Source organism: Gopherus evgoodei, chromosome 10 (assembly GCF_007399415.2).
Source record: "Gopherus evgoodei ecotype Sinaloan lineage chromosome 10, rGopEvg1_v1.p, whole genome shotgun sequence".
NCBI classification, from domain to species: Eukaryota; Metazoa; Chordata; order Testudines; family Testudinidae; genus Gopherus; species Gopherus evgoodei.
In genome coordinates this window covers 28,342,256-28,486,434 of record NC_044331.1, presented here as the reverse complement: position 1 = coordinate 28,486,434, position 144,179 = coordinate 28,342,256, and the positions used below count along the sequence as shown (strand labels likewise).

The window sequence follows — 144,179 nt, the reverse complement described above, 5'->3', positions numbered from 1 at the left end:
ATCTTTGTTTAAATATCTTATCATTTCTTGCCAAGCATCATGATGGTTCTAATATTCTTGTTATCTAAATGTTTTTGGCTAATAAAGAGGGAGTCAGCTCTGAAAAAGCATATGCTTTTTTATATATATACAAGATTCACTAATTAGGCCCCATTTGTTTTCCAAAGAAGCAAAACATTAGAAAGAAACTAATTTACACAAAACAGTGGGAGAAAATTATAAAAGAATCTTTCAATTTGGTAATGTGGTCTGAGCATTGCCTCAGTAATAGCATAAGAAGATTTATTACATAGAAAATGTTCTTGATTGAACTAAATTTCTCATTATTGCTAGATACTGACTTAAACTGAAATTCTAGGTCCAAACAGATACCAACTTCAGGGGAGCTTGCATTCACTTCTGAGATCACCTCCCTATAATAATCCAGACAGAAATGCTGATGCGCCATTGCCTTGCACCTTATGTAGTCATTTATCCTGGGATTTTTGAAGACGCCTAAAGGAGTTAAAAAACTAAAACCGATTGAATTTAAGTGGGAATGGAAAACTCCAGCCTTACCTCAGTATAAAGTGAGAATGAAATGCTACCAATCTGATTTAGTAGCATTTTACCTCCACTTGCACTTCCTTTGTACTTCTAACCTTAGAATCCAAAGCTCTGAATCTGTCATCAGGACAGAAAAAGATTGGCTTAGAAACCAAAAACTGTGTTTCCAATATAACTTTGATATGTAAATTATCATCATGCACTTCTAAAAAAGTGAAATGGCAATATTTTGAGAACTTGTATCCCCTTATCTCTAAAAGATGAATGCTGCCAAATTTGTTTGTAAAGATGAAATATATGATGAATTTAAGCCATATCTTATCTTCATAATTATAAGAAAATGTGCAGCTTAATGAATAATTCCTGCAGATAAAAGCCACAATGAATTAATTGTTTAAACATCTGAAAAATATCTTATACTGAAGATTATTTATTACTTGGACTATCAGAGTACTGGAAGTTTCCACAGTAAAAAGAAATTACATGACAGATTTCTTCATATTTTTATCTATGTGTATGTGCATTGAAAAGCTGTGGCAAAACTTTGTAATTACTGTAGCATTACCAGTTTACAGTACTGTCTTTCTGGAACAGGAAGTACAATGGAGATATAAATTCAGGCTATCTGGTGTAGAATGTGTTGGTCGTTCTGCAGAGATATAGGAATGGAAATGCAGTTACACTCTTGAAACGCCTATCAACCCTTAAGTAAGAAAGAAACACTTGTCAACTGAAAATGCCACAGAAAGGGAGGAGAAATAAGGCGCCTTCAACATTAGCAGTAAGTGTTTCTGCAGCACCTAGAACATGAAATTATTGGTGCCAAATCAGCTTTCAGAGTTGTATGTGCATGACTGTCAATTGTTTACTGGAAAATTGGTTGCTTTTTTAACTGATAATTTAAAAATGAGAGTGGTGGGTCTTTTTCTCTACAGTAAGCATCTGTGATTCAGTTTTTCTTCACTTCCAGATGAGATTTTTTCATCACAACCACCATCTTTTTACAAAAGTATGTATTAAGTGAATCAGATATAATCTAGGACAGTGGTTCCCAACTTGGGATGCCACTTGTATAGAGAAAGCCCCTGGCTGGCTGGGCTGGTTTGTTTACCTGCCGTGTCCGCGGGTTTGGCCAATTGCGGCACCTACTGGCTGCGGTTCGCTGCTCCAGGCCAATGGGAGCTGCTGGAAGCGGCGGCCAGTACATCCCTTGGCCCGGGCCTCTTCCAGCAGCTCCCATTGGCCTGGAGCAGTGAACTGTGGCCAGTGGGATCCACAATCAGCTGAACCTGTGGATGCAGCAGGTAAACAAACCAGCTCGGCCCTCCAGGGGCTTTCACTACACAAGTGGCATCCCAAGTTTGGGAAACACTGCTCAAGGATAAAATTTAGGAGGAAGTTGCTTATGGTCACAACTAGCTTCTGTATTCTGTTCAGTTACTGCTTGTGCAGGAGAAGTCAAGAAGAACAACAAGAAAGAGTCAACAACTTCATATAGCTGATACGCAACAAAGATCTCATGAAATAATTTAACTAGTGAGAAAGTTAATTGTTTTTTCTTCATTTTAAAGATAAACAGCAGAGGTGACTAAAGTTAACTGAAGGCAAGTCTACAGCACTGGGCTACATCAGTACAATTACTCCAATGCAGCTACGCCCCTGTAGCGCGTCTGGTGAAGATGTGCTACACTGATGGAAGAGAGCTCTGCCATCAGCATAATTACTCCACCTCCACGAGAGGCAGAAACTCTATCGGCTGGAGAGTTGACATAATGCAGTTGACATAATGCAGTGTGGAAACCACTTTAAGTCAATGTAACTTATGTCATTCAGGGAGGTGTCATTTTCACCCCCCTGAATGAGGTAAGTTACATCGACTTAAGCAGTAATGTAGACCAGCCCTGAGATGCTGCAGTTCAAGGTGACTCTTCTGATTACTTGCAAATGCATTTTTTTTTGGCAATTATTAGTTTATTTGTTTTCAAAGGTCAGCAACAAAGGCAACTAACAAATTTTAAGCCAGACATTTGCTATCTCCAATGTTTCTTCTTTTAATTAATTCTCAAGTTATCTGTCACTGGCAATGGGAAGTCAGTTAACGTCAGTAAGCCACATCTCATTTCAACTGTAGAAACCGTATATTGTGGGTTTCTAAAGAAACATATTGGCTGTATTTCCAGCACTGGATAGACAAGAGGATGCTTTAATGCAGTTACATATTATACTGTAACTTCTGATTTGTCGTCACCTATCACCTCTTTCTCTGTGCTAGCATGAAACGCTCCATCAGTAAGGGACACTACTCTTGATCCTTAACAATGGTATTCACCAGTATATTGGTATGGTCAAAAGAATGGTGTTGCATCAGAAGAATTGGTCACACTTGGGACCAAAAAAACAACCAACCATGCATGTGAGAGGTGCTATGGAGGGTGGGGAGCCAAAAGGAAGAAAGTCCTGTCATTGAGTAAGTCATTTCAGCTCTTTGTGCCTTAGATTCCCCTCACACCTTTTATCTGCCTTGTCTATGTAGACCGCGAGCTCTTCAGGGCAGGGAGTGTCTTTCACTGTTCAGTGCCCATCACAGTAGGGCCCTCCTTAGTCTGTTTACCGAGCTGTCTCTTCCCCAGGCAGCCCATCTCCCTATTGGGATCTGTGTCCAGGCTGCCACCTCTTCAGCCTGCCTCTTCCCCTTGGATAACCTATTCTCTCTTGGTTATTAACTACAGGAGGAGGACCCTCCCTTCAGGTTTGATTATTTTTGGCCAGAGTTCCAGGGTGGGTCTCATGTAAGTCTCTGACTACAGAACAGATCATTAACTCCTTCCTCTAGTGGCCCAGAGTAGATAATCCCCATTACACTGGGCAGTACGTATTTGGGAAAGGATATATGATCCAAATATGCTGCCTGTGTAAATATATGTAATGCTAAAACTACATCACATCTGGAAAAAAACTGACTCTCTATGCCATTAAAGTTTCTGCCTGGCATAGATTCCTAGTAACTAACCTCTGGGATGCTGAAGAAAACAGTATTCAAATACTCCAATATTATGTTCTCAGATCAATCCCATCTTGCATTGCATATACTTTTAAAAGTTCCTTTTCTATTGAAAGTCACTGCAAACTTTTCAAGGATTAATCAAACTCTGCTACCAGGATTATGGAGTTTGTAAACAAGGGAAGCAGGCTTGAAAAATCAAATTCTAACACATGCGTATGTCTCTGTGTATTTAAATATTCATATTATTTTTGCTCCACACTGTTTTGTGTTGGGGGCTGAAGGAGAGCCTGTGAAATGGTGATCTTAGCCAACCCAGTTAGCTCCCATACAGCTCCTGCACAGTGAGTTAGTTGCAAGACTTTATTTCCCAACACATCCTTTAAAAAGTTATAGAAAACCAGTCAAAAGGTGTTAAGTTATTAAACACTGAGAGCATCCTCCACTGAATTCTCTCTGACATGATTAATAATACCATTATTGGTGATACTTTTCCTGTGCACATATGCTTTGCAGGCCTAAACTATAAATAATTTAAAGAGAAACACTTTTCAAATTGATAAATAGTGCATTGAACACAGTCCTGGAAGAGTTTAGCTCACGTTTTCCTTTGTCAAGGTGTAATGATCCCTTACCTTTATTTTCTTTTGATAATACATGCAGCTACAGTGCAAGTACTTTACCAGAGAGTATAAAGTGCCACAAGGCTACACTTAGAAGAAAAACAGAGAACTTTTAGAGCCTTAGCGCTCTCTTTTCCTATGGATAACAGCTAACTTTATTCACCAATTCTTTTATAAGTGGGTTTGAATTTATTTCAAGAGGATTTCAATATGATTTTGGTTCCACATCATAGAAATCCCCAACATAGCTCATGCTAATTGACACCCTGGTTGTTAGTCTCAGTAGGGATGTCAAGGAACAAATTTAAAGTGAATGCTCCTCTGCTGCCTATAGGTTGTCTTTCCAGATTTGAGCTCAGGAAGAATCAGCCCCAATCTCCAAGCTTTTCCATGCAGGATTGGGGCTCTAAATTACAAAACTGATATAAGCAGGGAGCTTGCTATCAAACATGCACAAAACTTCATGTACACCAATGCCAACAATAATTCTGGAATGGAAGCATGAGATGTGCCTGCTCCTACCTCTGTTGTACTTGTTCCATGGAAAAGGGTAGACTAACACTACCAGTCTAGCACCTTGCTCAAAAAAACCAAAAAAGTTTCAACTACTGCCAAGTCCTGTTGTTCATTTGACATATCAATAAGTTGTTTTTCAAACAGTAACTTCTAGTCTCCTAACTTAGTATCACTCCATCATTTGTCTTAAAGTTGGCCACAGATACTACATGAGTCATGCCAACTCCTACACATTCCTGACATTCTCCCTCCTTCATGTATTTCATAGCAGCTCAGTTTTGGCATTCTATATGGCCCTTTCCTTGGGAGAAATGTATTCCCATCACTGCTGGCAGTCAAGTAACGGGCATTCAGGACTTTAGTCACACAGATTGTTGAAATGTAAATGGATGGAAGTAGGAGGAATCTATTGTTAGATCTGCTACATGCTAATACAGGACCATATTCTAATGATCGTTGTGCAGGAAGCACCAATGTGTATTTTGGAAAGTTCCTTATTCCATGTGAGTATAGCTGTGAGGCTTGGTAGAACTGCATGAAGCTCCATGGTGTCAGTTCATGCCATCTTGAACTTATGATGACAGTCTCAAAACCACTGAGGGCTTGTCTTCACTAAGGGGATAAGTCAGCCTAAGTTACGCTACTCCAGCTACATGAATAATTTGAAACGATCAGTTCCTCCCCAGCAAGCCAACATTTGCACAGCATTCATTTTTAGAGACAGTGCACAGCTGTCATGGTATATTTCCCCAATCTGAACCTTAGAGTCCAAAAGTTGGGGTACCAGCATGAATTCCTCTAAGCTTAATTACCTGCTTAGATCTGATAAGCTGCCACCAATCAGGAATTCCAGTGTCTGATACACTCTGGTCCCCCCAAAACCTTCCCTGGGGACCCCAAGACCCAAATTTTTTGAGTCTCACAACAAAGGGGAATAAACCATTTCCCTTCCCCCTCCTTCCTTCCTCCCAGCTGTTTCCCGCCCTGGGTACACTAGGAGATCACCGTGATTCAAACTCCTTGAATCACTACACAGAGAGGAATGTTACCTTCCTCCCCCTCCTCTTTTCCCTTCACCCAGAGGCAATACAGATTCAAGCTCCGTGAATCTAAAACAAAGGGATTCCCCCTTCTCCCCTCCCTCCCTGTTAAGTACGGATTCAATTCCCTTGAGCCTCAACAAGGGGGAAAAATCAGACAGGTCTTAAAAGCAAAACTTTTAATAAAAGAAAAAAGAATAAAGAAAATCACTGTAAATTCAAGATGGAATATTACAGGGTCTGTCAGCTTCTAGAAACTGGAGAAAAAGCCTCCTCCAGCAGAAATACAATTTACAATACTTCCAGCAAACTACACATTTGCAAATACAGAAACAATCAAAAGACTATAACCACCTTTCTTACTAAAATACTCATTATAAGAGACTGTAGCAGGGAGATTGGCAAGAAAACTGGTTGCCCGCCTAGTCCCTTCCAGGACCCAGAGAGAACAAAGCAAAACCCAAAAAAACACAAACAAAGGCTTCCCTCCACCGAGATTTGAAAGTATCTTGTCTCCTGATTGGTCCCCTGGTCAGGTGTTTGGTTCCCTGTTTGTTAACCCTGTTTGTTAACAGGTAAAAAGAGACATTAACCCTTAACTATCTGTTTATGACGACAGCTGAGATCAAAATCTGACCCTTATATTCCAGCTCTCAGGATCCTAAGCAGGGGTACCTGAAGAATATCCATATATAACATTCATTAAAATCAGTCTGAGTCTTCACTGAGCTTTTCTTGAGAATCTCCCACTGTGACTGAAGTGTGCCAGTGCAGCTCTATTGGTTTAAGCAATAGTTGCGAGTACCAGTGTAGATCATTCACCAGTATTTTTATCAGCGTTTCATCTCACTGTGTTCAGATTAGGACTATGTCTATAAATACAGCACTGCAGTGGTGCCACTGTAGCACATCTGATGAAGATGCGCTATGCTGACAGGAGATGTGCCATCTCGTTGGCATAAAAATACTACCTGCGAGAAGCAGAAGCTCTCCCGCTGACATAGCACTGTGCACACAAGCACTTACGTCAGTATAACTTGCATTGCTCAGGGGGATGGAATATTCACACTGCTGAGTGACATACATTTTGCCGACATAGACTATAGTGTAGACATCACCTTATTGGTAATATCAGCAACCAGGCTATACCAGCATATCTCTCATTGCTAACGCTGGTGCTACAGAAACAATGAGAGATTTTCAGAAAAATAATGTTGTAGACACAACCTTAATGGGTCTGTTTGTATGAAACCTGCACACGCCAAACATAGACTAGACCCCTAAAATCTATCTGCATGAGAAGCTGATTACAGAGTGAAGGAATAACACAGAACTGGTTATGCAGGCAATTAGATACAATAGGATAGGTTAAGAATGGAGTGGAAGACTTGACTGTGAATTTCCCTTGTTCCATTGAGTCTGAAGCAACCCATTAAGTACTATTTTAATGTATTCATTTGGGATGAAATTCACCCATGTGAGGTGGGCCTGCCAGTCTATACATAGCTTTCACCCTATTTAAGCCCTTGCAAAAGCCTTTTATGATTGTTTCAGGTGAACATGGAATGAAGAAGAAAAAAACTCCATGAAAGCGTCTGAGAAACCCATTAGAACATAATGATATATTGACTCCATTGAGCTGACATTGCTTTTTGTGTTAATGTGGCAAGAAATAGGTTTGTGTGGGTGGTTCTGTATACTAATCCCAGCTCTTATTATTTTTTACTTATAGAACAAGAGTGGGACTTAGAAACAAGACATGATAGAGAGAAAAATATACTCAAATCCTCCCTGAGCCATTATGTTACCTTTTTATATCATTACTAAGGTATATTGGGTTGATACTTAGGGACTGATTCTGCAGTACACAAATAGGGCAAAACTTTCCTCTCTGCAAGAGGATATAAGCCCTGTTCACTGTAACAAGAGTGCTCTACAGAAGAGATGCATGTAGGTAATTAATATATAATGTGCCAGTAGATGGCTGTAAATAACTTCCTTTGTTAAGATCTTTACATCAGCTTTTATCATGCACCACATAAATCCCATCTAAGCCCTCAAAACACTGGGACACAGGTCTCACTGCAGGTAAATGACTTGCACCTACCATGCTAACTCACATGAGTCGTTCCATTAATTTCAGTGGTACCTGGTATCTCTTTTATGAATAAATATGGTAGAATCCCATCCTTATTATGTTCCTAAATGGCTGACTGGATTTGTGTTCATACTTTACTGGACTAAGTACAGTAGTACAGTAAAGTAATGAGATATTGCAATACCACAAAACCCTTTGCAATATTAATAAGAAGTAGTAATTCATTAAATTATTACATTACCGTATATTTTAAAACAACCATCTCTGTGTTTAAGTGAGGTATTAGAATATTGAATTTGATTACATTTAGGTTCAGCTTAACTGTTCTATTGGTCTGACTGTGTGATTGGCAGTGGTGGCTCTATGCCTTTTGGCAACATAATTGAGGAATGAATTCAAGAGAACATTCTAAAGAAAATAAGTGTTGATGAGTTAATTTGGTGGCTTATACAGCAGCATGACTTTGCAGAGCTGGAAGCAAGGAAGAGTCACTGTAGTCAACAAAACAAATAAATGAGCATATACAAAGATGGGATAGGAATCTGGTATAGGTTGAAATTGTTCAACACTGAGCCAATATGCAGTAACATGTGAACTTGGGGAACAAAATGTTATCAGCTACATGTCATTGGCCTGATGAGGGAGCAGGACTTGGCACCAAAGTCAGAGGGTACTTCAGAGCTGGTCTCTCCTCCAGCCAAACATGTTCTTCTTCAGCAGCACAAAAAATAAGAAGGCATGAACCTTATCTGATGTAAATGTGTTGATGTGACTTTAAGGGACGCTGAAGTCAGCGAAGCAACATTGATTTACACCAGCTGAGGCTCTTTCCACGTGGCTTTTTTCAGCAAAGCACATGCTTAAGACTCATTGGCTTCAAATACATTCTTAAAAATCAAACACCTGCTTAAATGTTGTCCTGAATCGGAACCTGCATGTTTTCTAAATTTGTTTCTAGCTTATAAAAAGGAAAAAAATTTTTAACATGGCCAAAAGCTGTTAACAGTATCTATCTAATTTTTACATTCTTTGTTTACAGTAAATTTTAAGGGCCAGATGCTACTGATGTAAATTGTGACATGGCTTCACTGAACTCTGATTTAAATCTGATGAGACTCTGGCCCTATATTTATAAACATTTTGATTCACAACCTCACCCATCGCTACCTTTTACCTAAATTTGTATGCAGACTGGATGGGAGGTTCCCACAGGTATACATGGACTAAAAAAGATATATTTATTACCACAAATATTGGCATATCTATAATTTGCATACCATGTATACATATTATATCCCATCAGGTTCCAAATAAGGGAGGGGCATAAATAATATTGACTTGAGTGCTTAAATATGGTTTTAGGAACCTAACAGTAGGCTACCCAATTTGAAAATCTTGGTCTGTTAATCCATATCTTAACATGATCTTCGATATGGCAATGCTACTGACACCTCCATAGTAAAGTGTCTAATCACTGTGAGAATCTAGGAACATGCTTCAATAGCCCGTACAGTTCTCCAGTTATCTTAGACCTTTGTATTGTCTTAGACCCTCCTCTGCGCAAAAGGATAATGAAAGTAAATTTTTAAGAAGCTAATCAAAACATAATTTTTTAAAAATTTTATTACAAACATTTTAATCTTGACATGTGCCTGTTTACAATTTCCTCTGTTCAGAAGACTATTAAAAATATGCTGTGATCTGCTTCTAGATCACAAAAACAATGGCAATAACTCTTGAACTTAGAGATGATTAGTTTAATTAAGTGATGGTATAATTAATAAGGGGCATTAAATTCATAGATTTCAAAGTTGAAGCACAACTGCAGTAGAGTTAGAGAAGGAAATTTCATGTACATTGGAGAACTAATGTTGCATTATTCATGGAGAGATTAACAGTGTGCTGTCATTACTTGAAAGTTTGCATCTGATTACTCTTCTCTTCAACACCATGCCATAAAAGAAATGGGATTTTTAAAGATGTTTTGTGACCTTTGCCGCAGTTAAAATCTACTGCATTCATTTTCCACCCCAAAAAAAACCCCTAGCCCAATCAATTAATTCATCCATGACTTTGTTAAATTTATCTTGAGCTTTTAATACAAAAATATTTGTTCTAGTCATAAAAGTCTTTGATCTGTTATGAGGTTAATAAAACTTGGTAACTATTTCTATAAGCAGATTCTGCCCTTTTTTAAGGTCTTCTTAACTCTAGACAACATGAAAAGAATAACAGAAATCTGTATAAAAATGCTCCAAAGTAGTATTAATTTTATTAGACTATATTAAGTGAGTCTTAGAGCTTGTCTAGGCTGGGAATTTCTGCACCAGTACAATACAGATTGAGGTACCTGCACTTCTGGGAACCCTTACTATAAATGATCTGCATTGGCTTACACATTTTATACCAGTGATCTACACTGAGGGGTTTGCCCCCTACCTGCTACATTAGTGTATCTACATGGTGCAGAAAAACACAAAGTAGACCGACCCAGAGTCCATATATATGGAGGGAGACTCAAACATTTATTCCTTTTGGCCTCAACTCAGAAGGGAATGTAAAGATGGTTGGGCCTGAGGCTCAAGGAATGCAACATATTTTCCACTCTGCAGTCAGTCAGCTCTGCTGGCATGGTACAAAAGGAGAGCTAGAACCCTGACCAGGCCCCTTCCTGTCCCATTTGGGGTGGCAAGCCATGTTAACAGTATTATCCCAGTGTGCATCTTGCATTCAGATGAGCACAAGCACCATGACCATGAGTGGGGATGCAAGCAGGAGGAAGGCTCATTGCACCCTCCTCACCTTTTACACCCATGAAGCTGACAGTGAAAACATGACTCTTATTTTTCAACATGTGGTAGTATATGGATCATATTATGGTGATTATAATTGTTTTGTAGTGAATATTTTGTAATGCGTTAACATGATACTTGATGGAACTGAACTGAAGGCTGTTTAAGTGTCTAATTGCATTGAGTTGTATTTTTTCTTTTATTATTTGTGATATTATATAAATAACATTATTTCAATGGGTTAATATATTCTATAATGCATATTGCTTCTAGGTAATGCTGTATTGCTAACTGAAATAGAAATGGGAAGTACATTTATGAATGTAAATTCCAGTACTGTAATAAATAAAACCTGTATGTAAAAAGGGCTGCTGAATGTCAGGCCTTCTCTCTCGTGCTCTCTTATAGAATTATAGAATATTAGGGTTGGAAGAGACCTCAGGAGGTCACCTAGTCCAACCCTTGCTCAAAGCAGGACCAACCTCAACTAAATCATCCCAGCCAGAGCTTTGTCAAGCCAGGTCTTAAAAACCTCTAAGGATGGAGATTCCACCACCTTCCTAGGTAACCCATTCCAGTGCTTCATCACCCCCCTAGTTAAATAGTTTTTCCTAATATCCAACCTAGACCTCCCCCACTGCAACTTGAGACCATTGCTCCTAGTTTTGTCATCTGCCACCAGTGAAAACAGCCGAGTTCCATCCTCTTTGGAATCCCCCTTCAGATAGTTTAAGGCTACTATCTAATCCTGCCTCACTCTTCTCTTCTGCAGACTGAATAAGCCCAGTTCCCTCGGCCTCTCCTCGTAAGTCATGTTCCCCAGCCCCCTAATCGTTTTCATTGCCCTCCACTGGATTCTCTCCAATTTGTGCACATCCTTTCTATGGCGGGGAGGCCAAAACTGTGTGCAGTACTCCAGATGTGGCCTCACTAGTGCCGAATAGAGTGGAATAATCACTTCCCTCAGTCTGCTGGCAATGCTCCTAGTAATGCAGCCCAATATGCTGTTAGCCTTCTTGGCAACAAGGTCACACTGTTGACTCATATCCAGCTTCTCATCCACTGTAATTCCCAGTTTCTTTTTTACAGAACCACTTAACCTTTCAGTACCCAGCCTGTAGCAGTGCATGGGATTCTTCCTTCCTAAGTGCAGGACTCTGCACTTGTCCTTGTTGAACCTCATCAGATTTCTTTTGGCCCAATACTCCAATTTCTCTAGGTCACGCTGGACCCCATCCCTACCCTCCAGCTTATCTACCTCTCCCCCCAGTTTAGCGTCATCCATGAACTTGCTGAGGGTGCAATCCATCCCATCATCTAGATCATTAATGAAGATGTTGAACAAAACCAGCCCCAGGACCGACCCCTGGAGCACCCTGCTTGATACTGACTGCCAGCTAGACATCAAGTCGTTGATCATTACCCATTGAGCCCGACATTCTAGCCAGCTTTCTATCCACCTTACAGTCCATTCATGCAATCCATAGATTTTTAACTTGCTGGCAAGAATACTGTGGGAGACTGTATCAAAAACTTTGCCAAAGTCAAGATGTATCAGGTCCACTGCTGTCCCCATATCCACATATCCAGTTATCGCATTATAGAAAACAATCAGGTTGATCATGCATGACTTGCCCTTGTTGAATCCATGTTGATTGTTCCTGATCACTTTCCTCTCCTCCAATGGCTTCTAAATGGATTCCTTGAGGACCTGCTCCATGATTTTTCCAGGAACTGAGGTGAGGCTGACCGGTCTGTAGTTCCTCAGATTCTCCTTCTTCCCTTTTTTAAAGATGGGCACTATATTTGCCTTTTTCCAATTATCTGGGACCTCCCCCTATCGCTACGAATTTTCAGACCCTTCTTGTTACCCTTCAAATCACTAGCTAGCTGCAACTCCAATTGTGCTTTGGCATTCCTGATTACACCCCTACATGCTCGAGCAATATTTTTATATTCCTTCCTAGTCATCTGTCCAAGTTTCCACTTCTTGTAAGCTTCTTTTTTGTGTTTAAGCTCACCAAAATTTCTCTGTTAAGCCAAGCTGGTCGCCTGCCATATTTGCCATTCTTTCTGCACATCAGGATGTTTTTTTCCTGTGATCTCAATAAGGCTTCTTTAAAATACAGCCAACTCTTCTGGACTCCTTCCCCCCACCTTATATTAGCCTCCCAGGGGATCCTGCCCATCAGTTCCTGGGACTCAAAGTCTGGTTTTCTGAAATTTGGGGTCCGTATTCTGCTGCTCTCCTTTCTTTTGTCAGGATCCTGAATTAGAACATCTCATGGTCACTGCTGCCCAGGTTGCCACTCACTTCTACTTCCCCTACCAATTCTTCCCTGTTTGTGAACAGCAGATCAAGAGGAGCATGGCCACTAATTAGTTCTTCCACCACTTACAGCAGGAAGTTGTCCCCAACACTCTCCAAAAACTTCCTGGATTGTCTGTGCACTGCTTTATTGCTCTCCTAGCAGATGTCAGAGTGATTGAAGTTCCCCATTAGAACCAGGGCCAGTGATCTGGAAACTTCTGTTAGTTGTCCAAAGAAAGCCTCATCCGTCTCCTCCTCCTGGTCTGGTGGTCTATAGCAGATGCCCACCACATCACTCTTGTTGTTCTCACCTCTAAACTTAACCCAAAGATTCTCAGCAGGCTTTTCTCCACTTCCATACTGGAGCTCTGAGCAATCATACTGCTCTCTTACATACAGTGCAACTCCTCCACCTTTTCTCCCCTGTCTGTCCTTCCTGAACAATTTATACCCATCCATGACAGTGCTCCAGACATGTGAGTTACCCCACCAATCACATCAGTTCCTTGACTGTGCCAGGACTTCCAATTCTTCCTGCTTGTTTCCCAGGCTTCTTGTATTCGTGTATAGGCACCTAAGATAACTAGCCAATTGCCCTACTTTTTCTCTCGGTCACTCATTCTCTCTCTCTCTCTCTCTCACACACACACACACAAAATCAGCATGTGAATTTAAGAATCACAAAAATCTGTTGGCCTTTGCTGTTGCAAACCTTGACAGGAAGACTGTAGAGTACAACTCTGGCTTAAATTGATTGAACTGTCTGCCTCCACAAATTTGAGGACCTTTGGTATTCAAGCCAGGCAAGGAATAGAGTAAGAGTAGCCATCTGATTAGCTGAAGACCTAGAGTTAAGCTTGTCTATTACAGGTGAAAATTGTTGTCCTTAGAGTGTCCAAGGTGTTCATCTGAAAATCATATGTTTGCTTTAAATTATTGTTTGGAATGGATATCAGAAAGAATTAAGGATTATCTTATGAAATAATAGAACATTACTTTCATTTTGTAATAGTCTAGCCTTGTGTTCTGCTCTGAAAGCTATGCTATCCTGTTTACCTAGCACAGCCAGGCATGTAATATGGGAAATATGGGTACCTGCAATTCCTGTGATTACATATAGGACTAGATCCTGTAGGTACTGCCTGGTGTTAGAGAGCAAGCCATAAGTTCAGAGCCAGCGCAGCCAGTTCTGGGCCTTTCCCTCACATTCTCTGCACTGTGGCAGCGGGATGGTGCTCTGGCTATTCCTAGTTGGGAGACAGTCCCAGGGGGATTGTTGTAGCTCGTGGAGTTTTGAGCAGCGCGATGGTGTCTGTCCAATAGAAACTGGGGGTGGCAAGAATCTGAGGTACAAAGTCTGTGGATTCATGTTTCCTGTGGCAGTAATGAGTCCATAATGAAGTCTGCTGTGTTAACTACAGTAAAGAGTAATTCGAAGTGTGAAAACCACACAATAATTTTTCCCTTTCACTGTTCATCAGCCCACATGCAAAGTGAAAATACAGATCTCTGATGATTCTTCACATAGGATACCAGCACATTACATAAACAAACTCCTAAGTCTTTGGCACTCTCCCACTCTACTTATTGTCCCAGAGATAGAAGGAAAATGCCTATTATTAATGGGCATTAGTTCATTACAAAAACTCATGAAAAGGAGAGTGACAGATTTATTCTTTTTTTAGAAGTATTTTGATGTAGGCAGAATGCCTGGCATGTGGGTTTGTGGATTATAGTGCATTAAATGAGTTGTGTGCTGTGAGCTAGATTCTCTACTTCCTTGAGCCTTGCCTAGTCATTTACACCTGTGCAAAGTGATTATAAAATACTGCCTTTCTGATCTGGTGGCATCCCCCAACTATTTCGTATTCATATTGCACAAATTTAAATGGTGAAAGGCAATGGTGGATCAAGCTTTGTGCAGCAGTGTTGGGAATGAGAACTACATAGTGGTTCTTTCAGCCATTCTGGTCATCAGCTCATGGCCGAAATGTAAAATCATGTGTTCTAGGTATGTGACTTCATCCAAGTACAGCCACAGTGAAGCTTATTTTCATTAGTGTCTTGTCACTAGGACCTACTGATGCAAACTGATCAATGCATAATTGTCTTGGAAAAAAGTCAATCAAATTCTCAAAAATCAGTCTTGCCTGGGGAACATAATGGAACATTCAGCTATATCTTACAAAAGGGATTTCACTTGTCATGAAATGTATTAAAGTGAACAATATGTGTTGGTTTTAGACCACAATCCTGAAATATCGTTCTTTTCAGCAAGGTTATTCCAGGCTATTTTATCAGGGAGAGTTTTGGGGTTTTAGAAAAATTTTGCATTTATAATTGGGAAATATGTGAAAGCTGCTGTCAACAGGGCCAGCTCCAGGCACCAGCAGAGGAAGCATGTGTCTGGAGCGGCGCACATGCTAAGGGGCAGCATTATGTCCATTCTTGGGGCGGCACAATCTAAGCAGCTTTTTTTTTTTTTTTTGGCTTGGGATGGCAAAAATGGTAGAGCTGGCCCTGGCTGTCAGTTCATGATACTGAGCTGTAAACCTGAGCGTCTGTGAGAGGAAGATGTGTAAAAAATAGCTAGTTATAAAACTAGTTGAATATGTAAAAACAGCCTTGAAAAGTTATGAATAAAACAACAATCTCTGTAGAAAACCAAAACAAAAAAAAATCCCAAAAAGCAACAGCACAGGCTAGTGTTTATAATGCTAGTAAATAATGTATCACATCTTTTAATAGTACCTAGTACCTTTTTAGTACATAGTAGTAACAGAGAGGGGGTTTAAAGATTTGTCAGTACAACAGCCAAAGGTTCTCTTTTCCAGTCAATGCACGTGAATATCTTCCAATGAAGTTTATTAGGAATCCATTGCCTGGAGTATAGCCCCTTAACTGGTAGGAGAACTCATTTTGCTAGTGTAAGACAGCATCTCCATATAGATCCAAACTTTTGCTTTGTCATTCCAAACAAAATGAAGTTGCAGTTAACAACTGTTTCTAGTATCACTTTCTTGGGTCTTCTGAATTAGATTTACCATTTTGATTGTCCCTTCCTAACGTGTTCTCCTATACTCAGTTAATGAACTCCTTCCTTCATTTGTTTGACAGCTGGTCCTTCACAGCCAGCCCATAGTGTGGGGCAGGACCCAGGTGGAGAGAGGGAGTCACTTCCTTGGGTAGGCTCTGGTGGTTTCCAGCCAATGACAACCTTCCTTAATTATGGTGGCTGCCTTGGCTAATTCACAATGCTTGTTTCATGGGCTGGGGTTGGTGATCATTAAAGGGTCATCTATAAAAGAACCGCAATGAGAAGAGGTGACCTTCCATGATCCACTCTTCATTGCAGCATGAAGAAATGCCTCTACCATTCACAAAGTTAATAGCCATAGATTAGGTGTCTGCCAAATTCACAGCTGTGAAAATCATGTCTCAGACTGTGAAATATGGTTTCCCCCCTTAAATATGGTTTTTGGTCTTTGGTTGCCCAACTTTGAAGGCAGAGCTGAGAGCAGCAGCTGCTAGCCGGGCACACAACTCTGAAGGCAGGGTCACCACAAGCAGCAGCAGAGAAGTAAGGGTGGCATGGAATTGCTACTCTTACTTCTGTGCTGCTGGTCGTGGCAGTGCTGCCTTCAGAGCTAGGTACATGGCCAGCAGCTGCCACTCTCCTTCCACCCAGTCAGTCAGCGCCATTACCAGCAGCAAATCAGAAGTAAGGGTGTCAATACTGTGACCCCCTAATAGGCTTTCAACCTCTTTTTGAGTCCAGGCCCCCAGTTTGAGAAACTCTGTGGAGAAATCACACATTTTTTGCAGGTTGGTCAGGGCATAAACAGCATATTTTGCTGATGTGTAACACATTTGTGAAATTTGCTACTTATTCCATGACCAACCCATGAAAAATATTATTTCTCCACAATTTAAGTAGACCCCCTAACTCTAAGGCCAGAAGGGACCACAGTGATCATTTATCTGATCTCTGTTTAACTCAAATCGTAGAAACATCCCTGAATTGATTCTTCTTTCACCTACAGCAGATCTTTTTTAAAATATTTCAGTCCTGATTTTAAAATTAACAGTGATGGAGAATCCACCACAACCCTTGTAAATTGATCCAATGATTAATTATACTCATTATTAAGAATTTGCCCCTTATTTTAGTCTGTCTAGTTTCAATTTCCAGCCATTAAATCATATCAGACCTTTGTCTGCTAGATTGAAGAGCCTTCTATTGTCAATTTTTTCCCCCATGTGGATATATATAGACTAGGGTGACCAGACGTCCCGATATTTAGGTGTTTGTCCTGATATTTCACTCCGCCGGCAGCACTCGCCTGTTTTTTGTATTTTGGTTTTTTTGCTCCACCAGCAACACTCGGCTTTTTTTTTCTTTGCTGGCGGACCTCCCATCGCCGATGTGTCCCGATATTTTCTCCCTCTCATCTGGTCACCCTAATATAGACTGCAATCAATTCACTCCTTAAGCTTCTCCTTGCTAAGTTAAACAGAGGTAGTTCCTTGCGTCTGTCACTATAAGGCATATTTTCCAATCCCTAACCATTTTTATGGCTCTTTGAAACCTCTCCAATTTTAAAACAGTTTCAGCAACAAGGAAAGTTGCTGGAATTGTTATCACCGTCTCAGTGGCCTTGGACAAAAAGAGGATTTATTTCTGATAAAAGTTTTGATGGTCTACGGAAAGCTGGTTGTTTTTCTCTATAGTCCATTTCAGAAGTTCTGTACAGCTATGAAAAGAAGCCTAGCATTCAAAAGAAAGAAGTGAATAAGGTAGGTATTAGTAATGACTGGACTACGGATATGTCAGCTCTTCAACAGCAAAAAAAAAGTCCACAAATCCCAGGAGCAGATGGTTGAGCAGAGTCTCCTGATAACATTGAAAACCCCCCAATTGTTTGCACAGAAAACTCATCTCAAGTGAAAGTAATGAAACGTGAACAATGTAATTAAAGCCAGAAGAATCTGAGTGAGACCACTGAAGGACACAGCAGCCATCTCGCCTTCATATCATCAAAATATGTACATAGAATGACACAAGACTGAGTGGAGGTTGTAATGCTGCAGGGAGATTTATGTTGCTCTGTTAGTCATAATGAGGAAAGGCCAGATAATCAAATCTGGCCGCCTTAAACACATGCCCATAAACCGTCATTATGATTCTTCTAGATCCGTAAACAATTGTCTCTCTGAGCACCTCACAATACTAGGAGTACTTACAGAACCAAGAAAATAGTTGTTATCCTCTTATATCGCTCACAGATATTTGCAAGCATTTGATCAATTGTAGCAGCACTTGTTATTATAAGATCTTCTATTGTGTTTGTTTGAGAAATAGGATTTGACTATGACATTTAGCACTGCGTCATAATGTGCATGCACAAAAGAATATACATAGCTTGTGCAGGCAATCATATCTTCAGTGTTTCCTGAGCGTTAGCCATGCAACCATAACATTCTTGACTCTTTGTGTGTCTTTTGAATGGAAACCTCTCTCTTCAACTTAGTTTTACTGGGGGGAGGGGAGGAAGCTTTTCAAACACATCAGCATCTTCACACTTTTTCTTTTTATATTCAAATGACAACATTAAGCTTGAATATGCTGACGTAGCTGGAAGAAAAATATTTTTGTGTTGACTTTTTGTAGAATACACTCGTCTGATAGTATCATGATAGCTGCTATGCAGTCTCACTCAGATGAAATCTCAGAGAAAGATGAGTCAGAATCAGAACCTATTACCTAAAACCTCCCAAACATTGGTGGTCAATGTAACATGGAAGCTGAATTACCCCTGGTTTGGAATTTGGAAAACTAAGGTTAGGGCTGGTTGAAAATTTTCCATCAAAACTACTTTTTGACAGAAAATTGTGTTTGCCACTAAATGAAAACTTTTCCTGGAAAGTGTCTGATTTTTAAAGAAATTTTTGAGTTTTATTTAAAGAAAACAAAATTTTGCTATCCATTTTTTCAACAAAAAGTCAATAATTTTCCTAAACAAGCAAACCATTTTCTGACCAACTCTAACCAAGACCCTGCCTTCTTGGATGGTTTCTGATATTGTATTGATTTTCCCAGTTTCTTTTCTTTTTAAACAGAAATAGATCAATTAATAAAATGATACTAAGATAGCAAATCATGGATACCTACCATAATAACCCTAATTATAAACATTGCAAAATTAGAACTAGATGCCTGTTCTGATGAATATGAGCAGAAATAATTTCTCATGAATAAACTGACTGATTTCTCTATTGTAACATAATATAATAATAAGGCACATGCATGTGTTCATACACACACAACCAAAGCCAATTGCAGTCAAAGGAAAGATTCTCATGGTCTTCAAATATGCTTTGGCTTGAGCCCTTAGCAAAAAAATAGCTAAGATCTTTTAAAATGCATTTACTTCTAAAATAAGGTGTAGAACTATTTACAATATGGCCTTACCTACATCTAAAATGAGATGTAAATGGTATTTAACTTCAGAGCATTTTAAATAGAAAAATAAATTGAAGGATTAAATAGGAATTTTAAAGCCTAAGCTGGTAGAAACCCTTTCATTGCTAGTTTTTCATTTTAGCTGCCAAGAATGGTTTCTGTCAACAGTTTGCCTTCTATTAAGTTAAACAGAAGGCAGAGGTTAGATCCAATCAGATGGTTATCAGCAGACTGCTGGTCGCAGTCTGTGGTCAAAAATTAATATTCAGCATCTGCAACGTAATACACTGAACAAAAGTGTAGTTTCCTGCTCTTATGCTAGGGTGACCAGACAGCAAATGTGAAAAATTGGGATGGGGGTGGAGGGTAATAGGAGCCTATATAAGAAAAAGACCCAAAAATCGGGACTGTCTCTATAAAATCGGGACATCTGGTCACCCTATCTTATGCAAATAAATTCTGACCTGGAAAAAATGTTTATTTCAATATATTTGTCGATCCTGCAAACATTGCAAAAGCATTAAATAGACCAAAAAGCCTATGCATCAATGTGATCAATGGGCCACAGAGATGAAATTTGGACTGATTTTAAAAATTACATTATTCTGTCTGTTCTCAGAATGATGGTGAGTACAAGAAAAGAGGAAAGTGAAATTCCCAGAAATCTTACCTGCTCCTGGAGCAGTGGAAAGCAGAAAAAAACTCAAGTCTTTCTTGCTCTTCTTCTCCATTCTGTTTTCGTCTCTTATGCCCCTCACTATCCTTTGTAATCACGGCCGTCTCCAGACTCAGCAGCCTCCCATGGGCGTTCTAACTGTCCCAGGCTCAGAACTCCAGGCTTCTCATTGGAACATTTACTTGTCCCTCCACTTACTCAGAGGATATCACCCCCAACTCTTCCAGGCTCTTAAATGGTCAGGATTGGCCTCTTTTAGCACAGTGGTTCTCAGTCAGGGGTACAGTACCTCTGGGGGTTTGCAGAGGCCTTCCAGGGGGTATATCAACTCATCTAGATGTTTGCCTAGTTTTACAATGGCTACATAAAAAGAAAAGTCAGTACAAACTAAAATTTCATTCAATGACTCTGAATAAATAGGCTCTGAAATGTAAGTACAATATTTTTATTCCAAATTGTTTATTTTATAATTATATGGCAAAAATGAGAAAGGAAGCAATTTGTCAGTAATAGTATGCAGTGACACTTTTGTATTTTTACATTGGATTTTGTAATCAAGTAGTTTTTAAGTGAGGTGCTCAAGACAAATCACACTCCTGAAAGGGGTACAGTAGTCTGGAAAGGTTGAGAACCACTGTTTTAGCACATGTAATATGACAGGTTACATGTGTATGCCCCCGACTGTCACTAGTTACCTCAGGAGTGTACTGCGTGCCAGATGCAGATCCTGCAGAAATCAATAGAAAGACTTCCATAAGGGTTAATCTCCACCTTTTTTGTATTTGTGTTGTAACAATAACAGAAATATATATAACAAATTAATGGAGAATGTTAGATCAATCATCAAAAGACTCTACTGAGTGTTTGCACATTTTTCTGTCTCAGATTTATATAGTACATCATCCATAACATCCTCTGCCACTCTGACCTATTCAGATAGTGGTCAATAGTAGGTCAGTCAGTCATCCAGAAGTAGAAGCAGGAAGCTTTTTGAATATTTTCATGTACAAGAAGAGCATGTTATATCTACATGTAAGCTAAGAAATTAACTTGAGAAAATCAGTGATGGAGGAAAAAATGTGAGGAGTAAAAACCATGCTCATCTCCTAGCATTAGAGAGAAACAAAATACAACCATTCGTCTGATTTATTGAATAAAATAAAATAAAAATATGTTCACTTACTGAAGAGCTTGAGAAGATTTCAATAAGGCCATTATCTTATATTTGCCAAGATACTTGGGGAAAAAATCACAATTGCATTTAACCACCAAGACACAAGAGTAATAGACCAGAGAAGCAGTTGTGCTTACACCAAGTATTGCAAAGCTCTAAATCCTCTCAGATCTCCCTATACATAGGAAAAGTAATTTGAAAAAAGATGGTTACTCACCTTTGTAACTGTTGTTCTTCGAGATGTGTTGCTCATATCCATTCCAGTTAGGTGTGCGTGCCGCGCGTGCACGTTTGTCGGAAGATTTTTACCCTAGCAACTCCGGCGGGCCGGCAGGTCGCCCCCTAGAGTGGCGCCGCCATGGAGCCTGATATATACCCCTACCGGCCTGTCCGCTCCTCAGTTCCTTCTTGCCGGCTACTCCAACAGTGGGGAAGGAGGGCAGGTGTGGAATGGATATGAGCAACACATCTCGAAGAACAGCAGTTACAAAGGTGAGTAACCGTCTTTTCTTCTTCGAGTGATTGCTCATATCCATTCCAGTTAGGTGAATCCCAAGCCTTACCTAGGCGGTGGGGTCAGAGTGAGAAGTCGCGGCGTGGAGCATGGCAGAGCAGAAGGCCGTGTCATCTCTGGACTGCTGGACCAGGGCATAATGGGAAGCGAAAGTATGAATGGAGGACCAGGTCGCTACCCTACAGATCTCCTGGATGGGCACATGGGCGAGGAAAGCCGTCGATGAGGCTTGAGCCCTGGTAGAGTGCGCAGTCACGTGGCCTGGAGGGGTATGAGCCAAGTCATAACAGGCTCGAATACAGGACGTCACCCACGATGAGATTCTTTGAGATGATACTGGCAACCCTTTGACATGTTCCGCTACTGCTGCGAAGAGCTGGGGGGATTTGCGGAACAGCTTGGTTCACTCTATATAAAAGGCGAGCGCCCTACGGACGTCCAGTGAGTGAAGGAAAAAGACAGGGAGAAAGATCTCCTGGTTGACGTGGAAGGCCGAGACCACCTTGGGGAGAAAGGCTGGGTGCGGTCTCAGCTGCACCTTGTCCCTGTGGAACACAGTATACGGGGTATCTACTGTGAGGGCCCGGAGCTCCGACACCCGTCTAGCTGAGGTGATGGCCACCAGGAAGGCGGTCTTCCAGGAGAGGTCGAGAAGGGAGCAAGTTGCCAAAGGCTCAAAGGGAGGAGACATGAGCCAGGCCAGAACCAGGTTCAGGTCCCAGGTGAGGGCGGGGTGGCGAATCTGTGGGTAAAGACGCTCCAGACCTTTAAGGAACCTAGTCACCATCAGGTGAGAAAACACCAAGCGGCTATCCCTTCCTGGGTAGAAGGTGGAAATGGCCGCCAAGTGAACCCTTAGAGATGACACCGCCAGGCCCTGTTGTTTGAGGGACCAGAGATAGTCAAGGATAGTAGAGCTGGAGACTGCAGTGGGAAGGAAGTTCCAATCAGCACACCAGCACGTGAAGCGCTTCCATTTGGCCGAATACGTCGCTCTGGTGGAAGGCTTCCTGCTCTCCAGGGGCACCTGACGCACCGGGGTAGAGCAACGCATTTCAGGCCGGGTCAGCCACTCAGGAGCCATGCCGTGAGGTGCAGTGATTGAAGGTCCAGGTGATGGAGCCTGCCGTGGTCCTGAGTGATCAGGTCCAGGTGAAGAGGCAGGGGGACAGGGTCAGCCAGAGACAGGTCCAGCCACATGGAGTACCAATGTTGCCGGGCCACGCTGGAGCTATCATGATCAAGCGGGCCCTGTCCCTGCGCACCTTCAGAAGGACCTTGTGGACGAGCGGGAACGGAGGGAATGCGTAGAACAGGTGCGTCGTCCACGGAATAAGGAAGGTGTCTGCTACTGACCCCAGTTCGAGGCCTTGAAAGGAGCAGAACATCTGGCACTTCCTGTTCCCTCGGGATGCGAAGAGGTCCATCCGGAGACATCCCCACCTCCGGAAGAGTGAAAGGGCGACGTTCGGGCGAAGGGACCACTCGTGGGAAAGGAAGGATCTGCTCAGACGATCCTTCAGCGTGTTCCAAACCCCGGGAAGGAAGGATGCGATGAGGTGAATGGAGTGGGCTATGCAGAAGTCCCAGAGCCTCACGGTCTCCTGACACAGGGGAGGAGACCTCGTGCCACCCTGCTTGTTTATATAATACATGGTCATTGTGTTGTCGGTGAACACCGAGACACAGCAGCCCTGAAGTTGTTGATGGAACGTTTGGCAAGCAAGACGGACCGCCCTCAATTCCCGTATGTTGATGTGGAGGGTCAGCTCTTGAGGTGACCACCGGCCTTGGGTCCGCAGGGTTCCAAGATGGGCCCCCCAGCCTAGATCTGAGGCATCTGTTGTCAGGGACACCGAGGGCTGGGGCGGGTGGAACGAGAGCCCTGTGCACACCACGGACTGATCCAGCCACCACTGCAGGGAGCCCAATACGTCCTGGGGGACGGTGACAATCATGTCCAGAGGGTGCCTGGCCGGACGGTAGTGAGTGATGAGCCAGGACTGGAGGGGCCTCGTGCGAAGCCACGCATACCCCATGACAAACGTGCAAGCCGCCATGTGGCCCAATAGAGTCAGGCAAGTGTGTATTGAGGTCAAGGGTGCTGCCTGCAGTCGTTGTATGATGGCCCTCAAGGTTTGGAACCTTGATAGAGGAAGAACGGCTCTGGCCAGAGTAGAGTCCAGAAGGGCTCCAATAAATTCTATCCTCTGAGTGGGGATTAGTGTTGACTTTTTTACATTGAGGATTAGACCCAAGCTTGCGAAAAGTCTGTTGACCATGCGGACGTGACTGAGGACTTGTGCCTCTGAGGATCTCCGGATCAGCCAGTCATCGAGGTATGGAAATACATGTATGCGACTGCGACGAAGGTGGGCGACGACTACAGCCATACACTTGGTGAACACCCTTGGGGCCGTAGAGAGGCCGAACGGGAGGACCGCGAATTGATAGTGGCGGCGGTTGACCACGAACCGAAGGAACCGTCTGTGTGGCGGGAAGATGGCTATATGAAAGTAGGCGTCTTGCATGTCGAGGGCGGCGTACCAGTCTCCAGGATCCAGGGATGGGATAATGGTCCCCAAGGATACCATACAGAACTTCAACTTCACCACGTATCTGTTGAGTTCCCGCAGGTCAAGGATAAGCCTGAGGCCTCCCTTGGCTTTGGGGATCAGAAAATAACGGGAATAAAACCCCTTGCCCCGCTCGCTCTCTGGGACCTCCTCTATGGCTCCTTTGGCGAGGAGCGTTCGCACCTCCTGAAGGAGGAGTTGCTCGTAAGAGGGGTCCCTGAAGAGGGACGAGGGCGGGAGAGAGGGTGCGAAACAAACTGCAGATGGTATCCAAGTTGCAATGTGCATAAGACCCATCGGTCGGATGTTAGCCGGGACCAGGCAGGGAGGAAAAACGAAAGATGGTTGGAAAAGGGAGGGGACGGATCCGTGAGGGAAACTGGTGCAGCACCCTCCAGCGTACCTTCAAAATGAAGGTTTCAGGCCAGAGGGAACCTTGGAGGAGCTCTGGTTTTGTCCTCCTTGGTTGCCCGATTGTCTACGTTGGCCATTTCTACTTTGTCGTCTGGCAAAGTCTTGCCTCTGCCGAGGTTGGGGGTAGGGCCGGCGTTGTTGTTGAGGCCGGAAGGGTCTGCACTGGGTGACAGGTGTATGCATCCCCACTGAGCGCATAATGACCCTATTGTCTTTGAGGCTTTGTAGCCTGGGGTCAGTCTTGTCCGAGAACAGGCCCTGGCCTTCAAACGGGAGATCCTGGATGGTATACTGGAGCTCCGGAGGGAGGCCAGAGACCTGTAGCCAGGAAATGCGGCGCATGGTAATGCCAGAAGCTAGAGTCCTGGCGGCCGAATCTGCGGCATCCAGAGATGCTTGTAGGGAAGTTCTCGCTACCTTCTTGCCCTTGTCAAGGATCGCAGCGAATTCCTGACGCGCATCTTGCGGAAGCAGCTCCTTAAATTTGTCCGCTGCCGCCCAGGTGTTGTAAGTGTAGCGGCTAAGGAGAGCCTGCTGATTGGACACCCGAAGCTGGAGGGCGCCCGCAGAATAGACCTTTCGGCCGAGCAGGTCCATGCACCTCGCTTCCTTAGACTTTGGTGCCGGGGCCTGTTGGCCATGGCGCTCCCTCTCGTTCACAGATTGTATGACGAGGGAGCACAGGGGTGGGTGAACATATAGATACTTGTACCCCTTCGAGGGCACCATGTATTTGCGCTCCACTCCGCGTGCAGCGGGGGGAACGGACGCCGGTGATTACCAGATGGTATTGGCATGGGCCTGAATGGTCCGGATGAAAGGAAGGGTGACTCGAGTGGGTGTATCGGCAGATAATATGCTCATCACTGGATCCTCAATTTCTGAGACCTCCTCAGCCTGTAAGTTCATGTTCTGCACCACGCGCCTGAGGAGGTCCTGATGCGCCCTGAGGTAAAGCGGAGGAGGGCTGGTAGATGTCGTTCCAGCCACTGCTTCATCCGGGGAGGATGATGAGGAGACACCTGTCAGGAGTGGATCTGCAGGAGGCTCTGCCTGGAGCACTGCATCCGACTCTGGAGGGAGATCAGGGTCCTGACAGTGAGACAACCCCTCCTCTGCAGGGGAAGGGGGAGGATGAGACAATGTGGCCTCTGGAGCCCTGTGTTCAGATGCCTTCGAACACGGGGGAATCTGCTGAGGGCCTTGGGCTTGATGATACGCCCAGGGAGTCCAGAAGCCCCACTGTTGTGGTTCATGTTCCTGAGGGGGGGGGGGGGGATCATGGAAGAGAACAGCAGTGTCCATGGCGTACGCACTGTCTGCTTGGGAGGAGACAGACGGCTGTCGGGACGGCCAGGGAGGAGCCGAACGGGACTGATATGGGTCCCTTGCTCTAGACGGCGGAGACCTTCTCGGTGCCGGGGACCGGTGCCGGGAGTCATAGCGGTGCCAGGATCGAGACCGGGACCTGCCACCAGTGCGGTGCCAGGAGGTTGACCGGGATCTAGAATGCCGACGTTGGGAACAGCTTCTCGAATCTCGGTGCCGGTAGCGATGGCTCCAGCCAGAGCGGTGCCGGGAGTATCGGGACCATTGTGAAGAGGACTGGCGCCACGAGTACGAACGGTACCGCCACGGAGAGCGGTGCGGGGACTGCGAGCGGCGCCTTGATCGAGACCGCCCACGGGACCGGGAATGGTGCCGGGACCGCGATGGGGATTGGTGCAGGCTCGGTGAATCCAGAGACGGCATTCGCATGGCCACAGGCTTGCCTTTAGATTGTAGAACCTGCACCGGAGGCACCGGGGGTTGAGGCAGCGTAGACTCAGTTAGTGCTATCAGGTCCTTAGCCGAGGAAAATGTCTCAGGCGTCGAGGGGACCATTAGCTCAACGCCGGATCTTATGGGGGATCTGTGAGGGACCGGACTCGACGGATCCCCCGAGCCCGGAGTCAACGGAATCCCTGGTAACGCTGCCACGGCAATAGCCGGGGCTGGGCGCTGCATTCGAGTCTGCTTAGCCGGAGTGGTGGATGTCGAAGGTCTTGCGTCGGGGCCCGGTGCCGGGGAAGGTCGGTGCCGAGGCGTTTTCCTGGGCCCGGCATGGTCCGGTGCCGGAGCAGAGCCGGCACTCGGTGTTGAGGATGGAGGGTTAAGCACTGCTTCCATGAGGAGAGTCTTTAAGTGCTGATCTCTCTCCTTCTTGGTCCTTGGCTTAAATGCCTTGCAGATGCGGCACTTCTCGGAAATATGCGATTCCCCAAGGTACTTTGAGCAGGAGTCGTGGGGATCGCTCGTGGGCATCAGCTTCTTGCAGGCCGAGCACTGTTTAAACCCCGGCGAACTGGGCATGAGCCCGGTGCCAGGCACAGGGGAGGGCTAGAGCCCAAGCCCACTAACTATATACAATAAGTAAATACAACTACCAACTAATATTCTATACTCTAACTACAACTACAACTAAATACAACTAGTAGAACAACGATACAATGGAGAGCTAGGGACGTGGAGGACAGCTATGCTGCACTCCACAGTTCCAACGACCGACACAGCGGTAAGAAGGAACTGAGGAGCGGATGGGCCAGCAGGGGTATATATCAGGCACCATGGCAGCGCCACTCTAGGAGGCGACCTGCCGGCCCGCCGGAGTTGCTAGGGTAGAAATCTTCCGACGAACGTGCACGCGTGGCGCGCACACCTAACTGGAATGGATATGACCAATCACTCGAAGAAGAACAATGGATTTTCAGGACCTATAGGCAAAGGTAGTTTAGAACATACATTTATTGTACCAAAACACACCAGTGGTCTATGAGCATCTGGTGTATGTCAGTAATGTATAGTTCAAGGCAAGGGATAATTGATTACAAAAAATGTTGAGGCCTATGTAAACTGAATATAGCCAGGCCAAAGGGTTTGGGAAAGATTGTACTTTGCGTTTGATAGTTGGGTATTGAAAGATTAATCATCATCAAAGGACTTTCATCTTTTCTGAGTTCCCAAACTGTGGTTACATGTACCACAAGTAGTACATGAGTGAGCTTGCTATTTCATTCATTCACTTCACAGCAGTTTTTTAAGAAGGTGGTACCTGAAGCAATAAAGTTTGCAAACAATCGCAAGTAGACAGAATCTCCTGTAGAAGGCACTAACCTCCGTTGTCTGTTTGATCCTCAGAGAGCTGTCTTGGAAAACAGAAGATACGGCCTTTGATTGAGGGGGCTAATAAGAAGGCCCATAAGTGAACAAGAGAGAGATCTCTGTGCACCCAGCAGCACAAAGCTGTTGCACTGAGCAGGGGAGGATGGAGAAGGGACTTGCTTTATGATGAGGAAGATTTTCCTTGCTTATCTGTTATCCAGCTAAACCTGAGATTTTGCAACATGCTAGGTCAGCTATGTGATGTCAATCATTTCTTTTACTTTAGTCTAGTTTTCTATCTCCTTTTAATCTTAAAACTGCTGCTGTGTGGATTTTTCACACACTGCACTTTCAAAGAGAGCAAAGTCCTTCAATCCTTAAGCAAAGGCACCAGGAGTTTCTGGAGGCTAAGTCCCACTCCTCCCTTTTCAATCTCAATCAAACACGGATGTCCTCTCCCATGGGAGGTGTGTTACAGAGGGCTATGATGGATGCACATGAAGATGCCCAAGGCCCAAAGCTGGAGATATGAGTTGGAGGTGTAAGTGACCATCTAGCAAGCCTGTCTTGTCTCCTAGAATGGCCAATGCTAGATGCATCAGAGGAAAACTTAAAAATGCCAGCTAACTATGCAATATTATTCAAGGGAGGCATTTTTTTCTTGGCTCCGCTGAGGATCATTGTAAATCCTAACTCTGGTGGATTAATAGTTCTTGCCATTTTTATCATAACTCCTTTTAACTGCAGAATATATTCTTCATACAAGTGCCAGTTTAAACAAAATAATATAAAGGGTGTGACCCTGAACGCATCCTATCTGCCAGACTCTCATTGAACTCAATACATGGTTAGATTTGTCCCTCTGCTGTTTACTTCAATGAGTAAATTTCAACTTTATTTTCACATCTACAGACCAGTCACAGAAATCGCTCTTAATCACCCTTCTTAGGTTTTGAATGGCAGGTCTCTGTGGAAATCAAGCTGAGTCTTATTTTGACTATTCAAGGATTTTTAAATACCAGACCCAGTGCAAGAGTCTTTGATAACACCTTCCCCTGCAATGGCATCATCCCAGGATCAACCCACATTTGGGGAGGTTGTGGGGGAGGAAGTAGATGGCAATGGGTCTGCTCGTCCCCCACACATGTGCATGCTGAGTACAAGGCAGGCTGTGAGCATATTGCCATTTAGAGCACACTTGGTGCTATTGTTTACTGTTGTGTAGCACTTACATAGCAAGCTGATAGGACTTTCCAAAGGTTCTCTGATGGATGGATTAAAAAGGTGTTTAAACTAAAAAGTGATTTAGTAAAAATGGCCTCATGGGATTCTGTTTATTCTCTGACACTCACTCCAGCGGAAATGTGGTCTGTTTAAAAATCAGTGTGGGTTTTCTAACTGCCAGCCCTGAAACCTCAACCTGGGATCTGAAAGTCAAGCTGGGTTCTTTTTGGCTCATGTGTCATCACTGCAGCTACTACAAAAACAAAAGTTCTACAGGCCCAGTTCTTTCCTCTTTAAATCTGTACGGCCCCCTCACCTTAAATGAGATTCCACGTGTGCAACTGCAGGCAGAATTTGTCCTTCTGTTCCTAGATTTGTTACCAATTCTGCTGATGCATGAGCAAGAACAGAACTCAGCTTGTATTGATGCTTCCATCTTGAAATGTAAAATCTAAGCTGCTTTGACCCTGAATACGCATATAATGGGATTTACTCCACAGAAGAGTCTATGCAACATTTAAATCACCAATTAAGATCCATTTTTAGGATTTAAGTGGTGCATAGGATTTTCCATGAGCCCTGTGCCCAAGGCCTATTGGGAATAGAACCATTAAAGTAAGAGGGTGCCATTTTTTCATAGGGCCTGATCCAAAGCACATTGAACTCAACAGGAATTTTCCCATTGACTTTAATGAGAATACACTGAGGCCCATAGCAGGTCAGATTGTGACCCTGCTGTGGTTTAAGTTCCATATGTGATGCCTTGTACTCCCTTTATCCTTTGAATTGCCCATCTTTGAAGTTCCCTCTTGTTCGAAGCTCTATCATTTGAGATTTATTATTAATTTTCCTTAAGCAGCTCGCAGAGTTTTTAATTAGAAAAATGTGAGAGCTGAATCCTTCCAATAATTTTTACACTGCGTGCTTTTTCTGTGGTATTTACGATTAAACAGTTTTCCAGGGAAATATCTTTTTGGAGGACAGAATGAGGTTAGCCATAAAAGAAGTATTGTGGGCTTAAAGAATAGACTCTACTTTAAACATAAACCGTCATGAGGGGGAACAAAATTACTGAATATTATTTAACATGCTTTTCAGAGCTCCTATTATGGGTTTTTATAAAGGTAATTGTTTTGTATGGGATGTTGCTGTGGCGATGCTGTGATTGTTGTAAAGCTACTCTGATTAAATTATGCTTATTTCTACAAGATTGTTCAGTGGAAAAATGGGCATGTATATACCTACATTCAACATACAGACTCTTGAGAATTGTATGCAATTTCAACAAGTACATTTGCAGATTTACAAGGCACTTTGTAATGGCTCTTTCAACACATGTGAGCTCATTACCATACAGCCTATTATTCCCACATGGAAAAAAATTTACAATAAAAACCCAAATCATTACTTTGTTTCTTGCTGTTTTCAGCACAAACTATTACAGGCCTTGAAAGGTTCATGTCTGTGGCAGTTTTTGTTAAACTGAAATCTTCACTAAAAATAAAAGCATTCACCAGCCGTTCCCGACTTGTATGGGAACCCTCTGACACAGGGTCGAGTTGTACATTGCTGCTTTTGCCTTCCTGGAGCTTTAGGCCCTACATGGGCAATGGAATGACCCCACTGACTTCAGTAGGCTTTGGATCAGGCCCAAATTCTTTTAGTAGATGGGGGTGCTGGGAAAGCTTGGTGGCCTGAGATAGAGATGGAGCTAAATGGATTGATGGATTGTGGGGGTGGGGGAAGTATTGTATCTAGGAAATGGCCTGATTCCCTAGTGAGGAAAATAATGAAAATTTCTGATGATGAAGATATAAAAGGCATTTTCATCTTTGTTAACAAATCATGTAAAAATTTTGATTTTGAAAACCTGAGACACCAGAGTTGGTACACAAATACAGTAATGTGAGTGCAGCCACATACCAAATGTGTGTGCACATTCACTACAAATTTTGTATTTGCATCTAGGAGATTTGCGTATGCAGATGATCAATTTGGTATTTCTTTTTGGGTACACAGCTATCTGATTTGCACATACAATAGCAGTCATTACGGCAGATCATAACGTGTTTTTACGGGTAACTGTGGGCTTCTTCTAGTTTAAAAATCGGGCCCTAAAGCATTATTAGAACACAAATGTTCATGCACCCTAACCCATTCATGCCTTCCACTTCCCTGTTTTAGATTAAGCATGTAATCCACCATGTCTAAACAACATTCAAAGCCATTGAACTGAACATGTGTGACAAGATTTCAGACAGCTCTTTTTAGATCTAAGTGCCCATGTTTATAATGAATACAATACATTTCCCATACTTCAGAATTAAATTATTAAAACCTGGGCATGAGAACCTGGTTATAAGTGTAACCTGGGGTAAACACTCAAATAGTATAGAAATATCTTACTAGTTTACAAAATATACAGCAATTTACAGGATAACATAAACACCCAGCATACTTCTGAGATATATAAGTAGATTCAATTGTCTTCAGTGCAGCCAGGATTGCGCCCTCAATGTCCACATGCAAATCAGTGAGGCAAATCCTCAAAGGGGGCCAAATCCTCTGCACCAGCCAAACTTCACTCTGTGCGGGGCCAAAGAAGGAGCAATGCAAAGATGGCTTTTGTAGTTGCCAATGCAGACAGAACACACAGATACCATTTTTAACATTAAAAAAATAAACTGACCAGTGTGACGACCTATCTTTAAGAGCCAATAATGCTGGAATGAAAGGAGGAGTTATAGACACTACAGTAATAGATATTGAAATCCAGAAGAATTTCTGGATTTTCTAAAGTACAGTATGAAATAATGTAGACCCTAAATTTGATAGTGTACTTTTCAAAAGACAGTAACAGCTGGAGATGATGTGTGTTTTCATTGTATACCTAGTACTTTACCATAATTTCTTGGTCTCTCCCTTCTGCTGCTGTATCTAATCCTGTTTTGCTGCTGTGTCTATCTGAGGTCAGTTTTCAAAGATTTACATCAGGAGGCCAATCCTGCTTTCATTCAAGTCAATAGGAGTTTTGCTATTAACTGCAGTGCAGTGAAGGATGGGACTCTGAAAGTTCCTCGTGGAGGTACAAAGCTAAAAATAATACAGGACTCAACTAAGTTAAACAGAAAATTCCTGCAGCAAAGATAAAAAGAAACGGAAGTTCTTATAGTAGCAACTTCATTGCATTGTTGTTCTTCAATTTGCATAGTGCTGATTCAGCAGTTTAATTAGTAAGACTGTTACTTCTTTCCCAGACTTTCTTTTCCGGCACTGGATAACAATCCATGCCATCCATTTTTTCCTTGTATTTCATCTATTTAGTTGTGAGATTCACAAGGGTTTAATCTGTCATTTTTAGCAGCTTCTGCACTAGGTATAGTGCTTGAATAAGGACTGCTGACATCTATGTATCATAAAAAAGATGGATAATACGAGTGTAAGAGTGGGCAGATTTTAAGCAGACTAGTTAAAGAACACTTAAAACCCATTTACTTCACATATGTGCAATAAAGAAAGTTCATCTAACACATAAATAATTCACGTTCTGACGTAAACCAGTTCCTCATATTTTAGATGTCTTTTTGATGCTAATGTTTCATGCATTTAGCCCACAGGCGTTCTCAAGTTAATAACCCTCTACTTGTTCCTTACTTATCTAGAGTTGTGTTCATGGTTTTGTATGATGCGTGTAGTGTATTAAACAGTCACAGTTGTATCATTTTCAGCACATAGATGCATATGATTATTTCAAGGTATTTCAGTGGCTTCCAAGACTTTCTTCAGTTTGAAATCTTAAGAACATAACATCCATACTGGGTCAGACTAGTAGTTCATCTACACCACTATCCTGACAATGGCCAGGCAGTGCCAGATTCTTCAGCAAAAATGGACAGAACAGAGCAATTTCGAGTGACCCATCCCCTGTTATCCAGTCCAAGATTCTGGCAGTCAGTGGTTTAGGGCCACCTGAAGCTTGGGGTTTGCATCGCTGACTAACCTGGCTAATAGCCATCCTTCAAGAACTTATCTGATTCTTTTTTTGAACCTAGTTATACTTTTGTCCTTCACAACAACCCATGGCTATGAGTTCTGAATCTTTCCTCATTTGAAACTCTTTTCCTCATTGGTTGCTATGATATTGTAAGGCCAGAGTTCAGAAGTTTCTCAGTTTGTCCTGCATTCATTAATTTTTTTATTTATTTGTACTGTGGTAGCCATGGGGGCCATGGACCAGGACTCTTTTGTGCTAGGCACTGCACAAATGACAGTCCCTGCTCCACTTTGCTGTATTGTGTCATTCTTTCTAGTAAATAATGCCACTCCTGCTCATTTAAACTTCATAGACCATTCCCTTTGGCAGTGTGCAGTAAGTAAAAGGAGCACTGCGCTGATTTGAATATCATAAGTTTCTGTTTTATCATGGTACAAATGTCTAGTTTTCAGCACTAAACACAGTACATTTTATTGTGCTAAATCTCATCAGTGACACCAACTCTTTTTGATAGAAAGTAGGAAAAAGTTTAATAGTCTAACAACTGGCCTTTTAATTATTGTTGTCTGTAACTCACATAAGGAAGTAATAAATACTCCCAGGTACAACTTGTGGGTTTCCTAAGATCCTCTCTCTGACCACCACTCACATTTGTCCAATTTACACCATGATACAATGACCTCTGAAAATTCGCTAATCTCAGCCTGTTGGCTACTCATTGTTTTTTCTTCAAAATAAAATGCTGACTTTTAATTATCAAATTCACAGGGTCTCAGTTCTACAGGACAATTTATAATATTCATGAGAGCTGGGACTTAATTAAGTTTTCAAGACAGACCTGCTCAGTGGAGCAAACTTGGGTCCTTAGGCAGGCCCCTGCTCCCTGGTGTAGCCCAAAGGGGATTCTGCACAGGTGTAGGGATGTGACATCACAGAGCAGCTTTCAGGATTGGGGCCTCGGGGAGGAGCAGTCATTCAAACAGAAAGCAGCTGCCTCTGCTTATAACTTCCTGGTTTGTCTCTATAATTATTTCAGCGGTGTGTATTTAAATAAAAGCTCTCTTCTAACCACACTCTTTCCCTGCTTGATATTGTAGAGAAGTCCCCATTATCCTGGAGGTCAGTCTCATATTCAGTGACATTGCTGCAGGATCAAATAGGAAACAAAGATGATGTGGAAAAGGGAAAAGTTAAGGCATAAAGTCAGATGTCTTGGATAAATAGCAAACAGCACAGGAACAAAATTATGGAAAACATGAAAAGTAGCCCTAGATCTTCAAGTCTTTTTTTTTTAAATGAAGCTGTGGAAGCTTTCAAGATAGGGCCCCTCCCTTAAAATGTATGTGATCTTCTGGAACCCCAGAGGCTACATATTGTGACTGTTCAGTGTGCTGACAGGAATCCTGTTTGGTAAACTAGTTTGTATATCAGCAGCAACAGCCCTGCTGCTATCATGCTCTGACAACCCAAATGGTATGTGCATAGGCACCTAGTCACTTGGGATGTCTGGATGTCAAGTACATTGTTGTTGCTCCCTGAAACAAATAATCTAGAATAACAAGGTTTCCCTTCCACTTTGTCTCCCTAATCTATTAGACCTCAGTTCCTTATAACAGGTGAAAGACCGAAGGTGGAAAAAAATAACGGAACACAATATAAATTCCCATCCCCTTATGTATGTGCAGTTAGCACTAGCTGCAGGCCTACTAAATTCAGTGGAACAGTTCACAGATGTCCCAAAGGCAAAGCATGCACCATTTACCCTAACAAATCCAAATAATTTTCCCTTGGTGCAACTTTCCAGTGGTAGCAGTAGTGGAATCTACAGCATAGAGGGAGCATGTATGTTTTTTTACATTATGAGGATTGTCCTTATTCATCGGACAACACAGCTGTAAAAAAAAAACCAATCAACCAAAAAAAAATACACTTTGCTCTCACCAAACTACAGCTTCCACCAGTGGATGTGCATTAGTGGTGATTTTTGTGTCTAATTTTCCTGGTGTAGAAAAGGTCAATGGTTCAAAAACTCACTGGGAGTTAGGTGCCTAAATATCTTTTAAAATCTGGGCCTTAAATGCATGTCACTTTTGAAAATGGGGCTTAGACTATTAAGTTACAGGTCATTTTTGAAAAGTTTACCCAAGGCTTTTCTGGATCTTGTATGATTTAGAGCTTTTTCAATTAAAAAAAAATGCTGGTGAAAATCAGGGAAGTCAGTGGAATGGTGCTAATTTACACCAGCTGAGGATCTTGTCCTCTGTCTCTCTATAAGTCAATAAGCCAGCGTACTTCATACAAATAAGATCTGTATCCAAATTAAAATTAAGGGCTCAAAACTTACCAAGGAGATCCATTTTCCAAGCACAGCCACATGCTTATATAAAAGCATTCTTCTCTTTTATTACAGAAGTTTTCAATTTTGTATAGAGTTTGCCACACCCACCACAGCAGCTGATTCTCAGTCCCTTGTTAACAGTCTTGTTATAGCTACATAGGTAACAGGCAAAGTCCCTTGACAAAGGAGATAAACGGAAGTACTTCCCTGTAGCACTTCACACTCACTGAAGTTCCACCTCCCCCGCGCACACACCCTTCTACTTTCCTTGTAGATCCTTACCTTATGTTAAGTGGCAATATCAATCATGCTGTCTCTCAACAGACCCTCCTTTCCACACTCACTCATTTACAGAAGTGTTGTAACTCAGCGTAACTTGCTGTATCTGCAATCACACAATAGCAGACCAAGTGAATCCTCTGCATTGTGGTAACTGAACATTTATAACCTCACAGGTTCCTTGAATTAGTGTTATGATGACAAATATATCTGTGTTCACCAGCTTCTTTAAAGGAATCTTTTTCTTGTTTCTGGCTTTGGTCTGCTATCATAGGTATTGGACTCCAAGGAATTTTATTCCTAAGGCTAGAGGAAAGCAAAAAAAATGTAGAAATCCTGTAGTAATAGTTGCACTTTGGTGTAATTTGCAAAACATTATCCATTTCTTCATTCATTATGCCTAAATTTAGCATGAAAAATTTAATTAACACGAAGAGAAACTTTCTTAAAATGTCCTTAAAGGAATGCCCAATGTTTTTCTCAAGAGAATGAGAAATCAATGTTGCTATAGTCTGCAGGAAAAGGCTATGGATTGATTACCTGTAAACTCATGCTGCTCCCTGACATAGATCATTTTCCAAATCAATTACGCAGTTTGCAGCGTTGCAGAAAGAATACTGAAGGTTCTTGAAACCAACTCATCACAAATGACTGGAATGCAAAGGAGAAAATATCCAGTCTGTTGTGGAAATATATAGCAGCATAACTTCTGCTGGTGGTAATGAAAATTGGCTGAGCAAACACACCGCACACCGTACTGAGCAAAAGGAAACTGAGACAAGATGAAAAGTCCCAGAAACTCATGGAATGGAGAGGGTAAAAAGTGAAATATTTAAGTTGATCTCGAGACTTCAACCACAATACTCAAACGTGGTTGTTTAAAGTTAGACTTACAAAAATGAGACTGTAGCTCATCCAGTGCTTTCATTTTACACACAAAGTGCTGAATTCTAACCTCCTTTTGTACTGATAAAATGGCAGTCAGTGTTTGTTACAGCCATGTCCTCATGCCAGGAAGTAGCACAATTTCCACTGGTTTGCGAGCTGTCAGGAGTCAGAATGGGAAGGTACAAGAAGAGATTTACTATACAGACACACATATGGGAAGACGTGAAATATGGGCTGGATTCTCCTCTCATTTCATGTGTTTATACTATGTACCGCCATAGAATTCAATGCGGTTATTCTTGATTTTACACCCATGCAGATGAGGGGATGAAACAACCTCTGTGTCTTGCATTGTGTTTTCCCACTGCATTACAGAAAATGTAGGAGAAAATAAATGCCCTTTATTCCAATACTTAGTGGGTGTGAATTCTGTCTCTAAGAATGGGAGTTTGGAAGCCTTAAATCTCTGCAGTGAAATTCATTACAGGGTGCGTGCCATTGGGTTCACAGTGCCATCTGCTAAGTGATTTCAAATGGACAAGGTGCTGTCTAAAAAGACAGACCAGGAGCTGAAAATAATTGTGATGCTCTTAGGGAGCTCACACATCCTGATCCATTCAACCTGCAGTCAAAAATTACTGCAAAAATCTCAGGAGGGTTTTTCGCCCCCATGTACAGAATGGAAGGATAATGGGCCAGGCATAATTACTGTAACAGAAAACCTATTAGGGAAGCTACTGTCAGCTGCTATAATTTTGTAGCAAATGTAATGATATTTATTTAGCCTTGTAAGCTATGTTGGCCTGTTGGCATTGCATGTCATATTATGCTTAAGCAGATGCAAAACATATGTTAGCCACCTTTTTTGCTATTTACATTTTGCTGAGTAAAACCCAAGCAGCTGTTTAAACCTTTAAATATGTTTTGTTTAGTAGAACCAAAATATATTACAATTTATTAAGGGTTACCTTGTATATGCAGCTATATAGTGTGTTGCTCTGGATATCTCTCTGAGATTTAAGTGCCAAACCCCAAAATATAAGTTCCTCCATTCTTTATGTTACCTACTGCCCTTGAACCTTGCATAGAAATCGCATTGAAATCAATGGCAGTTCTACCACAGATCAAGGACTCCGAATATGTAAATCAAGGATCAAACTGCAATAAGTGATGGTTCTTTCAGAACTCTTGGGTGAATACCATCTGGTCTTGGTGACTTAGTACTGTTTAATTTATCAGTTTGTTCCAAAGCCTCCTCTACTGATACCTCAATCTGGAACACTTTCTCAGATTTGTCACCTAAAAAGAATGGCTCAGGTGTGGGCTCTGCAGTGAAAACCAATGCAAAGAATTCATTTAACTTCTCCACCGTGGGCTTGTCTTGCTTGCATGTTTCTTTAGCAACTTAATTGTTCAATGATTCAATCAATTGTTTAATCAATAACCCATTGATTGTTTTCGCAGGCTTCCTGCTTTTGAGCTACTAAAAAGATTGCTGTTAGTTTTTGTGGCTTTTGCTAGTTGATCTTCAAATTTTTTGGCCTGCCTAATTATATGTTTACACTTAACTTGCCAGAGTTTATGCTCCTTTCTCTTTTCCTCAGTAGGATTCGACTTCCTTCTTAAAGGATGCCTTCTTTCTTTTTTTTTGCCTTTAGCCATCTGTTTTGCTCTGCTGTTTAGCCATGGTGGCAGTTGTTTAGTTCTCTTACTGCTTTTTTTTTATTTGGGGTATAATTTAGCTTGAGCCTCTATTGCGGTGGTTTTTAAAGTTTCCATGCAGCTTGCAAGCTTTTCACTCTTGTGACTGTCCCCTTTAACTACCGTCCTCATTTTTGTGCAGTTCCCCTTTTTGACCTACTGTGGTGGGTTTCCTCCTTCCAACAATGTTATATTTAATTACATCACAGTTGCTATTACCAAGTGGTTAATCTATATTCACCTCTTGGATCAGATCCTCAAGAATTGCCTCTCCCCTTGTGGGTTCCAGGATGAACTGCTCCAAGAAGCAGTGTATCTAGAAAACTTATCTCTGCATCCCTTCCTGAGATGCCGTGTACCAGGTCAGTAAGGGGATAGTTTAAATCACTTATTAGCTTTTCTGTTTTTGTAGCCTCTTTAGCCTCCGTAAGTATTTCATAATCACCATCTTGGTCAAGTGGTTGGTAGTATATTCCGACTGCTACATTACTCAAGGGTGGAATTTCTATCCAGAGAGATTCTATGGCACAGTTTGATTCATTTAAGATTTGTACTATATTTGACTCTATGCTTTCTTTCACATATGGTGCCACTCATGCACCAGCACAACCTACTCTGTCATGCCCTAGATATTTTGTACCTTGGTATTGGTGTACCCCATTGATTATCATTGTTCCCAAGCTTCTATGATGCCTGTTATATCAACATTCTCATTTAATACCAGGCACTCAGATTTACCTATCTTATTGTTTAGACTTCTAGGGTTTGCATACAACCACTTATAAAATTTGTCAATATTTAATTGTCTGCCTTCATGTGATGTAATTGAATGGAACTCTTTTTTTCATTTGACTGTTTCTCTTCAGTTCCTACCTGTACTTTATCAACTCCTTTCCTCTCCTCTTTACTAGAATATATAGAGACCCCTTTAATAAGTCCTCCCCTCAGGAACATCTCTGTCCTAACTATCTGATCCTGCATGCTTGTCAGTTTTCGTCCAGCCCTCAGTTTAAAAATGCCTCTACGCACTTTTTGATTTTACATACCAACAGTCTGGTTTCATTCTGGTTTAGGTGAGGCCCATTCTTCCTGTACAGTTCTTCCTATACAGTGGAGGAGAGGGATGGAGGGGTCTGTGCTTATCCAGTGAATCCTCCAGCTGATATAGGAATGACCCCTTCCTGACTAGATATACACAACTGTCCACCACTTTCAAGTTTCTTTTGCTTTTAAACAATAAATTGCTACAAAGCAAAATCTTAAAAGCCAAACTGAAATCGGTGCATTGCCATTGCACCTGCATAGGGAAAGTCAGAATTTGGATATGAGGGTCTTGGGGCAACATTTGGTTTAAAGCATGACACCGCTCCCATTCTGTTCTTCCAACAAGCGCAAGTATTCCATTAGCCTCAATGGATCCCATCATGCAGCTTTGAGAGGAAAATTTTGCCCTATGGTTGCAATTTGATGGTAAGATGATGCCACGGTACATGTTTGCCATCTCCCCTGATCTAAGGGTTATGGAAGGCAAGGCAAGTTCTGAAATACTTGGCCCAGTATTTATTTTTGCAATGATTTCATTTTTCTGTTTTAAAATTATTTTTCAAAAGCAAAAAATATCACTTGATCAATGAGAGAGTGGGAACTGTGTGTGTACAACAAAGTTGCATTGATACAGTAACTGGGTATCATTAAATTGTTTAACAGTGGCATGTAATTTCTCAGCATGTGATGCCTAATTTAACACTGCCCTGTGGCTGTCATGTATGTGTCACAGTTTGGGATCAGATTATCCCAGATTTTTGGTTTCTGAGCCAAGCAAATAGATGTGCTACTTTCAGTGTATTGCTATTTCCTCCTCCTTTCACATGTTTACAATAAGCCAGAATAGTGGGTAAGTGATAACTATTGGAATTGTTGTACTAACTATGGTCCTGTCCCATGGGGATAAATAGATTCCCATTGACTTTAATGGGTCCAGATCTTTTAACACCTAAAGATTAAGAGGTAAGTGTTACATAGTCAAGAGGTTGCTTTTATTACAATCTTTTCTTGTCTAGGTTTGATGAAAAACCTCAGTTATCAACGAGATATACATGGTCCAATGTGACATGAAAAGGTGCTGTATTATTTTTTAATAGTTAGTAATTATTTGCCTACTACAGCTTTGGAGCATAAATGTTCAACATCCCTTCTTGGGTTTTTTTCAGATGCAAATCAGTGCATTTCTGAGAACCCAATAAGTTACAAGTGACAAAGATGCAATTGACTTAACATGACCAGAAGTTGATTGAAAAGCCTTGTACTTTTCCCCTTTGATGTGCCAAATGGAAGTTCTAAGACAGTTCAGTTTTTGTTGCATTTAACTTTAATAACATTGATGACTGCAATTCTATTAATAAAAGGTTGCCCTTGAGGGTATATCTACCCTGGAGAAAAATATAACCCACAGCATCATGTTTCAGAGCTTGGAGCAACTGACTCCTGCTATAGAGCTAAAAATAGCAGAGTAAACATTGCCACTGGGGCTGGAGCCCAGGCTTCTAGGCCCACCCTCCTCAGTGGCATCCAGAACCTGGGCCCCAGCCTGAGTGGGAACATCCATGCTGCTATTTTAAGCCCTGTAGCAGCAGCCAGCCTCAGTTGGTCTTGGCTCAGAGACTCCTGCCATGGTTTGATTTTGCAGTGTTGATGTACCTTTAGAAAGGAGTGTGTGCTTTTCTAGGTCAGAAAAGAGATGGCTTGACTCATGTGAGATTTAGTCTCTGTATATGGCATCTTATGCAAATAAGGGATGGATTCCTAATTCCTTTCAATGTGTTTTTAATATGTAATTTATGTATGCGCTGTTGTTTGCTTTTAAATAGCAGCAGCTACGTTAAAGGTGAAGTAACAGCAAAAGGTATTCTCTAGTGCAGTGGTTCTCAAAGCTGGTCCGCCACTTGTTCAGGGAAAGCCCCGGCAGCCCAGACCGGTTTGTTTACCTGCCACATCCGCAGGTTGGGCCGATTGCGGCTCCCACTGGCCGCAGTTTGCCATCCAAGGCCAATGGGGACTGCGGGAAGTGGTGTGGGCTGAGGGATGTGCTGGCCACCCTTCCCGCAGCCCCCATTGGCCTGGAGCAGTGAACCGTGTCCCGTGGGAGCCACGATCGGCTGGACCTGTGGACATGGCAGGTAAACAAACCGGCCCAGCCTGCCAGGGGCTTTCCCTGAACAAGCGGCAGACCAGCTTTGAGAATCACTGCTCTAGTGAATGTAGACATGCCGGATCACCACATTAGACCTGCTGTAATATCAAGTGCTGGAGCCTTGTTACGCTATATTGATCTTCATAATTAAAGAACAAGTAATTGATTGGTATGGGTCTGGAGAACTTTTTCAAGTATCCCCTAGACCAGGGGTTCTCAAACTGGTTGTTGGGACCCCTCAGGAGGTTGTGAGCGGTCAGCCTCCACCCCAGACCCCGCTTTGCCTCCAGCATTTATAATGATGTTAAATATATAAAAAAAAGTGGTTTTAATGTATGGGGGGGGGGTCGCACTCAGAGGCTTGCTGTGTGAAAGGGGTCACCAATACAAAAGTTTGAGAACCACTGCTCTAGGCCGCCTTGACCTCCCGAAGACTCCCTACACCTGTTAGGGTCAATATACTTTCTCTCATGATTCACTCTTCTCATCTATAGTACATAATAAACTAGTGTGTGTCTGGGTTTCCATTGTATGGAATGAAATACCTGTGCAAATGGTTTCTTTGAATGCTCATTGCCATACATAGTTGAATGCACTTAGGTTTGGAACCTGTAACCTTCTAGTACCTGCATTCTACAGAAGCATGAATTTTTCATGACTTTCCATTAATGACCACATAAGAAAAATATAAAATTAATGCATCCCTTTTAGAAATGATATCGAAAGTCTGAGCCTAATGCCAGAGAGTAAGAACCAGGGAGGACGGGAATGATATAAACAGAATCTCTTCCATGCCGTAGCTCTCAGCAGACTTCTTCCCCATGGATGTGCCACTGATTCAATTTTCTACATAAATTACATGCTCCTTGATCTGCTCAGTACAATATTCTTCCTGTGTAGCCCACACAGAAACTTTACAACTGCAAGAATGTGGCTGTTTATGCATTCAGTTGATAGCTTTTTCTCCTGTTAGCCCTTGATGTAGCACACACAAAAGATTAACTTCACCCTAGTTACAGAGTGCCCCAGCCCAAAGCATATGCGCCACTTCAGCTTCCTTTGAGGGACTTACAAGAAACACATGGTGATATTTACTCCCATACAGAAGGCCAGCACAAAGTTCATGCATTGCTTAAGTGGTGTGCTAAACAGCATGTGACTATACAGAGATCAGGAAATTTCCACTGAACTTCTGCAATCATCCTGAGAAACTTTATTTCAGTTATTTGGGGTTGGTAAATGTATTGATCAACAAAATACAAGGAAGAAACAGATCAAAGACCTTCTGATCTAAAATATTTATTTGTACTGAACCAAAAAGGTGTCGCATTACTTTTATAACAAACAATATTTAATGGATGCATCATCTCTTTCTAATGAGAGCTGTACATTGTTTCTTATTAAAAATAATGTAGCAAAAGAAACTAACTCAGGGCTTTGATTTACTTTTTTTCAGTGCGACGTAAGAAGTGGAGCAGTCACAAGTGATCTGAGATTAAACCCCATAGCTATATGCAACATAAATTTCAAGAATCCTTTAAAAAAAACTTTTACACAATATTGTTAAATCCCATATAAAATAATTTACTATTTTAAATATTGTTTAAATATTTTATCTTTCTTTAAAACTATTTAATTTATAGTTGGAATTTATTTTTGGCATAATGACAATTTATTTTTTAAATATTAAAAAGCTTCATATTCAATATAAAAACAGACAAAGTAATGAACCATTGTCCAATAATATTGTACATGATATCAGCGCTCTAGAGTGAGCTTTTTAATGTTTCTGCCAGACAAGTCATTTGAGAGAACTCACTCACCACAGTGTAAGATCACAACAGATCACTATCAACATGTATCTTCTATATATTATATACACATAGAGTATATAGTATTTAATTTCCAACTTGATGCGTAGGGTTTTAAGTATACTTCCCCCAGCATTAAATGAGACTATCTTTTAGCACACATACATACAATACCTAGAGTTTGGAAAGAAAATTTTACCTATTTTGCTCAGCCCAGCCATCTGAAAATTTACAACTTCACATAACAAAATAAAAATTCACGGTTGTAATTGCTGGCAGCTGGCATCTTGCTATAAAATGGCAATATTTGTCTAAAAGGCTGTCTCCACTCTAGGAAAATTAGGACTCATAATTCATCATTGGTGCATTTCTGTGCTGGCAATGATGGAGGCTGTAGTGTAGACAGGATGCTGGTGACTTACCACCAAGTTGTCAAACCTTATTCTTAATAGTGTGAAACATCAGTGGTAAAACACCTGAGATTTAGATATATCCTATGGCCTGCACCGTTGCTACCTCTGGCAAAGCTGCCCCATAGGAGCACTGTAGGTCCCACTTTTCCAAGTGTAGACATAGAATGGTAACATAGGAGCTCAATGTCAAATTGTAATCCACTTTCCATCTGGCTACACAGCTACTTCAACAATGAACTTTAGAGTGTAAATAGGAAATATTTTGTTTAACACTAAATTCCATTTGAGGGGGAGCAGTGTAGTCTGACAGAATATTTCTACCACCATGTTACATAGTACCAAAAATTATGTCCATATCCAGCCAGATGGTCATATTAACAACGATTTCTAAGCCACCATTTTTAGAAATAATTTTTTTGAGGGAATGGATAGCTCAGAGTATTGGTAAAGATCTTTGAGAACTACAAGTAGTTGAGCAAATCTCAAGAATATATTCCATCGATAGTCACTCAACTAAACAATTGAATTTGCTTCATCCTGCACTTGCACTCACTTTCTGTGAATATTATAACAGGTGAATTGGCTACTGGGAATTTTTGCTGACACAGCACATTTTAAGCGATTGTTTAATAAATACCTCCAAAGACATTTTCAACTTGAAGACTAGAATTTGCAGAAGAAAGTAGACTGGCAGAGCATAGCTCCTAGAATCGGGGAATTATACCATGTGACCTGGGTTTCCACTCAAACTCAGATACTCATAGTGAACGGCTGATGAGCAATCTACAAACCAAGAATTATTCAGTGAATAATTTTGAATAAATACATCTGAGAAACTGATTTCCTCGGGGCAAATCAAAACCAAAGAGACTAAATTAACTAATCAGTATAAATTATTTGCTCAGCTCTAGATATTATAGGTGGGATTCTGTGCTGCACTTCGAGGCACAGCACAAGGGGAGGGGAGCTAACATAGCTTTAAGCCTCATGTTGCACGTCCTGATCCTGGTCTGCACAAACCCGTAGGAGCAACATAGACAGGCCTGTCTAAATTACAGCAACCTCTCTGGACTGCCCTATGGGAAACAGCACTGTCAGGAATCTCCACAATGCTGTGCATTGTGGCTCAACACCCTTCCCACTGCCAGCATGCCCCCTATGCCAGAAGAATACTCCCCCAGCTATATAGAGGACTTTTTAAGGGCCTCTTTCACCACTCCAGGGATTTTATTTGGCAGCAAGTGACCAAAGTGGGGATGAAGCTCTCAGCCAAAGCCTTTCAACTGTATGTCTGTAATTCAAATCCAGCTAAAATCCGTAATAACCAAAAGTGGCTCCTATCCCATTGCTCTTACAGCTGTCTGAGAAGTTATTTGGATTCTCAGCCTAATATCCACTTCAATAAAAACCTGCCACAACTGGCATCAATTTGCAGCCTTCTTGGCAATCTCAGAACTAAACTAGCTTCTGCCGCATAAAGAGAGCCCCATCCTCTGAGATCACAGTTCAGGCACATTGGCAGGACAGAGTAGGGATACTTTTCAGCACCTGTTTTGTAGACATAGGACTTCAGTCTCTAGCACTGTCAGCTCAGCACTTTCCTTGAGCACCACATTCACTTGAAAAGTTTAACATTCCACGGGGGGGGGATTTTAAAGGTACAAATTTTAAATGTTAGGCACCTAATTACTTATTTGTGCACTTAAAACTTTGCCCATAGAATGATTTTCTAAAAAGGAATTCCTATTTAAAATTTCCTGGTGAATATTTACAGCTTATGCACAGCAAGAAGAGTTTTCAGCTTTAACCAATGCACTGAGTGAAAAAGCTAAGCAGTTTTCTTTCCATAATATGTATTGGTAAGTCAACAGAAAGATGATGCTGCATCTAAAATACTGTGCATGCATCAGACAAAACATTAATTTTGAACATTGAAATGACTCATTTTGCTTTAGATTTGCCATTTATTTTTGAGTTTGTATAGAGAGAGTTATTTTTCCCACATTGGAAAGCAATCACAAAAGACCCAAGTCTCTCGTTAATAAATGAAGACGTAGAGATCTTGAATCCTGCATTTTCCTTTTAAAAAAAAAGACAGACATCAATATAGCAAAATAGGTTCAACAAAACTTAGCAGTTCAAAGAAAGTCTTTGCTGGAGAAGGCAGTGGGTATAAGCCCCAAAATTAAATTCCTTGACAAATCATTTGAAGTGTGTTTCAAAAATTCAGCCCACACTTTTAGTGCTGTTAAAATTAGGATCTATGCTTCAGAGCCGGCTCCCATTAAAGTTGGTAGTGTCCATTTTGGCAGCCTCAGTTTTTAGGAGCCCAACTTGACACACTTTTCAGGGGCCTGATTTTCAGTATTGCTGAGTACCTGCCTTCTGAAAATCAGGTGTCAGCTTGGGCCCCACTTTAACTAGTTGCTTCTGACAACATAAGCTGGTGAGAGTGTTCCCTCATTATAGCGTTTGTGTCATTTATTGGCTAAGGGCCTGATCCAAAGCTCATTGCAGTTAATGGGAATCTTTCCATTAATGCCAGTGGCCTTAGATTGGTCCATAAGATACTTTAGCAATAGCTTACAAACTGTGGACTCAACCCTACAAACTGAATGCTCTATTTACACACTTCAGTGGGAGTTAAGTCCCTCAACATCTCACAGGCTGGAGTGCGCCCTACAGACATTTTACTGTTTTTAAATGGGTCACTGAGTAAGAGTATATTCATGATAAGGCATGTTTTTTTTTAAAAAGACCATGTACTCATCTATTTGCTACAAAGCATACCTTGGAGGATCACAGACATTTTGCAGAATTAAGCAAAATCTTTAGACACAGCCTCTACAAAGTTTGGTGCGGACATTAAAATGCCGATCGTACAAATGATTGTGAAGACAGAAAAAGCCATCAAGCAGAGACGGTCTACCACGGAGGCTGCAAACTTCCATTCATTGCAAATGGCTTCCTCCTCATCCTGGTCTCTGAATCGGTTTGCAATATATCGGACCTCCTCCAAGATCTTAGCTAAATCTGGGTCACCTTCAGAGGGGTGTCCACTGTGCAGGAGAGTCTCTTCTTCCGTTGGTGAGCAGGTCATCCTCCCACAAATTACCCCAGAATCAGTGGTCGGAGTGCAATGGACCCCTTCCAGCCCCCGGAACCCAATATAGAGCATATTCCCATTACTGGCTTGTTGTCCACTCACAGTGTTCATGTCCACACTTGACAAGCTACATCGACGTGGCTTATGCTGACAGGCAGGGCGTACTTTATCCTCCCCTGGTCTCTTCATCCTCAGGAACCAGGCACACCAGTTCAGAAGGATGATTCTTGTCTGGAAAAAGATTGAGAAGTAAAACATCTTTGTAATCAGAAAGACTGATCGTCATCCATACCTATTTGTATTGTAGAGCCCTGGTGCTCTCTGTCCCCATAGGTGCGGTGGCGGCTGCCACAGCCTTGGCTTGAAGTAGTTTCCATTATATACAGGGTTTATTACAATTTGGCTAAATGGCTCTCAGCACTTCCACTGTAAAAACTGTTCCAGCGTCCCTGTGCTCCCTGGTCTCTATTTGCTGATTTTGCCTGGTAGCCTAGTGGTGATGTCATCGTTGTCCTATAGTCACTCTCAGCCATTGAGTCCACTGTCCCACTCCCAGAAGTACTGCTAATGGCCATATACAACTGTCAAATTATTACTGCTGTGGGCTGGTCTGACAGGTATCTCAGTAATGTTGATTTTTTTTATCACATTCATGTCAGAGCAGTGACGTGACAAACTTTGCTGTTTTTAAATTGAAACTATGGAGTTTCCTTTTATTAGAAAACAATTATTTTCAACGAGACTCAAAATAGTTTTGCTTTATACTTGAGGTAATAAATAAAATAAGTGTTACAAACAGAAATAGGAGTGAAAGAATTGCAGTCTAATACTTCAGTGCTTTTTGGAGGCAGCTGCTAAAAATAGGCCATACTAATTGGATTGGATTGCTATATTTTACAGTGTTTTTACTATACTCACACTCAACCCTTTTATGACAGCTGGTTACAAACTGTATAAAACAGATCTGCAAATACACAAAGAACAGATGGAAAAGAAAAGTCCTTGGTAAAAAAGATTAGTTTCATTCCAGTTGCAAATCAAATCACTAGGTTTCATTTTATTGTTTTTTGCATTGCTGTTTTCTAGCAGCCCTACAAAAAGGACAGATGAGTCAAAGAATGCTTCAGTTCAAATTCAGGCTTCCGAAATTCAGCTCAATCAGGATTTCAAAAAGTAATTCCAGTGTTTCTCTTTCCTCGTCATAATGTCATTTCATTGTTTCAAACCACATGTAACTCTTGCAATGTAATTTATATTGGATTTAGTCCATTTGTTATGATTTTAGAATGCCATGTAGAGTAGATATACTCCTGATGACATTTTGAGGGTAAATGTTTTGGCTAAAGACAGATTTCACATGCCTTTGTCTTCATATTTCCCACCCCCACTAATGTAATTCAACTAAAACAACAGACCACCCCCTGATCCAAAAGCCTATTGACTCCTACTGAGTTTAAATGGGCTTTTGATCAGGTCTTCAGTGCCAAGTCTTGCTTATTTTACATGAGTATTCCAACTGATTCCAGTAGGAATATTTATGCAAATACAGTCATCAAGATTTGGTTTTCTAACTCACTCTACATTGGTCTATATATAATCAGTTTTGTTTCTACATTGACTGATACTTAACCAGTTCTCTTTCAATCTTCCAATGCCACCACCTAACTGTCTATAATGTAATCTCTTTGGGGCAGGGAATATTTAATGTCTGTAAAGCACTGGGGCATGGGACTGTGGGTATGGGACTGTATGAAGTAGTGATCACTTGTTCCTGCCTAAAATCTAAGGAGAGTACTTTCCACCTTCACTATTGACCTGATGCTGCAGGATGCAAGGTAAAATATATGGGAATTGAGAATGCACCTTACCCTTTGCAATACCAACCTATGCAGGACACATAGAGTATGTCCACACAGCAATTAAACACCCACAGCTGACCCGTGTCAGCTAACTGGGGTTTGTAAAATTGGGTTGTAGACCTTCGGGCTCGAGCTAGACCCCGGGCTCTAGGGTTTAGACATACCCTTAGCATTATCTCGTCAATATTCAGTTACTATGCAAGATTCTAGTTCTCAGCCATGCTATAATAGTGCTTTACATAAAAACAATAATTCATGGTACTAGTTCATGAAGATGGCATTATACTTTGGGGAGAGTGGAATATGACAGAGATACTAACTTTTCACCTTAACATACCTCTCTAAAAGATGGTCACAGCTGCAGCTGTTCATAAGTAAACAATACTTAAATTTATAGCAGCTACTGTAATGAAATTAATGTGTTCTTATTGGACACAGTACTTCGTGTTCTAGGTGTTTTAGTTGTATCACAGGAAATTCTTAAGATAGAAACAAGATGACTATCTTAGTCCTTGCAACGTTTCCCTCTTACTGAAAAATGAGAGGCCCACAACAGGAAACGTATGTGGACATTTTTGCTCAGCTATGAAGCTTCCTGGGGGAAGGACATCAAGAAGTAATGGGTTTCCTGCCACTAGGACACATCTCTAATCTGAAAATGTATATAATGAATAATTAGATGTAAATGAACTGGAATCAGACCTTACCCACTTTGGCATTTTCCCCCCATCTGGGTCATGATGGTGATATTGCAGAACAATAACAGTGACAACAACAGAAAGGCCAACAATAATCATGGTGCTGGCAAAATACTGAGCTGCAAAAATAAACACATAATCAAGATATGTAAAATTATAGTGATATACAGTGCTTCATACATCTATTATTGTGTGAATGCATACACCTGCATAAATAGGTACTAATCTGAAGGAACACAATTAAAATGGAAAACAAATTTGATTCTACACAAGCTACTTTTTAATGCATTTGGGAGAGATTTTTTCAAAAGCAGAAAGAGTAGTCAGGCTCCCGTCGCTTACTGATTTTTCAATGGGAGTTGACAACTGTTATGTTCACAGCATATAATTAAATATTCTTCCTGCAAAGTTGTAACATAACACTGCTTTATTTCTTAGCATCCAGAACTTAACACCCAAGAACCAAAACCAGAGAGCGACAAAACAGTCTGCTCCCTAAGAGAGGCAGAACTTAGCGCTCTGACAGCATAAGACACATATCAGACTCTTCCTTACAGAGCCCCCTACCCTGCAAACAGGATCAGGAAACACCACACATACTTAAAGTGATAATGTGTAATTTTAACACAGTTTTTAATACAACATAAGCACCTGACTTGTTTTAGTGCCTTTGAAAATCTCCCCTTTCGTTATTGTTATCATTATTAGTTAGTTGGTTAATATCAGAGAGTGGTTGGGGTTTTCTGCTTGTATATCAATTGCCAGGTGGAAGAATTGTAATGGAAAATTCCCTCCCCCTTCCAGAGTATATTTCAATCTGCTGTTTTATAGAGTCCTCACTTACAGTGTTCCAAAATGCAACAACTGCATACTCCAAAGGAAATTCTTTGGCATTATCCCCAGCGACATCCCATTTGTTTTCTTTATTATGCTCCAGATCTTCCAGCAGACCAGAGACAACCCCCGACAAGAGGACCCTGCTTATGACAAATTTCACTGGATGCCAAGGTAGTAAGAGAGGGAACTACTATGAGGCTTGAGTGGGTGGGAGACCAAACACTTCAGCGAGCCCCTGTGGGCATTCTGCCCACTCTGCAATGTCTCCTATGCCCACATGAGTGTTTTCTCACCCAAATGTCCCTATGTGACCCCCACTGTGCCGTTGTCCTCCCACAGTGTATCCAAGCACATGTTCCAGAACCATTCCCATTGTCCCCATAGTGTGCTCCCTATCTTCCTCCCAATATACATTCCCCCAGAAAAGGGGTGGGCAAACTTTTTGGGCCAAGGGCCACATCTGGGTGGGGCTGGGGCAGGCGGTTGGGGTGTGTGAGAGGGTGTATTGTGCAGGAAGGGGTTCAGGGCAAGGGATTGGGGCCGAGCAGGGGTGCGAGGTGTATGAGGGGGCTCAGGGCAGGGGGTTGGGGGGTGGGGCTCCCTGCACGCCTGCCCTGTCTCCGGCCCCGTGCCACTCCCGGAATTGCTGCAGCCCCAGGGTGGGGGCCGTGCAGAGACCTCTGCATGCACTGCCCTTGCCGTGCCTCCAGGTACCTCCCCCAAAGCTTCCATTGGCCATGGTTTCCTGTTTTCGGCCAATGGGAGCTGCATGGGAAGCAGTGCCTGGAGGCAAGGGCAACGCATGGAGGCCTCTGCCCCCTCCTCCCCCCGCCTGGGGCCGCAGGGATGTGGTGCCGGCAGCACTGAGGGCTGAATCCATGGCCCTGAGGGGCCAGATCCATGGGCCGTAGTTTGCCCACCCTTGCCCGAGAAGGAGGTGCTGAGCAGCCTCAACTCCCACTGAAATCATTGCTCTGCACTATGCAGGATCAGACCTACACATCTCTGATTCAACTGCTGTAAGCGCACAAATCATACACTTTCTAAATGTGCCTTGGTTTTGGCCTTGAAGTGATTTAATTCCAGCTTGTCTGATTAAAAAAAAGAGAGAGAGAGAGAGAGAGAGAGAATAAGTTAAGGTTACCTATTAACGGCACAGAATCTGATGTTGCTGGCATAATTTCTGCCACAAGTAGCATAAAGACAGTAAGAGACAATAAAACTGTTATACCTGAAAGATAAATATGAAGTACAGAATTAGGACAGCAGCTTATCAAGTAATTGCTATCCACTAAAGAACAGATTTGAAGAAATGCTGTGTGAAATTTATTCTCACAATTCTACCTTTACACTGATTTACTGATTTTACTCAATCCTGTTCTCTTTTGATACTACTTTAAAAATTCCCATTTTAGAGGGTAGAAATCTTGCCAAACTAGTTTATTTTTTTCTAAATCTGTGCTTTTAATAAATCTAATACAAAACCCTTCATGATTAGGTCCCAATTTTTGTGCACTTGTACACATGTAGGAGCTGGATCTAATAATTTATTTTTGGCCTTGTTGAACCTTGCTATACTAATACAGCACTGTTCGCTTTGCATCACTGTCCAAGGGATCTGATAAAATATGACAAATTAAAGTACTTCTTGTTTTATGTTCCATCACCCCTTTTGAAAAGTTCACGAGGGAGTCTTTTGTTTTGCGCTTTCAATAACTTGATACAGTATGTGATGTGCTGATCAATAAGTTTGGAAGACATGAAGCTAAAAGGTACAGTAGTTAATCCCAGAAAACAGAAATTGCCCTGGGAGAGAGATGGATGTTCTCTCTGAAATTAGCTGTTGATCTCTGAGAGTTGCTTGCTCTAAGCAGTTCTGATACTGATTTGTGGATTTTGATTTTTGTTGCTCACTGATCTGCTCCTCTGAATATGACTCAGCTGTTGTCCTGATGGGATCTCAGGACTAGATTTGCACAGAGGGAACCACTGTCAGTTGGAAAGGGACTGCAGGACAGGATAGCACATCCTAAAAATACAGAGGATAGTCAGAAGTCAAGGGCTAAGGAAGCTGTGCTGAATTCCAAGAGAAACATACACTAAACATTAAAATGGCACTTGTGCAGAGATGCCCAGTTTATATTCTGTCTTTTGAACAACACTTTTCATTAAATAGAAATGAATACATTTGTTACATCATACCTTAACTATCATGTGTTACGAAGATTCCAGTTTATCCACTCCACACAATCCAACATTTAGCCATAGATTTACAAAAAGAAGATAGCCTTACCACTAAAATATTTAAATGGAAGGAGCCCAACTTTTTCAAAAGGATGCAAAGGATCCTTAATGTATCACTTACTAGTGAGGAATATAAACTGAAAATAATGCCAGACTAAAATGCCCTTATACATGTTCTTTACAACAGAACCTTTATTCGGTGAAATTATTTTTCCCCTCCAGGGTGTAAGTGTCAAACAGGAGCCCTATTTGTAATACAGAATTATATAGCTAAACATTGTAATGCTACTGGTGTGTTTTTGTTGTTTATGTAACTCCTAGCTCCACCCTAACTAGTAGTATGACCTTTTCTTTCATATCTTTGCTAAGACACACCGTAAGATATGCTTTAAAAACACCTACATACATTTATTAGATAGAAATGCAGCAAGATAGACAAACTTTTCCCCTGAGCATGCTGACGCTGTCTAATTACACTGAAATCAGAAGCCTTTTATAGAGCCAACTTTTAAAATACTTCGTAATGTGTTTACCTAGTGAGATCTTCTCTCCTGAGTCAGCCGGAAGCAGAAAAACTAATAGGGCAAGTGCAGATATCAGCACGCAAGGAATGAGAAGATTGAGTCCATAATATAGAGTCCTACGTCTCATAGTCACTGTGAATGTCACATCTGGGTAAGGTTCTTTACAACATTCATAATAACTTTCACTCTTCTTTCCAGGAACTCCTGCATAGAAAAAAAAAACATGGAGAAAAGCAGAAGCTAATCTGCATATAACCTATGTTAATGTAGAAGTTACATTTAGAGTATCATCTCTGAAGTCCCACAGCAGGTAAAATGTTCCTCTTTAATTCCAATTCTCCTCTCTGAGTCAAAAACGTTTTCAATGACCTTGCAATGATCAGAGTTCTCTCAGTGCCTCCACCTTCTCCATACGTTCTTCACCTGTTATCATTTTTTCTACCACATTTCCAATGCCACTGTCTCAGACCTTCAGAGTGTATCCCAATCCACTGCTTGGTGATCCTATCATATATCTTCTGTTTTCTGATATCTACAAAGAATGCTGGTTCATATGTCTGCCAAGGATCTGTCAGGTAAATGGACTGATGGATCAGCATGCATTTATACTGGTACTTGCTACCTGAGCTGTGTACATTTTTACTATCTGAAAAAAAAAGACGGGGGGCCTGATCATCATTTACACAAAAATCCTTTTATACTGATCTACCTTTCCATCCGCTATAAAGCCCCTTTACATTCCCAAAGTACAGAGTGTAAATGAAAATCAGGTCCAAGGAGCTTACCTATTAGATCCCACTCTCCATTTGAAATGTATCCAGATATATCTGCTTCTTGCATTTGTAAGTCCAAGGACCATCCACCATAGGTCCAAGATCCAAACTTCAGATTACACTTCTGAACATCAAACGGAAACCAGCGCACATCTATGTAGCACGAGCTCTTGAATATGCCTACAGTAGAGGTTAAAAAGAACCAAAAAAATCAATAGAAATTCTTGCTTCATGTACTGTTTCATCTGTTTTTGTAACTGATCTCTGTTACACACTGCAGCTGTCCAGTACTTACTCTGAGGGTATGTCTACACAGCAAAGAAAAACCCGCAGTTGGCCTATGTCAACCGACTTGGGCTCGCAGGGCTGCAGCCCAAGCCCAGAAGCATACTCATCAGTGAAACAGCCCCATAGTCTGAGCTATGTAAGCCTGAATCAGCAGCAGGTTTTTCTTTGCAGTGTAGACATACCATAAAAGCACACTTAATACACGTACGGTAAACCTCAAGAAGTGAAAAGGAAGAGCATTCAAACTTACTATAGTAATAGATTTGCAGAATCTATATATTGACTATATATCCTCCTTTCATTGAATTGCATAGGCCACTTCTCTGATACCTTTTCCTAGTGTTACTATTCTCTTCATGATGTGCCTGGGCTGGGATTTCTGTTACTAAATATAATGAGAGGCCCTGTAAGATGATTTACTGTCTTTTAAGATATACATAACATTGGCTCATTCCTTTCAAGAAGGCTAACCGCTTTTTGTTGTTTGTGGGGTTTATTGTATAAAACGGTGGGCAAAGTTGAGCATGACAGATCAAGGACCCATCACTCAGTACCTTGCAAGATCAAGATCAAACACCAGTTGGAGCTTCCTATGAGCAGAAGGGTAGGAGACTTCATGGACCATACCAAGGACCGCAGTAGATTTAATTTACCTGGGAAGCACTTGGATACTACAGGGATGGTCACTCTATATGACCCTAAGCTAGACAAAAGAAACTTGATTCTAAGAACAATACTCTAGGGAACAGAAACACCACCAGGTGTCCAATCAAACACAGATAACTATATTTCAAAATTTCAAATATGAAATACAAGTATTCTCAGAAATAAACTACAGACCAAAAGCTGTTCCGAGAAAGTGTTTGGTGCATCATTTCAAATAGCAAATCCATCCAAGAAATTAATAAACTACTTACTATAAGGAAGAATTCATGAACAGAGGGGCCAAATTCATGGAATAAATTATTCATGTTTAATTATTCCCTCAGCTTTAGGAAAAAATATTCTTTGTATGTTAAAAGGTCATATCATTTTTATTTCTATTCATAATTCCAGACTTCTGAAACCATGAACTGATAATAGGAAATGGGGCTAAACCGGTATATGACAGAAGCTTTACATCATTGCAATTGATAATTTATTTTTGTATGGTGGTATCCATGCAAGAATGTGTTCTTAAATGATACATGCATAATTGTAAGTACATATATGTAGTTTATATAGTTTTAAATCTAGCAAACAGGTACTATCTGGATTTATATGAAAGCATTTATACCCAAACTATGAGATGACTTCACATATGAGTAGGCAAGAGCTATTACATGAAAACAATCTATTTCTTACCTGGGGGCAGGTATTGGCAGTGTCCTGAAGAATTGACTAAAACATTGACATGAAATGTCGCATCAAATCGCTCGTCAGCACTAGAATGGGAGGCAAGAAGAGCTGAATTACACGCTGATGGAATCAATGAGGGCTTAAAGAATTGCAGTATTCTTACAAATTGTGAATTTCCCCACCCCGCAAAACCAAAAACCTCTTGATTGTTTTCTCCTCTAATTCCAACTTTATCCCAATGTCCTGTACCTGACTTCATTGGAGTTACTCCTGATAAACACAGCTGTAAATCAGCAGTTAATGGTCTCATTCGTTCACTCTCTGATTAACTGGTCTATAATCTATGATTAGATTAACTACAATGGCATTGCGTGATTGGTTTCAATTTGCAAAATAAGCCCTTCCCAAAAATCCTAAAGGAAGTTTAAAAGGAGAGCTGGTCTCCTCTTGTTGCCAGCAGCATATAACTTTCATTAGCATTAAGAGGAGTTAATGAACATTGAGAGAATTTATGAACAATTTTTCCTCCTTACCTGCCCCCAATACAGCCACAGATTACTTTTGCTCAGTGAAAAGACTATTTAATATAGCTGAAAGCCTGATCAATCCCCACTGACATCAACAGGCGTCTTCCATTCACCTCTGTGGACACCAGATCAAACTCTAAGTAATTAACTCAGAACTGACAAATCAGGAGGCTGGTAAACTAAAATCAGTCCTTATTATTGTTTCAGCTTTTAATCTAGTAGTGCTGTGAACTAATATTACTATTAGTGCTGTTTGTAATGCCTTAGATCAGAGGTCATCAACCGGTTGATCGCGATCAACTGGTCAATCCTGGAGCTTCTGCCGGTCGATTGCGATCTCTTGCCACTATAAGCCTGGTGGCGCAGTGGGGCTAAGGCAGGCTCCCTGCCTGCCCTGGCCATGCGCCGCTCCCAGAAACAGCCAGCACACCCCTGAGGCCCCAAGGAAGTGGGGAAGCAGGGGTCTCCCTCTGCATGCTGCTCCTGCCTGCAAGCACCACCCCCCACAGCTCCCATTGGTCAGGAATGGGGAATTGCAGCCAATGGGAGCTGCAGGGGACAATGCCTGCAGAGAGGGGCAGCATGTGGCACCATGGGCTGCAGGGGCATGATGGCCACTGCTGGGAGCGGCATTGGGCTGGGGCAGGCAGGAAGTCTGCCTTAGCCCTGCTGCGCTGCTGACCAGGAGCCACACGAGGAAAGTGCCTCCCAGCAGGAGGCCGCACCCCAACCTCCAGCCCTGAGCTCCCTCCCAGAGCCTGCACCCCAACACTGTGGCCCAGCCTGGAGCCCCCTCCTGCACTCAAACTCCCTCCCACTCTGACCCCCTCACCCGCATCCCAGAGCCCACACTCCAACCCCCTGCCCCAGCCCAGTGAAAGTGAGAGTGGGTTGCACTTAAATTCAAAAAGTGATCTTGTGCATAAAAAGGTGGGAGCCCACTGCCTTAGATTATCAGTATAGATGCAACTGTTATTAAGATTAGGAATGAATTAGTTTCTTTCATTTGTTTTAAAGTGTTGCCTAATTGCATATTTGTGTGTGTACAAAAAAAAATTATTGCCAAGAGATATCTCAAATACGTTTGCCCTAATATGAGGAAGTTCTACAGCTTGTTTTGTACATAAGGTCACTCTACATAGTCACAGTGTTCCCTTTCGGCCTTCGACTCTGTCACTAATGATTTTCTTAGGAAATACACAAGCTAGAAGCTGCTATACGTAACATATATTAAAATGAACCAAAACCAAAAAACCCCACTCTTTGTTCCTGAGACAAAAGTTTAATGGATTAACTGCCTTAATTCTATTTATGTTATCAACAAAGATTTTTATGCTAGTCATAACAGGAAATAGCTACGTATTGTTGACTGTTTGGGCTGGTTCCAGGCCGCCTCCTTTTTTCAGGCTATTAAATGAATTTGAGGTAAGTGGACTGATGAGTATTTGGTTTGTGCCATGTCTTTTTGTTTGTAAATTATGTATGTGTGTATAACTGGTACATTTTAAAAATCATGAAGTGAGGAACCTACTGTACAATCCAGATTCTGAGGCAGCTCTCAGCTCATGATATTTCCAAATGTTTGGGATGCTCCAGTGACAAGGTCTGTAAAAGTACCACCTGAATGGAACATCTTACAAGGGTTTGAGGTGAGACTTTCCTATTACCAGTGTCCCACTAGGGATTCTTTTGTTCTATATATGTGCAGTACCATAGTACTATGCTGGTAAGTAACCCTAAGCCTAAGTAACATTCACTGCTCATTTAAACCAAATTCACCCCATTTGGGTAAGAATTTTTGCCACTATCAATTACAAACCAGAAGCTTGGTGTAAACAGCTTAGGTACAGGGTTTCCTATCTATGGACCTGCACCTGAGAAAATCCCAGAAAACAGGTGAAATTAGCCTGGGCCACAAGGAAATGCTGCCAGCCCCTCTCGAGACACTGAAAATAGGTGACAGAACCCTCAGTCATCTGTGTCCATGGCACAGTCTTTGCTTTAGCTGATCAAGAAACCTACGTTATCTACAGGATGGTTTGAACTTGATAAGGCTCTGCTCTCCCTGCCTATTAGCAGTTTAGATTCTTCTCAACTTCAAAAACAGAATCAGCAAAGTAGGCTTTGGATCTGAGCTTGGGTGAAGGTACAGTATTCATGAGCCGGAAGGATAAGAGGCATTGTCAGTGAGTTCAGATGCAGAATTAGGGAGGGCTGTGGATTGAGGGATGTTAAGGAGGACTAAGGTGGATAGGGAGTATTAGGAAAGGGTTTGAGTCTAAAGGACTCCAACACAGCAAATTCTCCATAATTGAAACTGAGGGTGAGAGGAAGCCATGCACCTTTCTAACACAGACCCACCAATCAATACTAAGAAACTATTTTTATTGCATGCATTGTTTTTAACCAATCTGTCTACTAAAAGGCAAAACAGAATTATTTTGTATATACCATAGATCGAAGCATTGATTTTGTAGATAGTACTGCAATTTAGGTCAGATATTCTAGTGAGGATTGGTAATTGCGTTGATATATTTTTGAATACTGTAACTCAGTGCAGTCATGGAACAAGGCAAGAAGTGTTTGATTAGATATTCTCAAACCACTGTATGCTTCCCAGTAATTAATATATTTTAAAAAACTAATTCTGAATAATTTGCAAAAGAGAAAAAAGCGCCAGATCTGCAAGAGTAATTTGACCAACTGTGGTTACATTGTTTCAAGTTACGAACAGAAAGTTTACATATTAACCAATGTAGTTGTCAGTGTCTTTGAAACAAATTAACATGAAGTCTGAAGACAGGAACAGAGCTAAATTTTGCAACTGTGATGTGCATGGATATTGATTAGAGCAGTGTTTCCCAAACTTATAACGCTTGTGTACTCCTTTTGAGACATTTGTCTTACCGGCGTACCCCTTCTCTGGTGAAGAAATTATAACACCCTCCTAATTTGTTTCATTCTGGATTAAATGTTTATTAGAAATAAATACAAAATTATATTACATACAGTTGAAACAAAACTTTTAATAGAAATAATAGTTACATATAGAAATAGTACTAATAATAATTAAAATAATAGAAGCGAATCAACAGTGAATATATGGTGAATTCGTATCATTCTGAAATTAAAATAGGCTAGTGAAGAAAGCATTAGTTTTAATACTTACTATTTCGGTACTGAAAAATTTTCAGTATAAACCAAACTATTGAGTGCAAGGGATGGAACTGCTTTTGACCAGACACTATCGTGGGGATTTCTGGCTCACTGTTTGTGATCTTAAGACGAAGATGGGGCTCCATATCAATAAGACGATTTCATTTTTTTGTTTTGATGCCAACCAGTGCAGAGAATCCAATCTCGCACAAATACGAGGTGGGAAAAGGCAGAAGATACTTGACAGCTTTGTCCGATAGAGCTGGATATTCAGAGCTAACCCCCAACCAAAATGATGTCAGTGTATTTTGCTCAAATTTTGTTTTCAGGAAGCTATCTGAAGCCAACTCCAAGAGCTGTTCTTCTTCTGCAGCAGAGAGGCTATTTGGCAATGTTTGAACATTGATGATAAAAGGGTTCCTTATCCATTCAAAGGTACCGTCTGGTTCAGGGAAATACTTACGAAGATCTTTCTGCAAGCTTTCCCAACACTGCTTCATGGTTTGCAACACATCACTATCAAGTTCGTTAGTTGAGTTTATTACTAAGTCATGAAAAGATGGAAAGGAATCCAGTTCATGACAACTAAGACATTTATGCCACAGTTTCAATTTTGCAACCATGGCATTCACTTTGTCTGGAATATGGATATGAGTTTCCCTTGCAAGGATAAATTGAGATTGTTTAAATGAGCAAATATATCTGCAATATATGCTAGTTTGCACAGCCATTTCCAGTCGTGTATACGGTATCGCAGGTTAAAGGTTTCATCTAAAAAAACTTGCAGTTCTTCTCGCAGCTCAAACAGGCAATTCAGAACTTTTCCACATGAAAGCCAATGCACTTCAGTGTGAAATAGGACTTGTGTGTAATCACTACCCATCTCATCACAAAGCTGAGAAAACAGCTGGGGGTTCAGAGGGCAGCCTTTCACAAAATTATTTTCACAGCTTCATCTAGTACTTGCTTTAGATCTGTCAGCATGGGTGGTGAGTGCTTCCATGTGAATGCAACGAGTCAATTTTGCTTCTGGCGCAACAGCTTGAATAGGTGCAACAACTCCTTTCTTTGAACCAATCATGACTCTGGTGCCATCCATGCTTATTCCAACACAATGACCCCAATCCAAGTCACTGTTTTTAATAAAGTCAAAAATAACTTTAAAAATAGCTTCTCCAGTTGTATGTGTTAGCATAGGTTGGCAGAACAAAATATCATTGTGGACGTCATTATTCAGCTCATATCTGACAAACAACAAAAGATTAGCTAAATTCACAACATCAGTGGATTCATCCGCTTGCAGTGCATAGTAGCGACCCTTTTGTACTCTTGACAATAATTGCTGCTTTACGTTTTTGGCCACTTCTACGATGAACAGTGTTATTTGAGAGGGAGACACGATCTATAGCTTTGCTAGCCTGGTCTCCAATCATCACATTACTTTGGCTGCAGGTTTTACTAATGTCTCGCCAATCACTTCAGCAGCTCTGGACTTTGCAATTAAGTACGCCACACTCTATGAAGCTTCCAAAGCTTTCATATTTTCACCTGCTGTCACATTATGAATTGTTTTCAGGGACTTTTGGAGACCTTTGCGCCTATTTTTGAAGAATTCTACAGGTTTTCTCTCGTACTCTTTGTTTGCTATCGAAATGGCGTTTTAGGTTGAATGGTTTTATACTTTCATTTGTGAAAGTCTTGTAAGAAATCACACATAGTGGAACAGGCTCCACCTCATCACCAGTCCACGAAAATTCCAGTTTAAGATATTCTTCAACATATTTGCGGGCTTTTTTAATTTTCTTTGCAGCTGATACATTCAATAAACTTACAGATGGTTCATATGGTTCACTAATTTTGAACCATGTGAACCATCTGTAAGTTAATCACAATTGTCTGATGTAGTCATATCACTGCATTTTTCAGCATAATTATCACTAACATTTGTATTTCCTTCATAATTTTCTTTTGTACATTTCAAACTTCCTGTTTTTAGCCAGCGATCCATTTTAAATGGGTTTAACAAAAACAAAAGGAGAAATTTTGTATATTAATACACACCAAGTATGTACTTACTACGATCTTTAGATTACTATGAGTAGTTATTCACTTTTATCTTTTATCTGTTAGTATGACTTCTGCACATGCCGCAAAGGCAAGTGTATTGTCGGAGCTGCAGTAACGCACACACGTGCTTTGCGTCAGCACATGAGCCGATTTTTACTGGCATGCTGTTGCCAGCCTGGTCCCAGCTGCCGGCCTGTGTGAACGGGACACCCAGCCGGCAGCAGGCTGAGCCATTGGACAGAACCCCTGGTCTGGGGTCCTGGCCGCTGGCCTGGCTCAGCCCATTACTGGCCTGGGTGAACGGGACCCCCGGCTGGCAGTGGGCTGAGTGGGGCCGGCGGCTGGGACCCTGGGCCAGCAGCGAGCTGAGCGGCTCAGCTTACTGCCAGCCCCTTGCCATCCAGGGTCCCGGCCACTGGCCCCACTCAACCTGCTGCTGGCCTGGGTGAACCCCTTGAAACCCTTCCACGTACCACCAGGGGTACACGTACCATGCTTTGGAAAACACTGGGTTAGAGAATGTGTTTTCAGAGAAATGAAAGCAGAAGATGTAACTCATTCACTTTAAAAGAAAAAAGGCCCAGTTCTGCACCTCCTATTTACTTATGCAAGTAAATGCACTGACATCAGTAAGGGATGCTGGCTGAGGCCCAAACTAATTAGAGTTAAAAACAAACAACGCTGTGTAACATGAGTGAGGACATTGAGGTACATAAAGGAATATTAATTTACTGGGCCAGATTCTAGTCCTCTCTGCCCCGCCCCCGACCCCCCCCATCGCCCCCTTGAGGCTAAACCATGCACCACACAGTTATTCCTGAGGATCTTAGCCTGCCCCTCTCCCCCTGATTTCTGGGAATTTTGCATAGAGTAAAATTTTCTAAAGCATCAAAGTGACTTAGGTGCTTAATCCCATTTTCAAAAGAGACTTGAGTGCAGAATTCTGACTGAAAATCATCAGTGGGATTTAGACTTCTTACTGCTTTTTAGAAATGGGACTAAGGCACATTTCAAAATTCTACCCATAGTCTAGATTTGTAATTCCTTTTTGAAGGGCAATGCTTCAAATTGAGATAGCTAGCTACTGTGTTTTTCCTAATGAAGCTTCAGAACTTCATCACAGGTATCATCATGTTATGGATATAATAATATGTTCACGTATTGAGGTGCGGAAGAATGTGAGTTTTTTAAGAGGTGCAGATACTGATTGGTATAAATTGAGATGAAACAGCTCTTGGCTTAAACACAAGGGCAGTTTTGACATGGAGGCATCTACTCAGAATATGAATAAATTTAATGCAGCATAAAACTGTGGTGCACATTCCAGTGATGGGCTCCTAGGCTGCAGGCAAATGGCTAAAGAGCATACTCAAATGACACTGACTTTTAAGTACTATGTAAATTATCGGCTGCATTCACTGGCAGCCACTGATGAGCAAGGAAAGGAACTTTCCAGGTTACTTTAGTTTGCATGTGTGTGGAGCTAAAATAGAACACCAGGACTCGAGATCTACCACTGCTCAAACACAGGCCTCCTATCTGTACAGCAGACAGAGTTGGACTTAACAATAAATATGCTATTTGTCATTGCAAAAGGAAGTAGGTATGCCAATGGAATTACTACATTCACCCTCTCCATATTGGGACTGCAACACATACTCTGTGCGGTAGGCCTGCCCCACAGATGGCCATCCTTGGAGTACGGGTGAAGGAGAAAAACTCTTGCTGCATGAAAGGGAGCTTGGCTCCATACCAGCTCTGCCCAGGAGACTAGGGGACGAGGGAAAGTTGGTGGTATCCTAAAGGAGATGAGGACTGTACTCAAACTCACAATGGAGACATGCATGAACCAAGGTCTGCAGTAGCAGTCGCAGTGAAGCTGCCAATAGCGTGCCACTGAGGTGATTTGGATTTTTGCTCCCTTACTCCCTCACACAGTTGACTACATATTAAAATATGTTTTGTATCCTGAAAGCAGATGGTAAACGTCTACAGAACAAAAAATTATCACAGAGTAAAAAAAAACTCAATTGTGGTTGAGACTTAATTAACATGGAATGATGAAAATATTGAAGTCAGAACGTTGTAGCTGGAAAATGATAATATCATTAATAAGCACACCTCACTAATATGGGTGTTACAGTCTATACCATCATGTTCACCATTTTTGCACTACTGTTCTATGATAAATTTGCACAGTCTGCCTTGGGTTGATGTACAGTAGAACCTCAGAGTTACAAACTGACCAGTCAACCATACACCTCATTTTGAACCAGAAGTACACAATCACACAACAGAGACCCAAAAAAAGGCAACTATAGTACTGTGTTAAATGTAGAACTACTTAAAAATTAAAGGGAAGTGGCATTTTTCTTCTGCATAGTAAAGTTTCAAAGCTGTATTGGGTCAATATTCAGTTGTATACTTGTGACAGAACAACCATACTGTTGTTGTTCAGACTTACAAACATTTCAGAGTTATGAACACCCTCCATTCCCAAGGTATTCATAACTCTGAGGTTCTACTGTAGAAGTTTTAAAGAGACATGAAGGCTTAGAATATCAGAGTTGGAAGGGACCTCAAGAGATTATCTAGTCCAACCCCCTGCTCAAAGCAGGACCAATCCCCAAATGGCCCCCTTAAGGATTGAACTCACAACCCTGGGTTTAGCAGGCCAATGCTCAAACCACTGAGCTATCCCTCCCCCAGTGTGACTGCAACTGACATATTGGATGCAACGACTCTATACAAAACTAGTGAAACAAACAACGTAACTTCTGAAAGGGAGAAGGGGAAATCTAGTTGTTACACACAGCAGGGAGGTGTTTAATCAGAAAACATATGGCAAAGACAGGAAACAAAATCACTAGCAGCTATCAGAAAAACAAAAGAGTCATGTCAGCTCCATGGACAAAGAATGATGGAAAAGCCTCTTATCTAGCACATAAGAACCAGGAAAACACATGTACAAAGCAGATATATTGTCTTTCCCTGAGCTGGGAAATTATATACCTACACCTGCAGCTGACTGCAGAAAAAGACAGGAAGTTAGAGACTAAGGAGCAGCCATCTGTCAAAGCTGTGGTAGAAAGGGTGGCTAGCTAGCGGTGCTAAATGGCATTGCATATCCTAGAAGGCATATACTTAGGGACCAGGAAGGGGCTTGGCTATGGCCAGCCCAAGCTGTGAATCACTTATGCCCTGCCCAAAAGCATACAGAAGTCAAAGCCAGCCGGTGCTGGAGGAAGCTATACGTTTCTAGCCTGCTGCTCCACTGAGCATCCAGCAGACATTGTCCCGTCATATCACCTGAGTGCTGGCACTGCATTCCCCAAACCCTTTGTACGCCCCCGACCCTCCAGAGTCATAATTTGGCCCTACAGGCAATTTAGCAATAGTCTCAGGTGTGACTGCATTAATCAGAATTTTAAAAGATATCACAGGCTAAATTCTGCTCTCTGTTACCCTCTGATGATCTGCTGATTTCCGTGGGACTGCAGGAACACTACACAGGCTAGAATTTGGCCCAGTGTAGGCAATCAATCTGATTGGGCCCCTCCTCTCATTAAAAAAAAAAAAAGTATGTAGTCAATGGGGCAGGTTGTGGTATTTACATTGGTGTAACTAAGCAATGCCGTTGATTTCCTCAAGGTTCCTCCATAGTTACAATGGCATATCCAAGATCAAAATCTAGTCTTATGGCCTAGCCCATGCTGCCAATTTGCTACAGTAAGTTTTGATAAAAGCAACAAAGACTCCTGTGGCACCTTACAGACTAACAGACGTATTGGAGCATGAGCTTTCGTGGGTGAATACCCACTTCATCAGATGCAATTTTTGATGTATCTGTGGGATGGGAAGGGAGCTAAAGAGGCCAGAAGACTCCTTTAAACTAAAGTGAGATTCTGCTACTCTTTAAAACACTTTTAATAAAAATATTCAGGAACATAGGACTTGCCCGCCCAGATCAGCCTCCAGGTCCAGCTAGTCCAGAATCCTGTCTCTGATTGTGGCCAGCACCACATGTATTGGTGTAAGGCACTCTCTTCCCCCCCCCCACCCCCGCGTCCTGCACCGATGGCAGGTGTGGGATAATCTGCCTGCTCACATAGTTCCCATCCTGATCGCTAATACTGAGATATTGGCTTAAACTCTGAAGGAGGAGATTTAATACCCTTCCAAAAATGTTATTTATCTTAATAATTCTGGATATTCTTGTTATCCATATGCCTAATCCCTTTCTAAATCATACTAAATTCTTGGTCTTAATTTCCCATGGCTGAGAGTCCTAATTATATGTTATGAGAAAAAGTATTCCCTTCTTAATCAGTTCTGAAATTGCTTCTTTTTAATTTAGTGGAACATATTATTGTGTTATGAGACAGAGTGTTTGTTGAATCTTCTGTAACTAACAGTTCAAGACACGGTATGAACTATCAGCAGAAGTTATTTATCTGCCTTCCCATAACTGTTGTTTGTATTGTGGTATTTTTTTTAATATGAAATGTTTCTTGGAATGTGAGTCATAGAAGATACATAGGTTTTTGTCTGTTAGGTAAGAAGAGAGAGAGATTAAAAATTCATTGAAAGAAAATAGAAGTATGGACCTAATTTTTAGAACAGCCTCACCCCCAGCTTCCATTGGTGCATCCAAACTCTCACTTTGGAGCACTAAGTAGGCTGTAAAAGCGGATGAAGGGCTTGTTCATTTCAGCAACCGAACTGTATGGGCAACCTTTAACTGTGCATTTCCTGGTTTTTCAGATGTTTGAGTTTTGCTCAACTCAGAGTTCTGCTGGGGATGACAGGCCACCAAGCAACTTCACCTGTGTTACTGTATATTTTTGCCATTGAATTTCCTAGTTTTTTTAATAGGAAAAGCTCTAGTTTTGGTAGGAACTAGTAGTAATTTAGGCAGCTGAACATATCATGTCTCTCAATTTGCATACTGAGCACACACATAAGCTGGACCCCATCAGCCTGGCTTTGGCACACCTTCCTTGCCACACTTCTGACCCATTCAATGTGTGCAAGCCTTCAACCTGGCCCCCTCCCCAATACTGTACCCAGCACCCCCCCCCCCCGCTGCCAGGAGGGATCACATCTCCCTGAAGTCCTCCTTCCCGGGTATACAAATGTTTCTATTGCCATTACTTCCCCCACCATATAACCTAACTGACAGACAGAGCCTGGAGCAAAGGACAACTATGTTACAACAGAAGAGTGCTCCTCGTCGTGTTTTAGAATGGTTGGAGGGTGCAGTTTGTGGCACAGCCAGTGAGAGAAATCACAGACAGGGTTTTTGTTCCAAAATCCTAACAGTTTTATATTTGAAAGAAAGATCTCTAACCTCTGTCCAGTGGACGTTCCCCATCTCTGAAAACCAGTGTAGTGTCAGAGCTTGTAATGTTTCTGTATCATACAATAAACATTTTTGGTCAGCCATTAACCTTCCACTTTCCCAATTAATTTTTTTTCCAACAGTTATTTATAAATTTCATTTTGTCACTGTAGCAAATTATTCAGCCAAATCAAACTTCTCAGCACCTGGACACAGTCCAATGTAGTCCAAATCTGCTCTCAAACATTGTATGAAGCGCATACCAGGAATAAGGCCCAGATGATTTCCTCCCAAGTGAATCATCACAATGTCCAGTATACCATAACCTCTTAAGGCACAATTTGGATGCTACCAACCAGGCAAAACAATGATGGCCAGTGCAGCCGACTTCTTTTCAACCAGTCAGCCTGTAGGCAACAATTCCCATGTCATGGTGTACTCCGTGCTCTCCCACAAACTTCTGCAACCTTATGGTCCAGAAGTTGTCCAGAATCCACACAGTGGCAACCCTGACAGCACCCATATTTCTTTTCCCTCAGGGTCAAGGACCTTTGCTATCAGTTCCAAATCTCCATGCTGCCTTTCCTTTCCAGATCAAGTACTAGCCAAAATACAGATCTTCTCAAACAACCAATCAAAGGCCTGCTTATCACCCGTCCTCATTTCCTACTCCCTCCATCACTGCAACCCTATCCCTGGCCCCCATTCCCACCCTCCTACACACAAAGCTCACTGTCTCCAACTCCTCTTCACCCAATAGAACAAAAATGTTGGTTAGACCGGTTGGTAACTATTCTGCTGTGTTCACAGTAAACCGCCTCGTAAATTAAACACACATTATAACAGAGACAACCTGCAGCAAGAAACATAAGTTATTAAATTGTTATTGCTCAGGCGCACAAAGGTTTGAACTAGAAATGTCAGAGGTTGTGTTTCACCGGGGCAATGGTGTCGGTATATTTCCACTAACTGCCCAGATTAGCATAAAGGGCCTGCATAGAAACCCTCACACTTATTTTCTTTTTTGGTGCATATGGAATGTAATAATTCCACACTATATATCTATGCAAACAAAGAACATGTTCTTAAATACTGTTCTCAGGCTGGATCCCTCAAAGATTTAGTGGGTGCCATGCACTCGTTTGGTAAAACTCAACAGATAAAGACCATTTTGACCACATTGATTCAACAGTGATCATTAGCTCTTCGCAAAAAAAACAAGCAAACAAAAAAAACACCTAAAAACTTTTTGGAAAATGGCTGTTTGGGAGAAAAGGGGGGGGCTTGTATCTCTGCAACACCTAGCTCAAATGACCCCAGTTTTGGATCACCAACCCTATCCTGCACCCTGCTGAGGCACGCCATATTTTAAAGGAACATGACTAAGCATGTTAATGTTAAAGGACTTTAAAAGGTCAACCTTTAAACAGAAGTTGTGACACCTCAACTAATGTGGCACTACCGTGCCAGTATAATACATATACCATTCCTGTTGAACTTGTGGCTGTCATAAAGGTGCTCTCTCAAATATAGACACAGAGCAAGGATATGGGGCAAAATAGCTATCACTATCACCTCCCATTCAGTCTTTCCCACTGCGAGTGCCACTGCTAGTAGAGGAGGAAAAACATGACAATACGGCTACTGCTGCTGGTAACAGTACACACTCTGCAGTTGCTACTAAACATCCACGCCTCAGAAATGGTTTGCAATAGATAGTAACATTGTCCATTGTTGGGTCTCAGTTAATGAGAAGTTCTGCTTGTTTCACTTCTGAGTAGACTGTGACAACCCCATAAGAATTCGGTGCTATCTGCCATCTTCAATCAAAGTACTGGCAAGCTGCATTTCAAAACAAAGTGGAGACATTTCTCAATCTTATGGCACAATGTACACATGAGTCCTGAACAGGCTCTAGACTGAAAAACAAAATCAGACAATTTCAGAGATAATTCTATAGCCACACTAAACATTAGATGATAAAAAATTATAATCACCCAACACACACAGATACTATATCATGCCAAATACAAATGTGCTAATCTACTGTAGCTACCAGTGATGTCCCCTGCTGTGTCAGATGGGCAGCACTGCAGCCAAAAGCTCCAGGCTGTGTCCTTTGTGTCTCCCAGGCAGTACACAGCAGGCAGCAGCTATCCTTGGCGACTCTGTTCTGCTAGTCGCTGAAGAGAAGGACTGGGCTATGGCCTTGCTCTTATTGCCCTTTCAACATCCAGTACACATGGTTGCTGCTGCAACAGAGCCCTTTCCCTCTCCCCCACCGCTCCCCAGTTCCTGATTCTTGTTGCAAAGTGGGGTGGAGGGAGGGGAGAATGCTTGTGCCTGCAATCGGTCCCACATTGTCAAGCATTTTTCTGTTTCGTTTGATTTCATTTCATTCTTTCAACCTCATCAGTTAGGCACCAGTTCAGAGACTCAGTCCTATTCAGTTCAACACTTAAGCATGTGTTTACAGTGAAGCAAGCTGTTCTGAACAGGGATGCACTTAAGTACACGCTGAGTGCTTCCCTCACTCCATTTCTAGTTTTTGTGCTATTCAAGGCAAACATTTTGAAACTCTAGCCCCATGTCCTTTGTTCTGAGGTACCATCCAGGAAAAAAAATGAGTATACAGCATACATAATTAATCTGAATATTTGTTATTTTCCCATTATATGTTGTGGAATGTATTTGCAAAGTGTGCAAAGACCACACCTGAGAGTGAAATGAGACCAGTGTTACTTCAGATGAGCAACACTGGTAATCAGAAGAGTGAAAACAAATGTCAACAACCTGGCAATATTAAAGCAAGCGTTTGGTTTAATCCTGCTCTCAGATACCGTATGCTGTCAAGCACTGCTGTAGAATCAGTTACGGTCCCTGAATATGCATGCCATGTATCTGATTCTACAAGACATGTGGAGACGCACATGCACACATATGCAATTTCATCAACACCACAAGTGAAATGAATATATAGACTGAAAATGCTATAGTTATTCAACACCAAAACAGGAGGAGAGAGGTTTTTAAGGTAAGTTTTGTTTGATAGGTTCTTTAATTATTTTGCCCTGCAGAAAACAATATTGACAATGCATTAGTAATTTTTGTTAGCATTCAGCAGATTTTGACACAAAGAGGAATGCTCTAGTCGGAGGCACTAAATTAAAGATGTTCCGAGTCTACAGATGGAGATTTTTAAATAATAGAAGCTGTTTTTCCTCATGCTCTCACCCATCTTTTATGGTAAATATCAGTCCTGCAACTTCCATGAAAACTTTTTAATCTATTCATTATTCAACAGGGAAGCAAACTGATCCAGCAAAGAAATGTTTAACACAAAAATCAGTATGGATGGATACTATGTAACATTAAAAAAACTGTGTATTATACCTATTTATGATTGTATGGTCATGTGACATTTATGACTATGGGATAAGAGAGCTAGCTGATAACATACGGCACTTATTACACACACACGCACACACACACACACACACACACTTCATCATTGGAAATTGTAATTCTGCTACAGAATTACACTGAGTATCAAATTGAATTTTTGGAGACAAATTTTCAAATATGCCATCTGAATTGTGCACACAAAATCTGCACATTCAAAATAAGTGACTGTACACAAACAGGTATTTGTTATGATTGTAGTTGGAGTGCACATATGCATGTATTACAGGATCAGTTTGGTGCCCAACTCTGTTCCCAGCTTGTTTATGGAACTTTTTCTTTAAAATGAGTGAGATAAAAGCTGTACGGAGAAGCTGCTGTATGGGTGTAACTAAGGGCAGAATCTGACATGTTGGATTTAGACGAAAGGATGGACAGCCCACTTACTTCACAAAGGAACTACAATAAAGCTCCTCTTGTTTCATAACAGAAACCTACACTATATCATACATGATGATGATCCAACATTAGCAGGAATGGTGCTCAACTAGCAAAGTCTACTAAATCCAAAAGCCATCAAGAGCTGTGACAATACAACTGTACAACAGAGGAGATTTTGCTAGCTAAAGGCTATCTTTTCCACTTTATACATTTTGAGTAGAAGCTTTAAAAAAATCTGTTTAAAACTCAGTCAACTTTGCTGTAAAAGTAACATATCTGAGCTCCTGATAGAACTTTGGTGACAGTAGCACTGAAATTACTGTTAGAATCTGTTCTCGCTTCTCCTGATATGGTTTGTATCCCTGTTCAGACAGATGGTCTCATTTTTACAGTATCATAGAGTTTTGGACTATATGAGGCAATTAGTGTAATCAAGGTAATTCTCAAACGTGTTAATATTAGTGAAGTGAAATAATTTATTTTCATAACACTGAAGAGAAATTTGAATTCAAAAGAGTAGCACTGGGTCCCATGGGGTTAAATTCTGCCCCATGTGTAACCCATGCAATCCTGTGGATTACACTGGGGTTGCATAGGGTATAATCAGGACAGAATATATCCAAATAGATTTACTTCTGCAATTCCAAACAGTCTTTATATTTCTCATAATGTCTCTTAGATGTGCATCTTGAATCCATGCATAATATATAGATTATTGAAAGAGCATCTCGGACTAATGTTATGTGGTGAAGTCTTGCCTTTCAAATAAATGACATGCTTTAACAGGAGTTTTTGTGGCACCTTAGAGACTAACGAATTTATTTGCGCATAAGCTTTCGTGGGCTACAGGCCACTTCTTTGAATGCATAGTAGCCCACGAAAGCTTAAGCTCAAATAAATTTGTTAGTCTCTATGGTGCCACAAGTACTCTTGTTCTTTTTGCGGTTACAGACTAACACGGCTGCTACTCTGAAACCTGTCATGATGCTTTAACACGCAGTTCTTACTGATTCTGAAACCTGCAGAAAAACTGACTATACACTGTTAAAGGCTAGCTATACTCACCGGTGTCAGAAAAAATGATAAAATAATACTTTGGGATTTGTTACACTGTGGTGATGCCTACTCACCAAATTATATTTCATGCGCAAAACAAACCCACATTTCATCTCCTACTACGTCAAGTATTTTTAGCAATCAAAGCAGCAGCACCAGTATTTAATCAATGGACTATGAATCTTGTCTTAACAAAATATTGAAGATTAAAGACCTTATTCTACGCTCAATTTTCACACAAAACTCCTATTAAAGTTAATGAGACTTCTACTTGATGGATGAATGAGGATATGGTATAGCTTTTTTTATTATTAAATAAAAAATTTATATGGCTTTTGGTTTTGCAGTGTATTTATTAATAGGTGATACTCCTAGTATTAAGTCCTGAATGTACTAGCATGTACTTACTACCGGAACACCATAAAGTAAAGGGATTCCATAGTTAAGGTTGCTTTGAAAGTTTCATTATGGCCTTATGGAGAACCCATCTAAAAATTAACTAAGTGATTTGTTGGAAATATTTTATGTAATATTTTTAAAGTTTCATAGTTTTCACAAGAGTTCATACAAAATTACTCTTGTACTAATTTTGCTGCAGCATCATAATTTTTCAGCCCGTTTCTTCAGCACAGAATACACTTTAAACACACAAACTGGCACTTGTATAGCTTTGAGTACATACAAGCATAAAATATGTTTTAAAAACTCAGTGGCTTTACAAAGAGTAGTAATGTACCATGTTTGTTATTAAACAAATCCCACAAATGAAGCTGGCAGATAAAGATGCAAGAGGAGGATTTATCAGTGCTGCCCAGACTCCCTTCATTGAGCAATTGGTAATTTCTGCTGCTATCTACCTGCTACCCTGAAAGAACTAAAGAGTCAACCGTTTAGAGAAGACAGCAGCAGTTCCTTTAATAGTATGCTAACATTTGCTATAGCTTGGGAGAGCACAGACAGCAGCACTGGACAGGAGAATGATCTTGCTGCACATTAAACAGGAAAAGGTGTGTGGCTCCTTTGAGGGCTAGAAAGTCAGTGACTTGCTGCGGCAACTTCAGCCCAGGTCAGGGTGCAGACACTGACACCTCTCCCCACCAAGTGACCAGAAGAGGGGAGGTCCACACTAGGGCAGGAGAAGCTCTCTTTTACCAGGACCAGGTGGAGCAGCGTCCATCCTCCCACCCCTGGGATGAGTTAAATACCAGAGTTTGTCATAATGTGCTCTGTGAATTATGCTAGTTGGTCCTCTCCATGGGCTGGGAAGGACTTTTTTCCTCGTTGGGCCAAGGTGCCATGGGGACTTTTTTCCTTCCCACAGCAGGTTGGAGGCTTAGTTGGGGTGAACATGAAATGGGGCGGGGACAGGCTGTGATGTTGCAACTCATTATGTAGGCATGGGGAGGATGCCAAGTGCAGGTACTTCATAGGAAAGGAATATAACGATTAGATGAAATGGATTGGTAAAGGATTTAGAGGAAGTATTCTTTAAAAGAGCAGAAATAGGAGGAGGTTGGGGCTCCTATGAGTGGTAAGGGAGGGAGCCAAACCCCTCACACCCTCCATAGCCGCCCCTTAGCCCTCATTTGGGGGAGTGTTGTAGGGTCCCAGCAGCAGGTTGGCTGGGGACCAGGATGGGTAAAGGGGGGGTATGTGTAAATTATACCATCAGGTATATGTAAATGACTATGGCATACCTGCACTGCACACTTTTATCTGCCAGGTACTCCCAGACATTTAGGAATAAAGCTGCGGATTAATTAAAGCACATCCGTAACCGGACAAAGAGTAAGAGCAGGCCTACAGGCAATCGAGCTCTTCTAGCTCAAAAAGTGACATTTCAGCCAGGAGCAAGGGAAAATTGTCCCCATCACCATCATTAAAGAGTGCAAGTAAAGTTTAGTTTTCTAATAATCATATTCTAATAATCTAATGATCATTCCCCTCTATTCGACATTGGTGAGGCCTCATCTGGAGTACTGTGTCCAGTTTTGGGCCCCACACTACAAGAAGAATGTGGAAAAATTGGAAAGACTCCAGCAACAAAAATGATTAGGGGGCCAGAGCACATGACTTATGAGGAGAGGTAGAGGGATTGTTTAGTCTGCAGAAGAGAAGAATGAGGGGGAATATGAGAGCTGCTTTCAACTACCTGAAAGAGGGTTCCAATGAGGGTGGATCTAGACTGTTCTCAGTGGTACCAGATGACAGAACAAGGAGTAATGGTCTCAAGTTGCAGTGGGGAAGGTTTAGGTTTGATATTAGGAAAAACTTTTTCACTGGGAGGGTGGTGAAGCACTGGAATGGGTTACCTAGGGAGGTGGTGGAATCTTCTTCCTTAGAGGTTTTTAAGGTCAGGCTTGACGAAGCCCTGGCTAGGATGATTTAGGTGGGAATTGGTCCTGCTTTGAGCAGGGGGTTGGACTAGATGACCTCCCGAGGTCCCTTCCAACCCTGATATTCTATGATTCTATAATCACACTGTATCTGAAACTTAAACTAAGTTTTTTGGTAAGCACTTGCATCATCATCTTTCTTGTTGTAAATTCCATAATGGTTTGTTTTCCATATACTGAATACTAGTACCCAACACCTAGACATTCTAAGGGAATAGTTATGCTTTCTTTTCTCAAAGATGTGCCTACCTGTTGTACAGAAGAATATCTGGCTTCCAAATCTGATCATCAGGAAAACGAACATTCTTCACTCCGGGATACTCAGACATGTTCCATTGCAAATAGTAATCTGTCCAATACTGACACAAAGAAATGTGTTAGTGTCACTTTTTTCCACTCATTGCCTCTCTCTAGGGATTATCTGGCCCTAACCAAAGAAAGTTTATTTTTATTTTTAAAGTATTATTTAGCTTCAGACAATGAAATATTTAGAAAGAATAACTTTAGCCACCTTGACAATAACACAGCAAAGCGCAAAAATTCCATTTTTAGTTCACAGTGATTGCATACAGCAGCCTACAAAAGCAGGTTCAATATGCTTGTATTTTATTGTTCATGCTGTCTTGAGCACAAAATTGGAACAGAACAGATTTTTTTTAAATACTAATACGAATTCCAATTACATTTTGCTTCTGAGACATAACTTGGATAGTTCCTTTTGTTAAAAATTATTGGATTATGTAACCATTCAGAGGCATTTTGGGTATAGCAGCCAAGAGTCTCTACTGATAAGGGTTACACTACTGAATTTCCAGCCTCTGAAGGGAACAATGCAAATCTACTACAGGAGAGAACATCTGCAATCAAAGAGTTTCAGTCCATGTTATTCACTCTCAAAAAAGAATGTTAAATGCTGTGGTTTTGAAAACTATGGGCCCTATCCTGAGAGGTGCTGAACACAGCTCCCATAGATAGCTGCTCAGCCCCATTGCAAGCAACAATGGTCAAGACATGGCCGTTAGTTAATCTTGTATTGCTAGCAGGTCTGGATCTGTCACTCTTTAAGCAATGAATGTAAAATGTATTAATGTCAGGAATCTCATCTCCCACCATCAACTGTATCCCACTTTGACTGCAATATATTTTAGTAACTATTTTTTAGAGAATGAGTCAAAATTTGATAAAATAACTGGCCAGAAACATCACACAAATCGTTCCAGAGATTTGCAAATGTTCAATTCACTTTGTTTTTAAAAATTGAATGTGCACAGCTGCTGTCCTGGTTTTGTGTCACGAGGAAGGTTGTTCTCACAATATTGGGCCCAGACACATCACATGGAAACATCCAGACCAAAATTCAGATAAATTCCAATAAATAGGTCAGAGTTTCAAGACCCACTACTGTTTGCCATAAACAATACAATCCCTTTGACCACTAAGCTGCCAGCAGCTCGCTCACAATTTGAGCTAACCAGCAGCCATGATATTTGGGGCAGAGGGGGAGTAAACAGCTTAAAATCAGATTTAAGCTGTGGTTTTCCATAAACGTGCATCTTACTGTTGAAACCGCTCTGTTACCTCCTGCACAGCATGAATAAGTGTGGCAGACTCAAACCCACAATGTGTTTAGCTCATGCTTGACTATTATTTTAAGAATATCTGAGCACCAGCTGGTCAACAACTTTGAGAGGGAAAAGCTCAGCTCTTGCTTCAGACCACATCAGTCTTGAATTGTGTGGTGATAGCTCTTGGGGATACTACAATTTATATTTTTACATACATCAAATTTTGAGACTACATCTATGATACCAACATGCTTAGCCAACAAAAGGCTGCACCATGTTGCACCACACTGCAAGCACAAAGAAGCCCTAAAGCTGGCCTAGCCAGCCACCAGCAGATCACCACAATGTAGGGGATCTTCCAGTGGCACAACTGGCATAGCAGTTCCTAATAGCTCCTTGCAGACAGCACAGAAAACAAGGGACATGACCAGCGGCTTCCCTGTTATCTAGCATTTTTTAGTTGCTATAACAGTCCCTTTTGAAAAATCCTCTTTGCAGCCATTGTAATTTAGAGAAGTCCTTGGGCTCCTCTAATTTACAATGAGAGACTAGTCTGTCATACAGACAGCCTAAAATTGGGGGGAGCAGACAGGTGGCTTCAAGTTGGGCTGAATGCTTCTCAGCTGTAGACAAGGATCTAGAATGTACATCTGGCTCTTTCCTTTGTTTTTAAATGAGTATGTTCACTATGGAGCATTTCTAGCATTTCCTGTGTAAGGACTTCTCATATACTTAGCTCATCATGATAAACCCCAAAAGGTCTAGCACCAGCTAGAAGTATTGACTTCTCTTCTGCCCACTCTTGTACAATTGTCTTCTCCAGCTGCTGAAAAGCTATATTTGAAAGGGTTTCAGGCTTTAGCCTGTCATATACTTTTGTGGCCAGAATTATGACCTGTGTCACAGTAACCTCAAAGACTTCTTCAATATTATCCAGTACAGAAGACCTTTTAGGCTTAGCAAGTCCTTGTAGCTTTAAGTCACCTAAGCACATGCTTAGAGGTATGGCTGAATTGGTGCCTCAAAAGAAGTTCTTTTCCTGATTACCATTTAATATCAAAGACTATCATTACAAGAAAGCCTGCAATGGTTTATTCGTGACCTGTTCCCAAGAGCACTTCTGCCAAGCCACATGAAATTGCATGAGAGCTTTACAGGTTGATTAAATCAAAATAGGGCATGCAAGTGGCTTTTGAAGTGTTTTATTTTCTTGACACTAAGCTTGCACTTTACCCCATAGCAACTGGCATTTTTGTCAAGAAGCAGAGGCAGTACACATATATGCAATGGGCAAGGGTGATTATAGTATGATACATGCGCATACCATGAATTTTTGAAGTGCATCTTTCCCTCACGGCAGTTCCATCGCACAAAGAGCTTCTACATTTTTGGGTAAGATTTAACATTGTGTTCACTGAACATGTGGACAATTTCCTTTTTAGCTCATATTGACATTTTGCTTTAACTTGATTTGATTTCTCTCATAATTTCAATGACATTTTACATACCCTTTCATTATGCTATGCATCGCCTGTTCCCCTGCATTAACTTCTACCCAAACTAGCCATCAGCTATCCTCCATATAATACTTCAGTACTTGCATGGCTGCTCCAAAGCCAAATGGCAGGCTTTTAAACATAAACTTTCCAAACAGGGCATTTAATGCACACAATATGAAATTTTTATCATTTAGTGGCACTTGCCAAAAATCTTTGATAGGCATTTAGAAAAGAAAAAGATTTACCTTGGGCATTCTGGAAACAATGTTATCTATCATTTTCATGGGGTAGCATTCACATCCAATTGCTTTGTTTAAATCTTTAGGGGGCAGATAAATCCAAATTCTACTTTAGTTTACCACCCTCATCAGTCTGTTGTCCCAATCAGAGTCGTATTACTTACATTCAAGTTTTATTTTATTTTTTTAAACATTTTGCCTTAACAAAATTGTGTTATTAGAGTAGCACAGTTTCAAAGTTATTTGTTTTGCTGCATGCTGTACATGTAACACCACGTACTGAACACTTTTGCCTTTTCTATAGTCGTTGCTATAGAGTTTGCTGAAATATGTGCTTTTCACCCTTTGTCTAATTTGTTTACAACACTGTCAGCCTGACGAATGATCCGAGCATTATGTTATTTAGGCTGTTAGCTCTACAGATGTCAGTTGCTTGACGCAGACTTAAATCTGGCTATATAAGCACCTTTGGTGGTTCCCCCTGGCCCTGCTTATTCCACTAACAATTATTTTTAATCAAACAGTCTAAATTGCTCAAGTTCCATATTTTCTATAAGCTGAACAATTATTGCCTGTCTTCCAATTTCTGCTAAAGAACCTTACCTATGCCAGTTTTTAGAACAACTGCATTATGCCTGAAACCTTTTAATTATTTTGTCATTTTTAACTTGGCAACTTCTGGATCCCTATGAAAATAAATATGATTTTTTTGTCCCTCCCTTTCTTGCAGTGTGTAGCAATGTTGATTCTCTCCCTGCAGCTGGATTTTTGATTGAGTTTACTAGCATGGAAAAATATTTTACATGTGTAAGCAGAGTCTGAATGAACTCTCCCCTGACATCTAGTGGCGAGCTGTGGAAAAGGACTTCAGGAGACGATCTCGTTTGCATGGACACACCCACCTTGCCCAGTTGCTCAGCAAGATGGTATTGCTTGCCCGAAGGATCACTTGTGGCTGGTGTTGGTGTCATAAACAGATAGCTAAGGGTTAATGTCTCTTTCACCTGAAACACCTGACCAGAGAACCAATCAGGAAACCGGATTTTTTCAACTTTGGGTGGAGGGAAGTTTGTGTAAGAGGTCTTTTGTTTCTGTCTGCCTGCTTTCTCTGAGCTTTGGAGAAGTAGTTCTGTTTTCTAATCTTTTCTTTTATCTCCATCTCTTTTTGTTTTATTTCTAGTTCCTGTTTGTGTTTTTCCATCTCTCGCCTGTGTTCAGCTTCTTTGAATTGGTCTTCGGCCTCCATTTTTGTCCTGGTAGACATGGTTCCTGTTTTCTTGGGGTGCCCTCCGGTGTTTATCTTCTGAACTGCAGGCTCTGTTCCCTCCTGGAGTCTGCCTAGCAACAGTGCTTTTTTCCCTTTCTCTCTCTAGCTAATGTTCAATGAAGGGAAACCAGAAAAACCACTTTATTTGCATGCATATAAGTGCTGGTACTTGCCTCCTAATGGGAGGGCTATTGCATGACAAAAGACCCTTAACAGTTTGGTAATGGCTTCTTGCTTATTATGCAAGCCACAAACTGCCAGATAGAGCAGAAAAAAAAATTCTCTCTGGTTCCCTTTTAAAACCAAACTGTTTCTCTCTGCTAAAAAGCCCTTAGCAGAGAAAAGAAAAATATAATATTCCTACTGGCTTCTGGATTCTGTCTAGATCCCACCGCTGCTACACCATGTCATAACCTTAGTCCCAGATTTGGACCTTAGCGTCCAAAATATGGGGGTTAGCATGAAAACCTCCAAGCTTAGTTACCAGCTTGGACCTGGTACTTGCTGCCACCACCCAAAAAATTAGAGTGTTTTGGGGCACTCTGGTCCCCCTGAAAAAACCTTCCCTGGGGACCCCAAGACCCAAATCCCTTGAGTCTCACAACAAAGGGAAATAATCCTTTTTCCCTTCCCCCCTCCAGGTGCTCCTGGAGAGATACACAGACACAAGCTCTGTGAATCCAAACCGAGGGACTTGCCCTCTCCGTTTCCAATCCTGGAAACAAAAAGTACTTTCCTATTTCCCCAGAGGGAATGCCAAGTCAGGCTAGCAATCCAACACACAGATCTCCCTTGATTTCTTCCTCCCACCAATTCCCTGGTGAGTACAGACTCAATTTTCCTGAAGTAAAGAAAAACTCCAACAGGTCTTAAAAGAAAGCTTTATATAAAAACAAAGAAAAAATACAAATAGTCTCTCTGTATACAGATGACACAATACAGGGCAATTTCTTAAAAGAATATTGAATAAACAGCCTTATTCAAAAAGAATACAAATCAAAGCACTCCAGCACTTATATTCATGCAAATACCAAAGAAAAGAAACCATATAACTTACTATCTGATCTCTTGGTCCTTACACTTAGAAACAAAAGATTAGAAAACAGAACTACTTCTCCAAAGCTCAGAGAAAGCAGGCAGACAGAAACAAAAGACCTCTTACACAAACTTCCCTCCACCCAAAGTTGAAAAAATCCGGTTTCCTGATTGGTTCTCTGGTCAGGTGTTTCAGGTGAAAGAGACATTAACCCTTAGCTATCTGTTTATGACAGTTGGATCCCCAGTCTCCTTGTTATTGGGGCAGGAGTAATAAAGCATTGTTATCCTTGTTGTGTGAACCAAGGGCAGCAGAACTATACCAGGCATACCCCGATGGAGGGACTCACCCTCAACTGAATGGCAGTTGCTAGGCAGGGGACATGGGTTCCTAAGCCCAATGAGTTGAGAAAGGGTGTGACTAGATATTTGTGTTTGGTGGTGTGGGGTCTCTTTAAGGGACCTAAATACTATTTGACCTTTCCTCTCTCCACAAGTAATAAAAGAGCTAATTGAAAATCTTGTTGCAACCTACAGAGCTGAAATCATTGATATCAAGGTTTAAGCATTAGACCTACTTTGAGGCAGTGTCTCTATTGCAAGACACTGCCCAGTGTGCACCAGCAGTGAGACTCCCCTAGCAGCTGAAATCAGTGAGAGCTGTGTTAAGTGGTGGGCCTTGAAGACATCTTAATGAGTGGCCCGCCAGGTGGCTGGTAGAAAGATGTGGAAAACAGCCAACAGGGCGACTGACATAGAGGGCCAGAGCAGAACCCCATAGAGAGGCACGGCCATTGGCCAGCAGGCTGACGAGCAAGTGCCCAAGCAGCAGAGCATGTAAGGCACCTCCTTACCACCCCACAGTGGGAGGTGAACTCTGGGGCTGCAGGCCAATGACTGCAACTGTGAGTGGGGTGCAGAGAAGGGACAGAGGTTAAAAGGACTTTTGGGCTGCTGGACTTAAGAATCTGAGTGGAAATCTGCCTAACTTACTTGGGGGTGGGTCTTTTGCTCATGGTTTATGTTTATGAACCCTAGTTGTGCTGTCTTCCCAAATTAATACTGAGTTACTTCCCTCCTTTTATTAAAAGTTTTTGCTACACTCAGACGCTATGCTTGTGAGAGGGGAAGTATTGCCTCTTAGAGGCACCCTTAGGCACCAGGGGATGGTGTCTAATTGTATAATTGTCACAAGTCACTGGGTGGGGGCTCGAGATGGTTTTGTGTTGTATTGTTGAAAAGGAACCCCTAGATACTGAACCCAGCCCTTGTTGCTGCCACATTCCTTTCAAAACAATGTGTACTTGGTGGCTTCAGGGAGTTCATTTAAGCTGTTTTGATAGGAAGTACTATCCATTCTGTATTTCATTTTGATCAGAGGTTCCCAGACTGTGGTACACAGAGCCCTTGGTGGCTGTCGAGGCAACTGGCTGGTTACATGGTGCTGGCTCTCCTTCTCATTTCCAGCTATGAAATTGCATTAAACAATAGTTAGACATGACATATTTTCCTATTATTACTTTCCAAGTAAACAATTTATATAGTTGCCATATGGACATGATGTGATGGTGAATGGGCAGGAGATGGTCCATGAAAGAAAACAATCTATGCATTAAAATGTAGTCCACACTAGGAAGAGAGTTTGAAAACCTCTTACTAGCCCAACTGGGTCAAATCTTCAAACTAATGTGTTCTTTTGTGAGCATTCACCTTAAGCATGTGCACTAGGGCATTTGCACACCCAAATTGCACACACTTTTAAACACTTTAGGCTAGATTCTCTTGGTGCACCTGAAAATAGGGAGCAGCTCTGGGACAAGCTGTAGTCCCTCCTGGGTCCTGTTTTAACCTAGAGGAAATTCAGGTTTACTCCTGACTATCTCCATGTAGGAACGGGATATCAACAGGTTTATATTTTTCACCTCAAGAGATAAACTTAGCATTTATGCACTTGGATAATGGACAGATAAACATACTGCTGGTATCAGTAATTGTAATCAGAGATATAAGCACAGTTTATTGTCGAATCACATATATGCAGTGAAAGTCATTCTTCTGAATCCAAACAAGACAACATAATAGAAAGATGACCGCCGAATTCAGTGGGTTTTGAATCAGGCCAATCTATAAATTTTATTGTTATTTGTTACCAGACTAGCCATACAAAAACACTTAGGTCATTGATTCTTTTACTGTTCATATAAACTTAGTCTACACACTGGCCACAAGCAGCAGTTGCAGTATTGATAGTAAATAGCTGATCTGGCAACTAGTGTCTTCCCTGCTCCATATAGAATACAAAGACAAATAAATGAAAAGAAACTTAATGTGACAGTGTAAAAGAATTAAGAATTCCCTTAGGGAGAAAAAAACACAAAAAATAAGAAAACAGGAAGAGAAACATAAAAGACAAAATAAGTAAATTATAGTCTTTGGAGAATGAACTGTTGTTTCTTATCCTGTGTTTATAAATCACAGTGACTGATGTCACTGTAACTCAGAGCCGAAAACAGATTATATTTGACAGTTTTGATCTTATTGTAAAATTACTGTGTAAACAGCATGAGTTGACTGCTTCCTCCACATCAGCTTGTCTTTGTGAACAGATGTAACAACAACACTATCCTCAGTAGCTTACCAAAATTGTCTTTCCTTTGTATCATAAGATTTGCCAGCATCAGAGAGGCACTCTATAATAAAGTTATAGTATAAGGGAAAAGATGGACTCACAGAGAAAGAATTAAACTGAGTGAGTTTATCATTTTGATTAAAACAAGAGAGATCAAATTTCTGCTGACACAACACAGTTGTTCTGAACAATAAAATTGTTGTGTAAGCTACCACTTAACCCAACGAGTTCAGGTTCTCTGTTACAAGCATCAGTTAAAGGAAAAGAAAGTTCCTATCCCCTCTGCTGAAAGTGGAGGGAGCGCTCCCCATCTCCTCCCTCGACCCAGTCTCAGGAAGCACCGACAACCTATGGCAGCCTCTCCAGCTAGTGGTATGAGGACCTGTCTCATCAGGAAGGACAGCAAGAAACAGTAATAATGAGGGCTCTCTCCCACTGGAGGTACTGCCCAGGGAGGTACGCCAGGGCTGGTTTTAAGACGATTCCCCCAATTCCCAGGAATCGGGCCCAGCACCTAAGAGGGCCCCGCACCCTCCGCCAAAGTGCCGCCAGAAACAGCAGCAACTGATTGAGCTGCCACCAAATTGCCGCCGCTATCTTTGGCGGCAGTTCAATTGCTGCCACTGTCTTTGGCGGCATTTCGGCAGCAGCTCTTTCCAATTGGGCCCCACACGTCCTAAAGCTGGCCCTGAGGTAAGCAGCCTGTTCTGCATGTGTGAGCAGGCACAAAGTACTCTATCGGTGCTCATAGTCTCCCCTGCTAAAAACCAAACACTGCAATCTCCCTTTCCTATCTGACCTTCTTTTGTTATCCATTGCCCAATTAAGAACTGAGCACATAGATATAGTATATTGTGAGCGGCGGTGTTCCCACAAGCTTTATGGGAGAAGCAGAAAGGAATTATGTGTTGTTTCCATAAAAAACTGTAAATGTCAGATATGTGACGTAAGCCCAACGGAAAGTGCCAAAGCATGTGAATAATTCTCGTTTTCATTCATCCTCCTACATTTGCTCTTTCAATGTCAGCCCGTGCCCATTAAACTGCAATGGGCTCCAACTTGGAATGAGTCAATCCAAAGCCTACATTAATGCCAAGCTTGTGGGAAAATATTACAAGTCAAATCAAAGTAAACATGCATGGGCATTAGTGAAATTTGAAAAAAAAAAAAAACCTCACAAGGTGCTACCTTTTAAAATTCCAATGTATCTTCCAATTGTCAAAACATGAGTGAAACCCATTTGCCATCTGTTCCCATAACATCAAGAATTAGATTGTATAGGGCCAGATTTTCTGATGGTGTAAATTAGCATAGCTTCACTATGATCATTTAATGTCCACCAATTTACACCAGTAGAGAATTTGGTATTGAATGGTAACTGCAAGGTAAGAGTTCTGTGTCAAGAATTTGTCATTGCAGCATAGTTAAAGATAGGGCTAAATTCTGGAAAATGTGCACCCTACCATACATGCACAACACAAACAGGAGCACAAGGAAAATGCACGAATGTGCCCATAACTGAACATTAGGCAACTGGAGACAGTGTCTGCCATTACCGTGTTTTGGATGCAACTAAATCTCAGAATTATGGACATTTAACCCAAATAATTCCTTTCTTTTCGCAGTTACTTTTGACACAGTACTATCTATAAATAATTTCTTTTAGGTATCACTTACAATCATAGGCATTTGATTAAAATCCTCTTGCAGTTTCTTAAGAAGACAGACAGCAAATGTACCCAATTTGCAAAGATTGACATCCTTAGGAGAATGGCAACAAACCACAGGAATAACTAACATCTTTGGGATAAGCCCGTCCTCCATAAGAAGAAACATCTTGAGAGTCTCAGAATAGTCACTCTATCAACAAGGTTGGCAAAATATTTATATAAATGTGTGAAACTGTATTTCATGTTCTCTTTCACTATCAAATATGATTTAAGAAAAGGTACCAGATTTGTTGCAATCGGTGCATTTTGTATAATACCGTAAGTATCATTACCTGGGACTCCTTAGGACTGCAATATCTTGCAGTGATCTAGTGTTTAGAGTGACTAAAACAAATGCAATGTATTGAGTTTATAAATCCTTCATATATGGTACAACAATACAACTCATACAATTTTATAAGTATCTGTGAGATGATGTGAAGTCATTCTCCTGACAGCCCAAAACCTTAAACCCAGAATCACCTATTCTACAGGATGTATCACCTCAGAGCTATCCCATATGTCTCAGAACAAAGAAAAACTTGCAAGCAACATGAATGTGGGTTTTATATTTGTTGGAAATGAAAAGCACATTTAAAGCTGCATTTGAAGAGAGATTTTATGTTTCACAACTTACCATTTGTAACCAAATGTTGGTTGTTAAGACTTGATTCTTTTCATCCTGGGGAGAAGAGAAAAAAATAAAAATAAACAAGTCAACATTTGTTCATGGAAAGGACTGTGGCCAGCCTATGGCTATGGAGATGCATGCAGCTTTTCAGAGATTAATATGCAGCTCCTTGCACAGGCACTGACTCCAAAGCTGGAGCTAGAGATGCTAACTTTCCAGTGTGCTGTGGGGTGCTCACTGCTCAACCCCCTGCTCTGCCCCAGGTCCTGCCACCACTCCACCCCTTCCCCCAAGGACCCTGCCCCTTCCCCCGAGCCTGTCATGCCCTCACTCCTCCCCCCGCCCCACCAGAGCCTCCTGCACACTGCAGAACAGCTGACTGCAGTGGGTGGCAGGTGTGAGGAGGGAGGGGAAGGCGCTGACTGGCAGGGCTGCTGGTGGGCAGGAAGCACTGGAGGGGAGTAGCTGATGGTGGGCTGCTGAAATATTACTATGGCTCTTTAGCAATGTTCACTGGTAAATTCTGGCTCCTTCTCAGGCTCAGGCTGGCCACCCCTGGACTGTGGTAACATCATTCGAGAAGTTTTAGTGAATCAAATAGACAGTTATGTTAATGTATCTTTCAGTAAAAGTGATCCTGAGTAGTATGTCCTGTTAGCCTATATGATACCAGTTATGACTCTCTGTACCCCACTGTAACACAGTTTTTGAGGGGGGGGTTAAATTGTTGTTATGCTACTACAGCCCTGTACTGCTGGCATCTCTGAAGTGTTTCTTCTTGGTTTGTCCCTGAGCCCTTTTCTTTAATGTAGCATGTTGGAAAAGCAGAACTAATTGCACTAGACGTTGCCCATTTCAACTTCGCTTACAAGCAGCTCAGCTACTAGTTAACTTAACACATCAGAAATGGAGTTACACCAGCATGTACAAATTATAGAAACAATATGAACAAAAAAACCTGGATAATTGCAAATAGGTACGTATGCAAGTTTAGAGCCTGTTTCTGCTACTCTTACCCATGCGGAGTAGCATCTTACTGTACAAAGTCCCATTGATTTCAGTGTATCATGGTTTTAACCCTGTTTATGGGGAAGTGCATTGATACAATGCCCCAAGAGCATCCTGGAAACCAGACTGTGACTCAAAAAAATCTCAATTTGTCTCAGGGTTCCACACAAACACACTCCAGGTGGATGTACTTTGTACCAGCCTGTAGTGAGCCAGCGCGGCTCACCTCCAGGCCAGAGGAGGAAGAGCCCAGCCAGAGTGAGCGGAGCTAAAAAGCTCTGAGCCCACCCCTCAAAGGGTCAGGTGCTGACCCGGAACTATAAAGGCTGGCCCTCAGAGCTCAATCAGGCCCCAGCAGCCGGAGCGAGCAGATGTCCCTCAGGGGGCTCAAGACTGGGAACCTCCTGCGACCCAGGGCAGCCACCCAGACTGGCCTGAGCTCCCCCACGCCCACTACCCGGAGGAGCTGCCGGAGCTTCCTTATGCCCGCTACCCGGAGGAGCCGCTGGAGCTACCCTCAGTTGACTTTCCGGAGGAGTTGCCGGACCTACCACCCAGCCCTGGCCGCGATGAGCCCATGCTCCTGGACCCTGCAGAGGCCAATGCCAGAACCCAGGTAGGGCCCGAGGGGGAGTACGGAAGTGGTCTGAGGGCAGCCAACCCCAGTCTGGCTGCAGCCTTACCAGAGCCTATGTCAGTGTGTTGCGGCCAGGATCCCCACTGACTAAGCGCGGATCCTCAGCTGCTGCTGGGGCCCCGCGCTGGGACACAGTGGAGTGGGAGGGCCTGTGTCCCCCCTGCCACCCCACTCCGAGGTGGCAGACTCCCCCTCTCCCTCACCTGAGGAGGCCAAAGCCTATCATTACTGCTCAGCCCTGCCCAGGGGCCTGAGCTTCCTAACTCAGTGGTTGCTGCCCCGTCCTGACCTAGGGCCAGGCCTTGAACTGTTATTGTTGCTCAGCCCTGCTGAAGGGCCTGAACTTCCTGACTCAGTGGTTGCTGCCCCGCCTTGACGTAGGGCCAGGCTCATAGCAGTTGTTACGGCTCAGCCCTGACGAAGGACCTGAGCCCCCCTAACCCCCACAGGGCAGGCGACTGCCGCACGGACTGCCGGGCTATTTCCCGGACCCACCAGTGTGTAGTGAGCCGGCGTGGGTTGAGCCCCGGCTGCACTCATGTACACAGCCCTATCACTGAATAGGTCCTCAGTATACTGGCACAAAAAAATTGCCTCACGTATTATGGGGTGGAGCTGTTGCTTGGCTGGCCACCCACCAGTGTGGGATGGGGAGTAGCAGCTCTGCATAGCCCCTAACTTACCTACATGGACACACACAACATAACAAGTCAAGAAAAAGTTATTACTCAATGCAAGTAAGGGTGGCAGAACTAACGCCTTAACTTTAGCATCAGCTAAGAAGATAATTTCCTCAGTTCTCAGACATGGATAAATGTTTGTAATCTCAAGACCCTGGACCTAACGGCAATTACTCAGCCCTCAACCAGACCTTCCTCTAGGGTATTTCTGCCTCAGTGGGATTCTATCAAGGTAATGGGATACACTGCATTCAAATTCCCATCACTAGAATTTGTTTTGTAAGCTGAATGTAAACCACCAGCCTTTTCTGTCTTAAATCAGACTGAACCCTCACCATAAGTTTTACCCCCACCCCCACCCCCGAGCTCTACCAAAGAAAGTACGTGGGAACTCTTTGGAAATTCCACAGCATATCCCAGAGTCACCTGTACAGTGTGGAAGGACTCTCAAACCAGATGATACATCTACAACCTTTACAATTTTAAAGCACAAGTAATCTATGTTTTATTCTTCAGCAAATAATAAATGTCCAAACACAACTGTATTCAAATTTTTGCATACAATACATGAGTCGTCTTCAACTGAAAATGTATATATGCAATTTAATCTGTAATCCATTTGTTTGCAGATTTTTTGAATGAATGGAAGGACTGAAAGATCTTTAACTGTAGCAGTATCAGGGCAGTGCCGTAATAGTTATATAGCATGTAAAACCAGTTATAGCTGCCAGACAAGATGACATTTTAAGAGCAAATGGAGACATTTAAAGAGGAACATCAATAAAGGTGTGAAACTGTTACTGAATCGCATGGGATCCCAACAACTGAATGTACAGCAGAAAGGCAAATGAAAGAATTCAGATAAAAATACCCCCTTAATTGTATTCTGCATGGCTCCATTCTCCCCCTAGATGAGTGCACCTAGCCCCCACAAAAGTCCATGGGATCTGTGCCCACAGTCAGTGGCAGAATTTAAAACTTTCTCTTTGTATGCTGTCACATTCATTCAGTGAATCCTGCCTTTCATCCAAGACTCCCTCCAATAGGCAAACATTCATTTATGAGTCTTCAGGCAGGGGGGAACTGTCTCATCTATGCTTCAATACTAGAAGTACAGTACTTGCTTCAGGCTAAAGGTATGTCTTATGAGAGTAAAACAGTAATTAAAGCTATTATGGTTGCCAAAAGATATAGCTGATGGTTGAGTAAAGGCCTTGCTTTTTCTGTAGAGATTCACAGCAGTCCTTGATCGATATTAACAGCTATTACTCTGTAACATTTGCATGATGCATCACTCAAGTACCTATCAGTGTTATTAGAGAGTCTGCCGGTCCCAATAGCATAAAGGACTAGCTTCCAGTGGACATTAACTCATTAATTAATGAAGAAATGATGTCCACTGGCTCATTCACCATATTACAATCAAAAGGTTTCAATACTTTTCTATTCACTGGTGTTATCCATCTTTTGGGTGAGGTGTAAAATCAAGATTCTGACAACTTGTGATCAGTATCATCTCCAGCACCTTGCATCCAACTCCGCTCCCATGGCTCCCAGTTCTAAGCAATATTGCTCTTCCTCATATCAGATGAGAAGTTGCCACTGGCAAGTTACTGGAGAAAGTACGCGCCAACTCAAGCCTGCCGCTGCACAATTAGCTTTTTAATCCACCAGCTGCACATTTGCTGTCACATCGCCCATTATGGTCTCATCCGCCACGCCAGGATGTTAGGGCAGAAACTCTCTGGCAAGAGGAATGGATATCTGTTATAATACCCAACCAGTCCCTCGTCGCCGACCCTACAATTTGCCAGCCTGGTTTTGACCTGTCCCATCGCCAATGGTCCCTGTTGAACAGCTTCCGGACCAGGCAAGTTCTCTGTGCAGCTAACCAGTATTGCTGGAGCCTTGGTGACAGCCCTTTGTGCAGCTGTGACGCAACAGAGATGATGACGCACATTGTCGATGAATGCCTGCTGACTAGATTCAGCGGGAGCCTAGAATCATGTGCATCATGCCACTGAAGATGCCTTCACTTGGCCAGATGACTGTACACATGCTAAATAAATTAAAGGTCTCATAGCACTTTTCTCAAGGCTATGCGTTTTAAACATAGATGGGTAGACAAATTCCAAATACATCTTGTCTAGTCTGTAACAGCCATGCAAAAGCATATGCAGGACACTACCAATGTGTGAATTCGAATTGGGAACATTTTACATGCACTTTCCTCAGTGTAAATGGCTGCACAAGGTGCAAGGCAGTAGAGAAGTAGGTAGCTGGTTGAAATCTTGTTGCAGAACTGTTAGCCTAGTGAATGTGCATCATTAAGCAACACACTTTCCTCCTGTTGTGTATTTTGTTATTTTAAACGTTCAGAACCTGAAAGTGGGGATTTGAACATAATGGCGCCCATTTGGATCACTATATTTAAGGTCCCGTTCGTTAGTATTTTAATCATAAACCCCCAACTTTCAGCTGTAAAAACTTCACTGTAGGCTGAAGCTTGGTTTATAATATTCCTGTCCTGGAGAAAATTATTTCACAGATTTTAGTTAAAATTGGTTTGGCTGGTTTTCGTCAAAAAGAGGGGCAGACTGGCAGTTCTCCAGTTTCAGAAGCTTTGCATTGCACTCTGCAATCTCACAAACGACATCAGTTGAGGTGGGAGGGAACATTCTTCAGGTTTTTGTGTGCGTGTGTGTGTCTCATGCTGAACAATGCCTTTGAATATGATGGATAAATTCTGAAAAAACAGCTTCTCAGCAAAATATATTTACATTGTTTTCCATCACAGCTGTGCACAACCTCTTAACAAAAGGTTTAGACATTTGGATCGTGAAATTTTGCTCAAATTCCAAATTTGTCATCATTTTGCAGTATTTTAGCAGCAACTATTTGGGAGGGGAAGAGTGTCGCACCCAGTGAGGCAAACCATTTCTAGAGCTTCTCTTACAAATATTGTTTTTAATATGAAAAGGAAAGGGGGACTTCACATTGCACCTGGAGGTGTCATAAACAACACCACCACACAGAAAACAAGGCCAGGAACAAAATGACTCACTTTGGGGAGGGGGTGGGGTTACTAGTTAGCTACTTTAGTTAATGCAGGCTTTAAATCACACAAGAACCGGGGTTCTCAAACTGGGGGTCGTGGGGTTATTACATGGGGAGTCACAAGCTGTCAGCCTCCACCCCCAAACTCCACTGTGCCTCCAGCATTTATAATAGTGCTAAATATAAAAAAGTGATTTTAATTTATAAGGGGGGATCACACTCAGAGGCTTGCTGTGTGAAAGGGGTCACCAATGCAAAAGTCTGAGAAACACTGCACAAGAATAACAGTGTGATTCATGGTGACTATTGAGAAAGTATCTGTCAAACAGCTCAGCTCACTAGAGAACATTACTTTATTCATTTAGTGATCTGACTGATTCTTTGGCTACCAAACTCATAGCTATAGTAACGATTCAATACTGTACAGGGTAAATTGTTGTCAAGCTAATTATGATAGTAGGCTGGGTGTATGGAAGTAATGAAGGGGAGGTAACTGTGATCAGTGACGCTGGGAAGGTTATACATTCTCTATCCCTAAGTGAGTGGGGATGGAACTGAAAGCTGGAAATTTCTCTGTGTAAGCATCTAACAATAATAGCTTCTAACAATGCCTTCTCTCCCCCTTTCCTTTGTTGTTATTCTTAACATTCAACGATCTCTCAGGCTAACTTTCTTTGGGAAACCCAGTATCAGATCCTCACCCTACTCTTCCTACTTCTATAAACTTGACCTAATTTCGTAGTGTAGCCATACCCTAAATGTTTTGTTAAGAAACTGCACAAAGTTGTGATGAAAAACTATCAATTTCTCATTCTATACTGTCACTTATTTACTGGTTTTAGCAGGATAACATTCAACTGGTTATTTACTTCATTCTCTCTTATCTCATTGTCTCAGCACTTCCTAATTATATATTTGAAGCATCTTTAGATCCATTCGGTTAAATAATTGGTACCTAATGATGCTTTTTCCTGCTTTTTTGAAACCATAACCATGTTTTCTAGTTAATGAATTTACCACTTAATAGAGTGAGGTTTTCCTCCCTTTTTAGGGTCACACACTGAGCTCACTATACTGTACCTCTGCAGAGTGAAAGAGCCAGAATTAATGTCTGATCCCTTCAGCCTCCACAGCTTTACTGTTCATAGATAAGGCTGGAGGGTGATTTAGACCCACCTAAAAATCAATTGCAATTGGCAAAAAGGCACTAAAAATTCTCTCTACACTCCATGCTGCTCCTTGGCTTCCAATTGATAGTTTTGTGACAATGTCATACCAAGCTATTGCCAAGAAGAAGCTGAGGTTCATTGAAGCTTTCATGCCATATGAGACATAAGCAGATAAATTTATTTCAGTAGTGAAAGCCCCTTGCTACAGTTCTGCCACAAAACTGAACAGGTTAGGATGATTTCCCTGCTCCTGAAAGCAGTATTCAGAGGATGTGTGAATCCAACTCATTCATAACATTTCAACTTTTATAAGAGCCCCTCTTCAAATTAGCAAACAAAACCTGTTTGGAGAGGAAGAAAGGTCCAGTGGCCAGGGAACTAGCCCATGCCATGCTCTGCCACAGACTTCCTGTGTGACCTTGGGCAAATCAGTGAGCTTCTCTGTGCCTGAATTGCCCATCTGTAAAATGGGGAGAATAGCACTTCCTACCTCACAGGTGTGTTGTATGGCTAAATCCATTAAACAGTGAGGTGCTCAGATTGTGCTGTAATGGGGATTATATTGGTGCCATAGATACAATGGTAGTTAAGGCTGTGGCAGGACAAACACCATCCATCTAAATGGAAATAAGAGGATTAAGGGGAAATACTGTGCATTCCTCTCTACTTTCACATTCCTGCAGTATCAATAATGCACTCCAGCACTTCATCTCCAAGAGATACCCAAAAGAAATATGTATCCCATCCTCATCACACTTGCATTCTAACATGAAACTTAACAGTGACCTCAGATGCTTTTATAACACTAAGTCAGCATATTTGATTGTCGCACATTCCGTGCAGTTAGGAAATTAATGCTGCTGAGGTAGCTGTTAAGGTTTTGCATTCGAGTCAAAGTTTGATGAAGTTAGGGTATGCTTACTTTTTGTTATCTGAAGGTGAGCACCTTATGGAGTGTATAACTGATAAATAACACTTCAGGCAACATGAAAATGGAAAGGAATGCAGTGGGTAAGATTTGTTAGAAGAGGTGAGATGTGAATTTCTGGTTTCCTCTTTCCCAGCCCAGGGAACTTTTCCCTAGGCTACAGTGTGGTGGGTGGGTGGATGAGTGAGTGGATTGGATAGGGTTGGTCTCGTCCCTCCCCCGGGAAGATATGGTTTATTCTTGTTAGAAGCCTATAAGGAGCGGAGTGCTAGAAATTTCTCTGTCACTCAGAGATAGGGGATGTTTAACTTCAAACACACACCCCGACAACAACTACCTCCCCCTTCGTTAATTAAACAGAGCCTACCAAAGTATTTGTTTTAATTAAAGTTATGTCTAATCAGATTGACAACTGCTGAAGTACAGGACATAACCAACTAACATGGTTAGATAGAGGGGTCACTGGATGTTGATTATACATACAAACCAAAAAATAAACAATAAATAAATACAATCATAGAAGATTAGGGTTGAAAGAGACTTCAGGAGGTCATCTAGTCCAACCCCCTGCTCAAAGCAGGACCAATACCCAACTAAATCATCCCAGCCAGGGCTTTGTCAAGCCAGGTCTTAAAAACCTCTAAGAATGGAGATTCCACCTCTTCCCTAGGAAACCCATTCCAGTGCTTCACCATCCTCCTAGTGAAATAGTGTTTTATATATCCAACCTAAACCTTCCCACTGCAATTTGAGACCATTGCTCCTTGTTCTGTCATCTGCCACCACTGAGAACAGCCGAGCTCCATCCTCTTTGGAACCCCCCTTCAGGTAGTTGAAGGCTGCTATCAAATCCCCCTCACTCTTCTCTTCTGACGACTAAACAAGCCCAGTTCCCTCAGCCTCTCCTCATAAGTCATGTTCCCTGATAATTTTCCTTGCCCTCCACTGGATTCTCTCCAATTTTTCTACATCCTGGACACAGTACTCCAGATGTGGCCACAGCAGTGCTGAATAGAGGGTACTAATCACTTCCCTTGATCTGCTGGCAATACTCCTAGTAACACAGCCCAATCTGCCGTTAGCCTTCTTGGCAACAAGGGCACATATCCAGCTTCGCATCCTCTGTAATCCCCCGGTCCTTTTCTGCAGAACTGCTGCTTAGCTAGTCGATCCCCAGCCTGTAGCAGTGCATAGCATTCTTCCATCCTAAGTGCAGGACTCTGCATTTGTCATTGTTGAACTTCATCAGATTTCTTTTGGCTCAATACTCCAATTTGTCTAGGTCACTCTGGACTCTATCTTTACCCTCCAGTGTATCTACCTAAAACACTAATCAACTAATGTGTTGTCAACAGTCAATTTGGGGGGTTGATTTGGAGCACATATTTACCATTATGTCTAAAATTTCTGTACACAAACACTATCAACGTAATTAATATACTAGGAAACAGTGCATGAGGAGGAATGGTATGGACAAAGGACACGTCCCAGAGTACTTTAGATTTCTTGCAAAAGGAAATCACTGGATGTTGATTATACATACAAACCAAAAAATAAACAATAAATAAATACAATCATAGAAGATTAGGGTTGGAAGAGACTTCAGGAAGTCATCTAGTCCAACCCCCTGCTCAAAGCAGGACCAATACCCAACTAAATCATCCCAGCCAGGATGAGACAATCTAGTGAAAAAACTGCCGAAAGACTAATAGTTTAAAAATCACCTCTTTCTGTATCGATTCATTTTTCATCAAACCACAAAGAAAAATTCAAATCATACTCAAAGTTTAGATTCTATATTCTGGGTTTTGTAATTCCAGTAAGATATTTTTGCAAACATAGGTTTAAAGCTCTGTTAAAAGGGAATTCTGTAACACAGCCTTAACTACAGTGCAGCAGCAATAGTCTTGACAATCCATCACTGTCTTAAGTTCTAACAATGATAGCAAAAGACCCAACCTATCACAAATAGAAATTAAGCAGGTGAGCTACTATACAGCCCAATCTGCAGTATATTTCACCTCTTTCACGGTTAATCCCCCAACGTTGGCATCCTAGGCTTCTTATAGAAAAGGAGTTTCCTCTTAAACCAACTGAATGCTAGATATATCTGATGCATCTGGCAGTGCGGGACCAGACTGCCAAGCTGCTCATTTTGGACCTGATCCTGTAAAGTGCTGAATGCATCCTCAAATCCACAGGCCACCCTAAACCCAACCACTCCAAGTGCCGAGTGGAAGTTGAAGGGATCCAAGATATCACCTTTTTTCCTCTTCTACATACAAGTCCAAATTCAGCCATGGAGCAACTTTCCTGGTAGGGTTCTACTGGACTCAGTGACTCTCACATCCTTTCAGCTCTGAATCTCTCTGGTTTTAATCAGACCATTAGGGATAAAGTATTACAGCAGTGCTCAGGATTGAGCCATGTGCCTCCTGTAACATTAATGGGAGTCTTACTGGAAAATCCATACAATCTAGCCTGAAAATGTCTCCATTATTGTTAACAGTACTTGATGGTTGTTCTGTAGTTCAATTTAGTTGCACATTTTCTTGAAGTATTAAAAGAAATGTTAAAAAACAATGAAACTTTTTTTAAAAACTAAGTCTAAAAAGAAAACCTTTCCATTAAAGTGTGAAGGCCCTTGGGCTTAATTCAATTATAGTCTATGATGCGTGTACAGCTGCCTCCAGCTCATTCTCAACACAAGCTTTGTAAAATTGGAAATTAGCATGTGTGAGCAGCAACTACTCTAGTAAATGAAGTAACTCAGTTATTTTCTTCCTTAGAACAAAAGTTGTTAATGTATGCATAGGAATTATAATATATAAAATTATACATATAGTATGTGAGTGCACAAGTGTGGTTTATGCGTGTGCACACACACACACACACACAAAATAACTTCCAAATTGTCTTTTAAAATGACAGTTTTCAGTTAAACATGCATGAAAGAATACTTATTATTACTGATACCCTTTATGCCATGCAGAAGAAGATTGCTTTAACCCATAAAATATCCTACACCATTCTCAGCGTGCACTCATGGTATGACATCTTTAACTCTTTCTGTGAAGAGTTTTATCTTGCGTGCTTATGATCTCTATGTGCAAGCCATCAGCATCATCTCCTATCCTGAAGAGCATGCTGTCATGCTAAAAACAATTAAAGATAAGGAATAAAAGTCTCCATCTTCTTTACAAGTTAAAGGGCTAGCAAAAGGCTACCTTCGCAAAATTGCTACTACAGCCAATCACAATACTCAGCACTACAAGTGTAATCTTTTGCACTGCAGGTATAGCTCACCTTGTTGCAGCTGAGAGTACCAGTACCACATGTGCTTTCACCAATTCCAGAGGTTTACCTACGTTAATAGGGACAAGGAGAAGAGAAAGGCTGGGAAACAAAGCAAAGTAACACAAAGTGTCACCCCAAAAGGGCACAAATATAAAAAAAATACAGTGGGTAGAAAAAAAGCAGCCTGAGGACAGTTTGGATCCAGGGCTTCAATCTTTAATTTCTGTGCAGTCCATCCACCAGAAAGGTTTTGCTTTCCCCCTGGCCACTGTCTAAAAGCCTCATCCTGCAATTACTTAATACCAGGCTTGCTATCAAACTATTCAAAGTAGCAATCCACATTCTTCTTAGTGTTTGGTTGACTGGGCCCTTAGCAGCCTATGGAAAAGCAAAACCTTTTTAGTGTATGGGCTACAGAGTCATCAAACACCAAGGCTCTGAATCTGAACTGTTCCACTACACTGCTAGTGTGTGACACTCACTACCACCGATAGTTATACATGTGCATCCAATGTAGGATATACTGAAATCACTTTATATGTTGGAACACAAAAGCTTTAGAGGTTCTAAAGTTATCATTTTCTAGCCTCATTTTTGGATTCACTGTTTCTGCTTCTTTGTGGGGGGCTGATAGAAAAGGTCTTTGTTTGTTTTTTCCCCTCTTTGTAGATATAAAATATATTTTTAAAACAATGAGGAAAACTTAACCAATGTTATGTCAAAGCTTGGTCAGGATCACTTTGGGTTTGGAGTAAGAGTTGGAGGCCTCAGATTCCTTTATTCTTCCTTAATTACAGATACAATTCTACACTCATTTTGAGAGACAGCTCATGTGGTAACACCACCTTAGGCACCTAGAAACTCCACAGAGTTTTACACACACACACACACACACACACACACCCCTCTGTTTCAGGGGTAAGCTTTGCCTCTTCCCCCACTCCCAACCCCACCACTCTTCTTCTCCCATAGAAGAAATGTAGCACAAAATTGCAGCACAAAATACACAGATCTTCCAGGATCATGCAAATCTTGAGCACATCAAGGACACGGGTGATCTGCCCTGGGACCTGAAGAAGCTCTGGGCCCTGCAATTCTGTCATGCTCTCAGACAACATCGCTGATTCCTTACTGGAAAGAGGCTCCTGAAGAAACCTGAAATAGCTTCTTGCTGTATTGACTTTTCTGCTATGTTCACCATCCTTGGTCTCTCTTTTCACATAGATTCTTTGCCATATGGTGGAGGAACAGAAAAATACTGGTAGAAAAACTCAAAACCCTATTCAGCATGGAGACGGGATATCCACAAAGAAAGAGCTCCCTCGATGCTCAGATCAGAACAGCAACATCTGGGCCTTAGTTTTTATACCATACTTACTCCGCATATTATCATTATCCTTCTTGTTCACCACTGACGTTCACTAGAATTTGCCTGAGTGAGGGCCTCATCCTCAGGATATGGCCCTACACGTTCTCTTCCAACTTTCTAGCAAGGAAGTGGATGTTATAAATACACTCAACTATCACTAGCTGTGGAGTTCCAGTTGTAACAGGCATTAACTACATCATGGTACCCCTCCAGCTCATACCGACACTTTACTGTAATAGTAGCTGCTTTTTTTAACTTATTACAGAAAGAGCGGTGCGTAACTGAACACACACTTCTTTTCAAAGAATAGCAAACATGCTTATTAAGTCAACAGAATAAATCTCAGCTAATCAAATACTTTTTTAACACAGCTTGTTTTCCACAATATTATCATGGACAGGATACTTGAGAGAGAGAGACCACATTTGATTTACTTGATTTATGAATTTCCATGACTTACTGCATACATTTCTATTCAGCTCAATTATAAAATATATCAGAAGACTTAAAACTGTAGTTACATTTACTGCAAGCATGCACTGTAATAACTGTGTTCTGTACATTTATTTAGGGATAAATCTCGATTCCATTGAATTCACTCGCCAAACTCCCAATGACTTCAATCAGACCAGGATTTAACCCTGAATTAGAGTTAAATGCTTGATTTAGGGCCAGATTCACATTGACACTCAGACAATGCAGAGGAGCTAGACTCTAACTGGCATCAGAAAACTGATAATCTCACCACGGGTACAGAAGCTCTTAACTGGCAGAAGGCGGGCAGTGTGTTCCTGTGCTAACTTCCCCATACATACCCCAGATCACACAGGAGACCTACTAGGGGATGGTGGGGAGGAAAGCAAGGAGGGAGGAAGTTGGCATTACCAGTTCTCAGCTGGTATGTGTTCCCTTGGAAACCACACACCACTGGTGTAAATTAGAGTAGTCTATCTACAAACTGCTCTAACTCATACTGGAACCAGAGTAGCACAGAATGGCCCACAGGATCAGGGAGCTGTAAATGACTCCCAACCCTCCTGTGCTGTGCAGAGCTTAGGCACAAGAAGGGATCCAGCTCTCTCACTTTATATTTTAGTTTATTACAGTTTGAAGATTTTTAAAAAAACTTTCCATATAGAACCTGAACAGCTAGCCAATGCACAATGTATAAATCAAAGGGCCAGGGAAGCTTCTAATTAGAGTTTTATGACTTTTTGATTTACTCTATATTTACACTTATTTATCTACTTATATATCTGATCTGAGCACTCAAGCATTTATCCTCACCATAACCATACAAGGTACAGAAGTATTATCCCAGGGGTTCTCAAACTGGGAGTCATTACCCCTCAGTGGGTCATGAGTGTATTACATGGGGGGGGGGTCGCAAGCTGTCAGCCTCCACCCAAACCCTGCTTTGCTTCCAGCATTTATAATAGTGTTAAATATTTTTAAACATGTTTTTAATTTATAAGGGGGGATTGCATTAAGAGGCTTGCCGTGTGAAAGGGGTCACTGGCACAAAAGTTTGAGAATCATTGTATTATCCCCATTAACAAATGAACTGAGGCAGAAAGATCAGGCAAGTTGTCCAAGGTCATACAGAAAGTCCATGGCAAAGCCATGGATTGACCCTAGCTCCAAGTCCCATTCTAGTGCCTCAACCAGAAGACAATCCTTCTTTCCTAGGGTGACTGGAGGTCTAGAAATGCACCAGACCCAAGCATCAACCCCTTTGAAAAGCCACCAACATACTTCACTGATAAGATCAATCAAATATGTATGCAGCTGATGGGGAAAGAAAATTCCACTCCCAAACTTTTATTCACCTCACCACCCTGACTGAGTTTGGTCTTATCATAGACACCAAAGCCATTTTAAAGCCACAACCTGTGAAACAGATCCATGCCCCTCCTGACTGGTAAAAGCCAGTAAAGAGCAACCATGTCTTCTACTAAGGGAAATGGTTAATGACTCTTTCAGAGAAACAAATCTACCAGACTCCTTGAAAAATGCAGTAGCTCACTCAATCCTCACAAACCCAACACTTAGCCACAAAGCTCTCTTCAACTACTGTCCCATCTCCAGCTTCTCATTGCTAAGCAAAATAAATGTGAAAGTAGTAACCCATCAGTGAGCATCCTGGATACCTCACAATCAAAGTTCAGACCAGGCCACAGCACAGAGACAGCTCTGGTGGCACTGAACGATGACCTCTTCGTGTGCAGGGATCAGGGCCAGCTCTAGGCACCAGCCGAACAAGCACGTGCTTGGGGCAGCACCTTGGGGTGGGGTGGCGCTCAGGGTTTTTTTTTTGTTTTGGTTTGGTTTGGTTCAGTGGTGCTGCGCTGGAGGGTTTTGTTTCTTTGTTTCCGCCAAGCAGCACTCAGAGGGGGAGGGAGCGTGTTTCGGTGGTGTGGCGCTCAGGAGGGGCGGGGGCTTGGGCGGTGTGGTGTTCGGGAGGGGCGGGGCTTTGGGCAGTGTGGCAGTCGGGGGGCGGGGCATGCACAGCGTGGCGCTGAGGGGGCTTCGGTGGCGCGGCGCTCAGGGGGCGGGGCTTAGGGCAGCGCAGCGCTGGGGGGGCTTGGGCGTCACAGTGCTCGGAGGGGCAGGGATTGTGCGATGCTTAGGGGGGCTTCAGGCGGCGCGGCATTCGGTGGGGCAGGGGCTTGTGCGACACGGTGCTTGGGGGCAGGGCTTCGGGTGGTGCAGCGCTCAGGGAGCGGGGGTTTTGATGGCACAGCACTGGGGGGGTGTTACGGCAGGCAGCGCTCTTTTTTTTTTGCTTGGGGCAGCAAAAAAGTTAGAGCCAGCGCTGCCAGGGATGAAGATAAGATCGCCAAGCTCACACTACCAGACCGCTCAAAGCCTTCGACACAGTAGACAATGCTCATGTGACACAGCTGGAGTAGATGGTCCAGCACTGTAACAGCTCCAACGGTTCCTCTCCAGCAGAGTTCAGAGCAGTAATGGGGAACTGCTCCTCCCTCCCAAAAGCCCTCACCTGTAGGGTCTCACAGTGATCAATACAATCCCCTCTTTTCTTCAAAATCTACATGAGACCATTCAGAGATGTAGTGAGACACTAGGGGCTTAGTTGCCAATGGTACACTGATGACACGCAACTTTATAGCTCATTCTCAAAAGATGCAACCACCCCCACTACTACAATGTCAGAGCCTGGCCATCTTTAGGAAATGTTATAAAATCTTCCTCTTTGAGAAAGCCTTTTCCACAGTAAGTGGCACTGTCTCAATACAAACATCCTCTCCAACCTCAGCACCCCCAAGAAACCCTACCACAAGCAGAATTTTGACCCCCAAAGGGAGATGTGCCAGAGACTCCATGAAGACCACTAGGGACTTCATTTTCTATTGATTTTACATGTGAGGTGCTTAGATATTATGTTGATGGATGGTAGTATAAAAAGCAAGATAAATACCATAGATAGAAAAGGGTTCAAATGTAAACTATTTACATCTGTTGTATAATAAGAAAGTTATGCTGATTTATTAAAGTAGTAACTCGAAGTATTTGACAGGATAATGCATTCAGCATGGGAGTCAGGAGGTTTGAGTACCAAGTCACGTGACCTATCTTGCCTCAGTTTCCTCACTTTTAAAATCAGGATAATGACCCTTATCCACATCAAAAAATGTTCCTTGAGGTCTATTAATTAAAAACTCTTTAGTAGTGCTAAGAAGCATTAATATAACTATTATTTAGTTAGTTCACTATTTTGAGTAGGGGAGGAGAGACGGTTTTAGTTCTTGCTAACTTCGAGCCATTCTATGAATTTACAATTTTCTGGATATTAGTATAACCAGATCTGATTTAATTTATTACTAATGATACTAGCACTACAGTGGCCTGTACTAAATCTGTGATAAGAAAAATTCCTCTTTAGACTGTACCTGCACATAAATGCTCCCACAACTCAAGATACTAAAGTTCTATATTTAAACATTAGTATCATTTTTAAAATGTTTTTCCAAGTGATAAAAATGACTAAATAGATTCTTCCCTTATCTTTTTATTTTAGAGCTCAGGCTGCTCTTGAAATTTCAGGAGATGAATGTGAGCATTACATTTTTGATAAACCTCTTTGAAATGATTGTCTACTTAGCAAATTTTGAGAATTGGGTACTATAGAGTTCTTAGACTGTCTGTGCATGGTATTAAGTTTTTAAACTTCAGATAATGTCAATGCTTTTTTTGTTAATCAAATTAGTTTTGGTTAAGTAGACAGTTGTTCTTTAGGGAGGATGGTCTTGTAGTTAAGGCACTGGAATAGGATATGTGTGATCTGAGTTAAATTCTTGGCTCTCTCACATAGATCCTGTCCCTATGACCTTGGGCAAGTTAAGGAATCTCTCTGTGGCTCAGTCTCTCCTCAGTAAAACAAATAGAACATTGCTTCTTGCTCTCTCTGGGGTGCTAAGATGGAGTCATGTGTTCTCAGTGTTTGTGTGTTCTGACAGAACAGTGCTGGGGCCATAGAAGAACCTAGCAGATAAGTGATTCTGAATCATTTTCCTAGCAACTAGAGGTGAGGTATTGTAGACAGTAACCAACACAAATCTTAATTCTGGGCTAAATAGAATGGAGTCAAATTCCATTATTTGGGGGTAGGAGAGAAGAATTTATTTAACGTCCCTTCCAAAGGGATATAGTTACTATTTTTTTTTAGTTGATGTTTTGTTTTAGTTCTGTGAGATTCATAAACTTTTTGATGCAAAGTAATTGTTTTACAGGTTCCCTGTACAGAATGAGCAGCAGCAAAGACGTGCAAACATATGAAGTGGTGTGTTCAAGCCCATATGAGGACCCAAATGCAACCTATTGTACGTTGGATAACACTGCAGCATCTGGCAAGGGGACAGGATAGGAAGTCTATGAGATAGCCTATGAAGTGGTACCACGATAGCTGTTCCTGTAAGTGACTTGTAAGAGGAAGTGTTATTTTTGACAAATGACATTGCAAATAGAACCACCCAGGTTAGTCACACTAGTATAACTAATAGGGGCTATATGAGTACAGTAACTCTTCGCTTAAATTGTAGTTATATTTCTGAAAAATGCTATTTTAATTGAAATGATGTTAAGCAAATCCAATTTCCCCAGAAGAATTAATGTAAACAGGGAGGGGGACTGGTGCAGAAGCCTGGCCAGGCTCAGCCAGGGGCATGGGGGAGGAGGGAGACAGTGTGGAGGACTTGGCTGGGCCCCTCCAGGCAAGTGTGTCTTGAGGGAGCCCGGCCAGGGCAGGCCTTGGCCTGGCTGACCGCTCCACTGCCGAGGGGCTGGAGCAATTCCCGGCCCTGGCTGTGCTGCTGGCTCAGCCCAGCAGGTAGCGTCACCTCCCATCAGAGCCGGTAAGTGCGGCCGGGAGGCAGGGCTTGGGGGAGTGGGTCTGTGGGGAGTATAGGGGTGCTGGGCTGTGAAGGGGCCAGGAAGATCTGTGTATTGGGGCACTAGGGAGTGGAGGGTTCTGTGGAGGGTGCTGGGCAGCGTGGTGGGGCTGTGGGCAGGAGTGGTGGTGTGCAGGGCGCTGTGCATTTGTGGGTAGGTCTGGGTGGGGTGCTGGGCATAGTGGGTCTGGGGGGGCATCTGACCATAGGGAGTCGGGGGTGTTGGGCAGGGTGGGGGCGCGGCAGGGTGTGGCATAGGCCTGCCCCCGAGGGGAAGGGCATGCTGGCAGCATAGGGACGGGCAGGCCACTGTGCGTCTGGCAACTGCCATTTTGTAAATAGTGCCCTCAGATTGGGCAGAGCAGGGCTTCCCCTGCCATGCCATGCTCCATTGCCTCTGGCTGGCCATTCACTCCGGGGACTGACTTCCCCACGCCATGCTCCATTGCCTCCATGGGGGCCTACAAATGTTTGGTGCCACGCCCACAAAAAGTTAATCCAGCCCTGCTTACATATGTAGAATTATGTACAAAAAATAACTACATTCAAAAATAAAACAATGTAAAACCTACAAGTCCACTCAGTCCTACTTCAGCCAATCACTCAAACAAACAAGTTTGGTTACAATTTGCAGGAGATAATGCTTCCTGCTTCTTTTTTACGTCACCTGAAAGTGAGAACAGGCATTCTCATGGCACCGTTGTAGCCAGCATAGCAAGATATTTACATGCCAGATCCGCTAAAGATTCATATGTTCCTTCATGCTTCAACCACCATTCCAGAGGACATGCGTCCATGCTGATGACGGTTCTGCTCAACAGTGATCCAAAGCAGAACGGACTGATGCTTGTTTGTCTTAGCAATTGGCTGAACAAGAAGTAGGACTGAATGGACTTGTAGGCTCTAAAGTTTTACATTGTTTTGTTTTTGAATGCAGTTATGTAACAAAAAAAACCTACATTTGTAAGTTACATTTTCACGATAAAGAGCTTGCACCACAGTACTTGTCTGAGGTGAATTGAAAAATACTATTTCTTTTGTTTATCATTTTTAAAGTGTAAATATTTGTAATAAAAAATAATATCAAGTGAGCTCTGTACACTTTGTATCCTGTGTTGTAATAGACATCAATATATTTGAAAATTTAGAAAAACATCCAAGATATTTAATACATTTCAATTGATATTCTATTGTTTAACAGTGCGATTAATCACAATTAATTTTTTGAGTTAATCACTTGAGTCAACTGTGATTAATCAACAGCCCTAACATTTAGTAATATTGTTGTAGCAACAACCTGATTAAGAGGCCTGTTTCTCCCACTGAATTAGACAATGTAACTCTGGAATTCTTTAGGGAACATTTCTAGGGCTGCCAGCCTCAGAAACATCCTCATTATAACTAAGGCTACGATTTTGTTACGGAGGTCACAGAAGTCACGGAATCCATGACTTCCAAAGACCTCCTTGACTTAAGCCCCAGTGGCTGAAAGCTGCAGGGTCCCACCGCTTCCTGCAGTGGCAGGGAGCTGTAAGGTACCCCCAGACGCCATGGGCAGTAAGGGTACCCAGCAGCTCCCCAGCCACTGTGAGGAGGGGGCAGGGGGAGCTCCACAGCTCCCTAGGTTCTGCAGGAGAGGGGGCAGGGGACCCTTGACCTCTGAGCCCACCCGCAGATGTTGGGAGCCCTGGACCTCCCAGCCACCCCGCAGTTGCCCAGACCTTTCCCATTTTATCATGGATAATTTTAGTAAAAGTCAGGGGCAAGTCAAGGGTTTCCATTAATTTTTCTTTATTGACCATGACTTGTCTGTGACTTTTACTAAAAATATCCATGACAAAAGCTTAGCCTTAGTTATAACAACTGAACAAACAAGCAGCCACTAAAACACCACATGGACATGTTTTAGAAGTAAATCTGCATACTGGTTCAGGACACCAGGGGTGTTTATTGGTTGATTTCCCTGCAGGTGGTTCCATTAACAAAGTTAAATAAGTGGTAAGCAGACATGTAGTTATGGGCTTCATACCACTTCCTGAGCACTTCCGATAGATTACCTGTATAAATTTCCCTAATTTTATATTTCTGCAAATAAAGTGCTTTGCTCTTGGTGCCTCCCATTTTAGGCTAAATTTTGCCTTCAGTTAATAGTATGTAAATCAATGGGGTGACACAGATGTAAGTGAAGGGAGAGTCTAACTCTTCCTCTTTGTGATTATTCTTAGGGAGCAATCATGTTTAATTTTCAACAATATAAAGAGGTTGTTTTTTGCTACTAAATATATAAGTGCTTTTATATGTAGCGTACATTGTCACTGTCTCATTCCAAGTATATCTAAGCTAACAGCTAAAAGCTAGAACCATTGGTTTGAAGGCTGACAGTCAAACAAGTTCTATTCAGAAGACACAATATTAATTCAAATAAGTACCATGTTTGGTTATATTATTTAAGATTTGAATTCTTCTATTGGAGAAGTAGTCCATAATTTGGAAAAGAGTTTTCTTTCATTCTGTTTACATTATACTGAAAGTAGTTCGTTCACATTCCACCATCACTTTTTATATCAATAAGGTGCATGGTAATAACTTATTATGGTATATCCTTTTCTGCAAGAGTTCATGTACGTTTAAATTAAAAGGAGAGTATCTAAAGTTTATTTACTATTTTTGGACCATAGTAGTATATAGGGGCAGATCCACAGCTGATGTAAATCAAAATAGCTCCATTGACCCCAATAGACTTACACCAGTTGAAGACAGGAATGCTGTAAAATCAAACATGGATAAAATTCAGCCCTCACATACTCGTCTATTTCCCATTAACTTCCATAGGGATGTAACATTGTAGAATATGGTCCATATTTGTAAAGAGAAAAGTTTTTGTTTTCTATATGCAGCGTGTATTAAGTAATAATTTGATTTACTGTTCAATGGCTGCAACATAAAATAGTACTTAGTCTCCATTGTTCTCTTTTTTAAAAAACAACTGAAGAACAATAACTCTGAACTTTCTTCTCCATTGTGAAAATTGTATAGAATGTATTTATTTCAATCCCAAAACTTCCTTGACTTACCAGTTATGTAGAAGACTACTTGAGCTACCCAGGCTCAGAGCACAGAAACTACGTCCAGTACTGTTAATTTTATTTTATTAGCTGCTTTATGGTGACTATTAATAACCACTGTAAGATGTGTAAATTTGCTGATTCTGTTATTTTAGTAAAAGGTACTATGTAAAATGTGAAAGCTTTATGTTCTTATCCCTGTACTCTACAGCAATCCATCATTAAAGAATCTCTTCTCTAGAACCTTAATCATTTTCACAGTAAGGCTCCAAACCTCCTCAGTCACAGGTGGCATATTTTTAAATGCCCACTTATAAAGATGATGCGTTAACTGCTATACTTTTAGAATTAATGGAGAATCCATATCTACATAGTTGGGAAATGTAAAGAAGTGAAGGAGTTTGCTTCTATGAATACTGCTAATTAGTTAATTCATTGCAAATTATTTGCCTACAATTGTACCCCAAAAGGAAAATGGAAGAAGAGGAGGTTACTCACCAGTGCAGTAACTGATGTTCTTCGAGATGGGTGTCCCTGTGAGTGTCCACTCCAGGTGTCGGTGTGCTCTGCATCTTCGCTTGAAGATTTTTACGGCAGTACCCGCATAGGCCTCATGCGCTAACCATGTCTCAATTTGCGCGGTTGGGCTCCTCAGTTCTGTCTCTACAATGGAGATTGCTCCAACTTCAAAGCAGAGCGGAAGAGGGTGGGTAGTGGAGCACCTACAGGGACACCCATCTCGAAGAATGTCAGTTACTGCACAGGTGAGTAACCTCCTCTTCTTCTTCAAGGGATGTCCTTGTGGGTGAAATGTGCCCTAACAGAAGTTGGAGAAATTATGTTCTTCAGCTGATAACAAAGGTGGATGCAGCCCATTATCCAATTAGAAAGTCTCAGGTTAGAGATGGATGTACCTCTGGATTGCTCCACGATGGAAACAAAGAGTTTCAGGAAGTCCTAAAAGGTGTAGTCCTGTCCAAATAAAAGGATAATGCGCTGCACATGTCTAGCGTGTGCATCATTGACTCAAAAAGGTAGGCAAATGGATAGGTTAGTTGTTGTAAAAAAGACGAGTGCATCTTGGGAAGAAATCTAGGGTGCATTCAGAGAGTGACTCAGTCCTTAAAAAAATACAATGTACGGTGAGTCAGCCAGGAGCGCTCCAATTTCTCCGGCACATATGGCAGATGTAATTACAACTAAAAACACAGTTTTCATGGAGAGATGCAGGAGAGAGCATGTTGCTAGCAGTTCAAATGGTTGGTGCATCAAGCATGTGAGGACTAAGTGAAGGTCCCAAGGTGGAGTAGGTGGTTTAATGTCCAGGTATAGGGACTGGAGGCCCTTGAGGAACTGCTTTGTCTCTGGTCTTGTGGTGAAATGCCATAATTGTAGCTAGAGAGCCCCGATAGTTTAAGTTCTATGAAACAGTCGAGTATTAGCAGAAGAGGCACGGTTTGTTTGGCTGCTCACCAGTGGGTGAATCTCGTCCACTTATGAAGATAGCTGGTACGTGTGGATCGTGTTCTATGTAACAGTACCCTTTGTACCTGTTCAGAGCAGTCTAGTTCCTCATTAAAGAAACACTGAGGAGCCATGCTTTGAGGTGTAGCATGGTTATGTTGGGCTGATATAGTTGACTGCTGCGCTGTAATAATAGGTTCGGAAGGAGGGGAAGTGGAATCGGCAGGCAAACAGACATCTTCGTTAGAAATGGGTACCATGCCTGTCTGGGCCATGTAGGGGCTATTAGTATGATCCTGGCACTGTCTGCCCATATTTTGAGCAATACTCTGTGGAGAAGTGGTATCAGAGGGAATGCATACAGTAAATTATCGCTCCATTGGATCATTAATACATCTCCCATGGAGTGCTTCCGTTGGCCCACTCTGGAGCAGAATTCCAGACACTTTTTGTTGGTTGTGGTTGCAAAAAGGTCCAGTTGTGGGTAGCCCCATATTTTGAATATGTTGTGTAGGATGGTCTCATTTATCTACCATTCATGATCTAGGGGAAAAGCTCTGCTGAGCTCGTCCGCAGTGGTATTTAGAGAACCGGGTAGGTAGGAGGCTGAGATTCAGATACTGTGTTGGATGCACCAATTCCAAAGCTTCATAGCTTCGGTGCAAAGTGAGTAGGACCGAGCTCCCCCTTGTCTGTTTATATAAAACATGCAGGCAATGTTGTCAGTCATGATCCTAATGTTTTGGTTTTTGATGAATGGGAGAAAATGGAGGCAGGCGTTGCGTACCACTCAGAGTTCTAGAAGGTTTATGTGTAGTAAGGCTTCCGTGGGGGACCAAAGTCTCTGAGTGGTATGATGCGCCATGTGTGCCCCCCCAGCCAGTAAGGGATGTATTTGTAGTAATTATAACGGGGGGGGGAGTCCTGTAGGAATGGGATTTCTGAGCAAAGGTTATGTGGAAGGGTCCACCATATGAGTGAGTCCTTAACTTTGGTAGGTATGGATAGGCATCTGTTTAAACCGTGTACATTTGGTCTGTACACAGTGGTCATCCTGCCTTGAAAGTACCGCATGTACAGGCATGCATTCCTGACCACAAAAGTACAAGAGACCATATGGAGAAAAGCTGTAAACAGTTGCAGACAGTGACCTGAGGATTGTTCCACAGCTTGGCAACCAGATTCCTTATGATGTTGAATCTGTTGAGTGGGAGAGATGCATGTCCGGTTATGGAGTCGAAGTGTACACCTATGAACTCCAGTTGTTGAGTAGGAGTCAATGTGGACTTATTTTTGTTTATTTGTAGGCCAAGATCCTGGAAACAGTGATGGTCATCTGTGTGGCTTGAACGGCCTCCGCAAAAGTCTGAACTTTGAGCTGGCAATCGTCCAGGTAAGGAAAAATGATCACTCCTTTTTTCCTTAGGTGAGCCATTACTATCGCGAGAATCTTGGAAAAAATGCAGGGTGCTGTTGAGAGGCCAAAGGGCAGAACCTGTATTGGTAGTGATTTGAGCCCATTACAAATCTGAGAAAACGTCTGTGGGCAGGATGTATAATGACATGAAAATAGGCATCCTGCAGATCTAGGGCTGAAAACCAGTCTCCCTGCTCCAGTACTGAAATTATGGTTGTGAGGGTAACCATTTTGAATTTTTGCTTTTTGACAAACTTGTTGAGTCATCTGAGGTCGCAAATAGGCCACCATCCCCCATTTTTCTTTTCTGTTAAAAAATAGTGGGAGTAAAACCCCTTTCCTTTGTGTTGGTTGGGCACTGTCTCCACTGCTCCTATTTGCAGGAGATGTTGTATTTCTCAGTGTAGCAAGTGATCATGAGAGGGGTCCCTAAAGAGAGATGGGGTGTGAGGGGTGGTATAGACAGGAAGGGAATGGAGTAGCCCAATCTGATGACCTCTAGGGCCCATTTGTCCATAGTGATGACCTGCCAGTTGTAGTAGAAAGGGAGCAAATGGTGCACAAAAATCTGGGTAGGTAGTATGAGCACTAGAGTGGGTGGGAGATCTTCTATACCCTCGACCAAGGCTTCAAATCTGCTTCTTAGGTGGAGGGGGTTGGGACGGTGTCAACGGTGTGGGGCGTCGTCATTGGTGCCTAGGTCTCTGGCATTGTTGATTTTGTTGATCATATGGCCTCTGGTGTTGTTGAGTGTAGGCCGGATAACATGGGTATTGATAAGGCTGATACCTATATTGTCTCATTCTAGTCGATGGTGTGCAGATACCTAGGGATCTGAGCGTTGCTCTGGAGTCCTTCATGGTGTGCAACACTTCGTTGATCTTTGTAGTGAATAACTTCTCTCCATCGAAGGGGAGATCCTCCATGGTATTTTGAATCGCACGTGGGAAAGAAGATGTAAATCATGAAGCCTGACGCCTAACGACGGCCGTCGTGGTGGACCAAATTTGGTGCTGGGTGTGTGAAAAGGAATTCTGAGCCCTTGAATGGGACATAGTATTTCCGGTCTGGGCGTTTGCAGGTAGGGGTTAGAATTGCTGGTGTTTTCCAGATATTCTTGGCAGGGTCCATAATGGCTGCATTAATAGGGGGGCAATCTTGGATGCACTGGAAGGTTGTAATATGTCGGTCAGCTCAGGATGATTTTCTGACACCTCTTCCATAGTAATCTTGAGTTTGTTAGCCAATCTTTTGAAGAGGTCCTGAAAATGAGTAAAATCATCCGCTGTTGTTGAAGGTAGGGGCATAACAGCATTGTCTGGTGAGGGTGATGAGTTACTATTGGTTGGAGAGGTGTCAGGTGCCCCTTCTTCCATGTGCAAGGTTGCAGACTGTTCCTGTCCTTCAGTTGCAGAAGTATGCACAGGTTCAGGAAGAGATCTGTTGTCACCTCTTCTGGGGCTGTGTCAATCACTATAGTGTCTCCTGTATGATCCCCACAGGCTCCTATAATGCCACTGTCTGGGGCATGGCATGGGTGGTCCCATTCACGGGTGTCCATACCAGGGTGGTAGGTCCTGGAAACATGAGGATCTTGGTCTCCTTGATCCCATGCTAGTAGGCGTGTGAAGAGGGGAGGAATGGTATGGTGAAAAAACTCCCTGAACACCATCATCCTCATCACTAGAGAAGTGAGAGGGAATAGCAGTTAGCTGTCTGAGCCATGCTGACGGTTCTGGTGAGAGACCAGAACCGAGCAGCAGGGATTCTGGGGTCAGTGATACTGGCAAGTACCTTGAATGAATGAACTGCAGTATTGAGGTAGTTGCAGCCATAGTACATTGTGTTGGAGGCAATGGCGGAGCCGTGGGGTCAGCCAATGCCGAGTGCTGCTGTGCTGTATGAGCAGGCATGAGTGGTTGAGATGTTGGTGCCTCGACAGCAATCGTACTTGGCTGTGGCACAGGCAGGCTTTGCTGAGTTGGCACTGGGTCTTTTGCAGTGCTGATCGGTGCCATATGAGAAGAGACAAGCGACTTTAAGCATGAAGCCTCGGCACTGGAGCGGTATGCATCGGCAGCAGCCAGGATACGGGCAGTGCCAGAGGTGCCCAGAGCATTGTATGTGCTGAGCCGCAGAGCAGTCGGCACTGAGATCATTTGGAAAGCAGTTGGTCTCTGTGAGGCAAGGAAGGTGGCCATTTTTTTTATCCTTTACTGACCCAGGTGGATTTTGTCTTGAAGAGGACTCTGCACCTGTGTCAGAGGCAGGTCTGAGGGACTTCTCCTTTGAGATTAATTTGAGCCTCAGGTCTCCGTCTTTTCATGCCCTTACCTTTAACTTACTGCACTGGGCATATTTTTGAGGGACGTGGGACCCCCCCAAACAGCGAACACATTGAGAGTGGCCATCCAAGATGGGAATGGCATCTCTGGATGTAGTGCACCTCTTAAAACCTAGTGAGCCAGGCATAGTATGAACTGACAGGAAAATTGGAAGGGGAAAAAAACTTTTTTTGTTGTTGGAGAGAACTGGAAAAGGAGAATTGAAACTAAATACTCAGTAAAATTGTGTAAAAACTAACTAAACTAACTAAAGTGAAAAAAATTTGAGCGACTCGGCTGAGCTCCAGCGCAGGCCACAATGGTAGAGAAGAAACTGGAGAGCCCCGCATGAGGAAAGGTTAACAAAACTGCACAAACGTAGTCTTGAGAAAAAAAGACTGGTCTACACTATGACTTTAGGTCGAATTTAGCAGCATTACCTTGATTTAACCCTGGACCCATCCACACAACGAAGCCCTTTTTTTTCGACTTAAAGAGCTTAAATCAACTTAAATCGATTTCCTTAGTCCACCTCCGACAAGGGGAATAGCGCCAAAATTGGCCTTGCCGGGTCAAATTTGGGTTAGCGTGGATGCAGTTCGACGGTGTTGGCCTCCGAAGCTATCCCAGAGTGCTCCATTGTGACTGCTCTGGAAAGTGTTCTCAACTCAGATGCACTGGCCAGGTAGACAGGAAAAGGCCTGCGAACTTTTGAATTTCATTTCCTGTTTGGCCAGCATGTTTGCAGAGCTCATCAGCATGATGTGCACGTTGCCAGGTCACATTGCCGAGCCCATTCTTTGTGAGAAGTCTATGACAATGTCCCTCTTGTCACCGCGCTGCCATCGCGTCCTCACCTAGTTTTGCAATGAAATAATTGTCTGCTGTTGCTCTGATGGAGGGAGGGGCAACTGATGACGGATTACAGGGAATTAAAATCAACAAAAGGGGTGGCTTTGCATCAAGGAGAAACACAAACAACTATCACACAGAAAGGCCCCCTCAAGGACTGAACTCAAAACCATGGGTTTAGCAGGCCGTTGATTTCACAAAACAAATTGGGTCAGTTTCTTGTTTTGACCCATCTATCTTTTACATCTTAGGCTGGCAGCAGACAGTGCAGTACAACTGCAAGCCATCGTCATCTCCTGGGTGCTCAGCAGAAGATGCTGCATTATGATTGCTAGCCATCATCTCCTGGCTGCTCGCCAGAAGACGGTGCAGTAGGACTGCTAGTCATCGTCATCTCCTGGGTGCTCAGCAGAAGATGGGAATGACCTGGCTGAGTCACTCCCATGTCTGTCCAGACGCCCTTGACCAATCTCACCGAGGTCGGCTAAAAGAGCACCCAGGAATATGATGACGATGGCTAACAATCGTAATGCACGGTCTGCTGCCAAAAGGCAATGAGCTTCTGCTGTGTAGCAATGCAGTCTCACATCTGCCAGCACCCAGGAGATGTACGGTGATGGTGAGCTGAGCAGGCTCCATGCTTGCCATGGTATGGCGTCTGCATGAGTAACCCAGGAAATAAGGCGTGAAATGACTGTCTGCCATTGCATTCACAGAGGGAGGGATGGGGGGCCTGACATGTACTCTGAACCACCCGCAACACTTAGCTAGCTGGGAGGCAGTGAAAAATGATATTAACAAATATCATTTTTCACAGCAGACTTACTCAGCCCTGGCAAACTAGGGGACAATTAAGCCTTGAATGGGGAGGTGGGTAGCTCCAGAGGAGGGCAGGGACCAATCCCTCTTGGCAACGCTAGAGGAGGGGCAGCTGTTTTGCCCCTCCCCCACCCCCAATCGCCACTCAAGAGGCTATGGCTGCAAGAAAAGCCCCTGCTGACCCCAGAGCTGGTCTAAGTTTACTTGGTCCTGCCTCAGCACAGGGCATTGGACTTGATGATTTCTCAATGTCCTTTCCAGACCTACATGTCTACGATATTTTAATTTTTCTGGTTAGGCAAGATTTATCCAGATAAGGCAAATTCTATCCTAATTTACACCCTACTGTTGATGTTGCGTTATCCAGTCACCATGGCCTAAATTTTCAGAGGCTAACTAGTAATTTGAGGTGGCTCCATTTTGTTTACCCAACTAGAGGCAAGTGTTGAGAACAGAACTCTGAAAAATGAGGCCCCTTTAAGTGCCTCAAGTTGGACACTGAAAAATGAGGCACCCAAAAAGTCACTTGTCACTTTTGAACATGATGACTACTCAGTGGAAGCTTTGCACTCCCTGAGGTTCCAGCAGACAAACCAGTTAGACCCTTCTGGTAGATGACAGCAGTGCTTAGCTCATTCCATCCTACTTTAATCACTGCCAAAGCACAGCTAAAACCTCACTTAATTATTAACCTTAGCCTCATGTCCCTAACCACAGTGCTGGAATTCTGAAAACCAAAGAAAGACTTAAGGCAAAGTATTTGACAAAAGAATGCTGTTTGTTTAATTTTATTTAACACAATCATTCAGTCTGCTGATTTGCTGTCACACTCAGGATATATTTTCACTCTTTTTCCTTTTCACGCACCTTTGCTATGGTCTCAAGTTTTCCTTGGGGTACACACAGACCCAAAGTGAAAGAACTAACAAAAGCCAACAATGTCCAATGCAAAGGTCTTTGATTTTGCGATGTGTGTCCCAGCCTTCATCTTATTTACACATATGTTTTGCATGCATTTATTATGGTATAGGAAACCTTATTTATGAGATTGATGGGTTTAATGAGAAATTAGCCTCTATTTATATGAGCAATTCAAATTATGCTATTTATAGTACATATTAGAATCATCTATGTGCTTTCCTTCTGAACATGCACATTTCAACTAGAATTCTGAAAATGCATCATTTCCACCACACTGGGGTAATATCCAAGACACTGTATACATTATTTTTTTAAACTTATTGGTCTTGAAACCCAGACAAGCCCTAATACTCTAGTACTATCAAGAGTCACTATTTCATCCTTTGTGCCTCATCTCCTGACAGAGAATGGGGGCTCTGCATTCATGGTTCATGGAGTCTTAACATTAAACCCCTTTGTTTTCAGTTTAAACTGATTTTTACTGAAAAATTCACAGGCTTTACAAAAAGTATTATTCAGGTTTTTTCAGATTTTCACCCTAATTTTCTATCATTCAAATATATAAAAAATAACTTGTTTTATTATGAAAATACAATACATTGCATGAGATATATGTATTACGATCATACATTAGTCTGTATGTATTTGCAAAGCTGCCTGTTGAGGTAAGGCTATTTTGTGTAGCTTCTAGACTAATTCATAATCAAACAGGCACGCATGCAAGCTCTGAAGTGCATGTGCATCTGAACGTACTAATGAATCTCACGCTTGCCATATACACATTTCAAGCTGTTCGCAGATAACAGTTTAAATATGATACACTAAAATGGGAGGAAAATCTGTATCAGAATACATTTCAGAACACAAGAAAGTACACGTATTTGAAAGTTTTAAGAAAACAAAAACAGGAGAAAAGGATGAAGTTGAGTGGATGTGCTGCAAATGGTGTGGCCCAGTTATTAAATGTAAATATTTATAGGCTAATAGTTCTAAGTGTAAAATAGTAAACTGTTTATTGAAATGAAAAGTTGTATTTGGGGATCAGAGATATAGTGTTTTCTTAAACTCAGAGGTGGTATTGTGTTTTGAGTTCTGCCGCTAACTGTATTGATGAACAGAATTCAAAGCATTAATCTACTGAAAACTTTTCAAATAAACCCCAATGTTTACCCAGAAAAATTATTAATAGGTTTTTGCCCTGATTTACACCTGTTTTTGTTGTTGCGGTAATAAACACTGATAAATTCCCAGGGAAAAAAAATAAAATAAAAACTACCAAAAGGACACCTGAAAAATCCCCAATGCATCCTTAGATCCTCCTGAACTATTGACACAATGGGCAGTCCAGTTCTTCCACTGATTACGGTCACTCTCTAGTTGTGGTACTTCTTCCCAGCTGATGCCAGATCATTCAAGCTCTCTGTCACCATCTCTTGCTAATTCTTCTTTGGCCTTCCTCATGTTCTCTTTCCTCTCTCATGTACCCAATTCACTGTTTACTTAACATGTTTCCCATCTACAGTATGGTGCACATGTCCCAACCACAAGCCTTCTTTCTGGGATATTTTCTAACATGTCCTGCTCTGTCAGCTCCCTTACTCTCACATTTGTTATTTTGCCTTTCCATGAAATGTGGAATATCTTCCTCAACCATCTGTGATGGGCAGCCTCCTTTTTTGTTAGTCCTTATCATCAGCCAAGTCTATGCTACACACAGTAGCATGCTCAGTACAATCACACAGTATAATGTAAACTTTAATTGGGTATGGAGATCTCTGACCAGATGTTTATTTTTCCAAAATTTGTGTTTACTTTTCCCTATCTCATATGAATACCTTTACTGCAGTCACCTTCAAATGTCACCGCACTCCTCAGGAAGGAGAATTCTTCTACCTGTTCGATTTCTTTTCCATCCACGTACATCTTTGCAGCAGTTTTCCAGTTTCCTACTATTACAGTTTGAGTTTTATCTGAATTTACTTTCAGTCTAATTTTTGCTGCTTCCTGTTCAACCTCTGATGTAAGGGCAGTCATTCCATTCTTCATCATACTTAGAAAAGGAATGTTGTCAGCAAAGTCAACCTCATGTAACTCATCACCACTAATCTATTTTATACTATCCAAAATGCCTTGTGTTGTCTGTTTTATCACCAAGTCTACTGCTTACATTGATCAGCTTGTTCTGTATCCCACAGCGGATCTCTGTGGACACTACTGAATGCTTTCTTAAAGTCGATAAAATTGATTAAGATAAGTCTTTGCCAAAGAGTAGCTTTTTCAGTGATCTGTCAAAGGGTGAATATCAGTTCAACACATGGTGCACCTGTTCCTCTCATAATATTTCACCCACTGCCTTCTTCATTCTGTTCAGCATAATGGCAGACAATACGTTACACAGGATTGATAGCAGTATAATATATCTCCAGTTCATGCACTGAATAAGATCATCACTTTTTTGACAATGCCACAATAGTATCATCTGTCCAATCTTGTGGCACTTATTCTTTCACCTGCATTTTGTTAGAGTTTTGTTAGGTACTCAATCAGATGTTCACTTCCCACCTTTAGTGCCTCTGCCTGAATTCTGTCAGTCCCAGAAGATTTCCCATTTGAGTACTACACACCACACCACAGAAACACCAACCAATCCCTGTAGCAAACCTTGTTGCCTACTCAGCCCCCATATCTACTCTAGCAACACCATCTGAGGACCCAACCACATCAGCCACACCATCAAGAGCTCATTCACCTGCACATCTACTAATGTTGTATATGCTATCATGAGCCAGATGCCCCTCTGCCATGTACACTGGCCAAACCAGACAATCCCTACGTAAAAGAATAAATGGACACAAATCGGACATAGGAATGGTAACATACAAAAGCAAGTAGGTGAACACTTCAATCTCCCTGGACATTCTATAACAGATTTAAAAGTAACTATTCTTGAACAAAAAAAAATTCAGAAACAGACTTCAAAGAGAAACAGCAGAACTAAAATTCATTTTAAGTTTAACACCATTAATTTGGGCTTGAATAGGGTCTGGGAGTGGCTGGCTCATTACAAAGGAGCTTTGCGTCTCCTGGAATTGACACCTCCTCATCTATTATTGGGAGTGGACTACATCCACCCTGATCGAATTGGCCTGTCAACACTGGTTCTCCACTTGTGAGGTAACTCTCTTCTCTTCACGTGTCCTTATACAATGCCTGCATCTGTAACTTTCACTCCACACATCTGAAGAAGTGAGGTTTTTTACCCATGAAAGCTTATGCCCAAAGAAAACTGTTAGTCTTTAAGATGCCACTGGACTTCTTGTTGTTTCTACCATTCCTGCATCTCTTCTTTATCTTTTCCTCTGTATCTTTCATATGCCTCTAAGATTTCTACCTGTGCCTTGCGCTGTTCCTTTTTTGCCTCCAGAGCTTTCCAATTGTCAATCACTGCCCATGTTCCAGATGTAATCCGTCCATCTTTCTTCCACCCTCTTTGGAAGCCCACTACTTCCCTCTGCTGTCTTGACTACCACCTTCTTCCAGACTTTCATCAGCCTGGTCCTGTAAAACACTGTAATGGTTCCTAAATGAAATTTGAAGTCTGATCTCCATTTCTTTATCCCTGAACTTCTCTATTGCTATAAACACACAATTTGTACACCTTTGTGATCTTTTGGAGTTTAAGTTTTAATGTGGCTGCTAAAAGACAATTATCTGAGCCAACATCAGCTCCTGTACTGACATCTCCCAAAGAAGGGGGATGACTCTGACATCCCCCAAAGAAGATGCTCATTGTGACACTACACCCCATATTCATCATGGGGGTATGATTATGATATAACTATAATATAATTATGCCATAAATATTATGCATTTTGTACAAGATGGGTCATGTAAGATGTCATTGGAAAAGTTATGATTCGCTGAACATGATTATTCTATTTGTATGCATGTATCATTTTTGTATCTGAAGTTATGAATATTCAAATGTATTTACTCTGGAAAAACATCCACAGCTCGCCTTTCAGGAACAACAATGATAAAGCTAGATGGTGCTAATGGCTCATCAACAAAGACAATGATCTGTGGAAAAGCTCAGCCCTCCTGTAAACATTTTAGCCGGCCTGTAAGTAATGGCTACTATGACTCAGCAAGGGCTCAGTGGTACTCCAGTTCCAGGTGGCACCCGGGGGGGGGGGGGGGGGGGGGGGGGGAACCGTCACACTCATCTCTTAGATATACAAACCAGAGATATCTGGTTGAGAGTTGCATTGTCCAGTGATCTTCATGTCAGCTAGTGAAGCCTCTTGTGCTGGAAGAGATTGTCTCCTAATCTTTGTGCCACAGAGCTGTCTGCCATTATCACTTTGGATGCCTTCCATTGCCCCACTCATGACTTCTTCCCAGCCAATAAAGTTGTTGCCAGTTTGTGGGTTGAAGTGGCCTGTAATCAACGTGATATCATAGCAAGGCAATACTGACGGCACCTGTTCATGGAATGTATCTTTTTCACCATTGCCTGCTGCATCTGTCAGTGCATATACTTGGATTATTGTACACTTGACATGTCTTGTTTGTAGGCTGTCTGTTATTAATCTGTCATTCACTGGCTCCTAAGACAGCAGTCTTTGCTGTGATGTTATCCAGCATAACTCCTACACCTGTTGCGTGTGTTCCTCTTTCTCAGTATAAGACAATAGCACCATCAGACACCATCTTGCCACTCCCTGTCCATCTTGTCTCACTGATGCCAAGCACGTTCAAAGGGTATTTTTTAATTTCTCATGTAACTTGTGCCAGCTTTCCAATACTATGAAAAGTAGGCCCATTCCATATGTCTACTCTTGTTACAGATTTTGGCATCAGGATTCGATGAGTCACAATCTCAGCTTTCTTTCGGCTTTCACTGAGATCTGTCATGCTTGGATTTAACTGAACAGTTTCCTCACAATAAGGTTTTACACGAGTGAGTCACAAACCCACTTGCAGCACCTTCTTCTTTTATCCAGGCTTGGGACCAACACCATTGCTAACAGCAGCAGGGTTCCTAAGGTATCACTGAGGGAAAAGATACCATTGTGTTGATTATAGCTTAATATTCTTGAAGTTGTTCCCAGAAAATGTGCTAAGAGATGATACTACAGCAACTATCCCATGCCCAACTCCAAACTACAAATCGGAGCAGATGATTGATCTTCTAATGGTTCAAGAAAATGCTCTCTCAAAGCTTAAAGAGTTTGCTTCTCTAAGAAAATATGTTTCACAAATGAGCTTACATTTTATTTAGCTGAGCTAGGTGTCAATTCTGAAATGCAGAATAATCCACAATTAAAAATAGATTATGGAATACTGTTGGCTTTACAAATTTTCAGGCTAACAGGAACTGACCAGGAGTTTTATGTTTCAAATATGGACCAACTCACTTTCATTCTTAAATATATAGTAGAAGCTTTCTGCACTTTCAAATTTCTGAACTTTTGAATTTTCATACACTGAACATCTATACAATCTGACTTAAGTGAAATTTCTATCAGCAGTGCCACATTAATGCAAGAGAATGGAATCAACCAGGGGCCTTGAATAACCTTTCTAGCAAGAACAAAGATTTCCTCGTAAATTGTTAACTATTATTTAGAAAAATTGGACAGGATGATTTGTCCAGAGATTGGCAACCAGGTGAATTAAGTGATTAAAATCAAAAGGCCTTGAGACCACTTTTCTAGTTTTTTTCCTAATGATGTCTCTGAATATTGTCTACATATAACAACCAGAGTTGAACAGAGACTATATGTATTAGATAAGACTAAGTATTTTAATTATACTACTGGAAAATAATAGAGTTCCACCACCCCCATTATTAATCACAAAATGTTTTTATGGCTATATGATGAGTGCTGGAGAAATCTGATCCACTTTTCTGTAATTTATATAGTCATATATAATTATTTGACTTACATTTATCGATAATGTATTTTGAGCTATCGTATGAAAGATGATAGGTTACAAACCACTGTTTCATTTTTTAATATACAGAAGAATATAATGCCCTCAGAGCATTTAAAGTCTCATTTACCAATCATAATCATAACCTGATTTCCTTGGAACCTCAAATACTGATATCCTAGGTTAGAGAATACAGGAAGTGAGTTTTCATTTTGTTGTTTTAGAAGGCTAGAGGAAGCTAGGAAGTGTCTTTAATACACCTCTACCCCGATATAACGCTGTCTTCGGGAGCCAAAAAATCTTACCACATCATAGGTGAAACCGCGTTATATCGAACTTGCTTTGATCCAGCAGAGTGCGCAGCCTCACCCACTCCCCCCGAGCGCTGCTTTACCACATTATATCCGAATTCATGTTATTTGCCTTTGTTTACTGGACACTAAAAAAAAATTAAAACAAAATAATTAACGTTGACGAATTTTAAAAAGCAGGCACTTATCTTGAAAAAGGAGCTCATCAGAGGATTGCATCAATGTAACATCGTGGTACCTACCAAGTTTTTAGGGTCAGATTCTACAACCCTTACTCATGCTGAATGGACACCAATAGTCCCAATAAAGGCAATGGGACTGGGTGGTGTGAGTAAGTGCTGCTCAATGCAAGGGGGTTGCAGAGTCTGGCCCATAATGCATTAGCTCCACATTTTCAAAGTAGAATGAAGGGATTTAATTGGGTAACTCTCATTATTATTAATTACATGACTAAAGTCCTGCACAAAATCTTAGGAACGCTTCTTATTTTCTTGTTTATTGTGTTCATTATTATTTATTGTTTCTGTTGTGGAAGCAGCTAGAGGGCAGGGCCCCATTGTACTTACAACACTTAAAGAGATGGCCCTTGCTTCAAAGAGCTCATGATACAGTTATGGTTTAATACAGTGGTCGAATATGCACATGATGTTCCCTAGGCCCCTCAAAAGCTGGATGTTGTATCTCATGAGGATTTATTGCTTTAGATAAAATAATTAATATATACATTAGTACTGTTTCTTTAAGAACTGAACAGTCATGCCAATCATGAACCTATTTTCCTGTTAACAGGAAGTTCTGCAGATGATCTCAAGCTACTGAACAGAGCAGACCTTTTGCCCTACTGTAATAATAAGTATTCAATAAATCTTTTTATGACATAGGAAGTCGTGTGACCCCTCTATTTGTAATAACAGCATGACCTTACAAAGGATATGAGAAAAATGTTAGATATATGATTTGCTTTGCTGATAACTAATGAAAATATTTTTCTTCTTGGCACAGTTATTCTGAGGCAATTTTCTACAGACATTACCTGTTGCAAAATAGCCACTCTCCTGAACATTGAGAGGCGAGTTCACAAGTCCTGATGTTCATAGACAAAGACCTGATCCAAAGTCCAATGAATACAGAAACAATTTTACAAAAAAAGAAACATTGTGACCTTTATTTTTCTTTATGCAAGTACTTTAAACTAGTCCTTTGTTCTTCACCGTTGTGCATCCTATAGCATACTGATTTTATTTAAGGCCTCTTTCAAGAGACAGCATAGCCTGAGAAGAGTGGCTGGGAACAGGAAACTAACAGAGGCAAAATTATTAGCTAAGCCATAAATTAGAAAGTAAAATAATTAAGAATCACATATAGGCCCTTCCATCTCGCAGGGTCCTAGAGGCCAGGCTCCAGCCTGAGCCTGCATGTCTACACTGTAATTCAATAGTTCCTTGGCTCTTAGCCTGAGACCCACAAGCCAGAGTCAGCTGACATGGGCCAGCTGCAGGTTTTTAATTGCAGTGTAGACACAGTCTCTGTCAATCTAGTAACTTTCAAGAGCACCAAATTCATTTAAAACTATTGGAAAATATATTCCAGGACTATTCCAATTTTCTACAATCCAAGGAAAATTCATAATAGTTTAGAATTGTCTTCAAGGAGATTAAAGGGTTGTACATTTTCTCTGCAGGATGGAGAGAGGAAGACAGAGCCGGGAAAGAGAGCAGAGAGACTCAGAGAGACTTTTTCTAAAGTCCACAGATGAATGCTAACAATTACAAAGAACAATGCAGATTTGATGAGCTTCTCCCAGAGCTAGTTTGTGAAAGAAGCTGTTGGGACTTGATAAGCAGCTTATGCATGTCCTTGGCACTCCTTTTCAATGTTCCTGTTGATTCAGCTCCATTTTATTAATTTCTTCCAGATTTATTTTTCTCTCCTCCTTTCTTTGATGGGTGATTGGTTTTACAGAACTCATTGTTCTCGCTGAATAAGAGTGTGCTTTTCTTTTAAACATTTCATAATATTTCACACTGATATTTGTTTGTTGGAGCCAAGTGATTTGTAATCTAACTTAGGCCCTGATCTTGCAGAGACATAAATGCAGGTTTAACTAAGCATGGTGTGTATCCCTACTGAAATGATTGGTGTTACTCACAGTGTGTAAAACTCAGCATGTGCAAGCCTTTGCATGACCAGGGCCTTTGCTTTGTATAGCCATGTTTCCAGATGTGAAAGTATGATGAGCAATCCTTAATTCAGTGGAGATAAGCTGCCAGAAATCTGGATCATTTTATATATTTTGTCTGCAAAACTAAACTGAAAAGCCAACAAGAACACATTTGCATGCGATACTATTCACAAACAATATTTCAGCATTTTTCTTTCAGTCTTGAGTAGAAATGAAATAGACCAGAAGCAGGAGAAAATGAAAAATAATGGGGTGAAACATTTATCTGAAATATTTGGCAGATGGGGAGGTTTACTTCACTTTGGTGCAAATACTGCCAAAAGTTTGAGCCATCTCTCAGGTTAATCAGAACAGCTCAACAGTACCTTGTTAACAGGCTATTTAATAGTTGTGAGGAAAAAAATCATGAAAATACTCCACACAATATGGTTGCTTTCATATCAAAAGAAGCGAGACCTTGAAAATAAATGTATCCATCAAAAAAGGGGGAAAAAATCAAACAAATTTTCAAAATATTGATGTTTGTGCCGAACAGCAATACTATGTTTGTGTGAAATGGTTGCAACCAAAAACTACACAGCTCATTTGGTTGAGGATCTTGCTATAGAATCGAAAACATAGACCATTTTTGTCTAGAGACTCTCCAAGGTTATGAATCTGGCTCAGTTTTAAGTACCTAAGTTGATTTGATTTTGCTTGGAAATTATAAGAGGTACATGAATTTTATGTGAAATCAAGAGAAACTCTTGGGTTTTACAATGCGATAGTGTGTACAAACTCTAGATGTAAAGTAAAACATAAGGGGTTTAAACCCATGTCTCAAAAGAGAATGAAGCATACAAACAAACTAAAACGTCCCAGTTTTTACTGAAGCTCTTATTACTGGACCCTACCAGAAAGCATATATCTAGCTTTATGAGCCATGGTCTGGTCCAGTACAGCAATTCTTGTATTCCTAAATTGCAAATGTCTCACCTGGTTAACAAAAGTCTGCATGGACAGGGATAACTTGTATACAAAATTCCAGTCCAATGTAGAAGGCCAGAGACAAGATATCTCACCCCCTTACACAGACTCCAAATGCTCCCACTTCATGGTTTAAAATGAAAATATTGACAAAACCTTATTATATCTCCAATTCAGAAAAACACTTAAGTACCAGATTAAGTCCCAATGACAACAAACACTTCTCTAATACTTTGCTGATCTGGGACCTGAAAGTATATCAATGGATGTCATTAGGATATATTCACACCAACGAGGAAGGAGACTGCTAATGCCTTGAAGCAACAAGCTCCCAGACACAAAATGTTATTTTTGAAAGAAAACAGCACAAGCAAAAACATTCAATTAAATGAGTTCAACTCTTCATTTTGTTTGAGCTGGAAAAAAAGGAGATAAGTACAGCGTGGAAAAGGAAATGCTTTGAAGCAAAAAGACTTCAGGAGGGGAGAGATAGCTCAGTGGTTTGCGTATTGGCCTGCTAAACCCAGTGTTGTGAGTTCAATCCTTGAGGGGGCCACTAAGGGATCTAGGGCAAAATCAGTCCTGCTAGTGAAGGCAGGGGGCTGGACTTGATGACCTTTCAAGGTCCCTTCCAGTTCCGGGAGATAGGTATATCTCCAATTATTTATTTTTTTAGACAATAATTCTGTTAAACTTCATCTAAAGTATTTTTTCTTGTATCAGACAGTCCTGTTGGACAGGGCAAAAGGGATCTGAATGGGTTTAATGGGACAAGGGTTTTTTAAGTTTTTTTCTGCAACCTCTACAGATGAAAAAAAAAAAAAAAAACCAACCATAAAAGACAGTACTTGAACAGTGTAGCATCTTAGATGTTCCGACTTTTTCTCCATGACTCTCTGGAGATGTGTACAGTGGGGACTTATGCTGATTTTGCATTCATTGATTAGAATTTTCACATTATGTCTCATGCCATTTTGAGTTGTCCCTGAGGTCTTTTGGAAAAGCTTCTCTAGATCATGTTATCTGATAGTAAACCTAAATATATCCATTGTGAAATTTCATAAGAGGAATAAAAAACTCCTGCCATCATCACTGTATGTTGTTCAGCTACCATCTTTCCTTTCTGAGTGTCCTTTATAGACTTGGAACTGCACTAGTTTTGCTACCTACTTCAATTGAACATTACAGGGGAAGGGCAAAATTTGCCCCTAAAGTCTTAGGCAGCGATTTCATATCACATTCCTATGTAGTTCCAGGCTCAGACTTACAATAGTGTGAAAAGTAAGAGAAAGTAGAAAAAAATAAGATAACCATGTCATGTTTAAAAAACACTCTGATTTATCCCAGGGGGAAAATATATATTTTCAATAGATTTCATAAAATATATTGTGTGAGATTTTATACACTGGCAGCTTTTCATGTTATACAGGATTATTTGGATTCACATCCAATATGGCTACTGCAGAGTAGTACTAGAGAGTGTGAAGGGCAGGATGAAACTAGAAGCATAGCTGTTTACGATAGCAGTATGTTTCCGTCACTGGGGATAGGGAGAAGAACAGTCTACGTAAAGGACTGTGTTTTTAAAAGGCATGCTCCATATCTTTTAAACATGCTTATTGCTAATGCTACTATATCCTACCCACCTAGGAATCCCTCCTCTACTACTGTCACTAAAGGGTACAGATACCAGAATACAAAAGGGGGGAGTTAATTCTCCTCTCTCTGTGCTCTTGAAATGTTCCCATTGCTCCCATTTTCCTGTAAGTCATAGTTCATTTCTTACTCCTTTTATTTCCAGTTTGGTCCCAAAAATTACCAAACACAACGGTCCCTCTGAATTTGAAGATCAGCCCATTTGCCATCCTAAATTGCTGTGCCACAAGAAGTTTCAAAATAAGATTTCAGCAAATGACAGTCACAGAGAAGGCAGGTTATTTTTCACTCCCTTTATCAAAGTGGTTGGCAATTCCCATTTCAAAAAAGGTGAAACAAAAATAAAGACTATGGGAAAATATTAATCTGTATCTAGAACATCATAATAAACTGCCTTTAAAAACCACCCCTTAAAACCTGAGGATGGTACAATATGGGTAAAAAAAGACAAGTTGGACAACACAGGATAAAAATTTCAGTGCATACAATGATTTTCTATTAGTGAGCAGGGAAATGAAGACCAAATGGTACACAGACCCCACCTCCATTGTTAGAAATAAATTGCCACAAATCTCCTTCCACGCCCACCTCTACTCAACCACAGGACTGACTCTTCCCATCCCATCCCCCACTCATCTTCCAATCCCAAATCCTTCCCAGTCTCTTCTCTTGATCCCTTCCAGGCCTTCCCAGTTTCTCCTCTTCTTAACAGACCTCCCAGTTTCCCAGCACCTGTCCTGTCTACTGTTCCCCAGCTTCTCTCTTGGCATAGTCCCCTTGTTTCCCCTCCCGCTTCTTGCAGTCGCTCAGTGACCACTCTTCCTATGAATCCTGGTGCTAACTTCATCTCTCAATCCACCACCACCACAAGATCTGAGTAGCTCCCTCTCTACCTAATGCTGATGTCAGCCTCTGTAGTAATAAGCACAGCAGTAAAGAGGACTCACTAGGCTCAGTACCCTCGGGGGATAGGAGGAAGCACTCACTGGGTCTTTCAGGGACCATTAAAAACTGTGAAAAGGTAACCCCCACTGTGGCAGAGGGGCTGGAAGTACTTTCTGCCTCTTTCCCCTGTGTAGGAGAAAACAGAAGTGAGATGAATAAACTGGGCTCTGGGCTTGCACATTCTATTCACCAGAGGAAATTAAAGGGCCTCCCGCAGAGGTGGTGTCCAGTCTGGTGTACTAGAAATGCACCCTTAATCTACCACTAAATGAGTCAAGGAAAGTAAATGCATCTGTCATTAGGAAATATGTTGGTGGCACATTTTGTTACTAGCTCATTAAGTAATTGTTGCGACAAGTACTCATCATTCCCTTCAGTATTTGATTCTTGTTGAAAATGCAGAATACTCATTTATTTTATACTGTGAAGACTGGTTGGTTTCTTCCCATGCCTGTCAATCCCAACACTTCAAGGGAGAGACATAATCAATTTTACAGTAACTACAGTATCACTGGCTTGTTGTTGTTTGAATTAAAAAAAAACAACAATCTACAGAAAGGAGTTTTCAACCTAACGATAAATGGATATTTGCCTTTTCCTTCTATTATTTTTTATTATACTCAACAACTCCTGAAGAAATGACAACTCTGTAAAGTTCACTGGCTGTTGGTCTTTAGCCATTTGAGTATCCAACTATTTGCACTCTGGTTAGTGTTCATTTGGGCTCAGTCTACACTTAACAGTGTTGCCTGCATTGCTATGTCAGTTAGGAGTGTTGGGGGGGGGGGAAATATTGCACGTCATCATCATAGCAAAATCTCCAACCAATATGCAGTTATATCAGTGACAAAGCCTCCCAGGACAGCTTATTTCATTCAGAGAACTGGTATAAGTATAACAGTAAAGGAACTCTTTTGTTGATATAAATTACATCCCCACTAGGAGGATTTGCCAGTACAGCTATACTGACAAACCCTTTCTAGTGTAGACACAGATTAGCACATATGGTCCAAATTAATTCCAGGAGTAATTGCACTGCCTTCAGTAAGGCTACATCACATGTCTATATTTTTAAAGCCCTTAAATGTAATTAATTTTGTTATAAACACACCTTTAATTATTAAAATAAATAATTTGTAAACTTTTCATCTTTTCATGAAATTTGTTTGCTTCCTGTATCTCAGCTCAAACAAATATAGACTAATCAGTTTTCTTATTGTCTAGCTGACCAATTCCCTGTCAATTTCACTTTCAGCTTCTCAGGTATCCGCATAATACTGAAATGGGTTAAATGCACTGCAAACGGGCACTGATTTTTTCTTTTTTTAACAAAACTTACTTTTCGAATTAAAAAAATACGAATCACTCTGATTGGTCTTAGGTTGTATACAAACTTATTTGTACAAGAAGCACAGTGTATGGAGGGGACCATGCTGCACTGTCCAAATTCCTGCAAGGAAACGCACATACTCAAGCAGGAACTCTGCAGCTGGAGGCCATGTTGGAAATGAGATCAATGGTGTGGAAGGCTTTTTTGAAGTCTATTTGGAGTTCAGCTAAGGTACTTTGCATGATGTTGAAGTTTGCATTTGTAACTGTACATAATTACTCTTCTGATAATTCTGGCACTATCAAGGCAGGAAGGCACAAAGAGATGAAATCTAAATAAGTAAGTAGGTGCAGACAGCACACATGGAGAGCCAGAGAATCCAGTCGGGGCCACCCTTCCTCCCCAGCATCTCTCTGGACCCAGAACTGAGCTGAAAAGCCTCCTCTGCTCTGGGGGCACTAGGACTCAAGTGGTGCCTCTCCTCCTCTCGCCTCTTCTCCCTCCCCCCATGTGTCCTTAGAGAACAACTGCTGAGAGGAACCAGCCAGAGTATCCAGCTGGTAGGAACAGCTGCAGAAGCAACCAAAGCAGGGGGCTTCAGACAGTCAGGGAACTTTCTACAGTTGAGTGGACTTCCTCTGCCTACACTGACTGGCTGTTTGCTCCAACCCTCTCCTTCCCACTTCCTTTAACTCAGCTTCCATCTACATCAGCCCCTATTACCCTCTTGTCCCCTGCCCTGTCCTCCTTTCCTCAGGGAGCTCTCTTCCTTCATTTTTCTTTCCATTCAGCTGATCCCCTCCTAATTAAGCCCACCTCACTCCTCCCAAAAATGTGGAACTAACATGTTTGCTGTCATAACATTGTTCATTATGCTTCTGTTTAACACCTCTTCCCCCATCTGGTGCTTGTCTTGTTCATTTAGACTGTAAGCTCTTTGGGGCAGGAACAGTCTGAAAGTCTGGATTTGTACAGCACCTAGCACAATGGGCCCCCATTCTTGGCTGGTTCTTAGGCACTACCATAACAAACAGTTACTACTAATACCATCGTCCTGTATACTGTCCAACAGGGAAGGTAGTACCATCGACAGCATGGTCTACTGCTGTGCCTATGCATCTGACCCACATCATAGTTGACCTCTCCCAATACTATGTGCCCATGCAGGTGCAGCCACAGTCTGTGATTAAATTATGCAGCAAATGTAACCTGCCAGTGCCTCTTCAAACTGCCAGTTCCAGCCTACATAAAACACCCATCCTTCCCTCCCTGATGCGCCTAGAGACATGCTGCCTGTAATTTCTGTCCTCCTATCCAGTGTCCCACAGTTTGATGCACCATCAGCCCACAAAACTCACTGCCAGGGGATGTTGTGAAGGCCAAAAGTATAAATGGGTTAAAAAAAGAATTAGATAAGTTCACGGAGAATCAGTCCATCAATAGCTATTAGCCAAGATGGTCAGGGATGCAACCTTACACTCTGTCTGTCCCCAGCTTGACTACTAGAAGCTGGGACTGGAGGAGGATGCATCACTAGATAAATTGCCCTATTCTGTTAATTCCTTCTGAAGCACCTGGCACCAGCTACTGTTGGAACACCAGATACTGGGCTAGAAGGACCATTGGTCTGACCCAGTATGGCCATTGTTATATTCTGATGTGCCATGTATTACAACTATTATGACAACAGCCACAACTAGAATATACAGTAAGTGATAGGTTTACTTGTTGGCTTTAATTGCACAGACGCAAAAATATGCCTACTACTAGCTACACTCATGTCAGTGAACAATAAATCTCACACTGGAAATACCTATATGATTCCCATTTAGATCTTGGAAATCTAAAACTTGCACCCTAAAAGTGATGTTTACTGGAGATTATGGACATTTAAGCCTGCACAGCTCTCAGTGTACTGACCTTTTGATAGTAAATTAACAATGACCAGCTTTTGCCAATCGGCAGCTTGTAAGGAAATAAAAAAATAAGCTATCTGTCATGTATAATCCCATCGGTTTATTTATTCCGCTGCTCCTTATGTTTTTTACTTTGAACTATGGCATTTGGAGGTTAACTATTAGTTTTTAAATAACTAACCTCTTTATAAATTATTTTAAATCTAATAAAAATGAATGATGCGGTGAACAGTAAAGTAAAACCACCCCAATATCACATATCAATGACCTCATGTGGTACATTCTACCTGTTCATGGGATTTTTCCCAGCATTTTTGTCATTTCACAAATGCAAATATAACAAACTCTGCACAGGAATCACTTCATTCACCATGGATATGCAGCCAGTTGTGGCATGGAACATAGCAGCTAATTAACAGCACACAGCTACATAAAAGTTTAGGATAGGACATGAAGAATAGCTTATCTAAATTAAGATACAGGAGCAATGTAAAATGCAATGATCCAAGGTGAGATCTGGCTGGATACCCACCACCAAAAAGTGCCATGAGTTCTTTAACAGCCCTTGTAATCAGGATCTTTGTTTTACATCTCTTTCAAAAGACAGCACTTTCACATTGGATCAAAGTATAATTAAGGATTAGAATAAAGTGAAGAAGAAACCTGGACTCTTTCTTTGAAAGCGATCTGTTCTGAGAATTGATAGGTTTGTGAGTATCTAGGAGGTTGAATAGATCTCAGAAAGAGACTTAAATTTGACATAGCTAAAATCTTGATTTATTCTTTAAAAAATGAATCAGTCAAAACTTGGCTTTGGACTGTCTGAGTTACCCATGCTTTCCCAAAGAAGCTCTACCATCCACCCATCACCGTCATATTTCCATGGCTAAGTCAACTGGGTGCAGTAATACTTAGCCTTTTAAAGAAGTAGCATCCTGTAATGTTAAAGACTTACCACATCCATAATCTGCATGAGGCTAAGAGTGAAGTAGACAGTGAGCGGCTGGGAATCATTGGCCACAGGCCTCTCCAGAGGATTGTAATTCTTCAGCAACTCCTTATAGAGCTTCCTCTGGAACTCTCCTTGCAGGGACACTTTGAACAAGTAAATTGTTTGAATAAGTAAACTGATAAATACTTAGGAATCTACTGCCAGCATCATGATGTAAATGAATGCAATGCTCAGAAATGCTTTCCACTCAGAATCTGCTCCCACTAGCCAAATCAGCTATTATGTTACCTTTTATTTTCTACATCCGCCTTCCAACAAATGCTACCATAATTCATGTATTACATCTGTTCCATTAATTACCATAGCAAACTCTTATCCCAAAACTGCTACCACTCACCTCTTCTCTTCCCTGACTCAGTAGGTAGAACTTCTGGTTGATGTGTCTCACCTTTCAGAATCTGCCACTTCGGCCAGTTCCCCTCTTTAGCCAGGGAGAGCAATTTCCAAATGTTAAGATCAATGTGTCAATATTTGCATCCTTTGGATCAGGGATGAGAAATAGTGAGATGTAGCAGTTTTTAAATGGATGAAATACAGTGCTCATAATTTGATACTTGTTGTAGCATAGCTGTAACTAGAAAAACAGAAGAATGTGATATACTTGAAAAGGACAAGACAATGACAGAATAACTGGACAAGGACAACCAAAGTACCCATATCATTGGATTATAAACTCTCTGGGGCAGGGATAGTCTGCCTGAACAGCGCCTAGCACAATGGGGTCCTGGTCCATGACTAGGAGTCCAAGGCATTACAGTAATACAAATATTAAATCACACCACTGGGGAAATTTTATCATCTTTATCATCTTGGAGCACCTCAAAGCTCCATATCATTCCAGGGAGGGCAGTGATTCTGTCATTTACTTTTGGTGAGAGAGAAATTATACCCCTGGGATGGAGGTATGGAAGAGTGAATACAGGAGAGAATTAGAGGACGGTGTACAAGTGGAAATCCACATCACTGTAGGAATCGGTCTTTTTGTGTTTGATCTGTGTGTCTGTCCCTATCCCAAAGCAACGTCATCTGTCATCCCCCCTCAACACCCCCTGCTTATTTCCTGATCACCAACCCTGTGTTCCCCACACAAAGGAAGCCAGGGTCCCTACTCTGAGAAGCTTACTGTCTAGAAGCCAGAGGTATTTTCCCCTCCCCCTTATCTTTTAGCCCCTACCCCTGCCAAGGGGGTAAAAACTATTGAGGCTAATCTCAGACAATGATCTGGGCTAAGGAACAGTGGTCTGAGCACCAATGCAACAGCGGGATGTGGGGAGAGAGGACAATATGGGGGTGGGCATCAGTCCTGCAGAAGACTCTCCAAAAGGATTTAAAGGCAATTGCCTTTCTTCCTAACCCACATGGGCATCCCCCTTACATGCCAGCACATTAGGGATCACATACATCCCCTCCTCTCAGCTTGCCAAACATCTCCCATGGCTACCTGTTGGGCTTGGGGCATTTGCAGAGCATCTGCACAGTGGCCTCATCACCAAGGCTACACCTGATGCCTGAGAACCAGGACAGTAAACTCCAGCCCGAGCCCTGTAAAGAGAAGGGGCTTAGCAAAGACACACAGCCACAAGGAGCAGAAAGGGAAAGAGGAGCACAGAAGTCCACTCACCATGTACGAGCCCCACAGCCACGATCAGCCAGACAGTCAGCTGCCGGAGTCCCATCCCAAGAGCCAGCCTTGCTGGGGAAGTGCAGCAGCTGCAGAGCCCCAAACCCAGAAGCAAAGTTCAGCTCGAGCCCCAAATCAGCCAGGCAGCTGCCGAGAACAGGCACTTGGAGTAAGATAAAGAAAGGGAAAGAGACGCAGAGCAGAGACTGGAAGGCGAGTGCTTGGAGGCACACAGGGCTGAGGGGTTCTGGGGAACCGGGTGTCAGGAACAGGGCTCCAGCTCCTCTTCCTGGTGCCAGCTCCCTTCCTGGGCTGGCCCCGGATCTCTCCTTCAGATGCTGCCAGCTCAGGCACAGCACAGGAATGCTAATGACCGCCCCCCTCCCTCCACCTCCTCCTCCACGTGATGGATTTCCCTACTTTCCTTAATCCCTCTAGACCCTCAGGCAGGGCAGAGGGGAGGCAGAGACAGTTGTTGTTGCTGCTGCTGCTGCTGCTGCAGGAGAAATGCAGCCCGTTCAACAGAGCAGCCCTAGCTTTATAGGGCTGTGCGTGTGAGCTAAGAGCCGATCTCACTCTCCACCCCTTCCCTCCCTCCATGGCTACTCAGCCCTGTGACAGTCACTCAGGCACAACTCCCCTCTGGCCCCATTCCAGTGCCAGTCTCTGCAGTTCACTCCAAGAGGAGCACTTCACTACCGCAGGATCCAGCTACTCTTGCTCACGTTTTAACAGCCAAGCTGAGCTGGAGACTTCTCCTTTGGGGTGCGAAGCACAGGGGAGGCAGGAGCTCTGGCTCACCCCTGCCTACTGAGACCCTTCTCTCTGCACAGCAGCCAGACGCTGGGGCGGCTACAAATCCAGCAATTCCTAGTAAATGGAGCTGACTCAGCAGTATGGAGGCGCCTCTCCTGGGACAAATAAGGGAAAAGCAAAACTTGTGTCAAACTTGCACTTATTTATAAGGCAGGAATATATATTCTGGTGGTCCCTCAAGTGAGAGCACCTTATTGGAACCTGATTAGCTTTAAGTGCAATTAAAGGTCCAATCATTGGAAAACTGAGAATACGAGCCCCCACTCCTACCTCACTTAACCCCCTGCACCCTGGTCTTCAGCAACATAACACCTGATTCCCTAATGTGTGCAGCAGTCAGCATGAATTAGTCCTAAACCCACTTAACTGACTCCAGGAAGGATAACCTTTGCTGGTGCAGAGGTGGCTTTATGCCTCTCTCACGCCAGGCTGCTGGGGTAGCTAGGAAAGAAAGAGTGTGGCTGGGATCCCCTATGCCATGCTGCTCCTCACCAGTGCCTTCAGCTCCAGGGGCATTGCAGACTGGCTGTGGCATGAACTTGCTGCTCTAAGGTGACAAAGAAGTGTACTGGTCTATCCAGAGCTGCAGCAGGATAAAGGACTGCAGAGGACAGCTATAAGTCACCTTTGCCCACCTCCCCAACCCTGACTAGCACTGTGTGCACTGCAGCCATAGCCAAGGATCTGACCCCAGTCACATTTGTTTTGGGGGGCAGGTGGAATCAAATAACGTTGTATATGCATGAACCGTTTTGTGATCTTTAGATCCCAGCTGATGCACAGAGCTGGGAGCTCAGGTGTGAGATGGTTATTCTTCCAGTGTCTAGAATACCACATAATTTAAAAACAGTTGCAGGAGAAATCCATGGCCCCTGATTTATTGATTATGCTAAACACATTTTTTAAAGGACACCAGAAAGTCAGCAATATCCAATGATCTGGGATGGAACCCACAGCCTCAAACCCTCGCCATGCTACTCACTCAATGAGATTCAGGTCTCTTTGCTCTTACACTGAAGCAACAAAAATATTAGTCTTCTGAGGTCTGGTTTCCTTTCCTTCCAAAAAAAAATTGTCTTTACATGCAATTAATATTTTTATGCTTTTCCTTAAGGGTTTCAGTCCTCCTGGGTGCCAAATACTGGATGTTCAGCATCCTTCACATCCATGAACTTCAACAGGCATTGAAACCACTCAGCGAGATCAGGAGTGTATTAAAATATCAGATTACTTTATACCCAGTAGTGTTTCTATATTTTCTTGTCTTTCAACCAAAGGATGCCGAAGCACTTTAACAAACCTAAATTTATACACAAACCCCATACAGGGATCACTTCATCAACCAGTGAAAAGTAATCAGAACTCTGATTAGCCAGCCGTCAACAGCCACCCTTCTCCGCCTCCCCCATACATACCCTTGCTTAAACCTTCTGTGAAGCTCAGATTTGCAAAGAGACATCTTCATTTTGTTGGAGAGCTTTACGAATTGCTAATTCGTAGATCAGTGTCTGTGGGGCATTTTACAGTTCACTAAACCGTAACTTATAGTAAATGCAAATTTCCAGGGAAGCAAACATTCAGGCTATTTAAAACCATAAATCCTAAGTAATCAGTGCTTAGGAGAAAAAAAATGTGCATTTGCCACAACTCTGTACTCTTGATTGGAACTGGCTAGAAATAGTCAAAATACAAATTTATTAATAGGACTTTTTAATGTACCTATTTTGCCAAAAACTTTCATTTATCCTGAACTCCATAGCCCATGTGCAGAACGTGAGTAAATGGATAGGAGTGGGGGCAGATTGGGCATATATAGATGATTTTTTTTCTCGTAGCAGCAGAATACACAGTGGATCCCTGAAGTTCATGGATATACTGATTCTGCCTCTACCTCCTCAAGCTCTCACTCTCTCTCAGCTTAAGCACACATCCCTAGTCCCTACACAAACACAGATACTGATGTGGAGGAGTGCCTCCATGATGTTTAGGTCTAGTCTACATACTGTTTTGTACCAATTCAATTATTTCAGTTAGGGACTTGTATTCTTATTGAAATAATGAACTCTGTACAATCCCTCCTGTGGATGTAGCTATACTGTTACACTTTACTCCCCTTACAAGAAGAAACTATACTAATTTAACTACATGTGCAGTAGAGGGGCTGTATCACTAACTATATATGGTGTAATGTGTGCGTAGCCAAGTCCTTAGTCCCACAGTAGGTAAAAGATGCAGAGTCTCTCATGCACAGCCTCTTCTCTTCCCAGCCCCTTCCACACAGCACAGCCAGGGTGCTTCAGTTGCACTTGAGAATTTCTGTAGCCACATTACGGGAGCCAGTGAATTTCACTCCTAAGGATAGACTGAATCCTGCTAGGGCAGTAAAGTACAGACTGCAGGGCCGTCCTTAGGATTTATGGGGCCCTACGCAGTATTATTAAACTGGTGCCCCTATGCCGGATGGCAGCCCAAGCTCACAGCCTGGTGGGGGAGGGGGAGGAGGGACTTGACAGCAAAGGATAATGAGATGCCCAGCCTGCCTCATGGTGGCGGAGAGTCACAGTTCCCCGCAGAGACTTCCATGCACTCTCTCTCATGCAGAATGGACATGAAGAAAGTGCCTAATTAAAAGCACTAAAATTTGGGAATAAAAAATGTCAGTCACAGGTTTTTTGATATGCCCTGAAGTTTGTCAGAGATTTATTTGCAAAAACTTCATAGTAAGGGTGAGTCGGCTGTCCTGCTGAATACAACATTACATATAATGGAATACATGATGCAGCTCTTCTCTGTTTTACATTTTCTTCATCAGTATTTCTAAATTGAATTTATATTTTAAATGTACTCAAATCTTAAGCCAGCATTCCAGATTACTACATATTTAACTCACTGAAACAAAGACATTCTTTTAAATTAATCAGAGAGGTTTAGTGTGTTCATAACAATGTTCATTGCTTTTAGAAAAAGGGAACAGTAATTTACTTTGTGTGATCTCCATAACAAGAGACATGGTTATAAAATTTCACCAACTTTAAAAAAATATGTTTCCAAAGATTTTAGGTATAACAAGGATTTTGTCTTACTAAGGTACTGATTTTGCTGGAGGGTTCTTTTAAAACTAGTTTGTCGGATAGTCAGAAATAAAGAAAGGGAACTCTTTGTCCAGCTATCTGGAAGGGAAGGACTGTTGTCCCTTTAAGGGCTCTCTTCAGTAGGGAGAGGTGATGAAGGGATGGACAGAAAGGACAGGAAGACTTGGAAGCACTTTTTTTTTAACTATAGTAATTAAAATGTGTATTTTAGATAATCCTTTTTGAAGGATTTATTTAAAAAACTATGTCTGAAGATCCACACATTTAAGGCTAAAGATGATTGTGCATCTAAAACTCTATGCAAGCATTTTTTAGAAATGTGATTTTATAATCTTCACCAGCTCACTAATGAAATATTTTTAAAGCAAATTTTAAACTAAGGTCCTGTAGACTGACATGTTCTGTGTAAATATTACATTAATGCACAACTGTTTTTGTCAGTAAAGTCAGAAACTGACAGTATAAAAATGTATTTGGGCATAAGCTTTCGTGGACATCTGATGAAATGGGTTCTAGTCCACAAAAACTTATGCCCAAATAATTTGTTAGTCTTTGAGGTGACACAAGGACTCGTCCTTGTTTTTGCTGATACAGACTAAGGGCTTGTCTACATCAGAAAGTTGCAGCGCTGGTGAGGGAGTTACAGCGCTGCAACTTTGAAGGTGTACACATCTGCAGGGCACCACCAGCGCTGCAACTCCGTTTGCAGCGCTGGCCGTACTCCCGTTTTGTCTCGGGTGTAGAGGATCCAGCGCTGGTGATCCAGCGCTGGTAATCCAATGTAGACAGTTACCAGCGCTTTTCTTGACCTCCGTGGAAGGAGGAAGCCTCTGGTAATCAAGCTGGTTTCCTTTCCCGGTTTGCTCTCTCGGTCCCGGAGCCACCCAGCAAACCGCAGGGAAGGAGACCTGCTTGCTCGGGGTTCCGGGACCGAGAGAGCAAACCGGGAAAGGAGACCAGCTTCGCCGCGGTTTGCTCTCGCGTTCCCGGAGCCACCCAGCAAACCGCAGGGAAGGAGACCTGCTTGCTCGGGGTTCCGGGACCGAGAGAGCAAACCGCGAATTCGCCGCGGTTTGCTCTCTCGGTCCCGGAACCCCGAGCAAGCAGGTCTCCTTCCCTGCGGTTTGCTGGGTGGCTCCGGGACCGAGAGAGCAAACCGCGGCGTTCCCGGTTTGCTCTCTCGGTCCCGGAACCCCGAGCAAGCAGGTCTCCTTCCCTGCGGTTTGCTGGGTGGCTCCGGGACCGAGAGAGCAAACCGCGGCGTTCCCGGTTTGCTCTCTCGGTCCCGGAACCCCGAGCAAGCAGGTCTCCTTCCCTGCGGTTTGCTGGCTGGCTCCGGGACCGAGAGAGCAAACCGCGGCGTTCCCGGTTTGCTCTCTCGGTCCCGGAACCCCGAGCAAGCAGGTCTCCTTCCCTGCGGTTTGCTGGCTGGCTCCGGGACCGAGAGAGCAAACCGCGGCGTTCCCGGTTTGCTCTCTCGGTCCCGGAACCCCGAGCAAGCAGGTCTCCTTCCCTGCGGTTTGCTGGCTGGCTCCGGGACCGAGAGAGCAAACCGCGGCGTTCCCGGTTTGCTCTCTCGGTCCCGGAACCCCGAGCAAGCAGGTCTCCTTCCCTGCGGTTTGCTGGCTGGCTCCGGGACCGAGAGAGCAAACCGCGGCGAAGCTGGTTTCCTTTCCCGGTTTGCTCTCTCGTCCCGGAACCCCCCTTGAAGCCGCCCAACAGCGCTGCAGTGTGGCCACATCTAACACCACTTGCAGCGCTGGTTGCTGTAAGTGTGGCCACTCTGCAGCGCTGGCCCTATACAGCTGTACTAATACAGCTGTAACAACCAGCGCTGCAAAATTTTAGATGTAGACATGGCCTAACAGGACTACCACTCTGAAACCTGTCAGTATATACCTTGGGGTTGGCAAATGCCTGTTAAATGGCTTTATTACCCCTTGAATGTCTCTTTAACAGTTTCAATGTTGTGCTAATAGGTCTGGCAGGCTGGAGGTTTTTTCACTTTTAACTACTAGATTTCCTTCCAAGGAAGACTCACCAGGCTAGAGCAGCCATCTGTGGGAGCCTGCAGGAAGGGTCAGAACAGGGATAGGAAAACAAGCGGTGGACACTAAGACCCAGTGGTGCCCCAAATTTTCAGGTGCCCTACGCAGCTGCATATGTTGCCTATGCCTAAGGACGGCCCTGACAGACTGCAACTCCCTGCACGAGCAGATACCAGTGCATTTCAGACCAAGGATTCAGTCTCAGGGAAGGTGGCAATGTTTGCACTACCCCTGCTCATGATGTGTACTACCTTATAGTTGAGGGCTTGTCTACATCAGAAAGTTGCAGCGCTGGTGAGGGAGTTACAGCGCTGCAACTTAGGAGGTGTACACATCTGCAGGGCACCACCAGCGCTGCAACTCCCTGTTTGCAGCGCTGGCCGTACTCCCGTTTTGTCTCGGGTGTAGAGGATCCAGCGCTGGTGATCCAGCGCTGGTAATCAAGTATAGACACTTACCAGCGCTTTTCTTGACCTCCGTGGAATAAGCAGGTATCCCAGCATACCTGAGGAAGCCTCTGGTAATCAAGCTGGTCTCCTTCCCCGGCTTGCTCTCGCGTTCCCCGAACCCCGAGCAAGCAGGTCTCCTTCCCTGCAGTTTGCAGGGTGGTTCGGGGAACGCGAGAGCAAACCGCGGTGAAGCTGGTCTCCTTTCCCGGTTTGCTCTCTCATTCCCCGAACCCCTGAGCAAGCAGGTCTCCTTCCCTGCGGTTTGCAGGGTGGTTCGGGGAACGCGAGAGCAAACCGCGGCGAAGCTGGTCTCCTTTCCCGGTTTGCTCTCGCGTTCCCCGAACCCCCCTTGAAGCCGCCCAACAGCGCTGCAGTGTGGCCACATCTAACACCACTTGCAGCGCTGGTTGCTGTAAGTGTGGCCACTCTGCAGCGCTGGCCCTATACAGCTGTACTAATACAGCTGTAACAACCAGCGCTGCAAAATTTTAGATGTAGACATGGCCTCAGACTCCATTGGATCTCCACCAGCAGGCATTGTATTTGAATCACCACCCCACTGACCATCCCTGGCCACATTCTAAGGCCATGGCTACACTTACAGTTCTGCAGCGCTGGTAGTTACAGCTGTGTTCATACAGCTGTGTAGGGCCAGCGCTGCAGTGTGGCCACACTGACAGCTACCAGCGCTGCAATGTGGCCACATTTGCAGCATTTGCAGCGCTATTGGGAGTGGTGCATTGTGGGCAGCCATCCCAGCATTCAAGTGGCTGCAACATGCTTTTCAAAAGAGGGGGGTGGGGTGGAATGTGACAGAGAGCATGGAGGGGACAGACAGAATGGATTTTTGGAGCTGACACTGTTCTCAGCTCCGTGCCTTGCAAGTTCTAAGGACTGGAAGACACACAGTGCCTACCTTCAATCATTTTAAAAGTTCTGACCCCTTCCCCCACCCCTCTCTCATTCACTAAATGCAAATTATGCACTCCTAAATAGCCGTCAGACCAGATAAGCATCTGCTCAACATGGACTTCCCCCTCCCCTCTGCCGTGTGAGCGTGCTGTTTCTCTCTTCAAACAAACAGCTGTGAACATTCCAAAGTAATTCCCCTGCCTGCCTCCGCTCGCTCAGCAAACAGGAGTTGTGTTTGTTTTTTAAATAAGCAGTTTGGCTGAACTCCGAGCTCCCCCTTTCTTCCGGTTTGTTGTGGACAGGAATTCTGGGATACCTCCTTATACCCCGGAGGTCAATAAAAGCGCTGGTGAGGTCCACACTTGCTGACCAGCGCTGGATCACCAGCGCTGGAATCGCTACACCCGAGGCTCGACCGGGTGTACAGCCAGCGCTGCAATCAGGGAGTTGCATCGCTGGCCGTGCTTTGCAAGTGTGGCCACATCCTAAGTTGCAGCGCTGTAACCCCCTCACCAGCGCTGCAACTCTCTAGTGTAGCCATGGCCTAAGTTGTGCTGGCATGCTGTATACTCCCCTCTCCAACACCACACTGCAAGATTTAATGGTGTAAATCAATGCTTCTCCATGTGGACTTTCTGTGGTCAGGAACTCTATGACATGGATTATACTGTGCAATGCCAGATGGAAACTTAACAGCAGAGCCAGGAGCTGGGGAGTGAGGGTGCCAGTGACTGAGCTGGTGACTGGTTGGAGTGTAGGATCCATTTCCGATTAATTTTAGTTGTTAAAAGTTTAACCACCCCATAAATAGCCGTCACACTGTATTTCTGAGAAACATCAAGGTTGATTTCATGACCAACACATGACTGAATAGAAAAGATCCTGATGCAGTTCTAATTTACAACATTTGGAAAATAATCAAGATAAATACAACGTATTTTAAAATATCTGACTGTGTTTCCCATTTACAATTTTAAAAGTATTGTAAGTCAATAAGTGGGTTATTACTTTCGGTTCAAATCCCTGAGCTCAAGAATCGGTGCTTTTGCTACAATAGTTTAATGTCCTGGGTAACTGCATCTGAGCAGATATTTGCTATTGTTTTACTTATCTGTGATAGAACACAGGGAATGTTCATCAAATAATATAGAAAACAGCAGTTTATCAGTCACTGTTAGTTTTGAACTCTGAAGGGCCACTTACCTCAAGCCCTAATGATCTAAGATACTCACCTAAATTACCCATCATATCATCTGTTTAGTTATCTCTAAAGGGCCTGTCACTTGGTACCTAGGTGCCTGCACTCAGGACCAGGAACTGAAAGCAACAGCTGTGTGTGCACGGCCTGAGCAGGGCAGAACATTTCTGCTTTTTCACATGCAAGGTGGTGTATTTCCTGCAGCCTCTTTGGGACGCTGGCCAGTGAGACGCAAGCCGAGTAAATGGCAAAGCCATGCTCGTTTGAACCCACACAGTACCCAAGGCGCGTCTGGTCATCAAGACCAACCCCCCCATCTACTTCGCCTCAGTGGCTTCCTTTTAAATACGCTGCCTGGGGCTGAGGCTGTGACTGATTTGGGGCTGGAATCAGATCTCGGCCCACTGGGGAGCTTGGACTCAGGGACAAACCTGCAGCTGCCGCGGCTTCGCTCCAGCCAGAGCGCGGTAGCATTTCTGCTCCCCCGCCCTCGCAGTGGCCGGGCTCCAGAGGCTGCCCGTGCCCGCTCTGGTTCTGCCACAGGCCGCCTAAGGGAGCCTCCTGCGCGCCGGTCCGGGGGCCGCGTCCGCAGCTCAGCGCTGCCCCCTGCTGGCGGGCTGCGATCCCGCCGCGCTGACCCTTCCCTCGCCTCGGCAACGTGGGCGCGGAACTGCGAGTCAGCGGGGCCAGGGCCTGTCTCGGAGCTGCGCCACCTTCGCCCGCACCTACTCCCTGGCTCCGCAGCAGCTGGAGTGGCCGGACCCCACTAGCCCAGCGCAGCCGCCTGAGGGCGCGTTCCCAGCCTGCCATGGGAGGGGCTCAGCAGTCCCGGGGCAGAGGCTGCTCTGTAGCTTTCCACGTGCCTGCACACCGGGCCGTCCAGAGCAGATCCTGGGCCCCATGCACTGCGTGACTCCGGGCAGTAGCCTCAGGCTGCCCTGCAAGTGGGGGCCGGACGCGGGAGACCCAGGCTGTTCCCCACAGTCTGAAAGGGGGGGCAGGGCAATTACACCAAGGCCTGGGTGCACCCAAAGGTCCCTTCACTCCCAGTGTCAGCACACACAGGAAGGAACTAAGAGCAGCTTTGTCACAGCAGCAATCAAGTGTCTCATGCTGAGCCCTTTATAGACTCACAGAACCACTGAGAGGGACCTCACCCGTCATCTAGTCTAAAGTGCAGGATTATAGCCTAGCACTTTTGGGTGATCTCCTGGGAGCTGGGAGACTTTCCTTCAAGTCTCTATTGCAAATCATAAGGAAGAACTTTAAAAGTAGATCTCCTACATCCCAGGTGAGTGCCTTACCCACAGGACTACGGGCGATATGGGCACACGCCACTTAACTCCAGAAGAGGGTTCACAGCCATGAATGCTTAACAAAGAGGCACCCCTCTTTGTAAATACAGGCCCTAAGTGCTCCCCCTTCAGTATTTCACTCCTGACTAGCTTAGGCAGCTCCCTGCTCAGCTTGCTGGCTCTGTGAATCCCTACAATGCATGGGGTGCCTGGGCACCTAACTCTGAGCTATGAATTCCACTAGGTGACAGGGCAACCCCTAAGACCCCTGTGTGACTCTTGCCCTTTGCAGTTTAGGCTGAGCTTCCACCCAAAAGCAATGCTCAAATCACCCCATCACCAACACATACCAGTTAAAGACAAACACAACCACATTATTTAGAACTATTTGGGGTCCTCAATGTCTTTCCTTCTTAGTAATTAAAAGCAAACTCAGTTTTAAAAATTTTGCTGTTTCCAGCAATGAGCTCATTAACATTAATAAAGAGTAAACTTGCAGTAAAAATTAACTAACACTTACCTGTAGAAACACAGGATAAATAAGCAACTTAATTGTTTATTAGGAAATGTTAAAAAGAAACATCTGTTCTTCATGGATAGTATAGAAGCCCAACCTCCAGTAGTATAAGAGCTGAGAGAATAATTCATAACAAATAATTTCCTTGATAAATCTTATTTTTCTGTTTGTGGAATAGCTCACATTTGTTATTTGAAGTTATTAAATCCATTTTATATACTCCATAGTTTGCTATTAAATTCAAAATCCATAATGTGAACTCTGATTCTTAGCTGTGAGTGGGCACATAAATCTTGTGGTATTATTTCTGTTCCCTCCCTGGAGTTCAGCTCTTATGAGATTTCTGGTGTGATCAAGTTTAAAATATTATCATAACTATTCATAGAGAGTGAAAAGACATATGAAGCAAACAGAAAAGGGTGCAAGCACGGTTGTACATTGCTGGGCTGTTTCAGCAGCCTGGGCAGATAAGCAAACATCACATCCAGATCCTTTAAAGGCCTTTGACTCAGGGCTCCATTTATAATTTGTAAACAAGGGACATAAATAACACAAAAGAAAACAACTGTGCTGACAAGTGCTATCTCAGCCCCCCAAGGTTTTTCCCTTGCCTCCAACATCCCGTGAGAAAAATCCACTCAGCTCCAATCCACTCTGTAGGTCCATCCTCCTCTTTCTTACAGATGTCATCCAGGCCATGTGGTAGGCAGGGATCCATTAGCCCTTCCCAGGGAGCTGCTTCACCTTGTCATAATGGTCAAAGCAAACTCATTTAAAAATGCAAAAAATAGCTGCAGAAAATCTTGTGCGCCCACCTCTGGGTAGCATGTAGAATGCAGAACTATTAACATACCAAAAAAACACTACTGAATATAAATTATTTTGGTTTTCCAACATATTGATCCAGTTTTTCAAAATTAGAAAATACAGTTGTATCCATACACGTTTGTGATTGCCAAATTTTACTGAGTGAGACTCAAACTGCATTTGGAGAGTAAGACTGGGTGTAAGCAAATATCTCTGCACAAATTTATTTGTCTAACTTGAAAATGGCCTGTTTCTCTCTCTCATGCAAAAAGAGAAATGTATCCCTGTGCAGCACATCATCGACACATTGCATAGATCCCCCTTAAACCCTATTTTGAGAGCTTACATGAAATTTTAATGATGCAAAGGTCTCCTTTGGCCCTCTGCACAGGGGTAAATTCCGCTCAAATAGCACAGAAAACTTGAAAAAGCAGTAGAATCCTGCACTAAATCTTACATGAACCCCCCCCCCGCCACACACACACACACAAATTGTTACATAAACCAGAGCTCGTTTATACCTGAGAGCTCTTCTAGTTTCATATACAGTATAAGGAAGTTTAGTATAGTTGTCAATGCACAGGGGACAAAGATTGAAGACAATTCAAAGTGATTTGCTAGTTGACTGCAAAATTATTAGAATTGTGCAGTGGTTGCAATATGCTGCACTCGGTCAATGACTGGTTTATATCTGTGAGTGAAGATCTTTTTTTCTCTGCAAAGACCTAGGACATGCAAAGCAATTAACATGACAGAAAAATGATATGACAGTCCTGAGATTATATCATTGCCAAAGTGACTATGATTTAGATGCAGCTAGAAAGGGACTGTAGTGGTTTCTGACTTTGATCTAATTATTGTATGACTGCAGTGATTCAGAACTTGCCATGTCATAGAAGATCTAATTTTGCAAGTCATGTAGAGCAGATACAATAGATGTAGAATAGGCTAGAAGAATATGCCTTTCAGTTAAAAAAAGTAAATTACAATTTATGTGAGCAGTTCAGTTGCTTGCCCTACAAAAGAGGACTCATTCCTGAATATATTTAAATTTTCTAATTATTCAAATAAAAATATTTTATGTAACTGTTTAGTTACTTCCTATACATTCAGATTTTAAGGTGAGTCCTAGCAAGCACTTTCCATGTTCTTGGTGTTGTATTTACAGTAGTCTAATCTGTTCAAACAGTGGCATCAGCCCTCTGAAAATGTAACTATGTATTGTACTTCTTGGACTTTCTTTTTCTTTCTGGGCTACTCTGACATTATAAACGTATTGTCACCCCTTTGCCAAGAGGTTGCAGATCTTGGAGCCTTGCAGGTCAGGTTCCAACTGGAGAAGTCATCAGAGAGTTGAAGTCTAGGTATTTCCTTAGTGAAACTTGTTTATTTCCAACATTTAGAACACTTGTCAGGGATGGTCTAGCTAATACTCAGTTCTGCCTTGAGTGCTAAAAGACCTCTCGAGATGTCTTCCAGTCCTATGATTCTATAATATATATACGCCAGTTCTTGAAAGGAGGCGGACACAAACAGTGCACAGGCAATCTGTCCTTTTAGAAATCTCAGCTTCAACACCAATATCAGAGAATCTTAGGGCTACAAGGGATCACAAGGGTCATCTAGTCTAACCATCTGCGAAGATGCAGGATTTGTTGTGTCTAAACCAGGCCTGCACAACATACAGCCCGCGGAGGGATTCTAAATCCCACGCACACGGCGCTCTGCAGGCAGCCCAGAGCCCTTTGAATCCCAGCCGTGGGCTGGGGCTGGGATTTAAAGGGCTCAGGGCTCCCTGCGGCTGCGGGCAGCCCAGAGCCCTTTGAATCCCGGCTGCGGCTCTGGCGGCCGGGCTGGGGCTGGGATTTAAAGGGCCCAGGGCTCCCCGCGGCTGCGGGCAGCCCAGAGCCCTTTGAATCCCATCTGCGGCTGAGATTTAAAGGGCTCAGAGTTCCCCGTGGCTGCAAGCAGCCCAGAGCCCTTTGAATCTCACCTCAGCTCCGGCGGCTGGGCTGGGACTGGGATTTAAAGGGCTTGGGCTCCCTTCAGCGGCAGGAGCTCTGGGCTCTTTAAATCCCTGCCCCAGCCCCACAAAGCTCCGGTTCCCCTGGCCGCCAGAGCCCCGGGCCCTTTAATTTGCCCCTGAGGGCTCCCAGCCACCTCTTCAGCTGGGAGCCCCTGGTTGATTTAAAATAAAGTGTCACCTCCCCACCCCCAAACTTCCTTTTTGGCCCACAGCTGTTTTGGTGGGGCTGCGCTGGGGAAGGAGGGTTTGTTTCCGCAGGGCTAGGCGGCGCTGGGTCGGGGTGTTTCCGCAGGGCCCGGAGGTGCTGGAGGGGGGGTGTTTCCGCAGGGCTAGGGAGTTTCAGCCCTCAGCTGTTTTCTTTGGAGTAATGTG

At 42.4% G+C, this 144,179-nt stretch overlaps 1 protein-coding gene across 5 annotated transcripts; it reads right to left on the bottom strand.

Annotated features, from left to right (window-relative positions):
* Positions 1 to 42,814: 42,814 nt before the first annotated feature.
* On the bottom strand, positions 42,815 to 131,228 carry CHRFAM7A (CHRNA7 (exons 5-10) and FAM7A (exons A-E) fusion). 5 transcript variants are annotated; one of them, XM_030578901.1, is made up of 11 exons: positions 130,648 to 131,228; positions 130,468 to 130,568; positions 128,970 to 129,109; positions 84,357 to 84,401; positions 74,026 to 74,135; positions 55,397 to 55,476; positions 53,777 to 53,944; positions 53,001 to 53,195; positions 51,368 to 51,454; positions 49,396 to 49,505; positions 42,815 to 47,060 (listed from the first exon to the last, which is right to left on the bottom strand). In XM_030578901.1, the coding sequence occupies exons 2-11, from the start codon at positions 130,511 to 130,513 to the stop codon at positions 46,542 to 46,544; spliced, it is 1,500 nt and encodes a 499-aa protein (XP_030434761.1). In that variant the 5' UTR covers positions 130,514 to 130,568; positions 130,648 to 131,228; the 3' UTR covers positions 42,815 to 46,541. The 5 variants fall into 5 exon arrangements, with proteins under 5 accessions (XP_030434761.1, XP_030434760.1, XP_030434763.1 ...); XM_030578900.1 differs by lacking the exon at positions 130,468 to 130,568; XM_030578903.1 differs by lacking the exons at positions 130,468 to 130,568; positions 130,648 to 131,228 and adding an exon at positions 95,136 to 95,193 and having other exon boundaries at positions 128,970 to 129,020.
* Between the last annotated feature and the right edge of the window lie 12,951 nt (positions 131,229 to 144,179).

Bases quoted from the DNA above. Each gene is read 5' to 3' on its own strand.
- CHRFAM7A (XM_030578900.1), bottom strand. From the start codon at position 130,702: ATGGGACTCCGGCAGCTGACTGTCTGGCTGATCGTGGCTGTGGGGCTC. The intron at 84,402-128,969 runs GTAAGTCTTTAA...TCTTCTCCCCAG, and splicing joins TCATGCAGATTATGGATGTG to GATGAAAAGAATCAAGTCTT. The intron at 47,061-49,395 runs GTAAGGTCTGAT...ATCTTTTTCCAG, and splicing joins GGGGGAAAATGCCAAAGTGG to ACAAGAATCATCCTTCTGAA.